Consider the following 144179-nt stretch of genomic DNA (forward strand, 5'->3'; position numbering starts at 1 on the left):
TTATTGTTGATTGGATGGTGCTATGTTGACACACAGTGATGCTTTGGTCAAGCAGTGTTGTGTTTGTTTGGTTATTGTTTTGAAGTCTTACTTAAAACATGCTAATTAGGGTGCAATCCTATCTTGATAGTCAGCAGCCTTCAAAGTCAGAGACTGGTGCGCAGAAGCAATCCCTGCTTCTGTGCTCTAGCTGCCCTGCATGTTTGTCTAGATGGGCATTTTGGAGAGGGGGAAGGAAGCAGCTTCTGCGCTCTCCCTTCCTTCCCTCCTGCCCCGGCACCATCCTTTTTCCCCTTTTCGTGCTCAGTTTCTGAGTGCGGAGATGTAGCTGGTGTGATGAGAACCACACTAGCTCCAAGGGGTCGGGGATGGGGAGAACAGTTTCTGGGCTCCGAGATCAGAGCCCTTGTTCCAAACTCAGAGCCCAGAAACCCAAAAAAACCTATGGACCTTTAGACAGTTCCTAGTGGTCATAGGATTGCACCCTAAAACACATTATAGAAAACACCATGTGTGTTTTATCCATAGCATGACATTTAGGCACTATTTATTTATTTATTGTAGTTTTAAACAACCCAATAACCAAAGTTCTTTTTATATAAGTCCAGTAAAACAATATGTTGTCCTAACAGAATATGCAGTCTTTCTGCAGGATTGCCTAGCTGTTGTGGGAATGCACAGCCAACAAGGAGATACACTAACAACATTAAAAAAAGAGAAGAGAAGATAGAAAATTAGAAAAAATGGCATGGGCTGGGGCATTAGGGGCTTGGATCTTAGCACTACCAATCAAAAGACATAGTGCAGCTATTCTATCTTGCCCTCCTTACTGAACTTTGAGTGGTAAGAGAAGAGATGGAAGACATAGTGGTGGAAAACAAGGGAGGGGCACAAATGGAAAGTGACAACATCTAAAACTCACATAAAATTCCACGAAAATAATATCTTTAGGAGGAAAGGACAGAATAGCTGCTCAATGACTTTTGAGTGGTAATGCTAGGAGCCTCTGACTGGAAATACTCTATTGAACACTTGAAGCTTAAATCAGTCTACAAAGCATATGTAAATTTTTTACATTTCAGCCCCGCAAAGCTAAACCCGGAGACCACAATCACAACACTGGAGTGTGTCCGGTGTCAGTCCTACTTTGAATAGATTTATTGAAATGAATAGGAACTCGCCTCGCTTTGCAGTTTCCCGAGGGGAGAGCAAGAGAGACGGACTGCTTCCGGCTGCGGCAGCCTGCCAGCCAGCAGCGCCGAGACAGACCGAGCTTTCATCCGCCCCGCTGTACACGGCGACTGGCGGTGTTTGAGTTGATCATGGGCGCCAAACGCAAAAGCCCAGCTTCGACCAAGCAGAAGCACGAACCGCTTCCTCCTCCTAAGCGGGCCCGCACCATCGAGGCAGCGGAGTTCACCGGCACCCAGTTCAAGTCCATGCTGCGGGACCCCAGCGCCGCCATGAAGGGTGAGAAGAACCATATCTCGCTGCTGTTTCCACGTGCTCGCCAGACCGGATTGATTACGACCCCTCACTCCCTTGCTGATCCCTTTCTTCCACCCTGAGATCCCTTCTTTGAGCCCTAGGCAAGCACTGGGAACCCCTAAACCAGCCTTCCCCAGCCTGGTGCCCTCCAGATGTGTTGTACTACAGCTCCCAGCATCCCACAGGCAAGACAGCTCAAGGGCACCAGGTTGGGGAAGGTGCCCTAAGCTGATTAGTGTAGCGTCCTGCCACCCTGGGAAAGGGTGATTTCCCATATTGCTGATTTCTATAGCCGAATACTGCTCCACTCCCTCACTGATTATATTGCTCAGTATTTAAGGCGAATTAGGCACTCCATTGAGAACTTTAATTGCCCCTCCGTGTTCTCAAGCAAGATGTAAATTGAAAATATTGGGTAAAATCTAACGTAACTCCTACTTAGAGTAGACCAATTGAAATGAATAGGATTTCAGTTACTCACGAATGACATAAATCCCATTCATTTCAATGGGTCTACACGAAATAGGATTTATGTTGGATTCAAACCACCCCTCCCCCGCCCCCTCTGTCTTTCAGAGCATACCTGTAAAAGGAGAGAACTCCAATCTGCATATTGATTGTGAACCAATGGTGTTGGGGTAGTTATTATAGATTATTGTTTTTATGCCATTTTAATTTCAGTACTTCATGTTGATAAATCTTGGTAAAATAGTTAAGAGCAGAGACACCACACTGACAACAAAGGTCCGCATAGTTAAAGTAGTGGTATTCCCCGTAGTAACCTATGGCTGCGAGAGCTGGACCATAAGGAAAGCTGAGCGAAGAAAGATAGATGCTTTTGAACTGTGGTGTTGGAGGAAAATTCTGAGAGTGCCTTGGACTGCAAGAAGATCAAACCAGTCCATACTCCAGGAAATAAAGCCAGATTGCTCACTTGAGGGAATGGTATTAAAGGCAAAACTGAAGTACTTTGGCCACATAATGAGAAGACAGGATACCCTGGAGAAGAGGCTGATGCTAGGGAAAGTGGAAGGCAAAAGGAAGAGGGGCCGACCAAGGGCAAGATGGATGGATGATATTCTGGAGGTGACAGACTTGACCTTGGGGGAGCTAGGGGTGGCAACAGCTGACAGAAAGCTCTGGCGTGGGCTGGTCCATGAAATCACGAAGAGTCAGAAGCGACTGAACGAATAAACAACAAAAACTTCATGTTATTCTATCCTTGCAAGTTGTTATCATAGAAATAATTCCAGATTAAATAATGCAGAATACAAAAAGGGAACGATCCTTTATATAGTGCACTGCCTAAAATTACATGGTTGGTGTGGATGGAAGAAAGTTAGGAGATCAACCCTTTCCACAGGCAGGGATGATTGCCCACATCTTTGATGAATTAATTTTTTTTAGGATGCAATCCTATGCATATTTAGACAGAAAAAAGTCCTACAATTCCCAGTTGAAATGTGTAGGACTTTTTTCTGCCTACATATGCATAGGATTGTGCCCTTATACATTAATAATTAGTTCTCCCAGATTTACTCAGGTAATACAGACTACTGGTATAGTGGCATGCTACTATAGTGGACTGTACCAAACCTACTTTCCTCTTTGTTAAGACTGTTATAGCGGACTGTACCAAATCTACTTTCCTCTTTATTAAGACTGTTATATTTCTTTGTCAACCTTTGCTTCTGTTCCTTTCACATCACATTTCCTAGGGGTTGTATTGGTTAGATATTAATGTCAGCAGTTGGGAAGGGGGCACCAGACAGGTGTTGACTTAAGATGCAGTGTACAACCCCAGTTCAGCCATGAATAAACCAGTTGGTCTTTAAATTGGCAGTGAAGCCTGTTAAGTAGTTGGGTTGCCAGCATAATTTATTAATATGAAAAATGTAACGGCCAGCAGTTTTTGAATGAAGAAACAACTCTTTGTTTTGTTCCAGGTTTGGAAACATTTATATCCATAGCTAAATCGTTACCATCAACAGAACAGTATGATGTTGTAGAAGGATATGTAAAAGTTTCTGTTGAATGTGCAGAAATTTTAAAACTTTTGGATGGTGAAAGGCGTCCTGAAAGTGAGGTCAGTATTTCAGTTGTTGAATTTAGTATTCTACAGTTGAATCTGTACTGGGGCATGTGTTTGGTTAACAGGCATTGATTTACAGCATAAAGGCAACAACAAAAAAGAACAAATTATTTATCTAGAACCTTGCTGTTGTTAAAATAGTATTTCTTGTTTATCCCGTTTAGTGCTTCTGTATGTGAAACACCTGGCAGTTCTAATTTGTTGTCACAGTAAGCCAGCAGAATAGTTCATATTTTGTCTTGTAGGGCTTGTGGCCTATGCAGTTGTTACCCTAACTCTTGTCCCATATTCCCTTCCAATTATGCATTGGTTGCAAGAATTCTGTTTTATTTTCTCAGCCATGCTTGTGCTGTGTTTCGTACCTAGGAAAATGCTATTCTTCTTCTTACATAGACTGGGTTCAGACAACACGATAACCAATGGTGGTTTTAAAAGTCGCTGGTTGGTTATTTAACCCACCATGGGTTATCATGTTGTGTGGAAACTTTTTTTAACCAAAGCTTAGTTATTTGGCTGAAATAACCCACACAAAGAACCAACGCTGTGCAGAATTGGCTATTTTAATCACCGTTGGTTATCATGTTGTATGGCGGGCACTGTTGGTTATTTTGTCAGCCACTGAGTTGCAAGGCAAGAGTGGTCAAAGCGGTGGCTGCCGCTCTAGTCCAGCCAGCAGGATAGTTTTTTTGCAGCAATGGCTGATGGGATACTAGTGGGAAGACTGAGGGGAGGAGAGATGGCGGGGGATGAGTGAGTCAAAGTGTGGACTAATAGTCAACTCAGTGCTGATCCTAATCCACACCATGGTTGATTATTATCATGTCGTGTGGGGAGTACCCCTTAGATAAACCACGGTTGAGTTGATTATTACCCCAGCCACCCTTAACTATCGTGTTGTCCTACTGGTCCATGATCCAAACGCAGCCATTGTATTCCTTGCTATTGTGATTGCCATTATGGATATGGCTGCTCAAGTATCACAGACACCATTTGGTTATTGTCTGTTTGTCAAGGCTGAAATCCTCTACCAACTTGCTTCAGAGTAAGCCAATTGAACTCAACAAGTCTTATTTCTGAATAGGTATGTATAGGATTGCATTGTTTGTAGATGCCTACTGTCACTCTCTGTAGCTTAAGGCAGGATCTACTGTACTGCTTTAAAATGATTTATAACAGTGGTGACAACTGTTGGGGCCCAGGACACACTACACATACAGTTTTCAAAACGTTTTCAAAGTGCTATATTCTACTTGGTATAGATCTGGCCTAAGTTTTGAAACAATCTTGCAATGCTTTTTAAAAACAAATGTTCAAGATGCAGGAAAGTTATGGCTTGTCCCTTGATAACTGGCTCATCATTTCATGATTTTTTTACTGCTTAAAATTATTATGTTTCTATTTCCTTGCTGACTATGCACTTTCTCACTGTGCTGGAGCACTCACCCAGTTGTGCATTAAATAATAAAAAAACAACCCTGCAAAACTGTATTTTGCCTCCGTGCCTGGAGGGGGGCTATTATTCTACTGGCACTGGCTCTAGGATGGTGTTGGAACATTCTGCTAATTATAAAGTATTAGATCAAGTCCCCTTCTTCCTATGTTAGGTATGCATTGCATAGTTCTATGAGAATAGTTCTCCATGTGCAGAAGGGCTGCTCAAGAGGAGCAGGCAGTAATGGAGTCTTGCACACATGCTAAATCATTTTTAATACATAATTCTTTCTTTAAATGCATCATTGTATTTTACATTATGGTTTTATACTGTTGTTTTGTTTTGAATTGTCTTAATTTTGTAAACCACCCAGAGAGCTTCGGCTATTGGGCAGTATAGAAATGCAATAAATAAATAAATAAATAAATCATTACAAGGTTTAATTGTCAGTTGTGGAATATGGGTCTCCTTTATATCTAGACCAGGCATGGGGAACCTTTTTTTCCTCTCATGGCCATTGACTCTCAGAAAAAATCAATTGTGGGCCAGACATACGTAAACGGGTGGATCTGAACCTTTAGAGGTGAAAATGCAGAACAAGTCAGCTGTCAGCTGGCTTGTTCTATACCTTCAAAACTCTTTTCAGACATCAGGTAGCCCCACACTGGGCAGCCTTCCACCTGAGGAGGGATGCTTTTGAAAGTGTGGATCAGGTTGACTGCCAGTGCTCCTCACGTGGGAGACAGTCTGGCACTGAATAGCCACCTCCCTGAGGAGAGCTTTGAATGGCCAAATAAAATGAAGCAAAATGGCTGGATTTGGTGCGTAAGCTACAGAGTTCCTCACCCCTGTTCTAGAACAATGCACAATAGTATCCAAAAGTCTAGTCCTGGGGACAGCTACGTTAGGACTTATTTATTTATTTATTTATTTATTTATTTAGAATATTTATATACCGCTCCCCATTGAAAAATTTCAGAGCGGTGTACAAGATAAAATGAAAATAAAAACAGAATAAAACAGTTAAAACAAAATTTTAAAGAAGCAAAAACAGAAATCCAAGGCTGCATATTAAGGAAAGGCTTCTTGGAATAAAGATGTTTTCAGGAGGCGCCGAAAGGAGTACAAGGTTGGCGCCTGCCTGACCTCCAGAGGCAGGGAATTCCACAGGAGGGGTGCCACCACGCTGAAGGCTCTTCCTCTGGTGGATTCCAATCGGAGGATGGATCTAGGTGGAACCACCAGGAGCAGGCCCTCGGATGACCTCAGTGACCAGGCAGGTTGGTAAGGGAGAAGGCGCTCTCTCAGGCATCCTGGTCCCAAGTTGTTTAGGGCTTTGTACACAAGTACAAGAACCTTAAACCTGGCCCGGTAGCGAATAGGCAGCCAGTGCAGTTCCCTCAGCAGAGGAGTTACATGCTGGAAAGGGGCAGCTCCAGACAACAGCCGAGCTGCAGCATTCTGCACTAGCTCCAGCTTCCGGAGCAGCTTCAAGGGCAGCCCACATAAAGCGTGTTGCAGTAATCCAATCTTGAGGTTACCAATGCCTGTACCACCGTGGCCAAGCTATCCCTGTCCAGGAGAGGCCGTAGTTGGCGAACCAACCGAAGATGGTAAAAGGCACTCCGAGCCGTGGCGGCTACTTGAGCCTCCAATGACAGAAATGGGTCTAAGAGTACCCCAAACTACGAACCTGTTCTTTCAGAGGCAGAGCAACCCCATCCAGAACAGGCAATGAGCCTGTCTCCCGGACTTGGAAACCACTCACCCACAGGGCTTCCGTCTTGCCAGGATTCAGTCTCAGTTTATTGGCCTTCATCCAGCCCATTACTGAGTCTAGGCACTGGCCCAGGACCTGCACAGCCTCACCTGATTCAGTTGTCACAGGGAGATAGAGCTGTGTGTCATCAGCATATTGATGGCATTTAGCTCCAAATCTCCTAATGACCACTCCCAACGGCTTCATATAGATGTTACATAACATTGGGGACAAGATGGTGCCCTGTGGCACTCCATAGCTCAATTGCCAAGAGGTCGAGGACTGGTCACCCAATGCTACTCTCTGAAAACGACCCATAGGTAGGACCGGAACCACTGTAACACAGTGCCTCCAATGCCCATCCCACGGAGTCGATCAAGGAAGATACCATGGTCGATGGTATCAAAAGCCGCCTAGAGATCAAGCAGAATTAACAGGGTTGCATTCCCCCTGTTCCTCTCGCGATAAAGACCATAACTTCATATGGTTGCAGTCCAAAGTTCTATCCATTATAACTTATTACTGGTCTGGACCTTTTGGACTGCAAATTTTGACATAACATTTTGTGTTCTGAATTAGAGTTGACCGTTATAGAAGCAGTGTGTGTGTGAAATCTGAGCACTTGCTATATTTTTATATATCAACGCTTGCTTCCTTGTTGCAATGTAATATACTTATTTAGGATGATGGGTCTTCATCTTTTTTAGTAACGTTTGCTCTTATTCCATTTGTGTTTTAAAAAGAAGGTCTAATTAAATATTTGAATGTTGCAGATGCTGCTAATCTTTCAAGCTCTAGAAAGCATCTTGCTGCGAACGGCAAGTGATCTGTCCTATTTTCATGTTGTGGGGATGAACATAGTAAAGAAGTTGATCAATAGCTACATGAAATTAATTTATGCTGCTCTGTACTCTGAAGGTCACAGGTATGTTCACTGCAAACCAAAGGTAGAGTCTGTAGTAGTTGGCCTGAAACAGGCTTTGTTTGGAACCTCAATTAAACAATTTTTCCATTGGCTAAGTTCTTGTTTGTTTAGTCCTGAGAACAAAGCTTAGAACAGCACATAAAGAACAGACCTTGGAACAGTATACAAAGTACTCTTTATACTTGATTTAGAATTACCATCTCTCAAGGGTGCTGTAGTTTCATCTTGCATAGCAGATCCTGAATTGAGCAGGGGGTTGGATTTAGTGACCTTCAAGGGCCCTTCCAACTCTGTTATTCTATGAATGATACTTTAATTTGCCATGACCTTTCTCTGCTTCTTTTTGCTTCCAGATTTATGTATTTATGATGTGTTCTTCGTTTTATGATGATGATAATGTACATAGCTAACTGATATACCATAATAATAAATAATAGTATACTATAATAATAAATCATATAACTAAAAACCTGTTTGTCTTTAATGGTACCCCAAAATCTGCTATGGATGTGGGTTGCCACATCATTTCTAATAGCAGGGCCAGCTTTGAATCTAGAATGTAATGGGGTTTAGCCTGGAAGAGTAGTTTTTAAAGATTTGGACTATGCTCTTTAATTATGCAGCTTAAAGTGGTAATACCAAAATACATACGGTTTTTGTGTATGCATTTGGTATTGTTATATCCATGACACAGAGGGACAACTATTGCGTCAGCTCTTAAATTGTGGCTGTTATTGACCCTGTTCTGGAGAGCTGCTTTATCTGCTCATACGGAGTTGTACAATGAGATTTTCCCTGACTTTTTCAACGTTCAGTCCTTGTATTATGTTGCAAGCATTTTTGAATAGGCCCCTTGCAATGCAGTGTAGGGGTGGACTTCAGGTTGGACGAGTTGGAAGTGAGCTCCATTGCAAGTATATATCCCCCTGTGTTAATCTCCTGGTCGAATTCTTGAAGTGCATGAGATAAATATTCCTGTATTTTACTTACAAAAGAAATATTGTCATCCCACTTACAAAAGAAATATTGTCATCTCAACAGCGGAGATTATGCAAGTATCACTCCCATATATCTTCCTTTACAATGTGTCACACTGATAGTACAAGTGCTTTTCATCATAGACATAAGCAGTCGTTTGCTTGCTGTTTGTGTGGTAGCAGTTTTTCCATTGCTTTTGTTGTTGGCATATGCTTGAGTTTGTCCTTTAAACGGCAAGAAGGTCCAGCTTGCTACCATATTTATTATTATTACATTTATATCCCACCTTGTTTCTCCAAGGAATTCAAGGTGGCTTACGTAATCCTCCTCTCCATTTTATACCCACCACAACCCCCCTATGAGGTAGGTTGGGCTGAGAGTCAGTGACTGGCCCAAAGTCTCTCAGTGAGCTTCATGACCGAGTGGGGACTTGAATCTGCATCTCCCGAGTAGCATTCCAGGTCTTGAACCACTACACATTACTGGGTTGAAAGCATTTCCCAATTTAGTTGTCTCAAAACTTGACTAGCATGCAGAGTTTGATTTCCGTGGTTGTGGTTCTTATTCAGGCTTAGTCTCTAATAGGATGCATTGCAATAATCACGTTCCCTTTACATTTGGCAGTGAATATTAAGAAAGAGTTAACTAGTTCAATAATTATTACATGGTAAGTTCAATAACATAATGCTGTAACATTGGTCAATATTGCCTCATAGCACTGATGCAGGGCTGAGGGTGAGAGAGACGTGTGATGAATTCATGGCTGTGATGCAGTGTTGGACTGTACATCACTATGCTACTCTTTCTCTTAGTTTCATAGCAAGAAAGATTCTCCAAACTCATCAGACATTGTCTAAATAAACAAAGTAAAGTGGCTTAAGTTCTATGTGTATTAAAGGAAATTTGAGCTCCTTTCCCCCCTTCCCTGGCTTTCCTTAGTTACGCGCTTTAGGGACACCATTGTTTGTTCATTCCTTGTTCGCGCAAGCCCTCTATACATGAGAGAGATGGAGCATGTGTGTGGCATAGTAAATAACTTATATATGCTTGGAGTGACTGGATGCTGCAGGACATCTGCTGCAAATGACATGTTTTTATTTCAAAGATGTCAGTTCTCACTTCTTAATTTTGTTGGTTTGCCTCTGTAGTGTTTAAACAATGTTCGCTCTCCTGCTTTATTTATACAGAATGTCTCGCCTGTGCCTCACTTTGCTATCAGCGATGGTGACGCAGGGGCCAGATGCTGCAAGGGATATCTACAGCCACTTCGATTTCAATAATAAATTCCTACCTAGTTTAGTGAAGAAGAGGGATTATAAGGTAAGAGAACGAAATCTGCAATGACTGATGGCTCGACAATGCTTGTTTTCTCTGATGTTCAAAGTCAACTTGGGACTAAAAAAACCCAAGTGTCCTATATTTTTTATCTATGAGGTTACTGCTGTTTCTGTCTATCACAGAGAGCCTCATAGATGATGATGTTGATGATGATGATGATGATGATAATATAAGAATACATTAGTGTAAGACTTATTACTTGAGATCTACCAGACTGATTTTGCTTACTTTTTAAACTGAAGCTTGGGTAGGGTAGACATGGAGAAAATTTTGAAAGTTCGAAAAAGTTCAACACTCAAGCTTTAATAGCCATGCAGTATGTTTCCAGACCTGCCCAGGAGCCTGAGGCAGATGGGAAATTAAGGCTCCCACGTAGCTCCATGCCACACAAGTAGAAAAACACAGGTGGGGTTAGAGGGAAGACCTTGGGCTGTACAAGTCGAGTCCGCTCACGAAGCAGCCATGTTAGTGTCAGGGATGGTGGTGGAGACGGAGCAAACACGCTAAGGCAGCAGTGGGAAGCAAGTGGCCCTAGGAAAAGCCTGGTTTTAAAAAGTGGGGAAAACGGGAAGGAGGTGGGCCTGAGGCCTGAGGGAAAGAAGTGAATGTCATTCAGTGGCAACAGGTATAAGGAAGCAACACAAACTCCTCGATTGTGTTGTAGGAAAATAACCTCCATACATCTTCTGGAGGAAATAGCGGGAACACTGTGTTTCTCCCTCAGACTACTAATGCGCATGATGACATGAGCTTTTACATTAGTTATTATTATTACATTACATTTATAACTTCCTTTTTTTTCCTTTCGCAAGGGACCAAAGGAGGACATGGTCCTCCTTCTCTCCATTTTATCCTCATAACAACCCTATAGGTTAGTCTGAGAGTCAATGACTGGTCCAAAGTTACCCAGTGTCTTTCATGGCCAAGTGGGAACTAGAATCCGGATCTCCCGAGTCCCAGTCCAACACTCTAACCAATACACCACAACTGGCTCAATGACAAATTATGGGAGATTAATTACAGCTATTCATTTACTGTGATTATAATCAGATATATTTCATATCAGCGGCAGTTCCAGTCCAAAACTCCAACCACTACACCACGCTGGTTCTCGTCGTAAACTATTTTTTACAGTATAAGTTGTAAAAAGCAGTTTTTGAAAATGCACTTAAGATATGCATATTTGTGGATAAAGGCTGCACGTGCTTGTAAATAAGCATATTCCATATTTGTGTGGTATTTCTCACCAAAGAGCCTCACAAAATCTGAAAAATGTGCAAAGCACGCAATCGATAAGAGAGACAGACTACCCAATCTGAGATGAGGCTGAGGCTGAACATTCTTCGGAAAGGGCCATAACTCAGTGGTAGAGCACATGCTTTGCAGGTTTAGTCGATGGGAGTTTCATTGAGAGGATCTTGGGTAACAGGGCTGGTCAAGTCCTCTGCCTTAGACTTAAGAACATAAGAAGTGCCAGGTTGGATCAGACCAAGGGTCCATCTAGTCCAGCACTCTGTTCACACAGTGGCCAACCAGTCATCAGCCAGGGATGAACAAGCAGGACATGGTGCAACAATACCCTCCCACCCATGTTCCCCAGCAACTGGTACACACAGGCTTATTATCTCAAATACTGGAGATAGCACCCAACCATCAGGGCTAGTAGCCATTGATAGCCTTTGCCTCCAGGAATTTATCCAACCCTCTTTTGAAGCCATCCAGATTGGTGGCCATCACTATGTCTTGTGGTAGTGAGTTTCATAATTTCTGCTGCTAGTAAGTGTAGACTAAGGGTTGGAAACCTCCACCCCCCATGTTGTTGGACTTCAACATCCTTCAGCTGCAGTCAGCATGACCAATGGTCAGGGATGATGGGCATTGTAGTCCAACAGCATGGCCACAAGTTCCCTGATGTAGACAATACTGGTTTTGATGGATGAGTGGTCTACTCCGTACAAAATAGCTTCATGTGTTCTAAGATTTATGCATCCTGTTCTTAAAATTTCACCTATGTTGCTAGCTAGACTTGTCTGAAAGAATAACACAAAGTATGCTTTAATATGGCACTCAGCGTGCTTTTTAAATGAAAATGCTAGGAAACCACAACAGCCAAAGCCTTTGCACATATCCAGGCTGCTGCAGAGGCAGCAACAACCCTGCCATAAAGTGAGTCTGAGATTCTGATGGATGGTAAAACACGAAAGCCAACCTATCTTATTAAATATATCAAACATACACAAATATTCCTGTTGTTAATAGTCTGTGAATAGTGTGTTTAAAATTGCAATCGTGTTCTTTTTTTATATGTATGTAATATGTTTTACAATTGTTGTAATGAGTTGGCATTTCGGTTTAATGTATATGCTGATTAACTGTTAACATTTGTTTAGGGCAAACCAGATGTCCGTATGGCATATATCCAATATGCCCTTTCCTTTTTAATTGCTGGCGACAACACAATCCTTATGCAAGTCCTGGAGTTAAAAGGTATTTTGCCAGTATTGTTTCTTAAGGGCCTAAGGGCGCAATCCTATGGGATGTGCCCCGGCTACTCGTTAGCCTCCAAACTTGGAGGCTTATGAGTATCCAATGTAATGTAATCAAGAGATAAAAGAATTGATAACAAATTTGTTAACAGCTGCTAGATTAATGATATCCAGGAACTGGAAGGTTCAAGGGGATTATCATATAGAAGACTGGTACAAAGAAATATGGGATATTGCTATTAACGATAAATTAACATGTAACATAAGACTCAGAAGAGGAATGATAAAAACGAATGATTTTGAAATAATATGGAAACAGTTTTTGGACTTTGTATTATTAAAGGGGAGAGGGAAAACACCTCCAGAGGAAGTAATGAGATTTTGGAAATCAGAATAAGATCCCTAGGTTGAGGGAGCACGTTAATGTTAATCAATGATTAGATTAAATGGAATTAAGTTAAAATATATGTTTATTAATTTGTTTAGTATGTATTATGTATTATGGGGTAGTATTTTATACTGTATTGTTTGTTGTTTGGAAGTTTAGAAAATAAAAAAACGATAAAAAAACCCACGAGTATCCAATGTAGACACTGAGGTGCCTGGCGCCTCCTGCTCTGTGTTTTAGCTAGACGGGCAATTTTGCCCATCTAATGGAGGCTTCAGGGAGGAAAGGAGGCCGGGGATGGCCAGGGGTACCTTGTGGTCCCACGTCCTTAGTCTCCTTTCCTCCCAACCTCAGAGAATGCCTTCTTTTCCCCATCTCTGTGCTCCATTTTGCAAGTGCGGAGAGGTAGCCGCCACAGCTCTCTCTACGCTGGGGTGAGGGGGAGAGGAGTAAGGCAGGGAGTACAGGCTCAGAGCCCTGTCTGAGAGCTTGGAGCCAGAGGATATTGGTTTGCTTCCTAAGTCACGACTTCGATTAGTAAAATGGAATGTCCATGGGTGCCTAAATTCATTGGCAGAAGCTCCAGAAAGGAGTTGCTCTTTTTCCTTTGCCCGTGTCTTGTGTTCCACAAGCTTAGCTGTCAAGATATGTGAAGGGAAAACTTTGCAAAGCCAATGTTACTATTCGTATTCACAAGGCAGGAATTAAATAAGCCCTCTCTTAAGTTTTGGAATAAGTGCCTGAGTTGTTTAATCACTGAAGGCATAAGGAGAGGCCTGGGGGCTATGCTGTAGGCTGGATGGCCCCTTCTCTGGGTATTTGTCTCTCCATATGATAGATATTTCTTTAAAAAATGAGTTCATAATGTCAGTTGCCCTTGCTATGACACATGTTCATTATTTATTCTGGGTCTATTCACTTTTGGTTCACCTTACAGACAAAACATACTCTTCTATATCAGTGGCAATACTTTCTGAAACTGATTTCATTTTTTTAAAAGTGCTTGCTGTCTCTCAATCATGGTTTTAACGTTTTAAAATGGCTTATAGACTTCATTCCAGATATTTTAAGAACTGGATTAAAGGAAGATAGAATTTCTACAATTAGCCTTCTACTTTCCACATTGGCAACTAAGGTACACCCTTGAAATGACTTTGTCCTTAACATCTTCTTTGACTGATGAAAATCGCTTTTCTGTGGTTTTCCAAAAAAATCTCCACTTACCAATTATTGATATTTTGCTGCAGTTTGGGGTTTGTCAGCATTTCTGTTATGGGCTTTTCCTTTGATCATAAAATGCTCTTAAGAGCTGGAATCTATAATTTGTTTGTTTAGCAGAGTTTTTAAGAAACCAAGAAACTGATTATGCAAACTGATGATACATCCTTTGCATGGTGTAAGTGAGATAGCAATGAGGGCATAAGAATTAATTGTTTTATGACATTGTAAAAATTCCTGTAGAAATAACTGGATACTTACAGCCTTTCCTAAGTCTCTGAAGTATTCCATTTCCAGAGGGCGAGCATGTTAGTGTGTTGCAGCAGAAACAGCAGCTGACACCTTTAGGACTCTCTCGCTCAATGTATTTCAGTGTATTGTTTAGTAGGTATGAAGATATAGGATAGTATCCAATTGTGTCACTCTACTAGCACACATGACATTGTGCTAGCAGAAAGTAGGTTCCAAACTATGTGCAAGAAGAGAATCCAACTAAAGTTACGTTTGTACATGTGGTTGCCCATTATGCTTGCTCAACCAATTGTGCAACCGGTTGAGCAGCGATAATGTGCAACTGCTTGCACAACAGAAAGATTCTGCAGAACTCTGCTAGAGGTATTTAAGTTTGCGGAATGACACCATTGGATATTGCCCATAAACGTTACATTGGAGGACTGAGCTAGATCATCCACGTATGTTCTGGAAGATGAACCTATGGGATCATGGTGCCATCTAATAGGGAACCAGAACTCAATGACAGCAATGATTTTGATATTCTCATAGAGTCATAGAATAGTAACGTTAGAAGGGGCCTATAAGGCCATCAAATCCAACTCCCTTCTCAATGTAGGAATCCTCCTTAAAGCATACCTGACAGATGGCTGTCCAGCTGCCTCTTGAATGCCTCTAGTGTGGAAGAGCCCACTACCTCCCTAGGCAATTGGTTCCATTATCATGCTGTCAGAAAGTCTTTTTCAATTTTGTCACTATATTTATGTCCTTATGCCCCAGAACTGTTATTTTTAAAAGGATACTGTTGTTTTTATGCTGTTGTTTTTATGGTTTTGATGGTTTTAAATTGTGTATTTTTTTTAATGTTTACTATTTTTAACTTTTGTAAACCGCCCAGAGAGCTTTGGCTATGGGGCAGTATATAAATGTAATAAAAAATAAAAAAATAAATTAAAGACTGCCCCTTTTTTGTGATTTTAAAAAATAAAAGTAGCCTTTTGGAACATTAAATAATGACTTCATCATATTTTGTTGATGTTTTTCAGTGCGTAAATATTATGGCACAATTAGGCTTCCTGTCCCTGGTGATTTGGTTTGCCTTTATTACTGTATCCATCCCCAATGTGTAACTTTAGTCTTTAGGAAGTCTATTCTGCTTTGTTAATGGAGAAGGACAATAAAAAAGTCTGCATTTTTCTGCTTTACACTTGAAATTTAACAATGTGTGTTGTATTATTTCTAGGTAGTTCACAATAAAAATATCAGTAAGACACAGAAGGTGCGTTTTTTTACTGTTGAAGTATTGAACCACATTGCTTCACTCTATCGTTGGAATGGAATCCCAGATGTCAGCACTGAAGATGTCAAGGTATACCAATGCCTCCTTGTATATTCCCTGAAGGAAAAAAGAAAGGCCATGCTCAACCCCACCTAAGGTGAAATTATTTTACCTGTGTAAGGAGTAGTAATTTGTTAGTGGAGAAAATGGTACCCATTTTTTTCCAGTCTAAGCAGCTGCCGAAAGTTGTAAATACCACAGTTGTAATACCAGAGGAACTGAGTATCATAGAATCATAGAATAGCAGAGTTGGAAGGGGCCTACAAGGCCATCGAGTCCAATCCCCTGCTCAATGCAGGAATCCACCCTAAAGCATCTCTGACAGATGGTTGTCCAGCTGCCTCTTGAATGGCTCTAGCGTGGGAGAGCCCACAACCTCCCTAGGTAACTGATTCCATTGTCACTTCTCCACTACCTTTTCCTAAACCAGCATATTTGCGTTGAACAGAGGACTTCTATAGCTTTACATTGGGCCACTTTGCATGACGTGGTGGCTTATCATGAGGTAATTAACCCACAATTAGCCATGGCGTATGCAGCTGCCATTTTGAATATGCAACCTCTGATAGATGTGATTGGGAGTTGTGGCATGTCATGCAAATCCAGCCATCATGGGGATTAATTGGGGATTAATAACCCACACGTAAACCCAACTACTAATTAGGGGTTGTGTGGATTGTTTAATCCTCGATTAACCCACGATGGCTGGGTTTGCACAACAAATTGCAGCTCCAGATTGCTCCCAGTTGGAGGGTACATATTCAAAATGGTGGCTGCACAGTCTATGGTTAATTAGCCTAGGATAACCATCCCTGTTGTGCGAATTGGATTGGTGTTGCATTGGCCAGTTTTGCTCCCTTGCATTCCCTCCACTCTGAGAATCTGCCAAGTGTACTTTAGTCTTAGGGCTCCATTTGTCCTAGGAATATGACAGTGGGTCAGACTGCCTAGCCCAGTATTCTGCTTTCCAGGGACTGAGGCAGGGGCCTTTCACATTATGTGCTACCTGTTCCTTTTAACAGGAAATGTCGGGAATAGAAACAGGGAACTTCTGCCGGCAAATCATGTGCTACATCACAGCCCTAAGGCGCCTTCCTTTTTGAGTGTACTGAATAATTCAGCTTTAAATAAATAAACTTTAATTTCTCCCCCAACATTTCCATTCTTTGCAGGCCTCCCAGGATCCTGAAGAGGCAGGAAAGGTCCTTGTGAGAGAGCTGGTCCATAAGTTTTTAATGGATCTCTGTTGTTCTCTGAAACATGGCATTAACTTTTATGATCCGAGTCTTGGCACATCTGGCAGGTAATGTGTTCAAGTGCTTAAAAATCTGATTATTATTTCCCCCCAGTTCTGTTCAGGCTTAGAGCTAAATCATTTGAAGTATTTTCTTCAGTCTTGCATTTCTTTTGTGAACTGTGGAGGGAGTGTTGAAGCTCCATTCCATATAAAATGGAGGGATTGGTGTAGTAAGACTTCCATGTCTTGGCTTCCTCATATAGAAACACAGCTCCAGGGGAGGCCATCATCATGCATTGGGATCTACTCCCACCCTTGATTCATTGTGCATGACTGCGTTCTGGCAACTTCTTAGCTGCCCTTCCAGTGCCGTATTTCTTTATTCCCTCAGCTTCCTGGCAAGTCTCTACTCCATAGCAGGCAACATCTGTAGTCTCTATATGAAACCAAAGTGGGTTTTGTGGGCTTTGTAGATGTTGTCATAATTGTAGGCATCTTTGCTTTGATTTAAATGTAGAGTGGGCTGACTGGGCCTTATTTCCCCTAAGGTAGTTGCAGTTATCAGATGGTAGCCTACTTAGTTGGTGGTTCCAAGAAATGTTGGCCTTTGGCTGTGAGAGAGTTTTCTACAGGCGTAGGCAGTAGCCCTTCATAGAAGAATGGTTTACCTGTTGTAAGTGTCTTATTTTATGAATGTGTCTTATTTTATGAATGGTCTTATGCTTGCAGAGAAAAGCTTAAAAATAGGATGCCAGTGAGGTAAAAAGGTAATCAAAATGTATTGGGTTGGAACCAGACCTAGTCATACTGCAAGAAGACCCACTGAAATCAGTGGGGCTTAAGTTAGTCATCAGGAGTAATTTTACTCTCATTGATGTCAGTGGGCCTACTTGAAGCATGGCTAAGTCTGGATCCAACCTATTGTCTTTTGATTCCAAAGATCATAGGATGTCTTGACTTTGAGGGGCAGACTTATAATGAATTTTCATAGTACCTGGGCTACCTGACCCAAATTCCCAGTTGATAAGAGCCCTATTCAGGCATTCAAGAAAAGGTTAAAATCAATGTGCTCCTTCTCATGCATTGATTTGAAGCCTTTTTTAAACACCTGAATAAGCTATTATTATTATTATTTTGCAAATAAAATGGAATAAAAAGTATGTTTCAGTTTGTTTATCTGAAATGCCTAAATTAGATTAAAATCCTATAATTTCAGTGGCTGTTTTTGGTTCTCCCTGTCAAAAGCAACAGAGCTGAATTTAGACTCTTGTTACAAAACTGGCCTCCCTCCCTACAACCTCATCACTAGCTTCATGCACCTAAGGGAACTTTGGAAGTTTGTTTCTCGAACAGCAACTCCCCTTGGTCCATGGCAGGCCTCTTTTGAAACTGAGGAAAGTTTGAAAAGCAGTTGGAGAAAAGGATGAGGGGTCTGACTGTCAAAGGAAAACATCAGAAATTCCTCTGAGCATTTTCAAGCCCCCCAGGTAGCTCTTTGGATCCAGGCCACTGTTAGCATTTGTATTTTTACTGTAAACTGACAGGTGCCACTCTAGTGATTATCCTTTTCAACGTCTGTCTTTATTAGAGGAGGGAACTTGGTACTTCTGCGCTTTCTCCTGTGTCTAAAGACTGCTGTAGAAGATGAAATGGTTGCTGATCTCATGGTGAACATTTTCAAAGTGTGCCCAGATTTGCTGAACAGATACTTTAAGGAGTCCCAGTATTCTTTTGTTCCCAGACTAAAATCAACTTGGCTAGACAATATGAAATTGCTGAGGAAGGTAAGAACACTATAAAATATACCTTTTGTACATGAAAATGACCTTTACCCACATTTCTACTGTTATTGAGATCATGGTAATTTAAGTGTAATGTAACATGTAGTTATATTTGGCGAGGAATAGTAAAACAGGTCACTTCAATTAAGGATCTGTTCAGGCATCACTGTGAAGAGATCTCAGTCAAAACCTTGGGCCCTCTTGCTGTTCTTCTACACCTTCTCACCACGTGAGTAGATAATGTCTCATGCATTTGCTAGACATGGCATTTCTCTGGGTCCCCGCACCTCTCAAGATCTATTCCTGAAAAGACTGCAAGGGGTTTTGTTCTTGTAGCATCTGAGAGATGCTGCTGTCAAATAGAGACGGTACAGATTACATCAGATATTACTTCCTAAAGGCAGGAAAGAGGGAGCCTAAGACTCTTACTAGGTTCAGATTTACCCATGGGAAGTAATATCTGAATAGTTCCTCAATCTTGTGGATGCTGTTGAGTAGAAATTAACCACATCTACCCATCAACGTGTTGCCATGAACTGCAGAGGGCTGAATGTAATGGAATTCTGTATCCATTCTGCAAATTCCTATTTGATTAAATTATGCAAATTAATATTAAGTTATGAATGATCTCACTGCGTTCCCTTCTCCCAGTATGCAGGTGGCCACATTTTGCACCAGTTGAAGTTTCCAAACTGTCTTTTAAGGCAGTCCCATGTAGAATGCATTAGAGTAGTCCAGACAGAATGCCAAGTACATGGATAACCGAGATATCCAGATAGATAACTTCCCAGATAACCAGATAGATAACTCTCCAAATAGGGCTGCCTAAGCAAGGACATTTGACATATGTGGAATGTATCAGCAGTTCTGACAGTAAGTAGGAATCAAGATGGTAATGTGTGGGTAGCTACATTTGTTCTTGTACCTTTTCGTGGTCTTAATTGCTGTTGTCTCCTCTTAGTTCTTCAGAAAGAGTACAGTATTAACTCAAAACAGGTGATTAAATAGCGGCCAATATATAATTATATTTCCTTGTGTTTACTGAATTCCTGCATCACAGTCTATTATCAGGGTTGCCTTATACAGGTTGCTAAAGAAACTGTTGTACGACTGAAAGGCTTTTTGGGTTAAAAATCATTTATTTGGTGTAAACTGATTTAGTGCTAAGTGTTACCAGTTATAGTTGTAGAAAATGTGGTGTTTTGTTTTTCTAAAATAGATTATATCAATACTGGTACATATCCTTTATTCCTGATACATCCCTCTGAATGCTTGGAGAAAAAGGAATTCATAAACATGAAAAAATATCTTTAAAGCAGTATGACATATCTTATTACTCAGAACTTGTTATCAACAATGAAGAAATTAGATGGCAGTGATTTAATTATAAAGTGTAACAGTGGGTTTTCTCTTAATTAAATACTTAATTGTCCTTCACACAAAGGACTTTTAAGTTGCAATATTGGCAAGAACAGATACGCCATGAGAAGGTGAAGGAGGCCAAAACTGTTGATGGTTTTGGGATGGTAATAGTTTGTTTCATTTTGATTTGTGGGGCTGGGTGTTTCAAAAGTAAATGGAGATGTAAAGTGAACGATAAGGTAAACTTAATAAAAATGTCTCTTATTTGATAAATAACAACAACAATAATTTTATTGTAGTCATTAGACCATTCCAGCAAAAGTTACATACAAAAGGACTGAGCATACATTTAGCTATTAAAAAGACAAGTAATCATAGAGGATCTAATAGAAATGGCCGAGTTCAAATAAATATTGAATTAATTTTGAAAAATCAGTTATGTGAAAAATATTTCCCCCACCCACCCCAACATGAAGTACGCTTCTTACAGGCACAGAAATGCCTTAAAGGATCTTGTCTTTCCTTTATGCTTCTCAACTTAAAATATTTGAGCAGTGTATACATTACTTTGAGTATACGAATTGCATGAATAATAGGCAGGCACACTATTGCTGTCGTGCATTCATGCATGTGTACATTTATTTATTTTATCAAATGAATGTAATGTTGTTTTGTCCCAAATAAGCCCTAAAAGTGGCTTGTGTTAAAATATAATTGAAAAAGTAAACAGCGCAATGAATTCCGTAAAATAATAACAGATAAAATAGGAAAAGCAGCAACTCATAATATCAGCAGTGTTTGGATAGTAGTAAATTGTTTTGAAGTTTCACTTTAAAATGGAAAAAGGACTAATGTGTGTACGGCAAAGTATGCTGTGCAACTTTTACGAACGGCCAGATGTTTGGACTGCAATGACTGAATTCTGCCATAAGAAGTAGGAAAAGGACTGTACTTTGTGAAAGTTGTTGTTGTTATTATTTATATAGCACCGTCAATGCACTTTCCATAATAAATGTGTTTGTCTTTAAGGTGCCGCAAAAGTCTTTATTGTTTTTGCTGCAATAGAGTGATGTGGCCACGTGTGTGTGTGTGTGTGTGTTTGTGTGTTGGCACTAGAAAGCTCCCTGCTCCCCCAACCCTTTGTGTGCCATTCTTGGGCTACATGGAGACTTTTTCCCAGGGCAAGAATGCTAATGTGGGTTTGGATTGGTTTTCAATGCCAGATCAAGGAGAGGAAGGTCCCCTAGGAACTAGCAGCTGAATACTGCTTTTATTTACCTTCTAGAGGGCTGTTTTTTCCCCTGCACTATGTAATTATTAACTGTAGGACCATAGTAGCGCCTTCCTAATTACATTTAAATCTACATCAATTTCCCCATTTTAATGGCATATACTGCCTGTCTTGTAACTTTCCTTCCTTCAGTGTGCAAGTGGGCATTTAGAACTGTTTTATCGTTATGGGTCCAGTTGATTTGGTTGCAGAGACCATGGTCCTGTTAGTACTGTCTAAAAATATGTGTGTTTTCTTTTAAAATTTCAGATCTATGAGGCTCAGCCGGAGGTTTCCAATGCTTTTAAAACTACAGAGTTTATTCCCCTTCCTAGATTGCTTTCGATGGTTATGGTGACAACCATTCCAGCAGTGTGTAATAAAGCCATGTTCACCCAAGGGTTAAATGTAAGAACTTCTTTTTATAAACTAAGTTGTGGGCTGTTCCCTGAAATTCCCCTTGCTGGCACTATTCTTTTTAAAGCACATCTTCTGCTGAAATCTATAGCAGTTACAGGAACACATTGGCTGCATATATGTGGTTTAGCATTACGAGAACAAGATGGTGCTAGCCTTAGTCTCCCATGCTTCCACTCCCACTCCTCTGTGCAGCCCTGAAGCTTTTGTGTTCAAAGAATCCCAGTTTGGCATTACCCGAAACCCAGACAAATTGTGGTTAGCCTTAACTATGGTTAACTAAAAGAAACTAACTTTAAACCATGATTTATGAACCTGGCTTGTTTTAGTAAACCGTAGTTAAGATTAATCAAAATTTGGCATTACATCCAAACTTTAAAGTGTGGTTAATCAAAAACTAATCAGAGGCTTCCAGTCTTTCTCGTGGGAACAGGAGAGAGGGAAGGGGAATAACACGGAAGCCTGAGACTTGCACAGGCCCATTTTTGTAATGCTAAATCACTGCTCAGTGCTACATATGAATACAGCTATGTTGTAAATAGAGAAGCATTATTTTAGGCAAAAAAAATAGCCTTCTGTTTAACTTTTTTAAAAAAGAACAGAAGCAGTTTTATCTTGGGGTCTGAGCAACAAAATTAGCTATGTGCTTTTGCTTTGTTTAACTACGCACGTTTGAAGGAATTGATCATTTCTCTGGGCAGTATCCAATATTGTGCTTCCTCTGGTTGCACTGTGTTCACAGGACCCACTGCTTGCACAGCAGGAACTGGTGCTTCCAACAGTAACTCCAGAAATTAGTGGAAATGTTCATTTCTGTAGGGGATAGGTCAGCAGAACTCCCTTCTGCACACTCCACTGAGTTGCTCTGTTTCATGGGGTTTTTTTTTTAATGGGTTAAAACTCTGGGTTGTTCCTTCCTCAACAGCCCAGAGTTCCAGGTTCACACGTCACCGAGCACAATCCAGGAACAGGGCCATTCCTGGGTTGTTTTCTAAGCCAGAAAGGAAGTAGAAGTGGCGAGCAGTCAGGTGGCAGAACACGTGGCCCCGACTACCAGTGGGTTAAGCAAGCCATGATTAGTTGTTACATGTGTCCTTGAAGACGGCAATATGCTGAAATACATCAGGCATATTACATCTTAACATATTTTTTCAAGCACAATTTTAAGACATTGGATCTTTTTCCGTTTCCGATCTCTTTGATGCCCCTCCCTTTTTTCCCCACCTTTTCTTCTCTCTCTTTAGGTGTCTTCTCTTTTTCCATTAGGTTGCTATAAGTACATTTTCAGTTTATTCTTCTTTTATTGTAGATAGCTAATAAAACAGTGAAACATACAATATTTTCACTTCTATCAACGGTTCTGAAAAGAGCACTGAAAAACATTGAGTATTGTCTGAATGAGAAGATATGGGAAAAGTCAGAAATCTATACACCATCCATCATGCAGGAATTTGTGCAGCAATACAAAGAAGCGCTTAGCAAGGTACAAAGTAGTAAAACTGAATGGTATAGCGTTGCAATTTGTGGAGCAGAAAATGCTTCAGTGTGCTCAGGTTCTTTTCCTCTTTTTGTGTATCCTGGTAACTGTGGAGATGAATATCCAGAGGTATTTATATTGTATTTTTTCTTCTTAGTACATTGATTTATATTTTATGGGGGAGGTTGTGTTTATAATATGAAGACTTAGTAGGTTAAAGGTGGATATGAACATTTTAAATTATGTGAATGTATTTCATGAAATTGTTTCTATGCTATGTGCTAGTCTTGGCCAATAAAAGCTATTAGTAGATAAATTAAACTAGAATTTCTGTAGCCAGCAACTTGGAGAGTTAAGTCTGAAAGCCTGAAGGAACACAAGGCTGTCAGTTATGGGGAATTGCTCTGACATTTCAGCAGGTACTTTTAAGACCTGGTTCTCACATTATGGTGGCAATTCCTGGGTTGCTTAGGATGTTTACTGCTGTTGCTGTTTTTATTGTGTTTTTATTACCATATCAGTTTTTATTATGAGTTTTATGGTTGTACGCCACCTTGGAAGGGCTTCTGCCCTGACAAGAGTTCAATAAATATTTGTAATAAATGAATTAAATGAGCTGTGCATTAGTTGCTCCCGCTTTCAATGAACAACCCAGAAGCACACAATTCCTAGAATGCTTTGTTATGTGTAAATCCAGAAACTCTGTGTTTATGGTTTGAACCACCCACAGTTAACCCAACAATTTCCTTAGTCCACAATTGCCCATAGTCCAGGACAGTCTCTAAATCCTTGGTGGAGCCTTTTTGAGGGGGTGCCTGACGTGGGTAGGAGGAGCCAGGGAAGTCCTCTTCTGGCAGCACACTGGATAGACTGTTACTCATATTGTATTGTTAGAGATAAGGTAATGGTTTTTGTTTTCCTTGAACTGAAATCTCTCCATTTTGAATCTCTGAATTGAGAGCTTAACACCTTTGGGAACCCTTGAAATAAACTAACTCTACTTTGAAATACATGTGCTAGGAATAATGTGCAAGCTTTGGTAACTGCTGTATAATTAATTTTTAAAAATATGATTGAAATATAAGCCGTTACATTTAAACTTGCCTCTGACCAGCTGAGGTGAATCATTCTAGCAGAGATAAATTGAAATAGCCCTTCCACAGCAAAAATTGTTCCTTGGATTTAATCATTACTTTGTAATCCAGGCTTTCACAAAAGTTAATGGCTGCTAATGTTTTGTATGACTTTGTAGAAGATGTTCCGTCTTTGCTCCTACTGCTTTACAAATAATTCTTCACAGGCATATTCTGATGCCAAAAGCATTGTATAACAGTATTTATTAGCTGATGGCTGTCTTGTTTAAAAACCTAGCTTTTGCCAGATATGACTAACATAGTCGCCGTCTGGCAGTCGCTTCTGAAGCAAGAGAAGGAACAAGATGGACAGAAAGGGAGACGGGAAGATGCTGCTACTATTGTGGAGGAAACAACGGAGGTCAACGCAACAAGTGGAGAGCATGGTAGGAAGACTTTAGTCATCTTCTCCATCGTGCAGGAGAACAGGGGCTATGAATGATTCATTACTGATGATTCACTGTGGCTCTGTTCTTCTTTCACAAAACACTGTTAATGACCTCCTGTAGGAGTGATGCTTTTAACAGCATTTAATCAAATTCTAAAAACTGAGCTCCTGTTTCAAGAAATCTCTTGGGTGATCCTGTGACAGTTTCCGGGCTGTGCATATTTCTGCCGTTGCCAAGTTTGTGTGGATGTCAAATTCGACATTATCATTGGTGCTGCAGATGTTTTCCAAGCAAAGTTATCCTGTCCTCAGCTTCAGCTCTTGCTGCATGAAGAAAGGCTTGCAACAAAGTGGCTGAACTGGTTTCCTATGGGAAGCAAGTGGAGTTGTCCAACTCTGTACCACTTGAGTCTTAACCCTCTCCCTTCTGCCGCTTTTAACCTGGCATCCAGCAGGGTGAAACTATTGTGAAGGCTCTGAAGAAAGCAGCAGAAATAATCCTACCCATGTCTTTTCCTTCCTCTATATATCTCATCCTCTTTGCATGAGAACTACCCTGTTCAGGGGTTTTTCTATCCAGTACTTTTGCAACAATGCTGATGGTGGTTCCTGTCCCACTCCAAGGACCAGAACGAGGGGGTCAGGATTAGGCTGTTAAATCTATAAATGTAGCTCCACAATCATGGTGTTACTTGGTTACTTTTTAAATTATATCTGGTCCTGGCCACTATTTCTCAGGGTTGTGCTATGTCTGTAAGAGGAAAAGAATATATAATCATAACTTTATTAGGATGGTATTTACTTTTCTTTGGAGTTTGTGATTTAAAAATCTGTTAATATCTTTTACGGTTTTTTCTAGGCTCAGATGATGCAGAAACTACTCTATTGAAAGCTGTCTTACTTCATGTTATATGCCTTTACCAGCAAGCTGTTCCCCACTTAGTAGCACAGAGCAACTTTGACTTTAGCAAGTTAATAAAAGGTAATTTTAAGTTCACTTAAAAGTATGGGGGTGAGGAACACTTTGAAAATCTCATGTATAGAAGAGTGTTTACTTTGGCATGCAGATAATCCTGGGTTAAATTCGTGAGATCTCCAGCTAAAAGGATCAGATAGGAAACAATCACAGTCCATTCTAGCTGCGACTTAAACACCAACTTGCTGGGCAGACAGTAGCAGATTGTACCGCATAGCTCCATGATTTGGAACCCTTCCGGCTGCTTATTCCTGCATCCTAGGCTGATGTTAATCACAGAAACAAGTTGTGCTTATCTCTACCACCATGAGGTTAAAAACATACATTTCATGTCATGGTGGTAGAGATAAGCATAGCTGTTTGCTGAACCGTGGTCATGTTTTTCTTTCAAATTCTATGCAGTGAACATATATCAAAGCTATCCTTCCTTTTTAAAGGGAAGAACAGAATGCATCTCAAACAGAAGTATAACTACAGACTAATTCTGATATTTACATAAGATCTAAAGCTACAATGCTTACACTAAGAACTCTAGGACAGGGGGTGCACAGCCTTTTTGCCCCAGGGGCTGCATTTATGCTGGCTTGAGTTAGGAGCTACACACACACGCATGCACACACATAACAGTGATCTCGATACAGAGAGTTCTTACCTTGCTGCTAGCATTGGCAAGGAAAGAGCAATCCGTATCAGGATCTCTTGGGAAGGGAGTTGGGGAGTATAGTCAGTGGGGAAATTGACTGTGTGTGTGTGTGTGTGTGTGAGAGAGAGAGAGAGAGAGAGAGAGAGAATTTTGCAGTGGTGGGAGAGTGGGGTGGCTAAAATAAAGGCCTTGGGTAGCCACCTTGGGCTCCTGGGCCAAGGTTGTGCACCACTGCTCTAATAGTTCTCCTGAAGTCAGTGGGACTTAAGGTTGCCAGTAGACAAGAAACACCCACCACCTGGCCTGTTTCTGTGTTTAACAACAACTTAGTATGCACAAATAAGAAGGAAAAGTCTTTCAAATCATAGAGATAGATGATACTATCTACTCCTGTATTATATAAAGCTGCTCTTAAAATCTCAGCTACAATGAACCGCAACACATTATCCTATACTGTATGAAAACATTGACTTCAGTATTCTAGAGAAAACTTAGCTGAAGTTCTTGGAGTTCCCTTGTGCTTTGTTAGCTGTGGGAAGTATCCTGTTTCAATTTATGGGTGATGCTACTCTCCCAAATCACTAATGTCTTAAAAATGATGCTGCATCTGCTGTTTTGCATGATGCTTGTTCAGGTGGACATGACCAACTTGGTGCCACTTAATGCCTTAAGCATTTTTTAATACATCTCTTTTGAGATGTATTAAAAAATGCTTAAGGCATTAAGTGGCAAAGAGTTGGTCATGTCCAGCTGAACAAGCATCATGCAAAACAGCAGATGCAGCATCAGACTTGACCTTGGGGGAGCTAGGGGTGGCAATGGCCGACAGAAAGCTCTGGCGTGGGCTGGTCCATGAAGTCACGAAGAGTCGGAAGCGACTGAACGAATAAACTACAAAAGTAGCCAATGTTTGTAACTGTCTTTTGGGGCTATTATCCATAACCTCTGTTTAAATTTATACTAGGCTACTGCAATGTGTTTTACTTGGGGGTGCTTTAAAAATAGATCAGAAACAGTAGGCTAACTAGAAGCAGGTACCTTCCTGGTACCTAAAGAGCTCAATTGGCTCCCAGTTCATTTCTGAGCCAAATTGAAAGTCCTGGTGCTTATTTTTAAGGCCCACCTGTCCTGGGCCTTGGATACTTGAAAGAAAGCCTGGACCACATCAGTCATGCCATACTCTTGGGTCATCTAATGAGCTCGTCCTCCAGGTACCCCTCTGTCTGGCAGATTGGGGAGAGGGCATTTTTGGGTGCGGTGCCCTGCCTTTGGAATGTTCTCCTCAGGAAGACTCACCAGGTGTCTCTTTGATGTCGTCTGGGCACCAGGCAAAGACCTTATTTTCCCAGGCTTTTAAATCCTTGTTATGTGTGATGGTGCTTTGAAAAAACTTCTTGACGTGTCATGCTTTTGCATTTTGTAGCTTTAGTTTGTCCTTTTATTGTTTGTGTTTTGTTGTTTTCATTGAAATCCTGTAAGCAGCCCTGAAAATACAGTATAGAGGATAAAATACAAATCAGTAATATTTTGGCAGAGGGTAGACGTGTTACAGTAATACTGTTTTCACACCACAGGTATTGTGACTGAAAAAGGACTGCGACAGGAGATCCCTCCTGTTTTACAGCATCACATTCTCCAGGTGGCACTGGAATTGCCTGCAAATAAGTTTTCCTGGTTCAAAATACAGGTATGGGGGTGTTGGGGGCAGGGTTAGGGCTCTCTCTCATCTTCTAAGATCAGTTGTGTGCTATCCTCTCCATTTTGCTGTTTTTAACCTCATCTTTCGATCAGGAGCACGTCTCATTTTCTCAGTTATATTCATGTCACATAGGAGAAGAACAATGTGCTAGTGGTAGGACCAAAACCCTGAATATGCTTGTAGACAGGAGATGGCAAGACGTATAATAAATGCTGTGTGATGTTCCTGGCTCTTAAAACTATAGGCCTACGCAGTTTCTCCCTGCTGGCATTGCCCTGCTTTGCTTAGAGTTATTTTCTGAAGGGAAGAATGGAGAGAGCTTCTCCTTGATTAAATGTGGAAGGAGTGGCACACTTATCTTCAGAGAGCTGGCATTTGGAAGAAGAGGTGATTTTGTGGTTATACATTTGCAAAGGGTAGGAGAGATTCCGAAGGTGTCTACTTGTACTGTTTCAAGTTTAACAAGGGGTGTGATTATATTTTTCTGTTTTGCACACACGGCGTGGACGTGTGCTAAATGAAAGAGTATAAAGTGAAATGCATTGAGACTGAGACACTGGATAAACAATAATGTTGTTTTGCCCTTAAGTAGGTGTGCAAAACGAGCTCGTTTGGGAGACTTAGAAATTTACCAAGAGAGCTGTTTTCTGTGTGAGGTTTTGAATGAAGGCAGGGGTATTAAGACCAGGTGAGCATTCAAAGTAAAATCCCAGAATTGGGCAATACTTTTATTAGGACCAAATAAACGTAAGTCAAAACTGCAGACATAATAGGATTAGGCTGTGTTAGGTGCTATACAGTTTTTAGGCTGCAACTTGGAGTGCAGTGACAAAGAAGCAAGTAATGGTTCATCCCCCATTTTTGAAAATATAAAACCCAGCAGCTGTTACTTGTTCGTTGATCCCAGCAATCCCAGGTGCAGCTTGAAACCTGCATAGCTCCAGTACTACCTACTTCAATTTCCACTCTTATTTTAAGACTATGGCCATGTTCGCACGTCATACTAAACTATAACTTGACACAATATTCACGAGACACAGCAAGCCCCGGGTTTGCTCGTTTCTGCCCTTTGCTCAGTTCAGAAGCTGTAGTTAACCACAGTTACCTTTAACCATGGTCTGAAGTTGGCTTGTTTGAAATTAACCTTGGTTAGTATTAACAACTGTTTGTTGTTCCAGATGATGTGGCAAAACATAGTTAACCAAAAGCAAAAGCTTCCAAACTCTTCTTCCCTATTACACTGGGGGTGGGGTGGGGTGAGGAGCTAGGATGTGTGATCTGGGTGCTCACTGCAGCTCATTCCACATTGCATTAAACCATGATTTAACACGACATGTGAACACAGGTTATGATTAAATGTAGGATTGTGGCTTCAATATCAAACTAGACTTTTCTCTCTTTCCTCACTATCCTCTTTTCCCTTGCTTTGCTTATCATCCAGCTTAATGAACTTAAAACCTTGCTTGCTTGATTTGTCCTATAATAGTATTGCCTAGCTGGGGATTTTGGCATTTTTCTTATGGATCAACATGGCCATCTCTACTTTTAGTATTCAAAGTAAATAGGGGATGTGAAGAAGTTGACTTATTTCATATTACCCTATTAGTTTTTCATCTTGTACCTCATCTCCTCTGTGAATACAGGCTAGGTGCTCCAATGTCATGTTTTAGGCTTCAATATCAGTTACATTGTTTTTAGGCTTTGGTATCTGTGGAGAGTCCCAGAACAACTTTATCAACTCTAATCAGTAAAAATATGCTCTTTTAGGATGAAGCCGAGAAGGTTTGTGCTGAAAGATCCGTATTTTATTTACTAATGAAAATGTTTGTAACAAGCAACCACTCACAGCTCAAAAAATCAACAAAGAAACTGATTATTAAGGTGAGCAAGAGCTTTTATATAATTATTCTAGTTTTATTGTTTGTGGCCACAGAAAAGCTGTTGACATTGAACATACTTTAGAAGTTTAGCATTATAAATGAGCACCTTTCTCTGTTCTGAATATACACACTTTCATGTGCATTTATTCTAATTACTGAATTTTGTACACATTTATCCTATTATATGCATTTTTGTATGCATTTCTCTTCATGCATACAGTGGGGAAAATGCACACAAAATGTATATAATAGGAGAAATGGATACATTTTTGTCTGCATTTCTCCTAAGATATGCATTTTTTTGATCAGAGAACTTTATCACAAAATTCAGAGAATTGTGAAAACTGTAGGATAATTGTGTTCTGGTTCATGTATTAGTTTGGTTCATATTAAATGTAAATTAAATTAAATTCTCCCCTCTCTCTCACTGCAAGCCTCTAATCTTCTAATTACACAGACAAAATAGCCTCAATATAATGAAATAGAGACATTACATTGCCTCTTCTTGCCTTTTTTTCAATGAAGACAGCTAATGCATTTATTTCTAGTAAAATCAGTCATTCAGTCTTGTTGTTCTCAATGAAGGGCCATAACAACCAGAGAAGGACACAGTTGTTGACACATTTAAAGAAGGACAGAGTAAAAAGAGTTGCACAAATTAAAGTCACGCTCTCAAATTTCTTCCCCTGATTACTGGGGCAACATGTAACATTTGCTTTGATAAACTGCCCCTGACTTTAGCATCTGCCAGCACAAGTGAGGGTATTTTCTTATTTATTACTTTGTATTTACAATCACACCCCATTTTATAATGGATAGTCCTATCAGCTATCTTGTCAGGATAGGGGTTAGCAGGTCTTTTCTGGGTTTTATGCACAGAGAGAACAAAACAATAAATAATGTGGGAAGTGTTCCGCCATGTGGGCTCCACAAACGCCAAGTCTTGTTTCGTAAACAGCCTTGGCACGCCATATTTCAGTAGCCATTGTTTGCATAGTCTGGAAGTGTCAGGCTGTGAATGTCTTCTTTAGCTTACAAGGGGTAAGATCAATTGAACCGTGACAGCAAGACTATTTAACAAATCTAAATGTAACATTTGCACAGCTGTCGGATCAGAATGAGCATTCGTATATTGAAGCAGAAAGTTCACTACGACAGAGCTGAGTGCAGTCAGTTGGGAGGAGGGAGAGTGCATTTTATGAACAATGTTGCCCTGCAAAATGCACATCTTTTTTCAGCAGCCTTTCAGGTTTTTTGGAAGTGAACCTCTCCCGTCTCCCCCCCCCCCACCCGCCTGGATGGATGCTGTAGAAAGGGCCCGTGTCTCTGATACACATTCAGGTGGCTCATTTTTTGCCCAGCCATGCCTGACATTTCAGTAACAGCCACTGTAGGGCCATGTGTGGGTAGCCCTGCAACATAAGCTGGGATTCTGCTTGATCAGCTGTTTCACAACGTGGGGGTAACAGATAGGGTTATTTCTAACCTCTCTCTCCCCCACCTGAGCAGCAGCTGATGGATGTGATTGCAGCTTGTATAGTCCTGGCTGTTGGACTGGGCATGTGCTTTCCCATCTAGGTAGGAATGCCTGTGTGTGGAAAGTCTGCATTTGTGTATACATGGTCTCTAGCCTGGATTGAGGATGGCTTCCATATACATTTTAACAGTTCAGTTGTTCACAGTATTAATGGATGGAAACAGCATGGAAGGCTCTTGCAAGATTAACCTCCTGGATTAGTCAAGGAAAATGGTTAGGAGGGAGAAACAGGCAACACTCAAATAACCCTAAACAACCCATGGGTTATTTCAGGGTTGTTTAACCCTGAAACAATGCCTGCTTCCTGGGTTGGTACGACACAACAAGCCATGGCAAGCCAGGTGACCACATGTGCCATGCAAAAATGGATGCCCCGCTGGTACCTATCACAACCTGACAGCCCCTATGGGTAAATTAACCCACTGTGGGCTGTTGTGTTGTGCAAACCAGGTCAGAGAAGTCTTACGTACTTTCAACCGCCTTTTATTTCCATTAAATATAGTATGTTTTAAAATAGGGGGCTTTTAGTTAAAAGGTCATGGTAAAAACTACCCTGCCATCTGCTGCTGTGCTTTGTTTAAACCAAGCAGCCAAAATGAGAGTTGCTGAGCAAAAATAGCAACTGAAAGCTTTGTATAATAATTGTTTCTTAACAGGTTTTGCACGACAGTGGAGTGTTTGAGTACACCTGGAAGGAACTTGAACTGTGGCTTGAACATTTGGATAACACAGTAGAAGTCAAAAAGGAAGCAGTGATTCAGTTTTTGGAAAGGGTAAGAAATGTGCAAATTAGTCAGATTAACAATGCCAAGAATAACATTAGTGGGAACTTATTACCATTTGCTATTACAGAGCAAAATGTTTCAAACCATCATGAATGAATTCTGAGAACTCACATCTGCTAGACATGGAAAGGGGAACAAAGGAAATGAGATTAAAAGAAAGGCTTTTGTTGGATATTTCCACTACAGTGGGTAGCGTTGATAAAAGAGTGAGGATGCCTTTCGCCATCAACTTTATATATTGCTCCATTAGAGCAGAGTGAACAAAGAACGTGGAAAGGAAAGGCAGGTTATGTAAACCTTTTTTTAATTCTCCCAATAACACTTTTAGTGCACAAAACTGCTTCCTTTCTCTCTTGTGAAAGCAGCAATTAAGTTTAGCATGGAGGGGGGAAAAGGCATGGTCCAGAAAGATAACTTACCAGGCAATTCAATGATCAATAATAGTTAAGAATAATAATCCCTGATTCTCAGGAACACTGCATTGTTCTTTCATAGCAGAACCAGGCTGAATAAAGGTGGTTAAAAAATCTGCAGAATACTAATTATCTATCTAATCTACTAATTGAGCAAAGTATTTATTTCAGAGATCAACTGATGTAAGGTTTTGTGCCAAATCCAGTAGGTTGCCATAAACTGTTTCATTGCAAAGAATACTTGAAGCATACGGAGTCCATAGTGATATGGTTTTCAAAGAATTGACACTTGTCTTGATATGGTCACTGAACTGAGCTCGGAGGATGGCAACAAGGGAGAGGGCCTTCTCAGTGGTTGCCCCCCGACTGTGGAATGATCTTCCCGATGAGGCTCGCCTGGCGCCAATGTTGTTATCTTTTCGGCGCCAGGTCAAGACTTTTCTCTTCTCCCAGGCATTTTAACAGCATTTAACAACGTTAAGTTTGTTTTTAATGGACCCCAGAATTGTTGTTTTTAAATGGATACAGTTGTTTTTATACTGTTTTTATGTTTTTTAAATTTTTGTATACTTTTAATGTTTACTATTTTTAATTGTTGTAAAACGCCCAGAGAGCTTCGGCTGTGGGGCGGTATATAAATGTAATAGATAAATAAATAAATAAATAAATAAATATGCTCAAATCAGATGGATTTGCACAAATGCAGGTCTCCTTGGCGGCTACACTCTAAAAGAATATGTAGATGCTTGGTGAATGGACCATGCACAGCTGGAACTTTAGAATTCTCATCACAGAGGTTCTCACCCAAGAAACTTTCTGCTGTCTTTTGTTTTATATATATATATATATATATATATATGTATGTATGTATGTATGTATGTATGTATATATATATATATAACAAAAATAATGAAACACAACTCTGGTTGCATGCATTGTTCTCCTTTGTGGACATAATATGCAGCCTTTATGCCTGCATTTGAGTTACAGTGAGATTGTTTGGACAATTGCAGGGCTAAAAAAAAGCCATGTTGGCTTCTTCCGCTGCCTCTGCGCATGGCACACACGCAGCTGGACTTAGCATAATTACCCACGATTTGCATAGTTACCCATGATTTGCATAAATACCTACAAGCCATGGGTTGTGGCATGGGTAAAAAGCCACCCCCACCATGCAATGCACTGGGTTTGGATGCCATGGTTACCTGTGCTTTATTTATGCAAATCATAGTCATACGCGTGGGGGTGGGGACAAGAAGCCACGATGAATTCTTTTACCCCTACAATCAACTGATTTTGTGTCACCTTTTATGTTTAAATACTTATAATGAATGTTCATTTTCCTTTGCAGATCTTGGTAAAACTGGTGACCAATCCCTATCCATACACAGATAAGGCAGCAGACATCGTCCAGGAAGCCAGCATTCTCCAAGCCAACTTGTTTAAACAAGACATTGACAATATCAGCCTACCAATCTCTCACATTGACGGTATGCCTGTACACATGAACGTTCGTAGGAATTTTCTGGAAGCAGCATTTCAAAAACCGGCCACTAGTTATAAACTTCTGGAGTAAAGATTAAGTCATGAACAATGAAATCATATGCATGTGTACTCGTTTCCAGGAACTAGAATGCTGCTGTTTGTACCTGCAGGCCAATTTCTGGTTCTGCTGAAGGTAGCCTTAGGGCATCTATACTTCAATGAGGCCAGATGATAGTACTCTTCCGTTTAAGGAACCCAAAGTATTATCAGCCATACCAGTGATGGTTGCAAAATGTGTTGCAACCAGTGTGTGTTGCACAGCTGTGAAATGTTCTACCACATATGCTCTCTTCCTAACATAATTTTAATACTGTCATTGTAGCACTGTTGATAACATATAGCTGACTGTTCTTGGTTCAGTACAGCAGTGTCCATGCATCTTGTTTAGCCCTGAAGTCTGCATTCTAAATGTTTAATGGAATTGTAGGTGGCAATGAGTTAGAATATCTTTTTCCCACAGCAAACACATATTATCTGAGGACTGAAAGTTTCCTGTCAGCTGTAGGCTGAGTTCAGACTGGCCTGGTTCAGACAACACACTAAACCATGCTGCTTAACCACAAAATGGTTAACGGAATGCATTAACCTTAATGCATTCCATTAACCATTTTGTGTTTAAACAGCATGGTTTAGCATGTTGTCTGAAGCAGGCCATTATGGTTTAAGCTAACTATAGTTTAGAACCTAAAGCGGGGGTGAATAACTTGTGGTGCTCCAGATGGTTTGGCCTATAACTCCCATCCACCCTAGCCAGCATAGCCAATGGTGAGGGATGATGGGAGCTATAGGCAAAAACATCTGGAGAGCTACAAGTTGCCCACATTCAATCTAAACCATGGTTTAAGTTCCAGACATACAACAAGCAAGCAGTGGTTTAGAGTTGCCTCTCTACTTTAGTTTTCTGTTCTGTCAGCTTCATAAGGTTGTATGTTCCTAAACTCTCCTATCTTCAGTGCAGTAGCCTCTGGAGGCAGAATGATGGCTGAAGCTCTTTTGTCAGTTCAAACATTCTTCCAAACCATAGATACTGATTCTGATACTGGTTTGCTGGCTGATAGGAAACCTTGGTTTGTCAATTGACATACCACACCAAGCTATAATTGCTGCCCTTAACCACAAATTTGGGGTCATGTTAGAATTGAGCCAGTGGGTTTTTCTACCAATTGCTAACTCCATTCATTTAAAATTAGGACACATCACATAATTGCCACTGAAAACATTACTTTTTAATAGATTCTAAATGTAGGACTTATTTTTTAATTTAGGACAACCTGTGATGTTTTTTCTCCACACCAATGTCATTTACGCTATTTTAAAAACTGACAGCTGCAATTACCAGTTTTTTTCGGGATGAGCCAAAATGGCATGTTGTAGACACCATGTTGTTGCAGAATAATGTAAGCAGAATTTACCATACTATATTAAGAACTGTCCAGGACTGTTCTTGTACAAGTCATATGTATGTTTGGTAAGGATGCATATGCAAGAATATGATTTACTGCTTCTACTTAACGTTACCTTTTGTGTAGTGTTACTATTTCAGATCCTTTTCTTCTGCTCCTCTTAACTATTGGCTGCCTTGTTATATATTTGGGTTCTGGAAACAACTGTCTTCCTTGGGTAAGCTTTTTCCTTTACAAACTAGATGTTCTGGATATGATTGACATCCTTGTGGAAGGCAATGAAGGCTTAAATGAAGAAATTGGATCTGCCTTAAATGAAGAAATGATTTTGAGCACATTTCCATTCAGTGCTGTTGTCCCAGCATCTTTAGAAGCCAGGAATAAGTTGCTTCTTGAATCTGATGAAAACGCAAGAGGTATTCCTTTCCTATTTTTCTATTTTAAATTCTTAGTAATATTTGCAAAGCCTTTCTCTGAGTTCTAGCTAGGAATATGAGTTGTTGCCATCATGGAAAAGGCTTTTAAGCTGCAGGTTTATTGAAGTGCCCTTACTGATTTTGGGTTTTTTACCTACTCACTTCTTTAAAACTACATGCACATTTAAAAGAAATGTCAAGGAAGTTCATAAATGTTTATGTGCTTTTAATCAATATTTGACGTGATGGAATTGACTTTTCCTCTTGGTAGTTATAAACTTCTACCTTGAAGTCCTATTCTGCAGGGAGAGAGAAAAGGAAACAGTTCAGAACATTGAACTGGAATTGGTTTAGGATTTTTTCCAGCGGAGCACATTGTGACCAAGTGCCCAAGGGACTTGCATGACTTGACATTTTAGGTAGCATCACGATCTTCATAAACCTACTCAAACTCTTTACTTAACTCAAACATAAAGCAAATAGTGTTATGGGTACTGGCATGCCTGAAGAAATGCGGAGTATAGTTCTCATGCTGGATAGGTCCTGGAAGGTTTCCACTCATCTCACTATACAGTAGGATTTTCACAAGTTCTTGAATTGCTCAGGAGTGTGGGTGAACTATGCCATTGAGTCAGCTCTGACATTTGGCAGGGCTTCTGTGCTCAGTTCAGTGAAGTATGCCTGACTTGCTGTTGTTTTCAAGTCACAGTACAATAGATTCATTCGGATTAGAAAATCCTTATCCCCTACCTGAGTGAGGAGATTTGGGCCAGCTGCTCTGTGTACTTAGGTTTGAATATTTCAGTGTAGGAAGCCACAGGACCCAGTCTGATGCCTCTTTTTCGTTTTTGCAGGAGAGATCATAGTGGAGTATCTCATTACTGTTTTCACTGAGCTCTTACATTCCCAGAGAGACCCCTTAGCTCTCTGTTTGATGTTTCAGCTCTATGATAAAGAACTCCAGTCTTCCTGTGCTCAGCTCTATCTATTCAGCCAATACTACAGTCTTTGGATACCACAGCAAGCTAAAGAAACCTTGGTAAGCAACACAAAAACTTACCAAACTGCATAATTTGGAGTTAGTTCATATTGTAACACCATATAAAAGGGAACTACACGTGCAATTATGGAACGATCTCCCCATTGAGGCCTGCCTGGCACCAACATTGTTATCTTTTCGGTGCCAGGTTAAGACTTTCCTTTTCTCCCAGGCGTTTAACAGCATATGTTGAGTTTTAACTGAGTCCAAAACGAGCTTTGGCCTGGCTGAGTGTCTAAAAATTATTTTAAATGTTAGCTGTTTTTATGTTTATTAAATTTTTTGTATATTGATTTTTAATGTTCATTCTTTTTAATCTAATGTTAATCTTTGTAAACTGCCCAGAGAGCTTTGGCTGTGGGGCGGTATATAAATGTAAATAATAATAATAATAATAATAATAATAATAATAATAATAATAATAATAATAGAAATATATTGGCCCCAAGTCTGGTTATAGTATTTGAACTTCTGTCTCACTGGCATCTTCTGGTGAAGTCAGGCACCCTGACACCCCAGTGCTGTTGCATCTTCTCTAATTACCAGCCTGTGGCACATTGGAATGATGTCATCTGAAGAGGACTGATGTCTAGTATGCTCAAAACACCACAGCTTGACGCTGAACCCAGCTTGCAATAGAAAAAGTTGGCAGGATTAAATCCACCTTTTTTGCTATTCAGTTTAGGAGCTTACAGTAAACGAGGTTCCGTACCGTGGAATTTTTTGTATATTTTGATAACTCACATCCTGCTTTCTTATTAAAGCAGTACTTAAAAGTAGCTTACAATAAAAAAAAAAAAACTCCCGCAGAAATGCAGTATAAAAGCGACAATGTTAAAATTGCATGTTCGGTATGACTGGAACAATGATTAAGTAGCAAAAGGCAGCATAATAAAACAGCTACGCAGATCTCAATAAAACAACAGATTATTCCTTAAAAGCGATTTTAAGAATGAATTCCAACGAAAACGAACTGAAAGACATCGACATAGTTTGGGAAAGGTTGTTTTATGCCTAGTTCCCTTTGTGGTACTCATTAGTTCCATCATTCCAGCATGGAATGGTTTTTCCTTAATTATTTATAATATTTTTGTTTTTTAAACAGTTCCAGCAAGGGAGAAGCGTGTGTGTAGATGAATTCTTGTCATCGGATTTCTCATTTTCTTCCCTGCTGAAGAATACTTATCAGAAAGATGTTGCTCTTTTGTTGGAAGAGGCCATGAAAAAGAAGTTAAATGAAGCTATTTCCCAGCTCCAACCTCAGCAGCTCTTGTTGGCTTCAAAGCACGTCCTGCTTTACTTAAAAGCCACAGTGGAGAATTTCAGCCATGTAAGAAATGTTGTGTTTTCTCCAGCATCCTTTGTTTATTAAAATGTTTAATTCCCCTTTTGCTAATCTTTTACTCTCACTTCACACGTTTGGATGGCAGCAAGTATGGCCGGATCTACACTAGTGCTTTAAAGCGCATTATAACAGTTTTGAAAACGGTATATGGCATGTGTCCTGGGCCCCAACAGTTGTCAAAACTGTTGGGTCCAATCCTGGCTTCCCAGTCTTCATGATATACATTGTTGGATGCACATTTATGGTTTGCATATCTTACTTTATAAGTGTACACTCAAAATGTTTTGTATGCAGTGTAATATATATAGTGGTAGACGTGGCCCTCAGATGCAGTACAAAGATGTAGTTTCCTTGCTCAGTCTTTTCCAAGCTTTTTCTCGTCCTGAAATATGTATCATTCCCCAACAGTTGGGCAAAAATTCTGGTGTTTCCCTTCTCGCTCTCTTTGTGGACCTGCTGAAGAGCCTGTTGCACAAAAGTGGTGACATCGAATTGTGTAGTCAGCAGGAACAGAAAAATGCTCAAACCGAATCTGATCTTTTTGTGGATGTAGAGACTGGGACAGCAGCAGAGGCTGGAAATGACAAGGTATTAATCTTCTGTGTAGTTAAATAGTTCAGCAGTTTCACAGAATTGTTTTCCCAGGCGCAAAAGCAACCTTGTTTTTCTGATTAAATTGGCTTTCCTCAATGAAAAGCCATGCAATTAGGAAAATAATCTGATTCTCTTTGTACTTCGGTATTTTAGACTTGGGCCCTTTCTACACCTAAGGATTATCCTAGGAAAATGGAAGGATCATCCCTGCCTGCTCCCGGGATCCCCTGTGTGTCATTTGGATGCACAGGGATGATCCTGGGAGGTGTAGAAATGGCCTTGATCATTCCAAGTTGAAATCCTGTGGATCTGTCTTCTCCAACCTGGTACCCTCCAGATGTATTTGACTGCAACAGCCATCATTTCCAGCCAGCCTTGGTCATACTGGAATTGCAGTTTAGCACATCTGGAAGCCACCAGGTTGGAGAAGGCTGCTATAGATAGTAAGACAATTGTGTGCCTTCATTTATATGCAGTCTTCCTTTCTATAGGGGGTGACTCAGTCTATTCTTTATCATAACTTCTTGGAGCCATACAATTACAAGAGTCTCTGGGTCAGCAAACACCTCTTCAACCATCTGAGGACTAGGAAGTCAGATTGGGAAGAGACCAGTAGCAGACAGGCCTCTACTTACTCAGCCTTCTAATTTCTTCTTGTTTTTGATACTGAAAATGATGTTTGAAACCACAGATTTATTTATTTTATTTTATTTATTTTATTTTATTTATTACATTTCTATACCGCCCAATAGCCGGAGCTCTCTGGGCGGTTCGCAAAATTTAAAAACATTCAAAGTATAAAACAACAGTATAAAACCATAGTATAAAATACAATATAAAAGCTCAACCAGATAAAAACAGCAGCAATTACAAATTTAAAATTTAAGATCCTTCTAGGGATGAAGTAAATTTGTTTGGGTAAAGATTGGTATTATGTCCAGAGGTCACTGATAAGGTAGAGCTGGAAAAGGTACAGAAAAGGTTATTAATAATAATAATAATAATTTATGTAGCACTTTGTTACAAAGCATTGGATAAGAAATAAAATAGGTCAGCCATTTACAAAATGCAATAAATACAATTATTCTGATAGAAGACCTTAACTGGATTTAAAAGAATATAACAAAACCTTAAAATAAAACCCATATAAAATGTGTAGTAGCCACCACAAGGACCATCAACATGCTCTACTTCAGGAACAACTAGCCAACCCCCTGGTTATTCCTGGAGTGCTGGTGAAACTGCCTTATGAAGAATGGCTGCAGATATTGGGAGTGTTTAATTTAGAGAAAAAAGCAAGTCAGAGGGGGCACGCTAGTGGTTTATAAAAATTTTCATGGGTTGAAGGAAGTGACTAGAGAGAACTTCTTTCTCCCTTGCAATACTAAAACCTGTGGTCATTCACTGAAACTGATTAGCAAAAGCTTCAATACATTAAAAAGGAAGAACTTCTTCACACAGCACATAACTAATTTATGGAATTCAATATCACATAAAGTGGTGATGCCACTAGCTTAGATCCCGTTTAAACAGGGATTAGACAAATTCATGGAAGAAAAGTCTCCGTGGCTGCCAGTCATGCTTCAGATCCAGGTTCAGAGGCAATAATATGCCTCTGAATTCCATTTGTTGTGGCATCCTAGTAGAAGCTTGTGGGTTAGTTTCTGTGGGAAATAAAATGCTGAACTAAATTGGCCCTTATCTTAACCCTTACTTACGTCCATATTGTAACCATCTCTTTTGCAGATACTGGAAGAGTTACTTTTCTTGGTCTTCAAACACCCTACGCTGGAGAATTGGTTCTTGGCTCTGGAACAACATTTTCTCCCCGCTCACAATTTAAGTCCAGTGAAAGTAAAACTGCTGTCAGCTCACCTAAATCGTGGCATTCTTGAGTTGTTGAAGGTGGGTTACCCACTGTTCCAGCACAGGAAACAACTAGTGATACTCTCCAGATATTTTGAAGCTGTCACTAAAACTGTTCTGAAGGAGTTGGAGGCCAGTAGTCAAGAAGGATGCAAGATATCTCCCAGAAGATCACTGCAGGTGGAGGCATTGCAAGAACTACACACTTACATGGATACACAACAGCTAAAAGAAGTCACGTTGGCTATGCTGCGGCTGCCCAAAGCAAGCCTGGCCACGGAGGAATCTCAAACTGTTTCCGGAAAAGGATCCTGCTTGAGCATTTATGGAGAGACTTTGGTGCAGCTCCTCACCGAGAGCTACCAAAGAGGATCCCTGAAGGGAGACCTCTTCCTTTCAAGAGAGCACATTCAAGGGATGGGCATTCTTTTGTCTACAGCGGTCACAGAGGAGCTGGAGAAAGTGTTCATGCATGTGATACAGAAAGAGCCTGTCTTCGCCCAGGCAGTCGGAGTCGATGTTCAGCTTTTCTGCCTTCATCATTCAACAGAAACATCCCTTTCCATCGTGGCTTTGCTGATTCAGTATTGTCGGACTCACTTGCTGCAGTTTGAGCTTTGGTGTCTGAAGCGGGGCACTGGCAAGTTCTTGAAAAAGAATGTGGGCCTTTTTCTGCCACTCATCAATACATACTTGGACTGTCGAGAGCAGCATTTTGCACAAGGTAACAGTGGCCAACTTGTGGAATAGTTTTCACGTTACACGCTTTTGGGGTTTATAACTATTTTGTACCATCAGTTAAGAGTATCTGCTATTAGGGCACAATCCAATGTATGTTTAGACAGAAAAAAGCCCACAACTCCCAGCATGCTGGGAGTTGTAGGACTCTTTTTCTGTCTAGACATGCATAGCATTGCACCCTTAATGTTGCAAAGTAAAGTTGTGAATGCTAGTGATACAATGTTTGGGACTTTTAGTCCAAAAATGTTTTCTGCTGTTCAAGCAAGTGGACCAGCTGATAACTCAGATTTTTTAAAAATGTGACTCATCTATTACTGTAAAACCTTGGATTTTTCCTAATTTTAAATTTTGTTTACAAGACATTCTGCCAGTCTTTGCATGTGTACATGCACCTATAATATTATCTAATGCAAGGAGCTTTCAATCAGGGCCTGTTCTTAAAGCTACCTGTTGTGATGTCTGTCTTGGTTGGTAGTTCTACTCTTGGCTGAGTAAGTTCTTGGTATCTCATTCCAAGTACTTCAGACTGCTACAATGGGCCCCTGGTTCACACACGTCCTCATGCTGGACTTATGGGCCTATGAAATGGTGACATGACAAGGCCATCTCTTTGACTGTTTTGCATTGCTCTTTCTTGTGTTTATGTCTCTTCAGCCGTTATGTCTGTCTTTAGAGAAGCTTTGTGGTTAGAACTTCTGGAGGATTTGCTGAGTAGAAGTTCTTCACAGCCATTCCCTGAGGAGTGTCAAGTTCTTTTGAAGTTACTGCCACCTTCAGAAATGGAGACATTCATTTATCTGACAGAAAAATTACCTGTAGCCCTTGAGACGGTGGGACAACACGAATCGTAAGCCTACTTAATTTCTAAGTGTAAAGGAATAAAACCATTCAGACATTTTGTGTTTATAGCAAACAAAATGGTTGTTTTCTGTTTAGAGGCTGTTCTTGCTAGGGGATTCAAAACAACGGCCCAGGTAGCTGAAAGCTAAGGGAGAGTAAAGAAACCTAGTTACTCTGGGAACCAGAAGTTTAGTAAAACTCTGCTGGTTTTCTGAATGGTTAAGAGGTTGGGAGGTGAATTTGGAATAGTGTATATAGGTGAACATGTCAAGCAGGAGTGGGGGAGACAGCTGGAAATCTTAAGATCATCTACAGGGGCCCTTCTCCGTGAGCCCCTGCCAAAGGAAGTGAGGCAGGTGGCTACTAGAAGGAGGGCTTTCTCCGCTGTGGCACTCCGGTTGTGGAATGAGCTCCCCAGAGAGGTCCACCTGGAGCCTACACTGAATTTTTGTGAACCGCCCAGAGAGCTTCGGCTATTGGGCGGTATAAAAATGTAATAAATAAATAAATAAATAGAAATCAGAAGAATAAGCTAGGACAGAGAGTGGTGTAGAGGAACCAGGCTCCAGAGGCAACAGAAGTTGAGCTTAAAGCAAAAAGCTGTGTTGCCAGCAGACTAGGATGAGCTGAAAGAAATTGCTTTATTTCTAGGTGTTGACTAAAGTTGGGCAACAAGACCAGGTTTAGATGGATGTGTTTTCCCTTTTTTCATTTCCTAACTGGTTTGTGGGGAAACTACAGTTTCTGCAAACCATCCTTGGCCTGATTTGGATGCAGTGGCAGTCGCTTGCTGCTAAATCAGAACTGAAGGCGGAAGCCGGAGCATGTAAGGGGATGGGGGGAGAGGGAGCACTGGTCTTGTACCAAGTCAGGTTTCACATTATGTGTGAACGGAACCAAAGAGATTAAGCTTTCTAGTTTTTTAATCAGATTAAAGACTGAAATCTGAACACAAGATGAATCAACAAAATCTTGTGTGATGGACATGACTCACCTGCCAGTTGCTCCGCTAAACTAGAAATGATACTAGCCTGTTGGATCCAGTGCTGGTAACGTACTGGAACATTACCCACAAGGCAACTGAAACCCAACCTGGTGTCTCTCATATGTGTTGGGAGTTATGGGAGTTGCAGTCCAAAACACCTGGAGGGACACCAGGTTGGGGAAAGGTTGCTTTATGGTGTCTCATAAATCACACCATTAGACCAGTAGAGGCTGGGCTCTGATTTCGGTGGATCTGTGAATCCATTCTAAGTTTTAGTCAAAACCAGCCAGAACTCTAAAGGAACTATCCAAACTGCTGAACCCTATCCTCAAAATTAGGTTTAGCACCTTGGATAGTTCTGGCTGATTCTGACTAAAACTCAGAAAGCATTCAAACCCCCACCGAAATCACAGACACCAGCCTTCACTGCACTAGGCCAACTAGCAGGTCTGTACTTTCAATAGGTGGAGTATTGTCATGGCTCTTGAACAAGGCCAGCTCAAGACTTTTAGCTCCCTGAAGTAGAACAGCAAATGGTGCACCCACCCACCTACTCAAGGTTCATAATATCCAAAGCCAGCCAAGTTATTTTGGTATGTGAGGCAGATCTTCCCATGAGTAACTATCTTTATCCCTTGCAGTAGAAATACAGTACTAACAAAGTAAATAGCTAACAATTTGCTCTCCTTTTATGGCACCCAAAATCTGATGCCTTTAGCAACTGCCTCACTCTGCCTCATGGTAGGGCCGGCCCTGCGCTCAGAGCATGAGACTCTGCTTCCTTAATCTCCTGGAACAGCTGATCTTCTAGCTCTAGAAAATAACGAATAAGTGTTTCCTTTCTCTTCAGTTCAAGCTTACGGCCGGGAAGTGGGGATGGGGGAATGGCTGAAAGGAACATAAAAGTGCAGCTTCATTGCTCTCTTTCCAGCTGGGTGATTGCTGATGCTGTATCAAAAGTCCTGGAGAACACTGAAGAGGAGTTGCAGTCATGGAGGAAACGCCTGCTAGCTGCCTGTATAAAATGGCTAATCCTCACTTACAGCAGCAGCAAAGAACAAGAAACACACTCAGGAACTGAGAGTGTCATGCTGTCAAGGCTAGAAGAATTACTGGTGAGGACTGGGCTTTTCTCTCCCCTTTTATTGTACAGCCCTCTATAGAGGGTGGGGAGGTATCAAGTAGAACAGATGCTGAGGGGTGCGATGAACTTCAATAATTTGTCCACTAGGGGATGCCTGTGCACAAGCAGTTGCACATGAATGTACACATTTCCTTTAAAAGATTACTCTCTACTTTTCTGTCTCTGTTACAAAGTCAGGGAGCATGAATACACCCAATGGTTCTTTGAAGCCATTTTTCTAAATATTACCCCCTCCCCCCCATCTATGCATCGCTTTCTCAAATGAAGAGAGTACCTAGTGCTCCACTGACTTTCCAGCCTTGCATAAATGACCATTGAGAAGGAATTGCTCCCATGTCTCTTGTGTACAATTAGAATTCCACTCCTTAGGGCAGCGTCACGCAGTTCAAAAAGTTTACGCACAAATATGCCTTCCACGTAAGAATTTCTAGTGACAGAAAGGGTGTGCTAAATCACAGAGAAATTTATTTAAAATGAGACAGGTAAAGATTTTCGATCTTTATATAGGCTCCATTCCAGAGAGTGCTGGATAGCTACATGATTATGATTATTATTTATAATAATTTGTATACCGCCCCATAACCGAGGCTCTCTGGGCAGTTTACATAGGATAAAAACACTTTAAAACAATATACGAAAATTTAAAACCACAAAAACATACAAAAACAAGCCCAGGCTAATTACACATTGCTAAATGTCTGGGAGAAGAGAAAATTCTTGACCTGGCGCCGAAAAGATAACAATGTCGGCGCCAGGTGGGCCTCGTCAGGGAGATTGTTCCACAGTGGGGTTGGTGGAACCACAGAAAAGGCCCTCTCTCTTGTTGCCGTCCTCCAAGCTTCTCTAGGAGTAGGCACCCAAATGTTGAGCACAGTGTATGAGTAGGTTCATGTCGGGAGAGGAATTCCATCAGGTATTTTCTTGTTGTTTTGCACTATGGCTGTTCTGTTCATCACTGTTTGCTGCCTTGAATTGGTGAGGAAAGACAGTATTATTAGGTGTGCGGATTCTGATCCAGCTAAGGCAGGGAAGCACACGTGACCCGCAGCCCCCCCCCCCCACTTGCTTTTCCTCACAGCCTACCTGATCAGCTGGGCTCCAGGGAAAAGACCACTGTGAGCAATTGCTGGGAACAGTGATCCAGATTGGGATCACTGGGCGAGGGTGCAGTAAGCAGGGAAACCCCATTCTTATCTCTGATCAATGATAAGAGATAAGAGCAATTTAAAGTTTAAATACCTTCTCTTTAACACGGTGCTTAAATTTTAAATTGCTCTTCAATTTGATTACTGATCAGAGGTAAGACCAGGGTTTTGCAGCATTATGTTCATCCACCCAGTGACCCCAATCTGTATCGGAGCTAAGAATAGGCTTCCCTAGCTTAGCTGAAGAAAGCCTCCTTCCCCATAATCCCAATGTCTCCTTCTGAGTAAAATTACATGGAACTGAGCTGTCCTTTACATGACTGAACCCCATTGTGCCGGGGCTTACTTGTGAGTAGACATGCATAGAGTTAAGCTGTGCTTGATGGGAAAGTGTCCAAATTGGAAAGAATTACGTATGTGTTTGTGAGCACGTGTGTAGCCTTTGGCCTGCAGCATAACATAGATGTGGACTTTGTGGCCAGAAACATTGTACAGAAACAGTGAAGGGATCCACCTGCAGAAGCCTGCTTCTGCATAGAGACATCTTTGCTGGATCAGTATTTCGTTTAGATGAGCACCGATAATTCTGAACAATTTTACTAGTAATTAAGTCCCATTGTTTTCAATACAATTTTGTTCCAGGTAAAAATATGTTTCAAGATATAGTCGACATAAACTGGAAGATGCATGCACTGCTGGCCTGTTTGGGATTGGGCTGCTAAACCGGTTACGTCAGGTTTAGTGCAACCTGGTGCCCACCAGAGGTTTTGGACTAAAACACCCCAAGTCTTTAATTGTTAGCCATGGTGGCTGGAGTTTATGGGAGTTGTAATCCAAAACATCTGGAAGGCACCATGTTGCCTACTCCTAAGTTATGCTTTTTTGGAATTCACTTTTCTGATGGTTTTTTTTTTTACTCTATACCACTTGCCAGATAGGAAAGCAGGATGTGTGGAAGTTATCTCAGTTTTATTCCCCCCTCACCATATGTTTAAGTGTTATGTTCCTGTTTCCTGCTTATCCAGAACTCAGTAACGGAAGTGGTTCCAGAAGACTGGCATAATTTTGTGAAGATGGGGCTCAAGTAAGTACTCTCTGATGCCTATTTCTACAGAAATCAGAATGTTTGTGACCCTGAAAGCCCATCTTTCTATATTATTTAGTACGTATCTCCCTTATGAGTCTGCCTGTGCTTTAAGATCATCTGGAAAAGTCCTTCTTTCAGTCCCACCATCTTCACAGGCCGCTTGGTGGGAACATGGGAGGGGGCCTTCTCGGTGGCTGCTCCAGTGCTTTGGAACTCTCTTCCCAGGAAAGCTAGACGGGCTCCCTCCTTGATGGGCTTTTGGAAGCAGGCTAAAACTTGTTTGTTCCAGCAGGCCTTTGGAGAGTAATTTGGTCCTCCATCTGTGTTAATGACTTGTATTTTAAACATGTGTTTTTTTAACATTTATTTTCCTAGGTTTTACAATGTATGTTTTAAACTTTATAAGACTGCCTTGAGGCCCAGTATTGGGCAAAAGGCAGGATACAAATAAATATAATAATAATAATAATAATAATAATAATAATAATAATAATAATAATAATAATATCATCTACGATCATTTCTGCAAAGGTGAGGATGCTATTGAATGTTGATGGCTAAGCTCATGCCCCAACCATCAGAATTGTTCCATTTTCATCCACCTAAACAAAATAGGCTCCACTAACATTCTTCCCCTGTTACCATTGTGAGCATGGAATAAATATTTATAAGGCTGGTCATTGTGAGGCATGGAGGTGTTTAGAGGAGTCATTTAAGCAAAGCTTGTGTGGGGTTAGGCTATAGGCCGTGCTGTGGATGTTACCTGAGTGTAGGATTGCTATGCAAGCACAGGATCTGGTGACCTGGGGCAGAATCTCAGGTTTGGGTTTTGTATCTTCTGCAGTCCTAATGGTCTGGCTGCAAAGAAGAGCTTGAAAACATACGGGGAGCTCCATTTGTGCCCTTCTTTCTACTTACCTGATTCTTGACAAAATCCCAGATCTTGGGAAGGCTCGCTGCTTGAAACAGGATTCCTTATGTAAAATAAGCAAATATTGGCATGTGTTGCTGCTTAATGAGGTCAGATGATTTCGATTTCCTGGTGCAGAATCCCATCAAGCATGCTGCAGGTATTATGGAACAGTCATTGTACAGTATCCTGTACTGCCGCTGTGCCTCCGCGTGGTCTGTTGTACAAGCGAGACCCACCACTCATGCTACCGGAAGCGGTCCAAAAAGCAACCCCGGAAATGTGTGGAAATGCTTGCTTCTGAGTTGGGACAAGTCAACGGAGCTTTGTTCTGCAATGTCTATTGACTTGCCCCGTTCCAGAAATGAGCATTTCTGCTTGTTTCTGGTGGATTTTTAAACTGCTACTCCCTGTTGCGTTAGCAATGGGCCCTGCTGGCATGTGAGCAGACTTGGATGCTGCCCATTGCTTTTAATTTGTCTTTTGTTATATGGGACCTGTTCAGACAAGATGCTAAGCCATGGTTAGGCTGCTAACCCTTTTGCAGCAAATGGTTAATGAGCATGTTTAAACCATGGTTATGTAGCCACCGTGGCGAAGAATGATTCACATGACATGGTAAGCCAAAATGTGTAGCTCAAAATGCTTAACCGCCATGGCTTAGTGTGTCTTCTGAACAAGGTCATTAAGTATTATTAATACTTAATAATTAAGTATTATTATAAAGCAGCCTTCCCCAACCTGGGGCTCTCCAGATATATTGAACTACAACTCCCATTGTCCCCAGCCAGCATATCCATTGGCCATGCTGGCTGGGGACAGTGGGAGTTGTAGTCCAACACACCTGGAGGGTGGCTGGTTGGGAAAGTACAGTTCAGCTAAATAGTGTCTCCACCAAACCAACGTCTGGATTATATCAGTCCTTCATATGCTTTGCAGGTTGCACGATTTTTGTCTTAACATCTTTTTAATCTGTCACCTAGGTACCGTTATAAAGATCAGGATTTCTTGAAAACTCTGAATGCAGCTATAAATTTGTTGTACCGGAAAGAAAACTCTCTTAGTCAGAGATTAGTCAAGCTATCAGTCCTTTATATGATGATCACGCAGCACTCTTTATTTTTGTCAACAATGCTGAAGTCGCAAGAAGACAATGACACGAATGTTCATGCCAGAGGTCTCTCTCTTTTGTTTCCATTGGTATCAATTGTCTTTCAGTTGTTGTTTTAATCCCTCCTGTTACCAGCCCACCTACGTGTTTTCAGAACTGCTGTGTCTGAAAGGCTATTATTTTAGCATTACATTGTTAAAATTTACCTTTTCCCCTCTGTTACCATTACATTTTTCCACCGGATGATTTTTTTCAGCTCAGATGTCATCCATGATTTGTATTTGTATTGCATTAATGAGAGATGAGCTTCGTAGGAAAAATACTGTTTGGCTATATATTTATGAATCAGTTTTGCCCTGTTTATATAGCCATTTCCGCATTGTAGTTAAACAAACCTGAAAATAACCCAATCATTTCGGATGATTGGAAGTCATACTGGGATGACAACAGTGCTCGTTAAAATTGTGAGAATCTCAGCTTTTTCTCTTCTTGTATGCAAGTGACCAGTCATGGCTGGAGCAGAAAGTTGCTTTTCTCCCAGATGCAGTAGTAGGCAGAGCTACATGGCATCATTTAAGGGTCCAGAAAAAGAAACTGCAGAGTTGCTTAATCAGCCCCAGAACCCTTAGTCAGCACATGTTCTGAGGCCTGTAGCTTCCCATGGTATAATGGCTTGGGAGGAGAGATGACAGGAAAGGTGGCCCAATTAATTTCTGGGGGAAAGGTTGAACAGGGGGAGCGTAATAAGAGGTTGCCCCACCCCTATTGAGTGCTCCTTTACCTTTCTATCAAGGTTCTCATCATACTGAAAGAACACATGTTTTGTGAATTGAAAATATCTGCTAATCTTTATTTAAAACAAATGAACTCTGTGAAAAGGGATTATTAGGAAATGTTAGTTATAAGATGCTTTGGATTTGTTGCCAACAGTCGCTATCTGCTGGGAAGTTCTCCTGCATAGCTCAGCTTAAGTTTAATGGGAGCTGTGCAAGAGAGCATAATAATGCTCTGTGGTGCTCTGTTGATCTCAATGGGGTTCCCACTGGAGAACTTTATATCCAGCGTCATTGTTACAAGCAACTGCTGGAACAACCGTAATATTTCCAAATTGCTTGGCAAAAGGACAACTAAGTCATTTGAAAGATAGAGAAAATGTCTTTTTCTTTTTGCTTCAGAAGCATTAGTGGACATCCTGTTGACTCTGGTAAAAGGCTGCCCTGCTGTTTGTGAGAGTAACCATTTTGCTGTGCTGCTTGGAGCCTATGGCGCAACGCTGAGTGTTTCAGGTGAGTGTGTTTGCTCTTGAAAAAGAGGCATGTTCCGTAAAGTGATTGGGGGGAAAAGTTCTTAACATGTAATGGGCTGGTCAGACTATTATTTGCGCCATGTGTGGTTCAGTCAGTTCGACTGCAGTTCCTGGAGGGTTCAAGAAAACAACCAGAAATTATTTATTTATTTATTTATTTATTTATTTATCATACTTATACCCCGCTCCTCAGCCAAAAAAGGCTCTCGGAGCGGCTTACACAGCAAAAAAGACAGTCCCTGCCCTCAGGCTTACAATCTAATAAAGACATGACACACAAGGAAAAGGAGTCAAGGAGGGAGGGAGGGAGGAGAGAGAGAGAGAGAGAGAGTCCAGCAGGAGCAGGCCCCAATGTTACTTCTGCCTGCTCCTGTCCCCTCGGTCCTTCTTCTTCCCCACAGGGCCAAGATGGCAGTTTGCCCTGTGGGGGGGGGGGGAAGAGTCCAACACTAAAATTACACTAAAAGGAGGATCCTTTCCTTTGTATGCGTACTTTGGGGTTTAAATGAAATTAACCCTTCGCACTCCTTTTTGTTCTCATTCTCAGAAATGGAATTCTCAGAAGTGAGAGTGAGCCAAAGTAAAAAAGAGAAAATGGGCAGAGTCTTACTAAAATGATATTTTAGTAAGACATAGCAGGATTCTGTATTGAGGGCCCCAAAGAGGGAGGGTGGATATGAGAGTTGTGGCTGGATTATGTAAAGTTGGTCCACATTCCATTTTCGGGTCTGAAAGCAAAAGCGACCAGGACAAAATTAACAAAAATGCCAGCATAACGTAGCTCTTATTTATTTATTGTATTTATGCTCCACCTTTCCTCCATTGTGGAACTCAAGGTGGCTACATGTGTTTCCCAAGTGGTCTCCCTTTCAAGCACTGACCACACCTAGACATGCTTAGCTTCAGCAATGTGGCTGCCTGATGTACCTTCGGACTGTGTCCTGGACCAGTAACTTACTGCCAGTAACTGAGCCATAGGAGAGGCATTTCAACCTTTCAGAATGGGGGAAAACCACATAAGCTGGGAAACCACTAAAGGACTGCAGGAACGGGGTGGGACCATCTGGGTAACTCCAGAGGGCCTGATTGGTTTCCCAGGCAGACCAGATTTGGCCCCAGGCCTGAGATTCTACACCCCTGATATAATGGTAAAGTAGAGCAGTAGTCCGGTGGGCACTGGATCGGGTGCAGTGTGTCTTGTGATGTTCATTGGTACAGAGACTTAAGTACATGGCTCTTTGTGCAGATTCAGAGCTGTACATAAGCCACTTGCTCTGTTGTTAGATGATGACTTGCAGCAGAATGTGTGAACAGCCTTCACCAAAAAGTATCCAAGCTTTTCACTGTCTAGCTCCTTCCTATCTCTCCTCTCTCATCTCACACTATTGCCCCGCTCGTGCTCTTCGCTCCTCTGATGCCATGTTTCTCGCCTGCCCAAGGGTCTCTACTTCCCTTGCTCGGCTTCGTCCATTTTCTTCTGCTGCCCCTTATGCCTGGAACGCTCTTCCAGAACATTTGAGAACTACAAGTTCAACCGCAGCTTTTAAAGCTCAGCTAAAAACTTTTCTTTTTCCTAAAGCTTTTAAAACTTGATTTTGTTCTGACTTTATACTGTTAGTTTTACCCTACCCAGTGCCTGTTTACCCTACCCTGTGTCTGTTTGCATTCTCTTCCCCTCCTTATTGTTTTATCATGGTTTTATTAGAATGTAAGCCTATGCGGCAGGGTCTTGCTATTTACTGTTTTACTCTGTACAGCACCATGTACATTGATGGTGCTATATAAATTATTATTATTATTATTATTATTAATAATAATAATAATAATAATAATAAGGTGAGGTCAGGTGATACAAAAGCACTGCTATGTTGTTGTTATTATTATTATATTTATTTATGTAGCACCATCAGTGTACATGGTGCTGTACAGAGTAAAACAATAAAATAGCAAAACCCTGCCGCATAGGCTTACATTCGACGATGTTAATCCTCACTTAATGTTGCAGTGATCACGTGATGCACATGCTTATTTGAACTAGTCCTGAGGGATAGAAATGTTGGTTTCTTCCAATAGCTGCCATATTTATTGCTTTCTTCCTTCCTTTCCTAGACCAGAAGATATTGCAGTTACTTAAATTGTATGAAAAGAATGGTCAAAGCCTTGTAAATTTCAGGTTAGTTGATTGCCATTTTCGTCAATGTGTCAAGTGGAGAATGGGTGTCCCATTTGCCAAACTGTGGATTATTGGCCTTAGGTAGTTGCACTCCACATCCAATAAGCTTTAAACACGGCATTTTGTGTAGAATAAAGTCTTCACTTAGAAGCAGACGTTCCTTAAGCAAGCTAGCAGTACCCAGTGAAGTGAAGGGCAGGAACTTGACCCCTCCCCGTTGCCTCTCATATATTCCTGCTGTGATCCAGTAGGAGGCGAAACCTGGACTTGCTCATTTAAGAACCCTAGAGTGCATTATCTTGAAGGCGCAGCAGTAGTTTACTCTTGGATTAGTGTAGCACGACAATACTTTAGTGTGATAATGTCTGTATATCATAGGAGTACATTACTGTTGCATGTGAGGCAGGTTGTGTCTAATCCCTCTTTTAATAATGGTTATGGCCACCAGCTGAAGGCCACTAGTGTAAGTTATTTGAGGTGCCAGCTCCCAACAGCTCTGAGCACTAATGTTGAGGAATGGGGCACACAAACACACACACACACACACACACCCCTCATCCCATGCAATTGTGCAAGGATAGATCCACTGCTATTGCTGCTTGTCTTGGTTGATGGGAAATGTTGGCTTGTTGTGTTCTCTCAACTACAAAAGCAAGCGGTGTTGATGGCTGGGTATTGGCTCGGGCATTTGTTTTCCTCCTGGAGCAGGCAAGTTCATGAACTGCTTCAGGCTCACGACACACAGAGCCAGTGGGAGGAAGTGCTTGATGTGAGTCATGTCATCTCTCCTGGTCACAGGACATCTAAGTATGTTATTTATATTGCTTGGGTATCTGGGTTGCCTTGCAGCCAGGGCAGACTGGAGTGGCAGCAGCTGGAAACAATTGCTGGGAATTATATCCCCATTTTTGGACACTTGCCCTAAACTGGGGAAGAAACCCTGTTTTCTCCAGGGCACACTGTGGGGGAATATGGCCAGGCTGTTATCTTGCCCTGCCTCCCCATCCTTCAAATAAGCAACTTCATCAATATAAATGGGTTCTAAGAAATATCTTTTTTTACAAAAAAAAATCTTTTGTCTGAACATCAAAGCAGCTAATAAAAACAACTGCGTGTTGTCATTGATTCTGTTGATATGCTACGCAGGAATCAAGGTTATGTGCAGAAGTCTTTCTTGGATGTATGAGATGGCTGAAAAGGAAGCACGTCAGACTGAACATAGCTTCGTAGTTTAGTTTAGTTTTGTTTCAAAGAGCTTTGGAAGGAAAACTAAGGTTGCCAAGGAAACACATCCTTGCTTTGGGTTCTCTGGTAATAAAGAAGTGAACAAAAAAGTCAACATTGTTCTACTATTTATAAGTGAAATTGGTTCCTGTAGTTGCTATCTTCTATTTAAGCATAATATTGGAAAACACATTACTTTCTCCTGATATGATTCCAGAATATTGCTTTGGGGTCCAGCTGCTGTGGAGCATCACAAGACATGCAAGAGTTTGGGGAAGTCGTTGTGGCAGCAGCCAAGCATGGAAGAAATTCTGTGTCTGCTAGACCGAGAAATGATGAGAAGGACTATTCTCCACTTCCCCCAGCATCAGCATCTTCTATCCCCTGAGGTACCGTGGCCTGATTGGAGATTCCTGTCCTTTTTAATATGTAGTAGAACACTTCTGGTTTTCCTCATTCAGTCGTATTCTTATCTGTCTTAGATATGGAGCAAGTGGTATATAAATATTGTAAATAAGTAGAATAATAATAAATAAGTGACGTCTTAAGTCTTCACATTGAGAATAATGACATCTGGTGGATTTATTCTGAGAACCTTTTTCCTGCTGTGTTTTTTTTTTAATGTTATGACTATACATTTTCCTCAATTGCAAAGTCTGTTTAAAATTGCAAAAATGCAACCCTCTGAATTCAGCAAGGTTTCAAACTTTGTACCAATAATATGATTTTATATTCCAGGGATTAACCCCCAAATCCCTGTGAAGAGTTATTGAGGAAATACTTTAAACATGTTCCTTGCACATGAAAAGGTTTACAGTGTTTTGCAGGGCTTATATCATAGATTCTGTGAGGAAAATCCTGTCCAAAACCCTGGAGAGCCAGTTCCAGTCACTGCCGACAATTCTGGGATACATGGGCCTGGTTCAGACGACACTTTGGGCTTTGTGGTTAGCTTAACCATGTTCTGCTGTGGTTAACGCTAACCACGTGCGGAATGCTTGCAGACAACATTTTTAACCCTTTTATGATTAAGTTTTCCTTAACCACACGCTAACCACAAAGTGGTTAGTGGAGCACCTGATTCCTCCAACTGATGCACCCTGTATCCCAGCAGCCCTAGCGCTAGTAGCCCTGGCAGCTATGGCCGTCATTTTAGAGTAGGCACCAATGAAATCAGCCATTACATGCATGCATCGCCCCGTTTAGTGAGCGGTTCCTTTGCTTTCTGCATTGCCATGCCTGCTATACCTCTACAGTCATCACAGGGGGAGGCAGAAACCTTCCGGGACATCTGTGCAGGCAGTGCCACCACAGTAATCAAAACCTGAGGGGTGCAATGGCACTTCAATGAGGTAGGAGAAATGGATGCTTCATATGGGGGAATTGCAAGTGGGGATTTAAAAAGCTCTACTGTAAGCATGCTCTGCTAAGAGCAAAAATCGCTCCAAAAAACTAATGCGAAACACGAAATGGCAGCCGCAGTGAGTGTATCAATCAGCAGTCCAGAGCAGCCATAGAGCCCGCTGGCTAGAGCGGCCCCGCCTAGTTAGGCAGCTCTGTACTGGAAGCTCTATGCCTTAAACCCTTAACCACAGACACGTATCAGACAACAGTTTTAGCCATGGTTAGTGCCTCTAACCATGTTGCACAACATGGTTAGTGAGCCTAGCCACATTGTGGTTAACAGGGAAGATGGTATGGGAAAACGTGTGTCAGACAATACCGTTAACCATGGTTAAGCATTCCATTAACCATTTTGTGGTTAAGCAGCATGGTTTAGCATGTTGTCTGAACGGGGCCATGGACTAATTGCCTGACTCAGTAGAATTCAGTTTCCTACTCAATGTTACTTACTTAGAGAAGACCCATTGAAATGAATGGGACTTAAGTTAGACTACTATTGGATACAACCTTATCACAGCACCTAAAATTCAACATCTGATTTGAAATTCAATCATGCATTATTTCCTCTTCTGTGTTTTAGGAAGAACGGATGCTCGTAAGCAAAGGCAAAAGTGAAGTGGCGCTTAAAGATCTGTATGATCCTTGTTTTCTCCTTCAGCTCTTCAGCGAACTGTTGAGACCAGGTATTTGAAATAGTTGTCTTGTTTTAGGGGAAGCATTCAGTGGGAACCTGTAGACATAGGGCAGTATCCAACTCTGCCATCCCGTTAGCACAAATGATGTTGTGCTAGTGGAAAGTAGATTCTGAATTAAGCACAAAAGAAGAATCCAACTTAAGTTATGTTTGCACAAGCGCAGTTGCACAAGTAGTTGTGCATTATGCTTCTGCAACCCGTTGCGCATAACTCTTGTGCAACCCATTGTGCTAACCTGCTGCCCTTTCTGCACATGCAGTGATTTGTGGAACTCCTTGTACAACCAGTTGGGCAAGAATAATGTGCAACCCTTTATGGAATGGAAAATTTCAAGGTAGTTCCGCTAGCACTGAGTTTGTGGAATGAATGATTCAGTTGGATACTTCCCATAGATCCCCGTGTCAGTATGTGTTTGGATTCCAGGCTGATGAAGCCTTGTTCAAGACACCTCCTTCAAATATCTGGTGCAGGTAATTGCATTAAACCTGCACCAGAGTTTTGAACGATCTTAGCAGCTTGTTCCAGAAAACTGCATAAATCAAACAACCCGCTTCCTACTTAGCGAGGCTCTGATTTTGTAGAAGTATTTGGAATTTTCCTTAAATGTGTGATTCTAACCTGTTTCCCAGGATGAAAGTTATTTTTGCTGCTCTGGAGAAGGAGAATAATTTTTATCCTCTGATGAGTAAACCACCTTTTTCTGGCCTGCTTCACTGGTTGGTCTGTTCCCCCAAATGTTTGGCTTGGTTTTTAAGTGATCTTGCACTTACCTTTGGCTTCCCCACCTCTCTCACTGCTATTGGTCTACAGCCTGTTTGAATGTAATGGAGTCTAGCAGCAAATCATGGGTTAATTAACCATGGGTAAATTGCTGGGATGTGCATGTCCTGTTTCCATTAACAGCCCTTGAATGCCACATTCGAGGGCTGTTTCCGTGATGTCAAAACAGGAGCACGTGGGTTTGTTAGTGGGTTAAACAACCCAAGTTAACCCAAGGACAAACTATGGGTTGTTTAACCCATGAATAACCCAAAGTGCCCCTGTTCAGATGTTGAATTCAAGGGTTGTTAATGGAAACAGGAAGTAGCTTACTATGATTTGCTGCCGTACACCAACCTTATGTCTCAAAAGGGCTTAGGTGATACCAAGGCTGGTTGTCACAGTGCTTTAAGGCCAGATGATACAGCAGTGGAACCCTCCAAGCACCACAATGCTTTGATTGCTGCGTGTGTTGCCTCTCCTGGCTTTACAGGGTTAGAATTTATATTCGACTTGGACACACAACTGCAGTAGCATTGAACTGGTCTTTTGGCCTTGGAAGGGACGGGCAGTCAGCGAAGGTCTTCCCAGCTTAGGGGAAACTATTGCGGAAAGAGGAGCTGTGTGCTCTTCTGCTGTAGAAAAATTAGTACAGTTTGCCATTCAGCTAGTCTCCTTGGTGGTAGTTACAATTTGCCAGGTACTTGGGGCAAGTGGCACCTCTGCTCAAATCCATATTTTGAGCCTATCTGCATTGTTGCTGTTCTCTCTTAAGATGAAGCACTGCTGCCTCTCTTAAGAAGAATTGACCTGGCAGTTTTAGATCTTCTTACAATATCCTTAGATTTATCAGGTTGCCAGGGTGGTCACATTTGTATTTGCATCTGTAAAAAGGAGTAAGTTCTACCTGTTTTCTTCTTGTAAAGAATCTGATTTCTCTGGCCAGTGTCATACCACTGAACAACTAATTACAGTAGAAGACACAGCCTGTACTTCAAAACAGTTTTTTAAAAAATTGTGCTCGTGGAAGATTAGGTAGAGGTGTTCATAATTGGATGCAAAGTCGTAATGTACATCTGCTGAACTACGTAAAGTATATTATATCTGCGTGTACCTATTTATAAAGTACTTTAGACTCAGTGGCCTTTATGGCACTAGTAAATTTCCTAACTACACCCTCATAGCGTTCTCTGGGTAAACATTGTGGAATCTGGTTTGTATTTGTCTGGTAGCAATGGCAACTTCTAAATGTAATTGTAAATGTAATATAATCGCTTTGGAAAGGAAAAATAATTAGTTTTAATGAATGCAGATCAGATAGAACACTGACCAGAAAAGTTTCCCTTCTGGATTCTCAACAGTAATTCACAAATAAATGCATCATGGAGCTGAATGAAACAACCTCGTCAATTTAAAAAATAAATAAATTGAAAATCACCCATTAAGGCAGACTTTCCCAATCTGGTGCACCCTACAGCCTGGGTTGGACTACAACTCTCATCATCTAATATGGCTGGGAATGGTGGGAGTTGTAGTCCAATCCATCTGTAGGGCACCAGGTATGGGAAGACTGCAGTAAGGGTATTAGCTGATTCTGAGCAGGAAATACAAAGGTAGCAGAAGGTTTCTGAGGTGGGTGAAGAATTTCATCCGAGGCTTCACTCTCCCTAGAAACAAGGCCGCATCATGTGACAGGCTTTTGTGCTCCTACATTGTGGGACCCCCATGCACTTGTCAGTAGCTGCGGCTAGATCGCATTCATTGGTGCATTTCCTCCTTTTCTTTTCCCCAGCCTAAATTTCTCACAAGTAGGGGGGAAAGGGGCACTTTTTTGTTTCGTACTGAGGCGATGGTTTGTTTGTTTGTTTCTCTGCTGTCTCCTGTCCTGGTACTCTTGTAATCCAACCTTACCTTTTGCAGGAGTTTGGGGTAGTTAGATTTGTTTGATGTTGGTGAAGTGGGGTGGGATTACTTTATGAGGAATACTGGTTTTCTCTGGATGGGCTGTGTGGAAGTTGGGGTAGGGGGTACAGGGGGGAGAGGGAGTGGCTGGGAAGGTATCCATGGATGTGGCACATAAGCTATGTTTTGAGAAAGAGGCTCAGCAAGCAGGATCGTCAAATCAGATATATATATTTTAAAAATGAGAGATTGTGTAGTATTGGAAAGTAGCAAGAATAAGTGGATTGATAAATCAGGTGAAACAGAGGTTGGTTTTAGCCCCCTAGCTCCCCCTTGCAGAGGGAGGGCACCACTTTTCATTTGGAAAGCCTGTCTCCCAACCGCCCTCAATGCAAGACGTGTTCTGGAAAGCACAGCTTGTTTTGACATTCTGTTTTCATTGATGATTTACTACCTCTCCTGCCCACCTACTCTATTTTCTTTTCCTTTCCTGTTCTCTTGAGGGGTAGGTAGTTTCATTCTCTTTTAGCTTGCTTGCTTTGTGTTACCAAAAAAAACCCAAAACAGCTTTGGTCAGTAGCAGCAGGATGTCCTGTGGGAGTGAAAACATTACTTCTCTCTAGCTTAGGGCACAAGAGCATTCATTGAAATATTGTTCCTCCCACTTTCAGAAAAAACAGGTATTGACCAAATTATTTTTCCTGCATTTTTGCCTTTCTGCCTAACCCCATCCCCAAGCTGCAGATCCTGCTTGGGTTCCCCTTGCTCTTTGTGGCTGCTTTCCCATACTTGACAGTTTGTGAAAGCTTACTCCCACTACTGCATGCCACAATTCTTCCTTTTGTCCTCCATGGTTTCATTTAACTACACTACAACTACCATCAGTAAGAACGTGCTCTCTGGAACAATCCTGAGCATGCTGGGCTTTTTCAGCAGGTGACCCAAAGGGCCTTTGTTATATATTTGTTTCCTGCATGTGTTACAACAGCACCCTGTGAGCAAATGTTCCATAATTCTTTCTCCCCTGGTGTAAAAACTCCAAATTGCACACAAAAAAGGGGGAAATACCCTTTTTTAGAACTGATTATTATCTCAGCAGTCATTTTCCCTGTGATCTTTCCAAGGTTCTGTAAACTCACTGTACAACCAACATAAATTAAAGATATTATTCTACATTTCATTTTGCAAGGTCAGATCCTGTTGTAAATGTTTTCTTCCATGACCTATATTCAGATTTCCAGATTAATCTTCAGACAGTACATTTAGGCCTTGCCCATAAAATAAAGACCAAGATTCCTTTTTTGTTGACAGAATTGTCCCTCTTAGGAAGGATAGTAATTGGGGAGGGGGGGGATTAATTTGAAACCGCTCGGCCTTCTGGCTCCATACCCATAATAGCTAGCTGGGATTAGAATCGTTGTTCCACAAATATACATGCATTGGTGGAACAGAAATACTTTTTTTTTTTACTTAAACTATATTAATCACCACATGGTTTGTACAAAAGTGTGGTTAAAAGTAATGAATTTGTTCTTACAGAACATAAAATATGCACCTTGGTTTAGAGTGAGGGAGAGGGAGAAAGGTGTATAAAGGGATGTGGTGTGGGTGGTTTCAATGTACAAGACACGTTAGAAACTAGAATATAAAAGGGCTCCTGTCCTTTTATTTGAAAGAGGACAATCGTTTAAGCAGAGGCAGTTTAGTGGGATTCTGGTTTTTTAGAGAATAATAAAATGAGGACAATCTTCTAATTAGGCATCCATTGATTTTGCAGGAAATTGCTATCATTTTAATGTGTGTGTTATTCTTCCTGAGAAAAAACATCTTCTGAGAGAGTTTCCTTTTACAAACTTTTTTAAAAATGATTTCTCCCTTTCTCTGTAGAATGTGTGGTAGCATGCCATAAGTTTGTTGAAGTCAATGCTTTGGGCCTGGTGGTCGCTGCCCTTAGCAGCTATGATCGTAACATGCGAGCAGTGGCCTACCATGTTCTGAGCGCTTTTCGCTCTCACCTGGAAGGGGCTCGATTTCGAGAACAGAAGCAGGTAAGAACGAGTTAATGCTGCTAAGCATGGAAATGTAAGAAGTGCCCTGCTGGATCAGACCAAACGCCTGTCTCATCCAGGATCCTGTATTCCAGAGCTTAAGGGACCAGTGACCCATTAGATTAAGCAGAATTCCCATCTGCCCCAGGCAGCCTGGGCAAACATGAGATGTGAAGGGAGCAGTTCCTTAGTGCTGCTGTGGTTTGAATACTTGCCCAGACAAGGCTAAAATTGTCCAGGAAGCCTCTGTCAGGATATTGTCTTGTTTATTTTCTTCCTTCAAAGATGGGAATGTGCTTCTAATTTTCAGGGTATTGTGTAATTTCCTCCCCCATCAAAAAATAATAGCTATATATATAGGACTCAGTACAAGTGAATCAAAATATGGAGTTTGTTATTTCTCATATGACCTTTTCTGTAACGTTTATATTAATTTCTTTCAGGATGCCACTACACCCATATTGTAATATTACTATATGCTTTTATTTCAAATGAGTTTGAGTTATAACTTCTAGAATGCGATTTAGCATCTATTTTTCTGCAATCATTGTGACGAAAATCTAGTTGTCACATAAAGATTAACTTCGTTGGTGCAATTGAGCAGTTCCTGATGGAATCATAGAACTTGTTTCCCATTTTTTCTCTCTTTTTCTTTTGTGCTACAGTTGCTTTACCTTATGGATGTTGTGCAAAATGGAATCAGAAAACCAAATTTCAGATTGACTTTCCCTTTGACGCTCTATATATCTAGAGTAGCCCAGCAAATGCTGAAGCCAGGTAATATAGAACAAACCACACTTTCTCTCTGATCTCTTCTTATGATAACAACTGATCTTCGTGATAATGTTTTGGTTGATTTTTGTTTTGGAATGAACAAGGATGGCTTTGTGAAAGGGAGCATGATCGCACAGAAGTAGTATTATTTTAATGAAATCTAGATCTCATCAAGAAAGTGAAAATGACAGTTGATTCCTGGAATTTTATTATATGTGTTTCAGATTTGCCATGCTGTAAAATAGGGTGGTTTTTTTTTTAAAAAAATAACAATATAAAATAATTCCATTTCTTCAGTGAGCTTAATTATTGACATGATGAAAATGCAAGCTTAATTTTTCCCGATGTTACAATAACTATTCTGTGTTTTTTCCCCACAGAAGAACATATGTACACAAAGCTGAACAGGTTCCTTTTATCGCACCAATATTTGGATTTAAAGAAAGTGCCAGGATTTTTTCACCTTTTCTACAGTTTTGATTCCGAGGTAATGGGAAATCTTTGTTGCATGCACTGCCAATCCTAAGTAGCACAACTATGATGCCTGCCGTTTACCTCAGACGGAATATAATGTAGAACCTGATACCTATATGAGCAACTCAACTTTTTTATTAAAAAAAAATAAATCAGTGAAAGCCCTAAGTTGGTTGTCTTTATGGTTGAATGCAGGACCCAGGAACTTCATTCCTAAACTCTGAGCATTGCAAAAGATTACAGGCGCATAATTCAGACATGGAGAACTTGTATCCAATATGGCTGCCATCTCTTCCCATTGTGCCCTCATGTTCAGACATTACCCATAAGCTAATTTTTTCCTCCTGCCACTACACTGTTGATTTTGAAACATTCTACATAATCTCGTATATTGAATCCAGGAAAATCATGTTCATTTAAAATAAGAAACATGCATGATAGTGATTTACATCAAAATGCATCCATATTTGCACTTTCTGGTACAGAATGTGAACAATCCTATCACCCTACATTGAGTGCAGTTTGACTAGAAGTCTATGGAATTGTTGTGAGTGGGTTGCTGAGGTAAGTTGCTACAGGTGGATCTTCTTTCTGGTTCAGAGAACAGAATATGGTTAGATACTCATAGTAAAAAGGTTGAACATCGCTCCTGTAATTATGAGTCACAGGGTACTAGCATAATTGGAATGTAGGTTTTTCTGCCTTGATTTGCAATATGTTTTCTCTATCGCTCTCCCTCCACCCCTTCTGAAATGGATCTGTTAATTGGAGACATTTTGTCCCTATACATATGGGGAAGAAATACAATGGAAGGAAGCAATGATATACTGCATTTTCACTTTTGTTTCCTTACTAGTAATTTGTGCTGCTTCTTTGTTTTCCAGCACAAAATGGAACGTGAATGGGCTCTAGAAATTATTGGGGAAGGACTCCGAGATAAGCACTGCTATGAGCTGTATGATTATCAGAGAATTTTCCATGTCATTCTGTCTTTCTTCCATAGTCCTCTGTGTGATGAAGCCACGCAGGTAAAATATAACTGAAACACATCCAGCTACACCAAAAGCAAAAGCTTTACACTCAGCGGAAAAGGGATATTTGGAGACTTCCTTGTCTTGAAAACTATTTTCATTCAGTAATGTATTAAGTCTCTAATGTGCCAACTATTGTAAATTCTGTGGCCTGCGTGCAAATTTGTATAATGTACACTGGTATTTACAATGCCCCATCATTAACTGTAAAGCCTAATGGCATTATAAATTGGACAAGATTCATGGTAATATTCAGATGTTACAATCCCTGGAATAAGCTCCCTTATGTCTGAGTAAACATGAGTAGGATTACTCTATATCTTAGGAGGATGTTAGATTTTTAACTTAGTGGCTATGAACTAATGGAAAACTCAGGTCTCTTGCAATAGTTGAAAATAAAAGTTTGTCTCCTAATATTAATAAGGGCTTTATTTAAAAACACAAACACACACAAAGTTATTACATTGTTGCAAAAACTAGATCCAAAGATACTGGGGTACTTTTACATAAACAATTTGAAGCAAGATATAGGTCTTCTGTTATTTCATCAGATTTATTATTTCAAAATCCAACACAGATTTAGTTCTAATTCAATAACAACAGCATAAATAATGGTAGCACACCATCTAAAGTCTCTATATCTGTGGAAAATTGCAGTACAAAATCTGAAACATTCTGATCATATCAAAAGCCCTTATTATATAGTTTTTAAAATGGATGTATAAAAATGTTTGTTTATAATAAATTAGACTCTTCCTTTCTTTCTAGAATGAATAACTCAGCTCTAATTATGATGTCAAGCTGATATTGTCATTATAAATATGACCTTTTTTTTACTATATGTATCATGGAAGGCCTTCCTATCTAGCAGAAGCTACAATGAATGGAAGAGGTGAAAGTGCTTCTCACGAATTTCCTTTTCCCTCTGCAGCCTGCTCTGTCCCCCAATCTGCTCTAGAGGATGTGGGGATCCTTTGGAACAGAGTGGAACATGGTTGAGGTGCTGCAGAAGAGAGAAGTAATTGGGGGGGGATGCTTCCCTTCCCCTTCTTCTTATTGAGCAACGGGACTTCTGTGAGCAGAGATACACAGTTGGAGACAATCCTCCAGCCTCTGCAGGAGAAATCCTGATCCAGCCTCCAAGTGCATGCCCAGTTGTACCTAGCTGTGCCTAGTCCGGCGTGCAAAGACACACACATACACGCCTCTTTGCCTTCCACCTGGGCGTTCAGCAACTAGGATCCTTACATATAAGTGGTTCAGGTGGTCTACCCAGAAGGCCACTGTTCAGGCTATCTTCTGGTCTTTGCCTCCTCCCTCACCTGGTGCTCTGCCTGATAAATTAAAAACCCCAGACACCAGAGCAGTATCCCCATTCCCTCTATGGGCTGTAATAAACAGATATTGTCTGTTTTTGGTTGTATTTTATGCTTTTTATGGTTTTAAATTTTGTATATTTGTTTTTAATGTTCACTGTTTTTAACTTTTGTAAACCGACTATGGGACGGTATATAAATGTTAATAATAATAATAAAGTTAGGAACATGTGCCAACTTGTGTTTCTCAGAGCTTGCACGTAAGTTTATATTGTACCCACACTTATCAGATCATGAGATGACTGATTCCAGAGAGGTAGCCATGGTACAGCAAAAATGTCTGTCTGTTTTTTTTTAATGGTGCCACAAAACTGTTCTATTGTGTCTTATGTAATGGTATGTTTTGTCTTTCAGGATCAAATTCTGGATATACTTCAAAAGGCTGCATCCATCACCAAAGCTGCCTATGAGCTAATAAGAGATCACAGCCTGTTAACTTGGGTATTATCTATTCTAGAAAAGAGGTATATAATAGACTGCTCATAGTTTAGTGCTAAATACATTGTTCTTTCTTGCAATCTAAAGCAAGCATAACTGTGAAACAGCAAGAGGGTTCTCATAGAGGTCATACTAAGCAATTGAAACAGTCTATGCCCTTTAAATGCTTCTATTATTATGTAGAGATTTTTAGATTCTCCGTAAGATTAGGGCATCAATCTTTCAAATTAGATTTCAAAATTTTTATCAAATCCTTGATCCTGTTGAAACTTCAGGCAGTACAGATTATTCTTAACTCAATAATGTCATATAGTGTCCTAAATGTAATAAATCTGCACAGATTCAAGTCCATTAAGGGTCAAGGGCATTCTTCTATTTCTTTTGTTCAACACTTCTTTGAAGAAATTTTCTTGTTTAGTTCAAGGGGTTGTGGCATTTGATACGTTTGTGAAATGGAACGTAACTCAATGATTATCAAGAGAACTAACTTTAGTGATGTTTTATTAAAAGTCTAAGTAAGTTCTGCGAACAAATAAAAGTCAACGTTTTTCTCCCTCCTGTTGCTCTTTAACAAACATATGTTTTTTTAAGGGACAATTGCTTCCTTTTATAAATGTCAACTGAACATAAGTTGACTGTGAACTGATGAATAGATTCTGATGAATGAGTGCTATTCTGTGGAACTGACCCCGCAAGTATGAGTCAAAGCTATCTAGAACAGTGACTCCAACTCCCAACTCATGGGGGCAATCCAGTCAGGGTGACCAAGGCCAATTTGCCCCCAAACTGGGCCTGGATCCAGATAGTCAGTTTCATTCAAGAATGCCTGCATATGAGATGATATCACTCTCTCAAACACTGTACACAGGAACAGGGTATTGTGACTGGATGATAGTTAGCAGAGATCTCTGGATCTAGGGAGTTTTTTTTCAGTAGTGATCACACCACTGCCTCCTTCAAGGCAGTAGGGACCACACCATCATGCAGTGATGCATTTACAACTCCCCTGATCCATTCTGTCAGCTCAAATAACCCATAAAGGACAGGGGTCAAGAGAGCATGTGGTGGGTCATACAGATGCAAATGTCTTGTCCACATCCTCAGGCTGTAGTGTTTGTTAGAAAGGGGTGGAAAATAAACTTAAGCAACTATGGTAACTGCTATTGACTTGTGCAGCGTTGCCACTGATACGTTATGCGTTTAATGAACTTCAACAATCTTTAACCTAAACCATAAGAACTCATATTAAGCTAGGGTAGATAAAATGAAATACGGCCCAACTATTGCCTTACATTTTCTGATTCTTTAAAGCAGTTTTTGTTTCAAAACCACTTTGTCAGTTCCTCTAAAAAAAAAACACCCAGATTTTTATTAGGGCATTCACATTTCCCATGTCTGCAGCATGGAAAATGGAATTCCTAAATGCATGTTTACAACCTTATACCTAAGCAAAATCCCCTCCTGTTCTAGATCATCTGGTCTAGAGCATCTCCTGGTCTAGAGCATCTCCCAAGCCTCAAGAGCAAATTTGGAAGGGGAGGGGCTACAAAGAAGAGGGGGAATCACTCACTTCCCTGTTTTAATGATGGAAGCTGTGCCTTTGGTGGGAGGAATTAATTGGCTACAACCCCAGGCCTTCTGTGCTGTAGGTTGCCTGAATATAGGGGTTTACATTGCAGATTCAAGGTGATAAATGTTCATAAGAGATTATTTGTGGATGATGAGTTTCTCCCTTTCATTCCAATTTCTCACTTGGTAGATACAGGTGAAAGACAATTTTAAGGATAATGTTTTGTGTACCCAAGCTTGTGAGATTGGGAGTTGGTGGATAGATAAGAGAAATAGGTGTTCTGTTGTAACTTATTTCACTATAAAATAAATCAAGATGGGGTACGAGGTATGCTTAGTTCAAAGAAGTCTTGATCAAAAGAATGTTTAAGAGCCTTGCCTATCTTTTTATTTATACTTTCTAGGTTTTTAGAAAACAAGATGCTAAACCGTGTAATCTCCTTAGTCCATACTCTGTGGATAACCAATTTAGGAGATAAGCAAAAGTCACTTGGAACATCTTGCAAGAAGGATCTACAAGAGAATCAGAAATTCCTTCCTCTCCAGCTTATCAGTGAATTTCTCCATCTTTTGATAATGCTTCTTAAACACATTCAGTAAGTATTTCTTTGTTTTCAAGAGCATCATGTGCTTGTATTGCTATTTAGCATTCATTAAATATTTTTATGCTACCATGAGCTCTTGTCATTCTTGAAAGCTAACCCTTTGGAACAATCATTTTTTTAAAAAATTAGCTTATCTAGTGTTCTGAAATGTATTGGCTGGCTCAAAATAACTTACTGAGGACCAAGACGCCTACTGGTAATTTCTGCTCAGTGGAAGCCTGCCTTTAATATCCTACCTTTCTAAAATGTCAGGGTGGCCTACAAATGTTAACACATTTTTTTCTGAGCAATGAGCACGGAGAAGCACTTTCACTGCCAAACTTTCCCTTCATCATAACCCTGCCTAATTTGTATTGTGATTGTTATTCGAGTTTACTGCTTATTCATGAGACTTAAATCATCAATAAAACAAATGTATATTTTAATGTTTGTTTTCCACGCTCCGTAAGGTGATCAGCCTCATATATATATATATATATATATATATATATATATGTACATACATACATACACACACATACATACAACACTTGGATAGCCTTTGCTGAAAAAATGTCCAGCATGGCAGAAGGAAACAGTAGATTCAGAAGCCGTGAAACTGGGTTAGCTATTTGTGCTTAACTAGTATATGAACTATTCTCTTAGGAAATGTAACTCCTACAGAGCCTGCAATTAGATAGCAAGTGATAGTTCTGATCAGTAGATTTCATATTTCATTAGTCTTTTTGCTGCAAATCATGTTCCTCTTGTTTTGTCTTGAACAGGAATGAAATTAATCACTACTTTCCTAACAAAATTTATTTAAAAAACAAACAATGAATTTAGCCATTATTAAGATTGAGTACTGATAAAGTATAGAAATATTTTGTTCTAATTTTCCCACCATTCCCTGCCAAATAGAGCCAACTTGGATCCTGCTAAGCTGATTCAGTTTTTCAGCACATTAAGTTCTGCATTAGAATATCGTGTTGTGGTTATTGAGGCCTTCAGAGAAATGAACCGATTCACTGTGAATGAGCATGTCCTTTCGAACAAAGATGTTCTGCTGCTTTTGCACATTTGGAGCAGAATTGAAAAAGATGAGGAACTACAAGACAATCTGCAAACAGTTGCACAGCAATACAAAATTAAAGAATTGCTTAGTAAGTTCTTAACATATCACTGGTTTAAAATATGTTTGTTGCTTTCTTTTAAATTCTAATTTATTAAGGAGACTTTCTAGGAGCCAGATTTTTTAAAGAATCAGTGTAGAAAATGGAAACATATTAAAAATTGTAGTTTGTTATAGCTGTACTTCATTAATAAAATTGGGCATTATCCAGCCAACAGGAACTGAAGTCTCATTGATTTCAGAGGGAGAGTTGATGTGCTTAAGACTTTCCTGTTGAAAGCCTTAATTAAGAAATATATATATATATATATATATATATATATATATATATATATTCTCTAGGTTTTTAGAAAACAAGATGCTAAACCATGTAATCTCCTTAGTCCATACTCTGTGGGTAACCAGTTTAGGAGGCAAGCAAAAGTCAGTTGGAACATCTTGCAAGAAGGAGCTACAAAAGAATCAGAAATTAAATGAGTCATTGATGTATTGACATTGCCAGCATTTCTCATGGGTGCTACTTTTGCAAGATCCAACATGTTCAGTTCCCTTGTTGTTTGAATGTTCAGACTTCACAGATGTTGAAATTATTCAAAGATCAAAACTGGCACCAATTTTAATAGAACTCTCCCAAAGCCATATTCCATTCAACCTCTGGAAGCACCATAAAATATTAAACCATATCAGCATATGTGCGGAAAGTATCTTCTCAATTTGTGATCGGAACTTGGAATGTTCTATGTTCAACCTCCATTTGCTCTCTGACTGCAGTTTCAGACTTTAAAGAAGTCCCTCTCCCCCTATCTTTTTGTCTAGTGATAAACACCACTGAACTTTATTGGCACATGCTATTTCTATAGAACAAAGCTAGTGGGAGTGGTGGCTCAGGGCACTACTTAACTTCAATTGCCACGATCAGCTTAGGAACTAGAGTCCCTAACTAATCACTTTCTCCTGCCTGAACCTTCGCAGGGGAGAGATGATTGATGAAGTACTGTGGAGGAGGTAACACTGGTTTAGAGTTTGTGTGGATCCAGCATATAAAACAGCATTAGGTCAGCTAAATCAGTGAAAGCCTGCTTATTTGTTTTTTTGCTTTTTAAAGAAATGCTTGAGTAACATTGGATAAATTGTTTGTTACTGTTGATTCAAAAGGCAGGGTGTATGGGTTGAGTAAATATTTTTGACTGCATCTGAAGTAAAATCTGCAGAGGCCCAATGAGCTCAAGACAGATGTTAGTTGATGTATGGGCTTTTAGTGACTGAATTGAGGTATTTATCTTGTTCAGATGCAATAGAATGTTGAACCTGTTTTCTGTGTTATAAACTTAATCCAGCAGTATCAGTGTATTCTTCTCCATAGTCTTCTCAGCTTTCAAATGATTAGTTTAGATGATTAGGTTCATTTCTGTTCTCACAAAACCAATACTTTTCTTTGTTTCATCATTTAAATTATGTAATTTCTTGTTTGCTTTCTTCTAACCCAGAAAATATTAAAGAAAAAAACAAACCGCAAGTACATTTTCGAACGTCGTCCCGACTTGTTCAGAAAAAGAATGAAATTGACAAGGCAGAAATGACCTCTGAATGGAAAGAGTTTTATTTAGAGGAATGTAGATCTGTTCTGAGATCTGTACTTGTCCACTGGGAACCTTTGTTTCTGAATGTGCCAGCAAAGTATCTAGAAGAACAGAATGGATACGGCAATCCAGGTCTTACATGTGAGAATGCTTATTTAGTAATCAGATGGCTCGTGAAGTCCCTCATTGACGGCAGTGACAACATACCAAATGCACTTTTGACTTTCAGATGGTTTAAAAAGAGTGTTTTGGGAAACAGCACAGTGGTAGAGAAGGTTCTTAAAGATGCAACACTAAAGAGTGGTATATTTAAGCTTTACAGCAGCATCTGTAATGCAAGTGAAGAGAAGACAGTGGAATTGAATGATCTCTCTCTGCTTAATGAAATCATGCTTCACCTACTGGATTTGCAAGAACTGACCAAAAGTGTTTTGCATGGGACTGTGAAAACGCTCTGCCTATCTGCAATGGCAGAAGAAGACACAACGAAGAAAGGTAACTTCTTTTATTTTTCAAGCAATGAAACGGGAAACCGTACATATACTTTTATGGAGTAGAAAGAAAAAACTTATTAAATTTTCCCCTTTACTGTAATGCAGCATTAATTCCCTGAAGCTATTAGTTCAGTAGTAGTGTAGAATGTGGTATTCTAGTGACATTAAGAATTAAGAAATTAAAAACCCTTCTGAATATGCTTAGGGATAATCTGGTGTTTAACAACAGCAGCAGCAACAGTTTTAGCTCCTGTTATAACAATTTTTCTGCTATGTTTTTTAAGTCAAGCCAAATAAACTCTAACTATCCTAGGCAACTGTTAAAGAAAGCTTGGGTGGAGGGGAAGGCAGATTTGACTTAGGGATGGAGAAGGGTTTCCCCTAATTATATACCAAATGTTCAATTTTAAAATATATATTGGAAACTCTGTCATTTAAACTCTGCAGAGTGAATGAAGGATGTAAATCAACTTAAAACAAAAATAGAACTGTATTGACTGACCATCATTTTCTTGTTTCTTAGCTGCTGGCATATCTCTCACTTCAATTTATATTGGAGACATTTGGCTGGGAGCGAAGCAACCAGACATGTTCATAACTCACGTTAAACTGATATGTGGAGCAACGGATAGAAAGCAAAATAATGATCGAAAAATGTGGAAACTTCAAGAAGCTATGGTTTCTCTGTGCAAAGACATTTATGCGTTCTTAATTCATCACCCTGCCTTTCATTCTTAAGCATCAAGTATCCTAATCTTTATTTTTTTAAAAAAAATCCATTCTGTACAAATCTACAGAGAATTATGGTGGTACTCATCTTCTCTTTTGTACATAAGCAACATTAAAATGTTGGTGTAATGTTTTGTTTTGTTTTTTAAAAAACCTGGGTTTTGAATAAATATTTCTATTTTTTCACAGGTGGTGAAAGCTAACTTTTATGTTTATTTTTATGCAAATCATTAAATGCTAGAAAAGCAAATGAACAAAACACCTGGCTTGAAGCTAGAATTGCTGGTTGGCATTGAAGCAAAAGCATGGCACGGAGCAATGCAGCCTTCCTTAACCTGGTGCCTTCCAGATGTGTTGGACTACAATTCCCATCATGCTAAGCCAGGTTTTCCTAGCTGTCACATAATGAGTAGATACTTTGAGAAGAGCCTCCCCTGCAAATCTTAAGGAAGAGGTATTCTCATTTAGCGCTTTCAAGATAAATACCAAAACTTTGAATTGCGCCTAGAAGCAAATAGGCAACCATCGCAGCTCATTTAGACACAACATTAATGTTGTAGCCGCTGCATTCTGAACTATTTATTTATTTATTACATTTCTATACTGCTGAATACCTGAAACTCTGGGCAGTTCACAACTAGTTGAAGCTTCCAAGACATCTTTCAGGCCAGCACCATGTCCAACGCATTACATAAATTTACAATAACATAGATCACTGTGGCCAGAAGTACCAGTAGAAGCTGATGAAAGGCACTCAGAGCCACTAAGGCTACCTGTGCCTCCAATGACAACTCTGGATCCAGGAGGACTCCCATGCTACACACCTGGTCTTTCGAGGGTGAAGTCCTATCTAGATAGAACATGCTGCACACCCAATCCCCAGATATGAGAACTACCTAATGACAATGGGATTCAACTTCTGTTTAAATTCAACAGTTTACATTAAATTTTAACCTCAATGAAATTTTATCTTTCATGTGAACAAAGTTTCTTGGTAAGGGTATATGCCATCATGAACCTATCTTGTTCAGACATAATAGGAATGAATGGGGAGAGCTCCTTAGCAATACCTGTTCATTTCAATGAGTTTATGCAGAAACCTCCTAGTGAACCATGCCAAAGGGTGCTAGTACGAGGTGCTCTAGGAAAAAGTTAAGTCTAGGCTATAGTTGAACAAAAAAATAACATTTAATATCGTAAAACATGAGTCCTCAATTCTGATAGATGGCTTTAAGAATGTAACATTGACCTTGCATAGATAAGTATTATATATTTTCTTATATTATATAATAACAGAAAACAATCAGTGTGTAAGGGTAAAATCCTATGCATTTTTAAACAGAAAAAAGCATGCTAGGAGTTGTAGGACTTTTCTCTGTCTAAACATGCATAGGACTGTGCCCCAAAGCAGTTTTCTTTAATAATACAGCTGCATTTACAGGTAAAATACAACTGAACTATTGAATTTTAATTAATACCACAGTACTATCCTGCTTCAGAGAGTTTACATTCTAAAGGTTGCATTTTGGGGGGCAATATTAAAACCACATACAGAAAAACGTATATTAATGTGTGAAGTTCTTAGTATCAGCATCTACCAATCGGTAGTAAGTGGATCACACAATGACAAAATAGCTTCACCCACTGAAACACTGTTCTTCATTAAGTGCTAGAAATCGTATTTTGAAAATAAATTGAAGCAGCAACACAATTGAATATTACCTGGCTGGTCTGCCATATCCATTTACATTATACAAAACACTATAATAAATCATCTGTAAAGTAAATCATCAGTAAAACACTATAGTAAGTCATTATTTACAGATATGTAAAAAAACCCTTGCTCTTTCTTCTGTAAAGTATTAAGTTTTTTCTTTCACATATTTTGAAATTTTGATTCTGATTTAATCCTGAAAATACTAATTTTGCTATATATTATTACACTTGGAGTGATTATTTGATTGTGTTCATTTAATAACCATCTTTTATCAAGCGTTATAAATTATTTGTTCTTAATAATTGCTTCTAGTCCTACTTCTTAGCAATATATTTCGGTATGACTTCACCTTAAAATGGACTACATGTTTCAAATACGATGAGAGTTCAGACAATACCGTTCAGATCATGATATGGTGTGCCATTATTTGAACAGGTCTCTTCTTTAACTTGGTTATCTATAGAAGTTGGTCTATCATGGTTAGATACAAGAGTCTGCTGGATAGTTTTTGGATTATTCCATGGAAACCTTTTCTGTGGTCTTCCACTCCTGTGAACAAATAAGAGTTGCTAAATTATCATGAATGGTCTTCCCATAAAATATCAGGCAGTATAGAATAAGATCAGTAATAGCTGATAACCCAGCCAAGAGTTTAATTTTATTTATTTACTTTATTCATACCCTAATTCTCCAAAAAGCTCAAGGTATATGGTTCTCTGTCCAGTTCATCCTCCCAACAAAACATTAGAGTAACAAGTGGTGATTGGTCCAAGGTCCCCATAAACTTCATGGTTGTGTAAGGATTTGAACCCATGTCTCCCCAGTCCTAGTCTGACATTAATACAGCCTCTACTACAATATGCACCTGCAAGGGAATATTGTGCATTTTCTGGGATAGGGTGCAGGGATAGGGTGGCAGACCAGATCAACTTCTGCAAACCGATGATGTGCCTTGGAAAGTTGTGTCATATGCGGAAATTTGATAGAAGACATGCAGGCATTCTTCACTTGACAAACTGATGTAGAAAGCACTGAACTTTTACATTTTGAATAATACAACTCCTACACAAATCTCTAGGCAGTGTTCAATACAGCTCCTACCCAAGCATCTGGGCAGAGGATCTAAAAAGAATTAGTCTTTTAATCTGTAAGTGTCTTGCTACAATAAATACAGTTGCTCATAACTAATGGAAGTCCCGTTGATTTCAATGGGTCTACGCTAACTATAACTAAATATAGATCTATAGCAACCAAGAAAGATAAGGTTCCCAATGAATTAATTCAAACCAAATACTTCAAGCGCAAGGAACCAAACGATGTTCTGGACCAGAAATTCGCTTTTTATACAAAATTTGTAATATTATTTAAATAGGTTTTCAAAAACAACGATATCCATAATGGTCTTACCAATTTCACAAAAGAGTTATACCTGACAATTGACAGTTGTATCTGGCAGTCTACAAGTTTTCAAGCATATCAGCTGTATTTTGCAATTTACTACTACGAATCTCTGATAAAATTCTGTTTTGAACGGGAAGCTTTCCTCAGTTATTCAGATACATGTATCTCATAACAGTTTTTAACAATTTACAAAACTTGTCACAATTTGTAAGGATAATGCCTCTTGTTTCTTCAGCTCACCCTTCCCAAAATGTCAGTACCCCTACGACCAGCCTCAGAAACAAATTGGTTGTAGGAGTATTGACATTACCTAGTATATAAATTGTGTATAGAAGCCAATTACTGGTCCAGTGCATCATCATCGGTTCCTTGCATTTGGAGTGTTTGGTTTGAAGTGGATCTAACCAGCTGCATTTTTTTTCTAGAGATGTGCTTTCATTATAAAGTTCTGTATTACAGAATGTTCAATAGATATCAATTAATGGCTTTTCTTGTGGTCCATTGCTCTACCTTCCTGGATTATTGACTAACTTAAAAAAAAAAATCATGCTATTATTTACTGAAAAACAACTTAATAAGTGACAGAGAAAATAAATCCAGGCTGTCACTTAACATACGTTTTTAAACATGACCCAAGCAATGCTAGGGCTTCACAGTCCTTAGGGCACTGGAAAAGAGACTGTCAGGAAAACTGACATGGAACCCCTCAAAGAAAGTGTGGGGGAGATGGGTTTTAGAAGGGAAGATTGTGATTTTGTTTGGGTGATCATTCTTTCGTGGGGGCCAAGTACTCCTTTCCTCAAGCACCACTTCCCTACAGACATACAAACACAGACTTTCTTTTACCTGCAGAATTGAAAGCACCTTACTTACTTCATGGGTGTGGAACCAGGCTGAGATATGTAGAACAAAATAAAAAAGAGGAATGCCACAAAAGAAGCAAGCCCAATCCAAAAGGCTATGACAATTGAATCTGTTGAAAGAAATGGGGAGTAATATATCTGGCAGATCTTAAGAGCATTTAATACATGATTTCTTAGTAAGTAATGTTACACACCACCCAAAAGAGGCCGGTTTTTGTTTTTGTTTTTCCATTTGGGACACTAAGGTGTAGTGATTGGGAATGTATAGAGCTCCGGGTGACTGTCCCTTCCCCCAAATTCTAACAATAAAAGATATATTTATTTCTGCATTTTATTTCATTTCTGCAATTCATTATCATTGATTGTCTTATGTTATTGGGTCATTGGTTTAAATTAATCCATGCTATACTTCCTCTGGGTAAAGAAGTATTTTAATGTTGCTGTTTGAAAAGAAAAAACAAGGACCATTCAGATGAATACCAAAATACTGCTTAAATGCCATAGCACTTAGATGCATTTAAAATATGTGGTGTATATTCTCTATTTAAAGTAGCATTCAATAAGATAGTCTACCTGTCATTTAGTACAATGCTTAAAGTATATTCTAGTATTCCAGTAGATAGGTGTTTTGTAAGAAAAAGAGAAACAATTGTTTGGATCTAAACTTTATCATGTTTAAATAGACCCATTGAAATCAATTGGACTTAAATTAGTCATAACTAAAACACCAGTGATTTCAGTGAGTTTGCTGTAAACATGAATAAGGTTGCAAACCTATACCAACTTACCTGGGTGTAAAGCCCACTGAATTAAATAGGACTTAATTTTGATTAGACATGTTGCATTGTGAATCTGGATCCAATCCAAAGAAAAATATAAATTTAAAGCAGTACTGCAAATTTAGGAATAATTTCTGAACCCAGTGAGAATTAACATATATATTAATTAACATATATACTGAATTTGGTACTGACATCAACAAATGACTGTAGGACACAATATCCAGAACTAGGGTGACCATATGAAAAGGAGGACAGGGCTCCTGTATCTTTAACAGTTGTATTGAAAAGGGAATTTCAGCAGGTGTCAATTGTATATACGGAGAACCTGGTGAAATTTCCTCTTCATCACAACAGTTAAAGCTGCAGGTGCCCTGCCCTCTTTTAAATCTGGTCACAGTATAGCTGCAGTATAGCTCCTGCAACTTTAACTGTTGTGATGAAGAGGGAATTTCACCAGGTGCGACATGTGTACAAATGACACCTGCTGAAATTCCCTTTTTTATACAACTGTTAAATATACAGGAGCCCTGTCCTCCTTTTCATATGGTCACCCTATCTAGAACCCCAATCTAAAGAAGCAATTTGCATGTAGGAACAGGTTTCCACACATGTGGAGAGGTGGTACTAGCAGAAAGGAACAGGGCACACATCTGTATTTGGAAGAATAGTGTTCCTTCATGCTGGTCGCCTGCTGAAGGAAAACTGGATGCTGGATCAAGCCTGATAATGTCTTGGGTGAGGGCAGACAGCTGAGTCCACAGCTCCTTCTGCCAGTGTGTTGTAGTGGCTAAAGTGTTGGACTGGGAGTCAGGAGATCTGGGTTCTAGTCTCCACTTGGTCACTCCACTGGGTGACTTTGGGCCAGTAAAACACTCTCCGCCCAACCTACCTCACAGGGTTGTTGTGAGGATAAAATGGAGGAGGAGGATTATGTACACTACCTTGGGTTCCTTGGAGGAAAAAAGGCGGGATATAAATGCAATAATACTAATACTACGACTAATAATAATAATAATAATAATAATAATAATAATAATAATAATAATATGCAGTTTCCTGGACTGGGGCCCTTCTAGTCTGTTAGCAGCATACCATACAATAAAAACATTTTACATTTGAAAGTCTTACATGTTTCTCTTATTCCCCCCCCTTTATTTATTCATATGGATAAGGAGAAAACAGTAGTACTTACATCTATTTGCTTTCAGTTTTCTTGCATCAACTGGAAGTATATCTAAATAATCAGTGTAATATTCAAAAGACAAAACATAACTGGAGCTATTTGTCCTGTTAGCCATTACAGTAGTACATCCCAGGCAGCTCAGAACTCTAACTCTAGCACACAATTATGTTGAGCTGTACTTGAGTGTTCCTATAAAGAGTTTGTGCAATTGTGTAAATCATTCTTCATTTGACAGGTCCTTAAGGAAAGCCTAGATACCAGAACCGTTCAGGCTGACCTTCATTTCTGCTATGACGACAGCTGCCTAGTGCCTAAATGACAAATATTATCTTCCCTTGCTTAAGTTACAAGTTGAAATTCACTCTTGTCACCCATAACATAGAGCCAAGTAACAAGGAAAGAGCACATTAACCAAACTGTGAGATTAAATAATAATATAGTATAACCATGTTAGCCTTCTGTTTATAAATTCAAGGGTTAAATTTATAAATTTATAAATTCAAGGGTTAAAGCACAAATACAGATTGTTTTAGTTGTTCAGATATTTTGTTAAATCAATGAGCACAATAGCTATGAAAAAGTACAAAATGTTCCATGGCAATGTTGGAAGTGTTTTTGTCTAGGGCCACAGCTAGACCTAAGGTTTATCCTGGGATGATCCAGGGTTCACCCCTGCCTGAGCACTCGATCCCCTGTGTGTCACCTAGATGAACAGGTTTGACCTCTGGACGATCCAGTGATAAACCTTAGGTCTAGCTATGGCCTAGGTTAATGTTTGATATAACTCTTACTCCATCTTCAACATCCAAGTATGCTTATTAATAAACACCAGTGATAATGTAAGTGGACCCAATGGGATTATCCACCACATCCAGGGCAAATATACTCATGCATCATTAAATGCACTTACATTGGTGAGACGGCTATTTTTAAGACAAAGAATAAATGAGCACAAATCAGACATCAAGAATGAGTACAATAACCCTGTCATTGAACTCTTTTAACCTCCCTGGATATACCAGGGCTGTTGCAGAAAAGGCGTGGTGTTTGTGGCTGAGCCCTGAGAGTGTTTGTCTGCCCCACCCATCTCCGCAGGTACTAAAGCCTCCAGTGTGCTGGAGGCGCGAAGCCGAAGGACGAGAGCAAAAGGGCTCTTGGCCTGAGGCTCTCAGCCATGGGCAGGAAATCGTTCAAGGGGAACTGCTGCCTTGGAAGAAGAACTGAACCAGAGGAGAGTTTGAACTGACAAGCAGCTACAATACTCACCTTAATCCCATCGGCGTTTGTCTGATAGAAGGCCAGGAAGCATAGGGACTTAGCTGACAGTCAGAAAACTGCCTAGCATGTTCACAATCACCATCTGGACTTTGTTATTATTAACAGTTGGGAGTACGCAGGAGTCCCAAGGCCGTGACTGATTGAAAACTAATTTTACAACAAATACTACTGATTTACCAGTTTCCTGTTGGCAGGGGTGAGCAGCCCGCTTTTCCCAGCTGGACAGAAAGTGGTAAAGATTTTCATAGTCTCAAGATTCTGTGAAAATTGGGCACTTCCGCACATAATAGGGAAACACCTTAATATAGGTCAAAAAAGATGCTCAGCTGAGGAGGCCAGTTACTCTAAAAACCTTATTGATTTAGATTCCATTCAAGAAAACATTTCCATTGACAAAAACCCAGGGATACATGGGCAGAAGAGGTCAGACCCTGCTGGGGTTTATGGAAAATAGCAAATACCTGCCAAGGGAAATGGATTTCACAATAATGAGGAGAAAGCACTACTAGACTCCTTCTGTGCTTTGCCCCAAGTTACACAAAATGAAATTGTGATGAGACTTGACACCTTAAGCGAACATCTGATCAACATGCAAACAGAGAGAGGCAGACCCACAGATAAGGAAGCTGCACAAGGGGATGGGGAGGAATATATCAAGAAAACAGCATGAAAGGAAGATCGGGTGATGCACAAGAGTCATCCAGAGTAAAAAAGGGTTCCATGGACTGCTTGACAACTACAGAGATAAACCCATCAACACACAAACTTGAGTTGAGATGCTGAGGGAGTGACCCTGTCCCTCCAGTCTCAATTATAAATTCCACGATTCCAAGGCCACCAGAGTTCTCAAACCAGACCACCTGGCTTGGCATGAGTTTCCTGGAAGATGTGGAACTGGGATCCATGGAGATACCAGCTGATGCTTATGATTACCCAGCAAACATGATGTGTCTGGTGATCTCAAATGTCAGCAGAAGAGACCTGCCAATGGATGAAATTGAACATTGGGAAGAGAAGCCAGAAGAAGTGGGAGTGGGGAGGGCCATCCGAGATTATTCAAATTGGCGACACAAACAGAAAAACTTTAATCAGTCCAGATCATAAATAGATGTACCAGCTGCAGGTAATCTAATGAGGTCTCAAAAAGAATTTTCTAAGTATATTGATAAATTCAATGACATAATGTCATGGAACATAGCAGGTTGGAAGGTCAGTAGCCTGGACAATGACTTTATTAAATATCAAAGGATTCCACTGCCATGAACTCAGGGAGCCTATACTATAACTCCAATATTTTTAATGTGTTGTGTAAGCTTACGTATAACCATAACTCCCCGTCCCATAGGTTATCTACTCGCCAAACAAAAAAAGCTTCCCTTAATAAATAGTTCTTAGCTGCCAGTTTCTCCTAGTTCTCTGCTCTTCCTGAGCTCATGGCAGTGGAATCCTTTGAGAAAGATAGGTTGATTAAAAACTGATTGCTGAAAGGCGTTTGCTTGCATGAGTGTTGTTCTTTGTTTGTATTGTATATTGAAGATAATATGTAAAAAGTATGTCTATTTTTAAAGAGATGTTTTCTGATAGATTGTATGATTTGTTTGCAGCTCCTGATGAAGGACCTAAGGGCCTGAAACGTCGAGCTAGTGCACGTGTCAATCTGTCTCAGTTGAATTTACATATCATTTTTATTGAGGAAATCATTATTAAATATTTTAAACCTTATTTAGCACCAGAGTACACATATCCCTTTTTCTTCTATTGTCATTGGAGCTTTTGTCCCCTTTCCCACTAAAAAGTAAATATGACCAAACTTAAAGAGTTCCAGAACTCATATTTAGGAAGATCATTATGTGATATAATTATAACCTTTCACTCTAGTACAAATTCCATACTGAATGCTTATCAGGACATTTGCGATAATCTGAGAGCTTTTTTTAAAAGACCACCATGTCTAAATGACTCAAAGCCAATGAAGAACTTATGGTTTGCTAAAGAATGTCAAGAAATGAGAAGAAAGTTGAGAAGACACATACGAAGAGCCCATGTCTCACTTGAGCCTAAATTACAGAACATCATGCTAAAACTCAGGCGAGATTATAAAAAATTAATTTCAGCTAAAAAACTCTTTTCCAGGCAAAATTCTGGGCTGACCTTGAAGTTGCAGCCATACAGTCCAATTCAGCATGCTTCTGGCACTTAGTTTCTGGGATACTCAGAGAGGTAAAATTCTCTTTTGATATACCTATTCCAGCATCAACATGGGAAAACTTCTACTTTATTCAGAGAAGCTGCAGCAGAATGGTCTTGTGGTAGGCAGCTCCTTGAGGAAGACATAAATTTACTCCCATTTTGGCCACTGGTAACCTCTCTGGAAATTAAAATGGTTATCCAGATACTGAATAATAAGGCCTCAGGTGAGGATTTCTTACCACCTGAATTGTTCAAGTTTATTAAACCATCTGAACAACTAAAGAAGTCTGTATTTGTGCTAGTTAGCTCTTCAAGCTGTGAAAATCATGCCAACAGCTGACATTGCTGTTATCTCTGCTCAAATAGGTTTTTGAAGCAAAATTGTTAAGTGTGCATACTGACTTTAAGAACTTCAGCTCTTGGGAATGGCATTATTGTCTGCCTACAGCCCAAGAAATTCCTACTTTGTTTTCATAAAATCCTTCAGAATATCCACTTTGTTAGAGAAAGGGGAGGAAGTCGAATATATAGTAAATGTTTCTGTCATAATTTTTAGTTCTTTCAGAAATAACTACCCTGCAGCCTGATTCTGTGCAGAAGCAAATCCCACAAAACTCCGTCTTGCTTCCCCTTAGACTAGCCTTCCCCAGTCTGGTGCCCTCCAGATGTGTTGCACAGCGTCCCCCTATGCAGTATGAGAGGAATGCTAGGAGTTGTAGTCCGACACATCTCAAGGGCACTAAACCGAGGAAGGCTGCCTTAGGAACGACTCTGGCGCTCAGGATAGCGGCTTCGCAAGCATTCCTACGGTGAACACCTCGCAGAAGCACCGTAAGCTACAGCGCACGCGCACAAAAGCCCCGCGCTCACCACTGCCCCTTCTCTTCGGGGGAAAAAAAGAAAGGTTGCTAGAGCGGCGCCCTGGTTATTATTTCCGGTATTGGTGGAAAGGGGCGGGGCACGAGCAGCTTGAAAGAGAATGGCGGCGTTCTCAGTGGACGACATCTCGTCGTCGATTCAGCTGCTGTCCCCAAGCAGTAAGGCGCTCGGTGATCAGGAAGGTGCCGCGGGGTCGGAGGAACTGCCCATGGTGTTCCTGTGCGCCGGGTGCAAGCGCCCCGTGGGAGACACGCTCAGCTGGGAGGCCAATGACGAGGACACCAACTGCATCCTGCTGAAGAGTGAGGGAAAGGGCGCGCGAGACACCCAGGCTGCACTCTGCGCGCGCCTGCCCAGCCCAGCAGTTTGCACGCCCGCGAGGAGTCAATTGCGCCGCCTTCTTGCGCGCGCCTCCTGTGGGGGCATTGGCGAGTTCCCGCTAGTCCGCCGTTCCTTGCCTTTCCTCCGCTTGCTCCCTTCCCTTTATTAAGTACTTCAGCAGTCCCCAGCCTGGTGCCTTCCTAGTCTGCCTAGGAATGATGGGCGTTGCAGTCCAAGACATGTGAAGGGGAGCCAGATTGGGGTCTGCTGAAACCGTTTGTGGCTTTTGCCCTCCCATCCTTCTCCCGAAAATCTCTCCTCTCAGGTTTGATTTTTAACCATGGGGCTTCATCCAGAGTAATAATTTTGGCTGCTTCAAAACTTGACAATGCTCATGAGCTTGATTGAAATTGAGTTAGGGATTCCAAAAACAAAATAGTTTAAAGGGCCTCACTGCTTCAGTTATTGATGTATAAGACACTTTGGATTAGCAAAATGATTTGCAGTCCTCATCAAACTTCATACTTGCAACAATCCGATTGAAGAAGGGTACTGTATATTCTTAAAGTGTTAATATAAGTCACAGAGGCGCCAGAATTGTACTATATTGCTTTTACTTAATCACCCACATGTTTAGTTTTTTAATGGTTTTCAATACTTTGTGTGTATATTCTGTGTTTTAGAATTTTAAATTTTGTATACTCGTTTTAATCTTAATTTTAGAATTTCTGTAAACTGCCCAGACAGCCCTGGTTATGGAAGCGGTATATTAGTGCAATAAATTAAATAAATAAATAAATTTTACAGAATTAAAATGTTTAAATGTTGTAAGCCACCTTGGGTGGTGTTGCATCATAAGATAGGATATAAAAGTTTTGATAAATATAAACATACCATAACATTTTTTTTCTTGTCAGAAAGATATCCCAAGCTTTCCTCTTCAATGTTGGTGCTTGATAACATACATGTGCTGGGAGTATTTACATGCTTTGCTTAATGATTTTTTTTCTACTGTTCTTGATTTTCATCTTTAATATTTCAGGTGTTACTCTTAATGTCTCAGTGGACAAGGAGCAAAAACTTTCAAGCCAAGCAGGCGAATATGGCTGGTAAGCAGAGAAAATCTCCAAAGTAGAAATTAGATTTGTCTTGTAGCAGAGCTTCATGTTGGGGTAATAAATACATCCTTCTTAGAGCAAAACTTTATTTTACATGTAGGTTAATTGAGACCCTGTTTGGACTCAACTTTAGTGGCAAGGGGAGTAGGGAGTCACTTTAGATAATATTTAATTTTCTAAAGCATTTTTTAAAAATCTGATACTTACTCTAAATCTTTGGAAAGGCTGGGATATATCCTCATGTTAGTTGGGGATTTTCATTTTTTTCAGCTGACTATCATTAGGAAGCATGTATGCATATATAAAATATAAATGCTTTGAGTCAATGGTTTTCAGTGCCTTCATTTTTTCTTAAAATACAAACTTTTTTTAAAAAAAAGTCTATTTAAATATTAAAATATTTACAAATATTTAAATAAAAATAATTTCCAAGTAAAGATTTTAAACTTGTTTGAATATAATATTTAAGCCTCATTGTGTGCTTATTGGATTCCCCCCATGTCAGATATTTCTGTTTAACTTTGAAAACGTTTATATAGCTTGTAAAGTTAATATGGTTTTGTTTGTAAAGTGTCATATGAGTGTAATAAATTGGATCCCAGGTGCTGTACAGGCCATGGGGGGGGGGGGATCCAGAAAACCACCATCACTGGATGTGAGTGAGTCATCAGGGCTTTGGTTTCCCAGGCATGGCTGGGCATGTAGTAATGCACCAGGCAAGGCTACATGGGAGGGAAAGTGTTAAAAGCACATTGTGTGAGGTGCCACTCTGCTCTCCATGTGTAAAACAAGCTGGATTTTGTCTGAAGTGATTAATGGCTAAAACTGGGTTTAAAATTGTATGTGACCAGTATATACAATTAAAAGATTGGGCTTGTGTGGCTGCAGTATTTGTAAATTTATGCTCTAGTTCAGTGGTGTTGAACAGCTTTCGGTAGGGTGACCATAAAGATACAGGGCTCCTGTATCTTTAACAGTTGTATTGAAAAAGGAATTTTAGCACGGGTCATTTGTATTCATGAAATTTCACCTGGTAAAATTCCCTCTTCATCACAACAGTTAAAGCTGCAGGAGCCCTGCCCTCTTTTGTATCTGGTCACTCTAGTCTAGCTTCTGCAGCTTTAACTGTTGTGATGAAGTGGGAAATTCACCAGGTGCTGCATGCATACATGTGACACCTGCTGAAACTTCCTTTTCTATGCAACTGTTAAAGGTACAGGAGCCCTGTCCTCCTTTTCATATGGTCACCCTACTTTCAGCCCAAGGGCAGAATCCCATTTTAGAGCGTTTCCCCAGGGTTGCATTCCATTGGGGGTGGGGCCAAAGGTAAAAGGACGAAGCAAAAACACTAAAAATACCAGGATATTTTAGCTTAAAGCTCCTACTGTCAATAATTAGATCTTATGAGAGGCATTTCAAATAACACAAAAAACCTGCACAAAATCTGGAAAGCCATCAAATGATCTATGGTTGGAGAAAAGGGGGTGGGGTCAGAGGAATGGGGTAGGAGCCTTTGGGGAACCCAAAGGACCAGAATGAGAACCCAGGAGGGCTACATTGGGACCCTGGGTCTGAGATTTTACATCTTTGTTTTAGTTTTCTTTTAAAAATATTCCTATGTATTTACCTATATCCCCCTAACACCAACATAACAGCATTATTTGTTGCATCCAGGCATGCACAGCTCATCATGAACATTTAGTTCAGCACTATTAAGTTGTAGGTGTTTGGGAAGGATGGAAGGAATGATTCCTAAAATTAAGAGCGTGGTTCAGTGGTTACAGTGCCTGTAACTAGGTGGTTCAGTGGTTACAGTGCCTGTAACTAGAACTAGGAAAACGAGGTTAAAATATCCACATAGCCATGAATATCACTGAGTGACTTGGACCAGCTGCTGTTTCTCAAATATAACCTACATCACAGGGTTGTTGTGAGAATAAAATTAATTCTGTATGAAAGATATGTAGACAACAATTTGTTCGCTTATAATTGCTTAGTACTGTCTTTTTTATTTGTCCAGAAAGTTCTAAATTAGAACATGAATATGTTTGATAAGTTAAATATTTTGCTTTACAGCATGCTTGAAAACTTGTTTTGCTCTGGGTGCAACATGACCCTTGGAAGCATTTACAGGTGCACCCCAAGACATCTTGACTATAAACGAGATTTATTTTGCTTAAATGTTGACTCCCTAGAAAGGTAAGAGAAACCAATAATTCTGTTTCTCAAGTACATTTTCTTGGTCTTTTCTGTAATGAGATTTGGTTATTTAAATACTCTTAAAACTGGACAATTCCCTAAAAACTCTAGGCTGCTTCTCTAAGGCATAATGGTTGATGGGGGAATTATATTTCTTTTGGTAAATTTATGGATCATTATTATTTGTGCTATTGCTTCCTCCAAGAGTTTTTTTTCACTTTGAAAGATTTTTTCTTCATTTACAATTTTACTGAATATGTGTAAGAGTGGGGTTGTAAGAGTCTGTTGGCATAGCATAGAGAAAGAAGTTTGGGGGGCTTAGAATGGGTTTAAATGGATGTACAAGTGATGGGGTAATGCTTTAATATTAAGGGAGCAAATAGTATGAACACCGTATCAAGGGTTTGTCTTAGCAAAGATGTTGTTCTCCAGAAATCTGCCAGACTTGTGAGTATATTCTTTTTATTTGCTTTGCCGAGTGGAGGTTCGTGTGTCTGTTTAACTTTCTTAAATGGTTTTAATAAACCTTTAAAGCTATAAAGCGAAGTCAATAGTTCTGGTACTTTCTCTAAGAGGTCCCACCTACTATTGTGGGGAGCAATCTTGAGGGGTATTAATGAAAGGTATTGCAGGAATCTCGACTTCCAGGCAGTCTGTGTTGAGTACCTCTCAAGTAAAAAGTTATCAGTAATTTTTCTCTATAACTTCTATGACTAAACTTACCTGGAAAAGAAAATGTTATATCAGAATAGGCCCTCATTGGCCCTTGCTTGCATTCAACCCCTTGATCCATCACACTCTCTCCCCATGTTTTATTCATCTTTCTGTATACACCTACTAAAATAGCTATCATCTCCGGAGATAAGAATATAAAGGTCTATACACTGGTGTTTATTAAGAAAAGATTTTCTAAGAAGGAGTTGATAGCATACATTGGCCCCATTCAGAAGACACCTTAAACCACGGTGGTTAAGCCAAAAAGCCGGGTTGTGTTCAGAAGACACCTTAAACCACGGCGTTAACCACGGTGACTAAGGCAAAAAGGCTTATTCACCATGGTTAAAACAATGATTTAAGGTGTCTTCTGAACACGGCCCGGCTTTCTGGCTTAACCACCGTGGTTAAAGCTGTGGTTTAAGTTGTCTTCTGAACGGGGCCATTGTGTTGCATTGGGTTAAACAAATCCAGTTACCATACTCTCCTTACCAACCACTGAAATAAAACTTGTCTTTAAATGTGTGTGTCATAAAGCTAGCTTTCTTTAAAAAATTAATCTTGCTGAAGTCTAGGTTCTTCATTCTAAATAGATTGAGGATTTTTATTACATCTAGATAATATGCATTGCTCAAAATCCAACTGTTCCTTCAGGATTATAGAAATTAATGCAAGCGTGACAAGACAACGGAGTACAGCCATCTGCATTAATAAGTTCTATTAGTGTTTTCAAGAATGGGAGCATTTTGGTACACACTGTTCGATTAGTACTAATATTAATTTGCTTACAAAGCTCTAATTTTCATCTCTTCTAATTCTATTATTGAACTGTCCTATGTTCATCAGTTTAGCACCATGCATGCCTTATTTTGAAGTAATCCTGGAAGCCTCCCCCAAATTACTGCTTTTTCACTGTCACCAGCATGGCTGCACCACTAAATTTCGGTGGCAAATTCTTTGGCGTAGTAGAGGGAAGGGGTGCATTCCCTGTGTGGGCAGTGTCCCCCCCCCAAATCCCCACAGGTTGTGTGACACTATCTCTGGTGCAAATTCTATGTGCAACAGAATATTGGGAGGGCTCTAGCAAACCTGTAAGCAGTATGTGCATTCTAATTTATTTATTTATTTAATTACATTTATAAACCGCCCCATAGCTGAAGCTCTCTGGGCGGTTTACAAAAGTTAAAAACAATGAACATTAAAACAGATATACAAAATTTAAAACCACTAAAAGTATAAAAAACAATATCCATTTAAAACAACTAATTATTAGATTCTCTGCTTTATTGCAGTAGGTGCTATAGTAGGACTGGTGTTACTGTTAAATAACTCTAGCTGATACATTTCTAGGTTTTTATTGAACATTTGTGATGTTACTTATACCTTTGCAATGTCCTAGTTATACCCTAGGGTCCTCAGAACAAAAAGCTGAAACTGATGAGGAACCTCTCACCCTTGAAAGTCGCGCTAGTTTAGAAGAATCACTAGGAAGGGTAAGATAACTATTTTGTGTTTATATTTTTTCTTAAGGGAAACTGTGGGTAGAAAAGGCAGACACATTTCTTTGTCTCTGTATACTCTTATGTAAGAAGATAACAAAAATTTATCTAACAGAACTGGTGCCACAAATATATTCAATCTATAACCCCTGTTCTGGAATAAAGCGTGTGAAGAATTCGACTCATGTGCAAATGAATGCGAGTAGAACTCCCGTTTAGACCTCGCCACTTATCAGGGAACGCAGGGCACAGGACGTTGCGGTTGGGACCAGTGTGCATGACTTCATATCCCTTACATGCATTTACAAACCCTGCTTTATCTGGGTTACTGATCGGGGGTGGGGGGTTCTATTCACGTTCAAGCGAATGCAAGTAGAAGCCCCCTTCGGACCTTGCTGCTTAACACAGGGAGCTCAGAGTTTAAGGAGTTGGTGTGTGCAGGGATGTTGGAGATATGGCCAATACGCACGGCCCTGTGCTTTTTAAATGCATTTACATGCACTGTTTGGGCATAAAGACTGAACAGGCATTATGTTTGCAGCTACTAAGGTCTCCATACAGCACTGTGCAGCAGTTCCATGCATTCTTCCTTTGACAGCACCAATCACTTGTAAGATATTGCAGGGTGGGGCAGGATCCACTCCTCCATCCTCTGATCCAACTCATGGCATCTTGAAGGGCTGGGAGCAGCAACAGATGAATTCCTCTGTAATTTACTTGTGGGTCCATGGATTTAACACCCATTGTTTATGCATTAACAGCTATTGTAAACTAAAATGTTCTCTTTATTTTACTTAACAGGCAGAAACAATATTGAAAGCATTGGAACAACGGTTATCTGTTGTTGAAACAAGTTTTGCATCTCTTCACAACATTGGTTGAAAAAGTAACATCTGTTGCTAATGTTAGTATTGATATATAAGCTCAGTATTATTTACGCTTGGAAGTTTTTTGAATCACATCAAGAGTTGTCCTTTTAAAAACTTAGAACGTTGCTCAGTTTCCTGAAGGTTGAAAATACAGACTTTTGAGGAAAAAACACACTTCTGTGGAGTTGAAGAGATTAATCAAATTCCATTCACAAAAAACTTTTTAGATTTTTTTTATTATCAAATTTTCTAAACGACTAAAATGGAAGCAATCTTGTTAGTATTCTCTCCTATCTTTTGTCGAATATGCTTTATACAGTTTCTGATGTTGCATTGGCAACTTAGGGAGAAGTCTGGGTAACCTATTTCTTCTGTGTAAGATGGTATTGGAGGTTGGGGGATTGGATGCATAATCAATCCATAGCATAATACTTAAACCACCCACGTATACTAGCACTATTTAGTCTTCTGTCAGTTAGAAAAACTGAGATAATGTGCAAAATATTGGCTGAACCGACATCTGTGTTTATATCTTCCAGAAAATTTAGCCTGGGGCCTGTTGAGAAATTTTGAACTAAAAAAAAGAGTAATACCTTGACCATATTAAGTAACTTTGAAAGTAAAGTAACCCAAAAATACTATAGAATTTGAGTGCAGTTTGGTAATTACATTGTGTACAAGTCTTTAGAAAGGATTGTTTTCTAGAATCTCAGAGTGTAGTTTTGAAATCAAGATACTGAATAAATGTAAATACTCAGTGATGTAAATGTTTCAATAAAAATAAATTTGTAATTGAACTGGTAGTTAAAACTCAGTAAAAGTGTTTTATTGTTAGTTTTTGTGCTTATTCTTAATCAACTCTTCCTCCACAATTGAAGCTTCATGTGGCTTGCCAAACTTGAATGCCTTTCATGTTCCAAATAACCTAGGTGGCATTAGTCATCACAGATTTCTCATTATATTGTAGCACATTCTGTTCACTTCTAATTGGGGCACATCATGCTGCTTCATCCTTATTTTCTCTTTCTTTCAAAAAAATAAAATGAACCAGCCACCATTCATCAAGAAAAGGCTTACAAAATAGGTACTCATATATAGTTGTATTTCTAGCTTGTAAAGAAGCTGCAAGATCAAGCAAACATTATCTTTTCTTCCGAAGTTGTTTTGGTACGATAGCTTTCTTGGTAGCTTGAATAAAATTGAAAATATATATTGGCTTGGAACCTAAAATAATTTAGCTTAAGAAAGTCCATTGAAAAAAAGCCCCACCCCATCCCAAGCCTTTCTGGAAGGTTGGGGAACCTTGTGAACAATGGGGTGGGGAGAGCTGTTAGAGGATGAATGAATTGCCCCAAACTGGGCAATCCTCCATCAGATTTGGGGTGATTTCCTTTTTCCCGAGAAGCGCTATGGTATCCTTGTTGCTGTCCATTGAACAAATAATGCAAATCATTGTAAATTTCCCCTGATATGTTAGATGGCTTATATTTTCTTTGAATGTAAGAAGCTGATTGCATGTCTGCTCTTTTTTTCTTTTAACTCTAAATATAATACTTTTTAATATGGCAATTAGTCTAAATTGCAGTAGCCAACTTGATTTTTTATCCCTGCTTTGCTGATCACCTCAGTCCAGAGCAGATTTGGGGAGGGCATAGGAGGCTGCAGCAGGGGAAAAGAAGGTAAAGTCCCTCTGCTTGCACAATATTGGATATTGCCCAAAGAAAGACCAAACACCCAAGAAATAGATGGAAAGGTTTTTGAAGGTCCTAAATTATTAATCTAATCCCAATGAAAGTTATTGTATATGACTTGGCATGCCACTAAATTGTGGAAATGTCTATGATTATGAGGCTATAAAGATAGCTTGGCAGTGACTGGATTGGCAAATGCCAGGCCCAAATTAAAAAAGAATCGCTGGGACTACAGAGTAACAGGCGTAGTAATGATTTCTAACAAGACACAGAAATCTCAGGAGGTTTACACTTAAGTGGAAAGCACAAAATGTGGGCTTGTTTTACACAAGCACGACATGTGCTTTTATGATGTAATACACACACACTATCCTGGCTTGAGAATGAGTGAGGTACTCCATCTTCATATACCCACCTGATCTGAGTTTGTTTTAACCTTTAGGACCAGGATTGCTCTTTCTAGATAAGAAATATTACAATTACCTGGATGACTTGTTTTCTGAGTGGCTCATGAGCTGCAGGTTTTATCACAGCAGGTGGCTTTGTTTTCTTTTTGTAAATTGCACTCAAAAGCTAAATTAGATCTTACAGGAAATGAAAACAAAATAATCTAAGATGTTTAATTAAAAAGAAAATGCTACATTATGGGATGCAATGACAGTGAGAGGTCATGGAATAAGAATGTTTTGCACACTTTAAAGTAAGATTAGACTACTTGTGCAGTTTTTCAGCAATGTCACACATTTGCTTGTTAGGGCATTTACTATTTACTAATCGCTGCTGTACTAAAAGATGTGTGTGCACACACACATACACATGTCCCAGAAGCAAAAGAAGAACAAAAATGTCTACCCCTATTTTACCACTTACTCCAGATTATTAAAAATATGATGATGGGCTGGTTTATAAGAAGATAATAGATTAATTAACACTACACTATGCTAGAGTTCATCTGCTGCTGGAGGCAACTGCCTCATTCTGTCTAATAGTAGGGCCAGCTCTGCTAGAATGGAAATCTTTTCATTCACATGTAGGGAATAAACCTAGAGGAATGGTGCTCTTTGTCAAGATTTAAGGAAAGGATTTTAGGGTCATGCAGGCTGACTTCAGCCACCTCTGCCATGGCAACCATACCCTCACCATCAACGCATGAGAAGGGGTCATGTGCATGTAAAGGGCAAAACTAAGGGGGCTTCACATGGTGAAGTTCTCTGTGTATACATTGATATACATATAGGGCCCCTTCTCAGCCACACCGCACACATGGCCAGTGGGATGTTTAGCTGGCATGTGTATCAGGAGTGGTGGCAGGTGGGGCTGGCAAATGACCACTCAATGCATTCCTGTTCCTCCCTGAATGTGTGAGGAGTTTCCCTCTGAACACTTTTATTATCAATACAAACCTCTAACACCAACAAAGTAAGAATGTCAGCTTTTTGTTCTATATTCCATCATTTCTTCAGTGCCACATGTGCAGCCTCCACACCTGTTTTCCTACTTTTTCCTGTGGCCGTTCCAGTCAAGCAGGTGCCAGTGGTAAAGACTCTCTATAATTATGCATAATTAATTTGAATGTATCTCTTTAATCAAGGAATTTAAGCATGAGACTCTAAAGGAAAGTTGTGCTAGTGAATTATTCTTGGTAGAACTAGGAATACTACTTATTAGAAGCTTCTCAGTGACTAAACTCTTTCCACACCATTTTCTCCTTAAAATGTTGACACTGTAACGATTAAATATTGAGCAACCCCTCAAAAAGATTAGCCAGTAAAATATTAGCCAGTACCCTTACAATTTAATGATGACTCTATAATCCTCTAACCACACAGCTGGTGCATGTTCATCCACTTCAGTCCAGTATTTGACTCACTTAAAAGCTTGGTTCAAAGCCCAGAGGTTTCTGCATTAACTTCCATTAGCATCGTGCAGGGTTTTAGGAAGGATAAGGAGAAAATATTGATTGAGAAAGCAGCTTAAACTTCTGAGTGTTGTGCTGCTGAGCCCACTTGCTTGCAATCTTGTGCATGTTTATGTCAAAGTGAGTCCCACTATGTTTGATGGGATTTATTTCCAAATGTATATAGCATTGTTCTTCACTACAACACCAGAGGGACACTGGCAGCTTCCAATCACCTTACTTGCAGCTCTCCACCTCTCTGTAGCCTTTTTTTTTTTTACACAAAGCTGTTAATTAGCTATTAATTTGCCTTATCTACTTTCGGTTTCATAGCAGAATTGAGATCTGAGCACTATGCGAAGAGCATTTCTTTTCTTCTAGGAGGCATTTGGTATAGCAAAATAGTACAAACACACAACAGGAGATCAAGCCTTCTTTTGCTTTCACAATTAAATGCCGAATTTTCCCTGCTTTAAAATAAATCTTGCCGAAAGTGCTGGTTAGACACAAAAGCAAAACTAAAGGGTCTGCAGCTGCTGTGATCTGAGCTACTGTAGGAGACTTCAGGGGTGGGCAGTTAGGGTAGCTGCTTTAGGTGAAAACTTCAAAATGCAGACCTATAACTTTAGAACTTTAAATCCCCATTTAAGCAAATGGAGTCATGAGCTGAATTTCAAAGACGCTCTCCTCAAAAACTAGCATATCTTAGACTGTAATCCTAAACACACAAGCCCTATTGAACACAATGGGACTTACTTTCAAGTCAACATATTGTTCCTTTTATTCTTATGCTTTAAATGTATTTGGTTTTTATGTTGTGTTTTAATTCAGATTTTGTTAATCTGGATTTTATTGTTAGCTGCCTTGAGTGCCATTTTTTTGGGGCAAAAATAAATAAATAGGATAGAAATTAAATAAATATTGCTTCACATTTTTCCAGACTCAGGTGAATTTCATATGAATACTACTTTACAGCATGAGATTATTTTTGCCATCTCTTTGTAGTGGACAACACATTGACATTGCAACCCTATACATGTCTACTCAGAAGCAAGGCATATTGAACTCAGTGGGATTTACTGTGAGGTAAATGTGTACAGGATTGCATCCTGAAAGTAATAATGTCGTTAAATAATGTCTTCTTTCAGTTGGAAAGGCAAATGTTGAGGCTCACTGGGGAAAGCCCAGTTAGCCTCACATGGAGACAAGAGAGTTCAAATCCATTCTCAAGTCCATCATCTACTTGGAATAATTTTTGGACCAGGAAGTGAATAAGTGACATTATTGTGATGGATCTGAGTAGATCATGCTAACTTTTATTTTATTGCCCCATAAAACATCAGTTTCATATTTGAGCAAAGCTCAAAACCAACAACATACTTAGCAGCCAACCTATACCAACATTTCCTCCTCTTTATATCCACAAAACAGGTTACCAATCATCATTATTTGTGGACAGTTCCAAAATTGTCTGAACTACTTCCATTATTGCTCAAAGGTTAAATTTTATGTTTCAAGGTGTCTCATGAAATATTAATCTCGTATCTGAGCATTCTGTTGTATTTATTCTCAGACTTTTACCACAAGGTGGCGGGTTCTGCCCTCTAACCCTTCGTTTTTAGTTTTCATTATTTCTTCATTGTTTTAGGTTACATACTTCGCCTGTTTTTAAATTATGAGGATTAGTTCAGAAATCAGTGAGGATGGTCTTTGTTTTTGTTTTTATAACTTGTCAGAGCTCAGCTGGAAATGTTTTGTGAGAAAATTCCCTTTCAGTTTACTGAAATTAATAAGTATTCGTTTTCCCTCGGTAGATTGTTTAGTTTCTTCCTGATAGCTTTGTTCTATATTCTCCTTCTTATTCTTTAATTGTGCTATATTGGCTTATTTGCAGCCTGCCAAATACATTGCTCTGTTACTAGGCTTAGGGTAATTATATGAAAAGGAGATCAGGGCTCATGTATCTTTAACAGTTGAAAAGAAAAGGGAATTTTGGCCGGTGTCATTTGTATGCATGCAGCACCTGGTGAAATTCCTTCTTCATCACAACAGTTAAAGCTGCAGGAGCCCTGCCTGCTTTTGTATCTGGTTACTCTAGCTATACTTCTGCAGCTTTAACTGTTGTGATGAAGAGGGAATTTCACCAGGTGCTGCATGCATACAAATGACACACGCTGAAATTCCTTTTGGAATACAACTGTTAAAGATACAAGAGCCTTGTCCTCCTTTTCATATGGTCACCCTAACTAGGCTGCATGCTGTCTGAACACTATTAATACTATAATTTGAGGCCTAGGGCCAAAACAGACATTACTTTAAACCATTATCTAGCAGCCATATGTCCATCACACTGGTTCCATTTTTACTCTAGAGTAGATGCAGGCCCCCCAGTGCAGATTAGGCCCCTAGTGTAGGGTGCTTTTAAAATCCTGATTGGGCCTTCTGTGCCCTAGAATAAAAATAAGGAAAAAGTCGTAGCTGCTAGATACAAATTTAGGGTAATGTCTGTTTTGGTCGCTTGGTTTCACAAATGGCAGATGAACAAGCAGAGCTTTTCCTTTCTCCCCCCCCCCCTTTTTAACTGTATTCTCAACTTCAGATTACAGGGGCTCATATGGTTGAATTTCTCCAGAGCAATCACAATCATCATCATCATCTAGAAAATGAGATGCCAGGAGAAGAATTCCAGCTCAGCCTTACTTCTGATATGTTTGTTTTTGGTGTTCTGAGACAGGTATATTTGAATGTATGTAAGTATGTATGTATGTATGTATAAACTCTCAGTCAGAAATATCGATCCCTCCTCCTCCCATCTGCAGTCTGAAATGGTACAGTCCAGAAACAAATTTACCACTTCATCTGCTTTTTGTGAAATGTATGCCTGAGGTAACAGGGAGATTCCCACGCTTTTTATAATAAATTTGGGCTCTTTGAGTAGAGGGCCTGCTGCTTTTCTTTTAAAGATTCATCTGCATGTATGCATCACTGCCCAGCAATTGATAGTGGGCACAACATGCCTCCAACACATGCAGGAACCTCGCTCACTCACAAGGGCTTCCTCATTCACTTCAGTGGATGGGGAGGGAGGTACATACAGCTTTGCCTCTTCAATTAAGTGAGTGGGAAACCTATTCAGGCGTCAGATGGCACGTGGAGCCCTAGATCAGGGTCTCTAATGGTAAAAATTAAAACATTCCAACAAATAATGGGGACAGTTTGCCACCCACTGCTACAAAGCTGTCCATTATTTGAAACTGGTCCTTTTTTGAAAACCCCATGATTATACTGAACTGAGGCTGCACAGCTTGATGAATTGCTCCATGTCGCTGAATCTTTTGTGGATTTTTTTTTCTGAACTTCCACATTTAGGTGAAAGTGGTTTTGTGTCATTTTCTGCTGACGCTGCTGATGGTTGTTATCCTCGCCCCAAATTCTGTGGCATTGCTCTTCTCCAAATGGCACCTGGTATTGACCAATCCCATGAGATGTAGCATGGTGTCATCATTATGAAGTGCCAGCACAGCATGTTGACATCATCATGTAAGTCAGCCTTTCCCAACGCAGTGCGCTCCAGCAGTATGGGACTACAGCTCCCATAATTCTCACGAAGCCAATGCCTGGAAATTATAGGAGTTGCAGTCCAACACATCTGTAGTTCACCAGGTTGGGAAAGGCTGATCTAAAGCATTATGGATTATATTTCAGAAAAGGGAGTATAAGAGGACCACAAAAGCCAGGCCCCTGTTTCACGGAGACAAATTAGCTACAGAGTGAGAAAGGAAGAGCGGGGGCAGGGAGTATGTTTGTGGAGTTGCCTGTTTATTGACAGCTTCCAGTATTAGCTAGGGAAACCAATTCTGCCATTTCAAAAATGGCATCCAAGGTGTAACAGCACTTCTCTATGTATCCTTAAAACGGAGTGATTCCCACGAGTGCTTGGATGGCATTTCTTAGGGTAACCACATGAAAAGGAGGACAGGGCTCCTGCATCTTTAACAGTTGCATAGAAAAGGGAATTCAGCAGGTATCATTTGTATATATGGAGAACCTCGTGAAATTCCTTCATCATCACAACAGTTAAAGCTGCAGGAACTATATTAGAGTGACCAGATTTAAAAGAGGGCAGGGCACCTGCAGCTTTAACTGGTGTGATGAAGAGGAAATTTCACCAGGTTTCCCAGAGTAGATAGTGGGATCAACAAAAATCAGGTACCCCACTCTTGTGCTAATGGAAGTCTTTTTGGTTGCTGCATTGGATACAGGAATTCTACAGGTGTTGCTTTTTTTCTTTGCACATATCTCTATGTATTTGTATTTTTCATAACATCTTAAAATTACACAGGCTACTCCTTGTAGCTGTGAATAGTATACCTGTATTGCAAGGCTCCATATTCAAGCATATCCTACCACATCAACCGCTATCTAAAATGTGTGGTGTTTTTTAAATTCCTTCTAAGCTTTCTGTAAGTTATATAAGGGCAATACACTATCCCTTTAACCCATCCCAAAGCAGCATAATTGAGGGGCATTAATATTTGAAATAGTAAGTCAAATTTTTGTTTAAATTAAGTCTGTAGCTTTTTTTGAGGCTCATGCATTTTGAGAATTCATCCTTTAAAGCAGTTGTAAAGCCCTGGATATGTACAATTTTCTTCCTCAGCCTAAATAAATCCCCTTTTATAATAAAGCTGCTAGAAGTACTTTATTTTACCTCCCACAGAATTCTGATTACGTGAACTGTTCAAATAGTCAGTAAGTCTTGTGAAGGCTGGGAAACTGGAGCCATTCTTAAAGGAAGAACCTTCAATCAACATTCCAGACTAATCAGTTGTGTTACTTCACTTCAAAGTTACTGCAGCATAGGAAGGGAACCAACATTCTTTAAAAAGTCTTAGTTCAGCCCCAAATGACTGATGTTGAGTAATCCCAGGCCACATTTCTTTCAGGGTCATGAATGGCTCATTTCAGTCACTCCTTGGAGTTAAATTTAGGCTGCAATTCTAGATCCATTTAGCTGGGAGCAAGCCCCATTGAACTCAGTGGGACTTACTTCTGAGTAGACATGACTAGGATTACAGTGGCAACAACTACTTTAGTAAATGTGTATATCTTTTGCTTTGGATTTCAATTAATTCCATTTCCACAGGCTTTATAGCTGTTACAGTTAACACTGCATCAGAATTTTGATTTTTAAAAATCTTATAAACCATTTTCTTAAGTCAGTTTCATTATACCTTGTTAACTGTGACATTACTATGAAGTGCATTTACCTAATGATTATTAGACAGTTGGCTCAAAAGAATAGTTCCAGGGAGCTGTTCAGAGGCACTGTTCTCATTGCTATTATTCAATGCCTGAAATGTGGCACCAAAGACTGGAGATGGTGAACCCTGGCTCAAATGTTACAGGAAAGTTCTTGGCAAAGTAGAAAGGATACAGAAGATATATATGAAGGCGATCAACAGCAAATAATAGGACAAAAGGCAGGAGGCTAGGTTTAGGGCCAAACGACACATGATGTGGGGGATCAGTGATTGGATCTCTTGACCTTTTTTAAAAAAACACTTAAAAGCATTTTTAGAACTGATTGCAGCCTCACACCTGGAAAAAAAAGAGTTTAACCTTTTCTGAACACCATTTTCCCTATCCCTCATTCTGGATCAAGATTTGATTTGCCTTGCTGGAGAAACATCCATGTATGTAAAAATAGAAATGTTAGAATATCCAATCATGTATCTCCCAAATCTCTTGTGCTGTTTGGTGAATTTCTGGTGAAAAGGAGATTAAAGAGGGTTGATCAACACAGCTGCCTGCATTTTGGGGCTCTGCTTGGGGGCATGTCAATGAACACTGTCATAAGGAGCATGTGAACTTCAGAAATTACCTATACACCTTAGCTTCTGTGTTGCACCCATTCTCCATGATGCATATTATGGTCTCCAAGTTGATCTGGTAGAAGGATGTGTTGACCTCTGACATTGCAATCCTATATGTGTCTCTTCAGAAGTAAGCCCCACTGAGTTCAATGGGACTTACTCTTAGGTAAGTGCATATAGGATTGCAGCCTCAAAGGCCTTCCAAAACCTATGATAGCTTTCTGGATATGTAATGCATCCAATACAGCTGGGACTGCCTTAGTCAAAATTACCCCTCTTTATCCCAGTAAGCTCCTGTTCTGTGAATGTGTCCATGGAAGAAAACTTGCTGTTTTTTTCAAGTCATGTATGCAGAGTTTACTAAGAAGTTACATTCCAGATTTGTTACAGAATATGAGTAGCTATAAATATAGTGTATCACTGTTCTTTGTTCTTTGAACAAAACTGACCCGAACCCACCCATGAATGAAACTAGTTCAGTGATAACTTACTATCAAATATTTTTTGTGAACCGCCCAGAGAGCTTCGGCTATTGGGCGGTATAAAAATGTAATAAATGGAATTCTGCCCTTTTCTTTGTTGTCATATGACAACAAAGAAAAGGGCAGAATTCCATGGTAAAATAAGAGTATCCCACAGAAATCCCTTCGAAGCAGAGCTCACTTTCATTTCCTCTTCAGATACCCATTTCTGAGGCTGCATAATCCCAGTATAATGCAAGTTAGCCCTTTTCACAAAGAGTGTTTTATGTTTTCTGCAAAGAGGACGGAAACCTCCCCCACCCCATGACTTTAAAGGTTCATATCTATAAGCTGAAGCAGCTGGTTTAGTCAATAACCTAAATAAATAGCGCTCATATGGAAAGAATTAGACACCCCTGTCAAGCAGATGGGGGGTGGGGGGGTGGGAGAGAATATGCATTTGGTGATGCTGTGTGAAAGAGAAGATCTTGTGGAGGGCCTGGGAGGACTTTCTTGGCCCCATTCATTTGTCCGTTAGAGTTGAATAGAGGGGTCCTGTTGTTTGTCTAACTTTACATCAACCTTAGCTGCTTGAAATAAGATGACTTCTCCTATTTCTGTATTTCACACCAAGGCACATGCCTGTCTGTATACTTGTACCCATTTTCAACAATAACCTGCATATATTCAGCAGTACAAAGAGTATTTAGCAGGCTTCTTTTAGGGCTAAACTTTTTAAAGATGTAGCATGCAACTGCTCTTCCCCATTTTGTTTAGTGTAAGTTTGAGGGGCTTTGATCCAGATCAGGACCACTGCATGTGGGTAGTGGAGGTTTAAAACTTCTCTCCCAGCCACTTCCCCACCCACCAAATATTCATACAGCACCACAGGAACTTTAGAAAAGAGAAAAGGAAAAAAGAAAACTCAATTTTTTATTCTCTGTGGTAGCAGAGAATTTTGGGAAACAAAACCTTCCTTATTCTTTTGTACTTCCTGGTACAAAATAGGGCAGCCCGTTTACTAACGGACTGGCCGGCGAGATCACATTACGCCAGTCCTTTTACAACTTCATTGGCTGCCAGTTCAGGTCCGGGCCTGATTCAAAGTGCTGGTATTGACATTTAAAGCCCTAAACGGTTTGGGGGCAGGTTATTTGAAGGAATGCCTCCTCCCATATGTACCTGCCCGGACCTTAAGATCATCCACAGGGGCCCTTCTCCGTGAGCCCCTGCCAAAGGAAGTGAAGCAGGTGGCTACTAGGAGGAGGGCTTTCTCCGCTGTGGCACCCCGGCTGTGGAAAGAGCTCCCCAGAGAGGTCCGCCTGGCGCCTACACTGAACTCCTTTCGTTGCCAGCTGAAGAGCTTTTTATTCTCTTGGTATTTTAACACTTAATTTTAACTTAAATTTAAATTTTACTGTTCTAACTTTGTATTTTAATCTTATATCAATTTTGCTGCATGGTTTTATCCTGGTTGTGCTTTTTATATTGTATTTTTGTATTTGTGCTTTTAACCTGTTGGTTGTTTTATTATGGTTTTAATTTTTGTGAACCACCCAGAGAGCTTCGGCTATTGGGCGGTATAAAAATGTAATAAATAAATAAATAAATAATAAAATTATTCCTATGCGGTAGTCCTCATCCAGATCAGGGCCTCATGTGCTTACACTAAAGTAAACAAAATGGTGAGGATCAGCTGCACTCCATGTATTTAATGTGGTGTGTTGTTTAGCCCTTACTCCACACTGAAAGCAAAAGAACGGCTTCTAACAAGTGGGACCTGGAACAAAATGCTGCAGCATGGAATCCTGTTTCCCCTGCAACCTGACTTTCTATCCCCACCACACCTAAATGGTCAGTCAACATTTGATGGCCACTGAACATGTTCAGTCCTGATTGGATTGGTTTGAAGGTTTCCTAAATTATTTATTTATTTGTATTTCACTTTCCCTCAAACCTTCTGCTACTTCCTCTTGTGTGTGGATGGTGCCATTTTGAAAATGAGAGAACAGCACTTGGAGAACTGAGATGGTCATAAATATATATGTTACATAGTTGTATACAAACCGGTGCATTTATATTGTACAAATAGAAATGGAAACACCAATACATATATATTTTCATTCTGCTACTAATTCGTTTCTTTAGATGTGTACTGGAATGAAAGCATACAATGGTGCATCCTGTTTTGTTCTTTATTATTTATTTACTCAAAGCATTTATATCCCGCTTTTCAGTCAAAAGCCAGAGAAGCTTAAAGAATCAACAGTCAGGCAGCCCCTACCTTCAGGTTCACTGTCTAAAGAGATACACAACGCTGGTTCACACATAACCTAGAGTATGGTTTGGGTATGGGTTGTTGTTGAATTGTGGTTTGTTGTTTTGTGCAGTCCCTGTACTTTGGCTTAACTGTAGATTATTAAACATAAACAACCCAGGAAGAGAATTTGTTGTTTGTAGTTTGGATTGTGAACTGTGGGTTTTTCATGGTTAAATCGTAGTTCAGGGTTTGCATGTAACAACAATCCATGATTCAACAAACCTATGATTCAATCTTAACCTATACTCTGGGTTGTCATTATGTGCAAACCAGGGAAAGGAAAGAGATTGCAAGGAAGAGGACATTTGATATTACAGTTCGAACTTGTTTGTATAAGAGTATGGATATCTGTCTAGAAAAAAATGGAACATTTGCCATGTTGGTAACTGTAATGTTCCATAATGGATAATGTTCCATGAGAATTCAGAAGAAGAAAGCAGAATGTAAATTCGTTACAGCTAAATACAATGCAGAAGCGTTAATGGAAAATAGAAGACAAGAAAACTAGCCTGATAAGCAGGATTTGCCTATTGAGTATACCAAGATCACATGGCCACCCAAATATTTAGTTAGTCCTAGTGGACAAACTCTTGGGAAGTAATGGCTTCAAACAAATACTAAGCAGTTAGGAAGGCTGCAATGGGCCATATTAAATGAGCAGAATAGACAACTCCCATCAATACAACCTGCACAGTGAAAGTAGCACCCCATACATTGGTGGGAATTTCAAATTATAGAAGAATTTTTTTCCCTATCATTTGAAACTCCTATTGAAATGCAGGGTGGGTGGTGGTTAATAAACATAAAAATAGACTGTGGAGGCAAGTTCACTGAAGTAGCCACATAAGTTTATGAGTAAATCACGATAATGTACTACTCATACTATTGGTGTAGGAAGTGTTGTGTCTTGATTTGTGATCAACTGTATTTGTGATCAAGTTAAGCAAAATGCCTAAAGATCATATTCATTTCATTCACAGTTCTATTGACTGTGAATGAAATAAGTAGGTATTATTTTTTAAAACAGGGAAAAGGGGTGAGACCAGTGGCTGAACATAACCTATAATTAATATATATATATATTTGAATGCAAATGCTATTTCACCTCTAAATTCTAAATGATTGCTTAGGAAGATGTCATTCACATACAACTGATGGCAGTTTCCTGTATGTAGAATCTAGTGAATCCTTAAGGTTTCTCTGGGATTCCCCCCACTGCCCACATCTCATTAAAAGGTTGATTGTTGATCATTTAATTTTTTTCTATTTAGAAACGCTATGATGAATAGTATATAAGAATAATATTTTAAGATATTCTAAATATAAAGATAATATTTTCAGACGATACTAAATTCTCACCCCAGTGTCTCATTTGCAATTTTTGAGGAAAACTGCGAATGAGGCACTGGGTTGAATTCAGACATAGTCCGACTTAGAACAGACCTATTGAAATCAAAGACACTTAAATTAGTCTTGACTAACATAAGTAGCATTGATTACAATGAGTCTGGGACTAAGTCTGGTTCCAACCCAGTCTGTACATAACTATAAAATACATTTTCTGTATAGTATCTTGCAGTTGCTTACACAGTCCTGAAGTTTTATTTCCCCCCAGGTTTTATTCCCTTTCCTGTCACGTCATATCAGCATCAGCTTGCAAATAAAATGTCTCTCTTAAACCAGCTGCTGATAAATTCTCCTGAATGTCGTAAGATATGTGAACAACTGTGACACTGTGTTAAGGCCATGCAGTGGAGAAAGAGACACGTTAATTCAGTTGACCGAATAAGGACACAGCATGTTTGTTCAGGATGGCATCTACCCTTCAGTGTACTTTTTTTCCACTGATTTTCCAAGGGAGCATCTAAATATGGAATTAGGGCTGGTCTTGCTTTCTGGCAGAAATGGGGAGCCTTTTGTGTTTTTTCTGCATGGCTAAGGGATATTATTAAAAGAAGAATCTGGGATGGTTCACACAAAGGGTCTCCAGCCATAGGGCAGTGGGAGTCGGGCATCTGATAATCCAAAGCAATTCAGCTGGAAAAACAATTACTTCAGGCTTAGAAACTCAATTGGGCCCAGCCCTGCCTCATACTTCATAAGAATGAGAATTAAAAAAGGGGTGTGTGAAATGTTTTGAGTCTGTGTGTGTGTGTGTGCGCGCACGCATACACACAGACACACACATGCAGTGGAGGCTAGTATCTCCAATGTCAGTGAGGCAGTAAATCTGCTCCAGTTTTCAGTCAGAAGCTCCAAGTTTCAAGTGTGAAGCACCTTGGATAGTTCCATTAGAGTTCTGACTGAAAGCTGGAACGGATTCACCACCCACTAACCTCCAAGCCACTGGCTTTCACTGTGTGTATGTGTGTTTCATTGGAAATCAAAACAAGCTACACATGGGTTGCTGGGCAGGTGTGTGTGTGTTTTAAAATATTAAGATTCAAGATAACCCACTGCTCCTTTGAAATGTTTGCACTAAGGTAGAAATTGTCCTCATAGATCATCTGTCACACAGGAAGCAAATTATACGTTCTGACCAGCGAGCACAGTGGGGAAACCACTGCAGTTTTGAAAGAAGGAAAACAACCCAGCCTTTCTATATTCATGCAGAAACCGAATATACCCCATGATTCCCCCAGGAGTTTTCTTCTGTCCTTTTTATAATACTGCTTAATGAACTGGCATAAGATCCTAGATATTGGATGTGAGTTCACTTCAGTAGGAAAGTTGAAGTCCTGAGGCTTGAGAGTTGTAATGTTCTCTGGCCTGCAATTCTGCAGTACCCCAACAACAGATGATTCTATTCTGCAAGGGTTTGGAGGTGAGGGCGATGGTAGAGGGTTTGAGAAACCTCAGCAGAATCTCCTTCCCTCATCTTATGTCACTAAAGGATGTGCTTCTCTGCTTGCTTCTCTGCAACCTATACCAGGGGCTTCAGGAGTTGACTGGATCACCTGCCTCATTGTTTTGTGTAAAAAAGCAACCATGGGACCACCATTATGAGGGAAGGGTTTCAAGCCGCCTCTGTGCCATTTTCCTGTTGTAACGGTTGGAAATATTGCAACCTCATCTAGTTACTGGAAGGGGGTGTTGTTGCAGTTAGCTAGTTTATGGGAATTTTGACCACAGCTAGCCTTTGGATCTTCTATGGTCTGCAGTGTGTTTCCTTGTGATTTTTCCTCCCCTTCCTTCCCCCGCCCCAACTTCCACCATTGCTGGGAGCACAAGTGTTTGCTCTCTTGCTCCTACCTATGTAAAATAACACAAAATGAACTGAACAAACTCCATTTAAAACTCTCTGTTGTATCTGCAAGAATATTTGTCAGTAAAAATGTTTTATTTTCTTTACAGAAGAAGGATATGGTCTCCTTTTATTGTTCTAAGATAACCTGCATGCATGTGGGATTGGTAAAATACCATTCTCTTTTGCCTTTCGTTTTTCTCTGCAAATTGCCTTTCTAACAAGAGGTATCGTTACTAAATAATCCCATCAGAAACTTACTTCAAAGGCACTCCAGTGTGAGCTATCCTTGTCCCATAGTTAGAATCTGAAACAGGAGACCGCTTCAAGGCAGGACATTACTGAACGTGGGGCTCAACACACACACACACACACCTTTTAAAATTGTGATGTTGCTCCTTTTCCTTTAGGAATAGCTGTTGTATGAAAGATCCAAGAATCTCTGAACCAAGGTATGGTATGCTACCTCGTTTTTTGTTTGTTTGTTTGTTTTTTAACTTGATTTCTGTGAGTTGCCTGGGTAATCTTTTTTCATTAAAGGTATAAATTAGTACAATAGATGGTATAGATGCTGGAGTTGCACAGACTCTATAGAAGATACAGAACTGATATATAACTGATAGGTGAGAAGATCTCCTCTTTCAATAAAAGGCTTGAAAACCATTTCATTTATTTGCTATTCACTATCAGACCTCTATCTAAGCAGAACTACCAACCAGGCCCAAAGAGCTGTGATTCTCAATAGACAGCTGTTTGCTAGCATTTTAGTTATTCCTCACATTCAGTTGTCGGAGTCTGCTATGAATATTATGCATAATTGATGATATAGTCCCCACTTATTAATAGTACAGCATTAAATTATTCCATCCAGCTGTTATGAGATGGATTAAAGATACTTTCCTAAACACAAAACACTACAGCACTGCATATTTTCTCATATTTTCCTCATTCTTTAAACTGTATCTTATTTGAAAAAAGAAACAGTTTTAGAGGCAGGAAAAATGTGTTATGAAGACGTGTGAAATTATATGAAGTTACATCTCTGAAAATCAGCCCCCTCTAAAGTAGACAGGGGCTTGTGAAGGAGCTTAAAATATTGCATGCTTAATGGGAGACAAGCGAAGAGCATACATACATACATACATACATACAACAAAAATCACTCACCATGGTTTGGGAAAGTGAGATGTTACTATTTCCCTTTTAACAATTATCTCTTGCTTTGCTAACTTGCAAACAGAGGCCCCATTCAGAAGACACCTTAAACCACAGCTTTAACCATGGTGGTTAAGCTAGAAAGCCTGGCCGTGTTCAGAAGACACCTTAAACCATGGCTTTAACCACAGTGGTTAAGCCAGAAAGCCTTATTCACAATGGTTAAAGCCATGGTTTAAGGTGTCTTCTGAACACAGCCTGGCTTTCTGGCTTAACCACCATGGTTAAAGCCTTGGTTTGTTTGTTTATTTATTTATTTATTTATTTATTGCATTTATATACTGCACCCACAGCCAGGGCTCTCTGGGCAGTTTACAGAAATTCTAAAATTGAGATAAAAACAAGTATACAAAATTTAAAATTCTAAAACACAGAACATACACACATAGAGCATTAAAAACTGTTAAAAAACTGAACATGTGGGTGATTAAGATGTACCGCCATAAGCCTGGGCAAAGAGGAAAGTCTTAACCTGGCGCCGGAAAGATAGCAGCATTGGTGTCAGGCGAGCCTCGTCAGGGAGATCATTCCATAGTCTGGGGGCCACCACCGAAAAGTGTCTTCCAAACAGGGCCAGTAGGTAGTATCCAATGTTACTCCTATGTAGAGTAGAGCCATTCAAATTAATGGGACCTAAGTTAATAAAGACTAACTAAGTTCTAATTCTTTTTAATTAGTCTACTCTAAATAGGACTAACATTGTTTACTACCCAGTATCTCCACATGCTCTCTCTGGTATCCCGGAGTATTTACTTATTTAGGTTTCTTTTCATACCAGTTCCACAAATCCAGTTTGTACTTTAATGTATCTTTGTATTATTATATCTTCGTGACAACTCTATGGTAAGTATGACCAAGCAATAGCGACTTGCCTAACACCAACCAATGAATTTAATGATTGGAGATGAGATTTCAGTTTTGATCTCTCACTAGACCAAACCCAATGGCGAACTGGTTCCAAGTATATACTCAGAAGCCGCATTTTCCGATTATGAGAATGAGCCTGCACAAGCTTCATGCTTATATGCTGTCCTCTCCCCCTTAACATATATGACAATGATATTGGAAGCTTTTGCTTTTGAGCAAACCACATTTCCCCATTATATCTAAAGTCTAGGAAACTGTAGTTTTCTCTAACTAGTTGTTGAAACAAACCAGTTTAATTGTCCTTTGTTATAACTAAGCACAGTTACAACAAACCACAGTTCTTTAAGTTTAGACTTAACAGGGAATGATAGTTTCTTCAAAATCATTGACTCATAGAATAGTAGAGTTGGAAGGGGTCTATAAGGCCATCGAGTCCAAATTGGAAACTTTCAATCACCTTTCACACATGAAGGAAAAGGAGAGGGAAGGGAGAGTACTTGAGCTTGAGACTTTTCAGGTGCCACCTTCCTCAGAAACCCCGCAGTTTTCCTCTCCCGTGGTGAAACCAGGTAATCCCAACTCCAAGGAGGGAGTGTGGGGTTTCTGGTGCCATCTGGGTACCAGAGTCACCCCCCGCCCTCTTCCGGGTGGAAGGTGACCAATCGTCGGTTGCCTTCCACAAGGGACCACCCCTGGATTGGCCCCGGGGCGATATCAGATAGCAGAAGAGCCATACTGATCTCGCTCCCATTGAAAAAGTTGGGATATGTCATCAAATTTTTCAGTGCACAGCTTTACAGGAAAGCCCTGCGGTGGCTGAGAAGCTGCATCTGCGTCGTATAACTGAAGAGACGGAGCTCCGCAGCCACCGTGGGGCTTTCCCGATGGTTAGACAGCCCCAGGCTCATTCTAGTAATGGAAAACAGAGACACTGTTGTTCACTGCACACCCGTGGCTATAGTTTTCCCAAGTCTTCCTACTACTAGAGGAAACATCAATAGGCACTAGTCAGATCACTGGGTTTTTAGTCTCTTAATAAACTCATGCCTTTACTATAAATGAAAGCCTCTATGTTGCATGAACAAGGAACATTTCAAGCAAAATTGAACTTAGAATCCTTGAGACGCACTTTTACAAAAGAGCATTGTGTTCCTCATTGGTGATTTAAAGATACTCAAGAATTCATAGGATAACAATCAACTGTGACTAAAATTATCATCTTCTTTAAACCCATTATTTCTAAAACATTTAGCTATGAGAGCTAATGAGAAGTGAAGTCAATGCATGGCAAATCACTCATTGATGATAATTACAACACTAACATTTTTTGCCATGAGTATTTTATGCAGCTTTAAGCAGAGCTGCTTGCATGATCATGCTTTACCCCTGGCAGTGGTGGGGAAAAGGAATGCATTTGAAAATCCTAAGGCCTGACCATCCTAGAATGAAGAGATGATCCAAAAGAGTAGGCAGACTTTATTTTTTTTAATTTCTTCTACAATTATAAAGAAGATGGGAAATTTTAATGTGTTGCAACAGCATCATCATTTCATTCTATTAATAAATCCAATTTCCTAACTACCTTTCCCTGGAATAACAAGATTTCCTGCACACAAAGTACAAAATGCCATTTTGAAGAATCCAAAGCCATGTAGGCAGAACAGAGAGTTCCATCACACCAGTATTTATTGCACTTTCATCTTGCCTTGTTTGCCATTTTGCAGCGCAGTAGTCACATGACTTCGTGCCTGTCCTGCAGTCATCTCGCCTATTCCCTTCCATTTCCCATGATTTTTTAGAGGGGGAAGAGTCCGTTTTCTTTCCTCCATGCAAGATAAAACCGTTCTCCTGTCCCTGTGTATTGCCGCTCTCACGCTATATTGCAGAACCTCCCTTCTTGGGGGTGTCTGCATTGAAGGGTGGTCTTGCTGATGAAAGAGGAGGGCAGTGTGGTTCTCTGCCAGTCTGTACAACTGCTCAACCAGGAAGGGGTTGAGCGGTTGAGTAACCAAGGAAGAAAACCACAACTTGCAGTGATCAGGGGGCACGAGGGAGGGGAGAGGGTTAGGGTAACACTAGGTCATTCCTTTCTGTCTGGATCATGTTCATTTAAACCGCTGAGGGAGAAAATGCTGTTGCTGCTGCCACCACCATGGCAGGTCAGTCTTTCTCCTCCCCAGCTTGGAAGCAAGGCAGAAAGGAGAGCCAAGGTCTGTGATCAGTATGGGGCAGAATCATGCTTCCAGGAATGTACAGGCAGCCTCTTGCCTGGGCATGGGGAAGTTTGAAGCAAGGCAAGAGCTGGCTGGAAGGCAAAGCTGGGCCTTGAAGCTGCCCATCAGTAGCACCGGAACAGCAGGCTGATCAAAGCACACAAGTCACTTGATCACACTCTTCCACAATATGATGTACAGTATTTAATTAATAATGACTTCTAAATTTGCATCTATACATATGCAAATGTTATACAAATCATTATCCTCTTTTGTCCTCATTTTTTGCAATTCATAAATGGTCAACCTAAGTGCAACTCCACTGATTTTTATTGCATTTTCTAAACCCCCATAACAGTGTTGGGGATTACAATTGGGAGCAAAAGAGCAGCAGAAAGGAACTGCTTGACCTTTTCACTTCCCACTTTTCTGCTCAAAATTCTCCCCAGCAGCTGTTATCCCACCTGTGTGGCAGTAGCATAGGACATCCAAGTACCTTTTCACTTTTGGGGGGAAATGCAACTTATGCAGAGCAATTTTGAGGGGACAAACGGCAGGGAAGGAAAACATTAAGCAGCCCTTTTCTCCGTTGTTGTTTTAAAAATTGAGTTACTGCCCTTCACTATAATCACCGAGGGTGGCATGCAGTTAAAAGAATGAAACTGTAGCTTTTTAAAAAACTGCAACAAAACAACACTGGGACACCAGCATCCATAAAACCAGGTGACATGATAAAACAGAAGTTAATAGAACTACTCTGCATGCTGAGCAATGCGTGGGCAAATAAAAAGCTTTTGCCTCACGTTGAAAAGATATCAGAGTGGGCACTAGGCACATTTCTCTCAGAAGAGCATTCAAATGGTGAGGTGCCACTACAAAGACTGGTAAAGGCTCTCTTTCCAGTCATCACCTTCCTAACTGCTTGGCCGTACAACCTAGAGGAGTTTGCATCTTTTAAACATGGTGCTGAACAGTGGAGACCCTGCAGACTGATTTAGGCTACAGCAATCTGATACATGCTTTCCTGGGAGTGAGGTCTACTGAATATGGCAGGACTTACTTCTGACATCACCAAAAAAGAGGACAAAAGAGGACAGCTAGCTAAGTAATAGTGCATGTGTTAATTTATATGTAAACATGCAAATTTAGAGATGATGATGATTTCAGTAGAAATACAGCCCATAACACCATACTATAGAAGACTGTGCTAACTGTTGATGGACAACAGTTCTTAGGGTTTATTATCATTAAGCTGGAATTGGATTGGACACCCATTCAAATAGAGGACGGTCCTCTGGCAGCCCTTCAAAGAGGACACCTCGCTACCCTATGTACCGTTAGAGTAGATCCAGGATTCAAGCATTGCAACTGTGATTTCTTAGTTAAGTGGGTTCATTTTAAGAAGCCAAATGGATTCCTCAGAAAACATGTTCATGGGTTGTACTGGCTGTCCTGACCATTTTGAGCAGACGCAAAGAGCTGCACTTGAAACAGTTAATGTATAGCCTATTCAAAAGAGTTACTACTCTCTAACGTACACACTGTAAGTATATAGGCGCCATCAGGTCTCAAAGCTGAAATAAGTTGTTAGGTTTTTGAGTTGTCTCTAAGGCCAGATCTACATCTTGCGTCAAAACCTTACGAATGTGACGTAAAAAGCAGGAAATAACACTGTGAATGCAGTATATGGAATGTGGATTGTGCGCCAACAGTTATCAGTGCATTTCCATACTGCTATAAAGCTGTGATGTAGATCTAGCCTAAAAGGCATGCTTTCAGAAATGGAGCATATTATTGCAAAAGATTTATGTAAATGAGAGGTGACCAACTTCTGGCGCTGCAGCTGCATGTGGTCCTTGGTTTAATTTCAAAACAGATAAACAAAAACCGGATTGGAGGCACCCAAATGGAATGAAATGGAAAAAGGGAATGCAAAGCTTCATCCCACATACCTGCTTCCCTCGGATTATCCCCGTAGCGCTAAGCTTTCACGGTTGTTGTTGTTTTTGCTACCGGGCGACAAGGATCCTTTGCATACCAGGAAGTGAGTTTAAGGGGGGAAATGTAAAAAATCATAGAAAATCAATGGATGACCCAATTCAATTAAAATTTGGTATGCTTAAAAGCTCTCCCTAATATCTATTACTGTGCCAATTTTGGTGTCTTTATCTTTAAAGCTTATGCAGATGTAAGCATTTCTTTAAAATCCTGCTCCTGTATCCCAGCGGCGGCTCGGAAGATACGCTCAAAATGTAGGGGCTAAATACAGCGAATCTTTTTGCTTTATTGCACAATTAAGGCAGGATGCATGGGAGTACTTCACAATCAAAGCAGATTATAAGGTGGAAAACTTCTGAGTCCTTTGCATGCAATTCACAGTGATTGCACTGTATAACGCTGGTGTGATAAAGCTCGTATTCTCAAAGGTGCCAAAAGGAAACTTCCTTATTGAGCCATCTGAGTTCTACTTATTTCAGAGAGAAAAGTTCCCTCATCAGGGGCAATCTTATAAAATGCATATATTGAAGCCAGCTTACAAACCTCTCTTTCAGAGCCCATAACAGAGTTATCCATTTCCTACACCCTCTTCTGCACCACTTTGAAAGCTTCACATTTGGGGACAAGGCCATAATAATTACATTAACTGAGGCATAGGATGACAATGATTTGATTGTATTAGTCATTTCCATGCTTAATTCAATAAACCCTCTGCCCCCATTTTATTAATTTATTGGAGCTCCTTCCAAATTTCCTGTTTGCTACTCTGGAGTGTCACAGAATGTAGGTCACATCTGCTGCAGCTTGGGCTAGGCAAAATGAGTTGCTTACATCCAGGCGGACAAGTATGCTCATCTGAATTGGCATCTTCATTGACAGTTGAATGCAGATGCTAGTGACTAAAAGGGAATAAAGTTGTTGCACCTAGATGCTGTTTTTTGTCTTCATATTTGAAGTGCAATAGATCTCACTGGCTGCATTCAGATGACATACTAAACTGTAGCTTTGCATGATGTGAATGAGCTACTATGAGCTGCAGCAAGGCTCCTGCGCATCTCATCTCTCCCCCCCGCCCCCGGCATGGCCACAGGGAGGAATTCAGAAGCGCCCACTTCCGGTTTTGATTAACCACAGTTTGTCGTGTTGTCCAAACCAACAGGCTGTGGGTAATGATAACTATGGTTTGTTTGAAACAAGCCAACATGAAACATGTTTCAAGCCAACTTGTTTCAAACAAACCATAGTTAATATCACCCACAGTTCAGTGGTTCAGAACTGGTTAATCAAAAACAGAAGTGAACAGGGCTAAAGACTTCCTTGTGGACATGCTGGAAGAGGAGAGGGGAAGGGGAGCATGTGAGCCAGATGCTTGCTGAAATTTGCTCATATTATTCTAAACTATAATTTAGCACAGCTTTCCCTAATGTGACCCTCCAGACATTTTGGACTATGAGCATCATCACACAGGGGAAAATCATGTTACTTACCGTCGTTTCTCTGCCCACGTGTTTGCCTCTCATTACTTTAGGGTGACCATATTTGGGAAACCAAAAAAGAGGACACCTAGTGTGTGTGTGGGGAAGCAGCTTTCTGAGTCCTGCAGAAAGTACGTTATTCCACCGCCACCTTAAAGAACCCGATTGGAGTGGAGGAGGGGAAAGGATTTCATTCTGCACCACCACCATCCACTCCAATTGGGGCCTTTTCTATAATGTCCATGAATGACCCACTTTCCCCTTTAAGACCTCAATTGGAGCTCGGGGTGGGGGAATGATGTGCCTCAAGAAAGCATGTCACTCCCTCCTGCCATGCTAATGGCAGCCTTAAAGAGAAAGGTGTGTCATTCCAGGACATTATTGAAAATTATAGAAAATCCCCCGACACCATGGAAAGCACAAAAACCAGGACAAATCTGGGGAAATCTTGACAGTTGGTCACCCTACATTACTTCCTCTTTTGAAAGAGGAAGTAAACAATGTGCATGTGGCCCATTCAGTGGGCTGTTTTGATTGTGCTGCTTCTCCTGCACACTGCAGGAGATAGTGGCAAGTTCCATCTTTAAAAATAAATTGGACTTACTGGGATGGAAGAAGGCTAGAAGGGGCAGGAGGCAGATGACGTTGTGAGAGGGACCCACGAAAATCCATGAGTGCCCAGAAACGAGTGTGCAATAAAACATTTGTTTGATGGAGCTCTATATCTCCCATAAGCCCCAGCCAGCACAGACAACGGTCAGGGGTGATAGAGTTGGAATCCAAATCCAAAACATTTGGAGGGGACCATGTTGGGGAAGTACGGTTTTGCATGAACTCCAGACTTGATAATTGTTTCAGCCAGAATTCTATTTCTTCTGTAGACTTGATTCTCCAATTTGTCATCCAGTGATTATATTAATTAATTACAACTAAACTACAAGGCTGCATTCATACTGATATTTTAGAATTGTTTTATTCTGGTTTAATTAGAAGTGTTTATACTACAGTAAATAACTTCTTTAAAATGTGTGAGGAGTTAATTGGTCATACCATGAGCAACTTAGGGCATTATTTGTTCCTTATTTTGAATCAATGCAAACTTCTTTGGTGACCCTAAGATGCAACTATCTCCCAGCAAAAAGGAAAATTCCCTTTTAGATTGTTCCTGCATTAGCAGTGCAGCACTATGGATGAATCATTACTCTGCTGGCTGAATGCCAAAGTCTAATCACACATTTTCAGTTAAAAACAAAATATTGTTGATTTGAGATAGACCTAAACTATTATGAATGTATTGTTGAATGCTATCAGAGAATTGACAGCAAGATGTATTCTAGGATGTGATTTATGGTGCTTGATTTTGGGGTTATAAGCATAAAATAAGCAGAAGTTCTAAGCACTGACAGGGGCCGACTAGATGTTACAGTGGCATCTCTGTGTTAAATGTGAGTTGTGGTGTTCCTATAAACTGGGGTGTTTTAAATCAAAGCATGGGGGCAAGTACACTGAACTATCATCCAGACCCACATTTTCCCATGAAACTGCTGCCCCACATGATTCCCCCCCCCCCCCAAAGTCGGTGTTTACTTCCAGTCTTGGAGCCCTGAAAGATGAAAAATGGCATGGGAGAGGATCTTTTGAGTGGAAAGCACAGTTGTGGTGAGGTGGGGAGATACAGCATTATTATTTGAATAATAATTTGACTATTGCTAAAACTGTTGAACATTTTAAACATTACTCCATCCCACCCCAAAATGCAACCTTTTCGACTTTATATATGCAGTGCATCCATCTCACAGTTTCTATAAGGCCCAACTTCAATTTTCTCACAAACACTGTGCTTCAGGCAAGAGTGTTTCTGCTCCCCATGTATACCTCCCCCCTCACCAAGCTTTGCTTGCTGTGATCTGATCGGATCTGAAATGTTTCTGTTTTCTGATATTATTTTGTATCTTTCCTCTGTTCGAAACACAGTTCTGTGTATGATTTGATTCAACTAGACAGTGGAATTTGGAGCCCTGCTTCTTCTGAGGCAACTGAGGGAGGAGGAAAAAGCCACCAGTGCTTGGAAGAACTATCTAGGGTGCCAGGTGGCCTGAGTGTAACCCCGGTTTGCCGTCAAAAATGGTAGAGAAGTGCAAATCATATTAGACACCAGCTTAGTACGAACTGCCGCTTTGTTGATGACACCTGAACTGAGTGTACCTCATGAGCAGCAGAAGCAGAGATGCTGCTGTGATTGACTCCCTGAGATTGTAGGACAAGGATGCTGTGACTAAGAGCTCCATCCAACAAGCGTTTTGTTGCACACTCGTTTCTAGGCAATCACGGATTTTTTGCAGGTCCCTCCCATGTTGTTGTCTTCCTCCTGTGTGCCTTCTGCCCCCTACTGGCCTTCCTTGTACGACAAAAAGAACCCTCTCCACAAAGTACAATATATTTTAAACCCAGAAGTTGCTACTCTCTCCTGCTGTGTGTAGGAGAAGCAGCGCAATAAGAACAGCCAACTGAATGGGCCTCGTGCTCATTGTTTACTTCCTCTTTTGAAAGAGGAAGTAACTGAGCAACGAAAACACGGGCAGAGAAGCGACGGTAAGGAGCGTGTCGTTGTCGTCCCCCGTGTGGTGGAGGTCTAAGAGCGTTTTCAGACAGGGGTTGGGGGTGGGTGGAATCGCATTTCCCTACCATTGTTTTGTCTCCTGCTTCTCCTCCACAACAGGGAAACATCTTCCTTTTTCTTCACATGGGGAAGAAAGAGGAAGCAAGTAATGACCACATGGCCCATTCAGTGGGCGTTTTTATTTATTTATTTATTACATTTGTATACTGCCCCATAGCCGAAGCTCTCTGGGTGGTTTACAAAAGTTAAAAACAGTGAACAGTTTTTATAGCACAGCTTCTCTTGTACACAGCAGGAAATGGTGCCAATTATCGTCAGAGCCAAAAAAGAAATGGATTTTCTGGCTCTTGTTTTGTAGCGTGAAAAACAACAGAAGAAGTGGGGGACGCACAGGAGTTTCTCCCCCTCTTCGCCATTGTAGCCCACTTGTTCACCGCCTCTTGCTCTGGCCCAGACAATGGTTGTGGTGAGAAGGAGGAACAGTAGATACCACTGCCTGCTTGCTCACTGGTTCCCTGTCAAGCAAGCAAGGGGTGGCAATAATAAGAAAGAGGGTAAGGAGCAATAGCAGCAACTAACAATGATGGTAAGAAGGTAAACTCATTGAGGGAGGGAGCTCATTGAGGGTATCTTTCCCAAGGACCCTCAAAAACCTAGAGCCAGCATTGTTAGTGTGAGATAGATCATAGCCCAATAAGTGATTTTTTCCAAGACCATGTAGGGAACCCATGACTATAGTTCCACTATAGCTCTCTAACTATTATACAACAGTAGATTGCTTCTCACAATGAGCCACTATGTACTGTAACTTCATTAACAGCTGATTAGTATATAACTCATTATCACTTGATCTGTAGTATCATGTGGTGATATTAAGGATTTGAATCAGCCATAACAGATATAATGCCACAGGAAGAAGTTGCATAACTATTGACATGATCCCAAACATATTGGAGAAAGGCATACAGACTGGGGCTGCTGGAAGGACCTCTCCAAAAAGCATCTCTTGGGGGTCAGGGGACCATGTTGAATGTGATGGATTGTGGCGCAGGGGGGATCCCCCCAAATTGAACTATCTCCACCTTATTTTTGCAGCTCTTCCCTTCTCCCTTAGCCGAGCCCATTCAGTAAGCCCTCCTGACTTTCAGAAGACACTTTGAGAGAGGCTTGAAGGACTGTTGGGGGGTGGGGGACAGAGGGGCTGGAAACTCCTGTCCTGCTAGCTATCTTCTATGCACATTTCTCTGGATATTTTTAATGGAATTAGTTGATATGTTCAGCGGTGAGTTGAAAAATAAAAAAGAATGAATGGATCAACCATAAGTGTCAACACTGGAAACACAGCACACCCACCCCATCCCATTATGTTCTAGTTCCTCTGCACACTGGGCATGCAGGTAGCCTTCAATCCCTCTGACTGTGATGCTGGGCATTAGGGGCCCCTAATTCCATGGCATTAGGGCCTTTGCGATGGAAAATGGAATGCTTCTCTCCTCATCTTCCTACATTTGGCCATCTGCTTGAAAATGGAGGGATGCAGCATACTAATGGGACTGTCTTACCCTTTCAAAGTGCATTAAGCAGGGGATCCCCATCTCTTAGCTGAGATCAACATCATCCTTACAGCGCTTTTTTCATGAGACATTTATTGTGCACTCACGATTCCATACTCATGTTTGTTTATGGGTTCTTTAGATAATGTCATGATCTTGAGTTTCACTTCTGTTTTTTAAGAGCACTTTCCTGGTGTTTTTTAGAGTGGAGAAAATGGGGTGTTATTTCTATGGCTAATGGTATTTTCCTACTTGATTATTTGCACTATTCTGCTGTAGCACATCACCACCTAGAGGTTATGTGGAAGAAAAGCAGGATAGGAAAAGCTCTTTTGTATAGAGCTTGGATCTCAATTCTGCAACAGAACTGAAAGATGCAGCAATGAACAGGCTCATATAGAAAAGATCACCAAAATGCTAGACACAGGAAGGGTAAAAATACTGGCTTTTAAAAATCAACAACAGCCCCACTTTATTATTTATTACATTTATATACCACCCCATAGTCGAAGCTCTCTGGGCAGTTTACAAAAGTTAAAAACAGTGAACATTAAAAACAAATATACAAAATTTAAAACCATAAAAAGAATAAAATACAAACAAAAACAGACAATAGCCGTTTAAAACAACTATTCTGGGGTCAGTTAAAAAACTCAGCATATGCTGTTGAATGACGGGGAGAAGAGAAAAGTATTGACCTGTAGGCGCCAGGCGAGCCTCGTCGGGGAGATCATTCCACAATTGAGGGGCCACCACTGAAAAGGCCCTCTCCCTTGTTGCTATTCTCCAAGCTTCTTAAAATTAGAAGGGAGCCTGGAGGCGGACCTTAGATGTTGAGCATAGTATATGGGTAGGTTCATGTTGGGAGAGGCGTTCCATCAGGTATTGCGGTCCCAAGCCGTGTAAGGCTTTATAGGTTAAAACCAGCACCTTGAATTGGGCTTGGAAACGTACAGGCAGCCAATACAAGCCTGTATGTTTCCAGACTTTATAATGCAAATGGTGAATATTGCACTTTTTATTAGCAAATTGAAAGACATCTATCATTATCTGTGACTCGGTTTCCTGTGATTAAGGGCAGATTAGTGTTAGAGCTCCATCAGATGATTGTTTTATTGCACGCTTGTTGCTGGGTACTCACGGATTTTCGTGGGTCCTTCTCATGTTGTCGTCTGCCTCCTGCCCCTTCTGGCCTTCCTCGTGCCACACACACACACACACAAAAAAAAAACACCCAGAAAGTCCAATATATTTTCTTCATGTGAACGGACTTTTGCTGCTCTAACCCCACCTCATTGCCCGCAGAAATGGTGCCCCGCTAATTAAATGCTGAATCAGTAAAACCCTAGACAGCAAAACCAAAGTGAGAGGGGAAAGGCAGCCATGTCCATCACCCAACAAGAATCAATGAACTACAGGGGGAAAGAGAAGGAGCGGGGTGGGGCGGGTGCAGTAGCAGGAGAGTAAACAACAATCGCATAAGCCACCAGCACTTGCCGCGGTAATAAAACAGAGGTCAAAATTGCGGGTGCATACCAGGAAAACAAAGTAGGTGTGATGGAGCCCTTAGTGTCTGCCTAGTACGGCAAACACAGCACATTGACAGGAAATGGTGTGTGCTGGCTGATCTAAGGACCGCCTGGCATAAAGCATGCTCTTCTCCGGTCCTCGTGCTGGTGTGGGATGGATGTAATCAAGCTGTGATGGCTCTGGAAATTCTCACAGCTGATGGAAAGGCACAATGCGGTAGGTATCCCAGTCTAATGGGGCTCAGTAGAGAAGATAATGTTTTTTCCGTAATACCGAATCCCCTTGAAGCGTGTGTGTTTTTTTAAATAGTAATGATGATTGATATTCCTGTCTAATGTAAGCTTCCTAATGTGAATTTATTTCTAATGAGTTTGGAATGACTAGTCATTATGTGGAACACAGTACTGTTTTATAAGCTAAGATACCTTTCTTGATTGAACTCAGTATCTGTGACAATTTGTGTTGAATCTGTATGAAAATTATAATCTGAGTGAGGCTTTCAAATCTACAGTGTGAACAGCTCACATAAATGTATTCCTTTTCCCTTGGTTGCAATTCAGTCACAATTAAATATGATTAAATACACACTCACTTTTATGTATGTATGTATGTAAGTATGTATTTCTATGCCTCCTTTCTAAAGCAAACCAGAGTGGTTTTCAAAAGTTCAGAAAATAAAAAGGATAATCAAATAAGAATATAGTAAAGCCGTAATGATCTGCTTGATTAGTGATCCTAGGCCCCGTCTACACACAGTCTTCGGGGCACCCCAAAGGTGCTTCAGGGCGCCCCGAAACTCCTAGTGTAGCTACCTGGTCAGAAGAGACGGAGGAAGAGTCGGCGGAGGCGAAAGGTTCCCATTTCCTTCTTTCCCTTTGAAGGAAATGGGATAATCCCAATTTTGAGGAATTGTTAAAAGGTTCCCCCCCCCCATTTACAGAAATGCAGTTATCTCCGTTATTTTGTAAGCTACACACATTTACCTGGGCACCAGGATACCTTCCATGTAGGACCTTAGGCATGGCCACTTTGAAGGAAATTAGATCATGCCCTAATTTGGGGGGGAAATTTTAATGTTTTAACCCTCAACCATTCCCCCAATTTACAAAACTGCATTCATCTCCGTCATTTTTCAAGATACAGACATATAACTGGGCACCAGGATAGCTTCCACATAGGACCTTATGTTGAAGAGCACTGGGCCCAGGACTGAGCCCTGCGGTACCCCACTCATTATCTCCCCCCCCAGTTTGAGAAGGTTGGGGGGAGGTAATGAGTGATATACATAATTGTATACATCTTTAAAAGGCTTATTCACCAATATCTTAAAAGAATGACATTAGAAGTAATCCTCATATCTGTCGCATCTAAACGCATATGAAAGTGAGAAAGCACAAATAAATAAATAAATAAATAAATAAATACCTCAAGAAATAACAACAACAAACAAGCAAACAAAAACATGACAGATGGCCCCAAAGAACTATGCTGAGTCTGAGGATTAACCAGGCCATAACAAAAGATATGATTACAAATTCTTAGTGTTGGTGTGTTATTTATTATCACTGAACGGTGTTCTCTTTCGCTACCAAATGCCGAACGCTTAAATATGTAGGAACCAAGTTGTCCTCTCCCAGCTGCTCCCATTTCAACCTGCCAGCTGCATTGTCTCATTTTTTAAGACCTGCCAAGGGGTATTAATGTGCCACATTACACATATCACATTGCCAATGAGTTTAGATGGTCTTATTATGGTATTAATCAGGTCGTTTGCTATTAATCTGTATTTTACATGGTTATTGTTATGATCTTAAAACTCCAGTGAGCCTGAAAAATATCACTAGATTTGCAAAGAAATGTATAGCTATGGGGAAATGTGAAAATACTGGCAAGCTGATAAAGCACTGTGATTCCTGTTTCTTTTAAAGATGATTTTTTGACTGGAATCATGTATGAGATTAACTTCAGTCATTCCTCCCCTTACTCCAAAAAGCTGTGCAGGTAGAGGGAGATCCACAGACAGACATCTGTTCCTGTAAGCTTTTAAGTGCTATTGTAAAACTTTTTTGGGTGGGGTGGGGTCGAGAGATTTATCATTTTAAAGGCATTGGGAACCATTCAGCCAGAGTTAAGTACTTTTACTTTCTTTGGTTTCCATGTGATAGCTAAGCACATGTTTAACTTCCACTGAAATTGATGGGATCTAAGCGTGCTAAATGTTGATGTATGTTTTCTTAGGATGTAATCTTCTTCTCCCTGGGAGAGCAGCCCAGGAGCCATAGGGCTCTTCCTCATAGGAGCTTCCCTCAGAGTGGGAGTTCCAACCTCCCTGCTCCCAGCCCTGAGGAACCCCCTGTAAACCTTACCTCTCTGGTGGCAGAGCTCCAACATCAGTAGAGGCAAAAAAGGATGGATCCGGGCACATGCAGTGGCTGTGTTGGGAGAAGCCGTGGTCTTCCCATGCTCCCAAGATGAGGGGGGAAACTACTTCAACACTGGAGCCCCAAGAAAAACATTGTCAATGATGGTGGGCAAGTTTTATCAAAGTTCCAAAACACCATCCTTTCCAATTTAAGCATTCAAGCTAAAATTGGGGAAAACAATGTTTTGGAAAATGTTATCAATGCATTTCCCCCCCCCCCCTTCTTTTTAAGTAGGCAGGAGAGATGGAGATGATAGAGATGATAGAAGAGATAGAGATATATGGAACATAGAAAGCTACCTTATATCACATCAGATTATTGGTCTATCTAGTTTAGTAGTGTCTACCCCGAGCTTCTCTACATGAGCAATTTATTGCATGCTCATGATTGGCCACACACACATGTCTGCAGGTCCTTTACATGACGCTATCAACTTCCAGGATATCTCTTGCACTTCCTCCCGGTAATCTCGCTTTTTTTAAAAATGGAGATAATTCAGTATTTAAAATAATCATGGGATTAATTCTGCCACTGGAGCATTGCCCATAGTGAATGTGGAAAGACCCGAAGGGGAAAAAGCCCTGATAAGGGTGCATTTCCCCCCCTTAATGTAGAGATGCCCACCGACTTGGCAGTGGCTTTTCAGCCATACCTGGAGATGCCAGCGATTAAACCTGGGACCCTCTGTATGCAAGGCAGGGGGAATTGAGGAAGAAAAGGGATATTTGTTTTTGGCATGCTTATCTAGTATGTAGGTCCATTAGTTCCTTTGAAGACCCCACATACTCATTATATAGAGCTACTAACCTGGCTAGTAATATAGGTGCTTCTGAGAAATCATCATATGTGGTCTGAGACCCGCAAGGAGGGAACTGCCCTCTCCTCCCCAGCCACTAGATGGCACTCCTGCTTTAGGTGGGGGAAAGATTAAAACTGATACTCTGCAATACTACTACTACCAATAATAATAATAATAATAATAATAATAATAATAATAATAATAATAATAGCAGAGAGAAACTATAGCAACCAACCATAAAATGCTGCTTTGTTTGTTTGTTTTGAAGCAGAAAGATATACCAGGAGTGCTGGCCTGTTCCAGATAAATCTTTCTTTGACTGCTTTTGCCATTTTTAGGTCTGTAGGGCTTCTCACATTAGAGGCCACGATTTAGACCTAAGAACTAAGATAAGAGTTCTTTGAGTAATAAAGGGCTGTAGACAAAGGATATGGTTTGTGTTTTACTGCTTGTGGTGCAGCTGTTCTGCTCTCCATTCGTCTACAGACGGGAGGCACCTGTATTTTTTCATCTGAAAAATATGCGTGGCCTACCAGATAACTTTTAATTTATACACAGACATCTGCTCTTTCCCAGCTGTTGTCAGAAAAACTTCTAACGGTAAAAATTTCTTGTCAACGACACAGAAATAACCATCTAGCTAGCTCATATTTAAAACCAGAGGCAGAAATAAAAGTCAGGGTATTTTTAGGATGTTTGTATTGCTCCTCCTTAGCCAACAACTGACTTTAGTTACATTATGTTGCAACTCTGTCATTTTTCTGTGGTTGACTTCAGTTGCGGGAGCTCACATGGATTTTACGTCTTTCACATAGCCTGATTAAATTATGAACAGACCGCTACTTTATTTGTTGCATATCGAAAACTTTCTGCTTTCATAGAAGGAACAGAATTCTCTCTTGTTTCTGTGGAACCAACATAATAGCGGGAATAGCTGCGGTAGACTCAGCATGACTTTACTTTTGACAAAAGCAGTCAATCATCTGCTTTTCCTAAAGATGTGCTTTGAAACTAAGGATGGATGAGGAATTTGTTTCAGTTCATTTTTTGACCAGAATGTATCCAGTTTGCACCTCCTGGAACCAAACACCAATACGAAAACAGCGTGAAGTCCGCACATCTATGAACTTGCTATGTAATTCATGCAACAATAACTAATTTTGTTTTTAAATGCTCACATGAAAAAAATGCATACATGAAAAATGTGCATAAAAATGCATACTTTTAAAAATATGAACAAACACACTTTAGTAAATGGGGAAAAATGTGTACACTTGAAAAATGCATACAATCAGTGAGTGCATTTGAGAAAATGCACATGACAATAGGCATGGATTTTCAGGTGGAAAAAAAGTAAAGCTTGCAATTCAGTGGGGACATGAGTCAGAAGAAGCTGCAGGGTGGAAATCAGAGAACCTTGCTCATGCATTGCTGATTTGCGCACCCCGACTTAAAGTCCATGTTTTCAATAGAATTAGAAAAAGAAAACCATGCTTTAATATTTTTCACTTCCACTCTCTTCTAAGCAATGGGACGTTTAGGGCGGTCTTTTCAAGGTCAGCCTCCTGTGAAAGTGAGTTCACTGGAGAGTTAAACTGTTTCTGCAATCATCTGATCATTTTCAAATGTTTGGTTTGAGCAAATATTATGGAATGAGCAGCAGAGAGAACACAGACAGGCAGTCTTAGTCCCAACATTATCTACCAAAGGGTCATTCACTCTTTGGTTCAAAAAGAATGTCCTGAGGACAATGAATCACAAGGCTGGTTCATATAACATGTACATGACACTGCCAGGGCAGGTTGTCCAGAGGGATGTAGAGTTGGGTGTTACTAGTAGAGGCTCTGTTGTGGGACGGACGCAAGAAATAAGAGACGACACAAGTGATGGAGTTAAACTGGGCCACATTTATTCAAGATCTGCAAAGGGGGTTCTCCTCAGGCATCCAGCCAGGCCTGCGTGCAGGCCTTCCTAAGTGAACGGGCGAGCTTTCCTGGTCCAGCAGGTGGCGCTCGGTTTCGCCACCCCGCTGTCCATCCCCAACCAGGGGTAGGGAGACCTTCCCTTGTCACCCCCAACCCCTGCCCTCGCGGGCTCAAGGTGGGTGAGCGAGGTCGGCCTCAAAGGTGGTCCTTATCCCCCGGCCTGGCCACAGGGCTCAACACCGGGAGCCCTCGGGAGTCACCAATCACTGAAACAGTGCCTTGGAATCTCGCCATTATATTCCCTCTGGATGCCTTCTCTACCTGCCTTGAACTAGGTGACCAAATCGCTAGCAGCCAAATTGACCTAGTTAAGCTCCCCCGATGTCTTACAGTGTGGAGTAGGCGAAACAACTCACGTCCAATTCAGGGCGGGAGCAAAAAATTCCTACTCGGCCCCATAAAGGCGACCCAAAGAACACACTGTCTACAGGGAGGGAGGGAGGGAGCCGCGGAGCACGAGGGCAAGAGGGCTTGGAGGGGTCAAGCGTCCCTTGATAAAGGTGCCCAACCCCTCCCAGTCCCCAGAGGCCCTGCCAATGCAGGGTGGCCACGTCTCAGTCTTGCCCCGCCCACAAAACCCTCCCCATGCCCAGGCTTGGCCGGGCATGGCAGAATGTGCCTTGTGGGACGGACGCAAGAAATAAGAGACGACACAAGTGATGGAGTTAAACTGGGCCACATTTATTCAAGATCTGCAAAGGGGGTTCTCCTCAGGCATCCAGCCAGGCCTGCGTGCAGGCCTTCCTAAGTGAACGGGCGAGCTTTCCTGGTCCAGCAGGTGGCGCTCGGTTTCGCCACCCCGCTGTCCATCCCCAACCAGGGGTAGGGAGACCTTCCCTTGTCACCCCCAACCCCTGCCCTCGCGGGCTCAAGGTGGGTGAGCGAGGTCGGCCTCAAAGGTGGTCCTTATCCCCCGGCCTGGCCACAGGGCTCAACACCGGGAGCCCTCGGGAGTCACCAATCACTGAAACAGTGCCTTGGAATCTCGCCATTATATTCCCTCTGGATGCCTTCTCTACCTGCCACAGGGGGCGGCAAGCCACTTGCTTAGTCGCTCCCCCCCCATCGCCCTAGGACGCCCTTAAGTCCCCTTTGCAGATCATGCAAAATTAAGTCGTTACCAATGTCAGACAGGTGTACGCCGTCCTGTCGATATAGCTCCCTCCGGGCCAGTGTAATCAACGGGTGTCTGATGCTGACATCCCCATGTTTAATCAGATCGCGGAAGATTTCGCCATTGACACGGCGACGCGCCCTCTCCAGTGGCTTGATCTCGCTGGATCGCCACGCAAACCTGGGCAGGATGCAGGACCAGGTAATTACTATGCCAGGCCAACGCTGCCGAATAACTTTGAAGTCGGCAATTGCTTGCAGTATTAAAGCCTTGCCCTTAAGAAACCCCAGGTCGTTTCCTCCAAGATGAATGATGAGGACCTGTGGTGGCGAGGCCGCAGCTTGAAATAACGTGGGAAGGAGCCGTTCCCACCGCATCCCGCGTCTTCCAAGCCATTGGATGTTGGCCAATTGGCTGAAGCCCAGCTGGGTTCCAATAGAAGAGTTCGCAGCCCTTCTGCCGGCCCAAAAGACCATGCTGTGCCCGCATATGACAATGCGCACAGGCGCACACCTCCTCCTGCGATCTAAAATAGACATGGTAGTCAGTTAATGATATGACATAGGACTGGAAGGCTGCAGATTTCCATCGACCTATGCTTTGAATGGTTTGCTGGGGGAGCTGTAGGCTGGCCGCCGTGGATGCTGCCCCAATCCGGAAGGAGTGTGTGCCATATGATGTAGCTTGTAGTCCCAACGTTTGCAATGCTGTCTTGGTTATGGACAAAAATTGATATTTGGTTAATGGTGCTGAATCACTGTGGCAGAAGAGGTAGCCCTCTCGATCACCCCGCAAGTTAGCGAAAGTATGCAATGCGCTTACCGGGCAGATGTCAGTAATTTGAGCGCGATTAAGAGAAATACAGGCACCTCTTCTCTCCTGGTCAGTCTTAGACCTCCTCAGCCGCAAAGTGACGCTATGGTCGAATAGAGCTAGGTCATGATACTGCAAGGCTGTACATGACCGGTCATTCTTAGAACACGCAAGTAACTCCGATATACGGAAGGCCCCGAAGAATGCTGTTACTGCTACTGCGTGAAATAATGCTGCCTCATAAGGCGAATGACATAAAAAGAGCCATTGGCTTTTAAACCTGGCTAGTATGTCCGGGGTGATTGGAAGGTGATTATCCTGCGGCTGAGGCGAGGCCTTGGACCACCCTTTCAATGCCTGTCGTACTCGAAAGTCACTGGTGCTGTCAGGCACACCCTGCATCTTGGCCAAGAATGCCAGGGCAGCTAACTTACCTGCGATGGTTCGTGCAGAAAGGCCCTTCGCGTAAGAAAAGACACAGAACTGCAGGATATGATCGACAGGAATGGGCCATACTATAGCCAGGCGCTTAGCTGCTCTGAAAGCATGAAATTCCTTACCTGCGCGCTGGTATGATGTTCTCGTGCTTGGTGCTATCGATTGCCATACAGCGCGCTCAATTTCAAGTTGCCAATGGCCCATAGGGATGGGGTCATGGGTTCCGGCTGCTGACGCGCCCAAGGTGCCAGGTCTCGAAAGCACCCAACCTGCTGACGCGATAAAGCGTCAGCTATAGAGTTATCTAAGCCGGGTATGTGCCGTGCGCGGAATAAAATGTTATGAAGCAGGCAATGGAGGGTGAAAGCGCGAACAAGGTTCATGACGCGGGGGTTACGTGATGTTAGTGTATTAATGACATGCACAGTTGCTTGGTTGTCGCACCAGAAATGGACAACTGAATTTGACAACTCCTTTTGCCAGATGTGAGCTGCTACGTAGATTGGGAAAAATTCTAGAAATGTCAAGTCAGTGGAAATGTTTGCCTGCTGCCATTCAGTTGGCCATTTCTCCGCACACCATCTGTCCCCCCAAATGACACCGAAGCCCAAGGAGCCGGATGCGTCTGAATGAATCTGCATTTCTGCTTCTATTAGCAAGTCTTGTCTCCAAAAGGAGACCCCATTGAATTTGGATAAAAATGCCAGCCACATGTGCAGATCCTCGCGCATGGCGTCCGTCACTCGGACCCTGTGAGAGGGGCGTTTAAGGCCCATCATGGCATCGCACAATCGGCGGGTGAACGCTCTGCCAGGTGCAACAACTCTGCATGCGAAGTTAAGGTGGCCGACCAATTCCTGCAACTGTCTTAGTGTAACCTTGTTTGCTTGTGAAATTTGGTGCAGCAAATGGCGTAGGGTGTGTAGTTTGTCGACTGGCAATCTGCAACATTGGCTGTTGGAATCGAGTTCGATTCCCAGGAATGTTATGACCGTAGTGGGCCCTTCTGTTTTTTCCTGCGCTAAGGGAACCCCCAAATATTCAGCAAGGCTAGCAAACTCTTTCATAGTATGTGAACACAGGTTCGTATGGGATGGGCCGACGAACAAAAAATCATCCAAATGAGAAACATGCTGAATTTCTCGAACAGCGCGCACGAGACCGAGCATCCCCTTGGTAGATTTTTATCTACCTAAAAATGGCCCTGGAAATGAAAACCTAGCAGATTAAAGTCATCGGGATGAATAGGCAGGATGCGGAAGGCCGACTTAATATCGCATTTTCCCATTAGTGCTCTAAGACCATACGTGCACACCATCCTGATCGCTGAGTCGAATGATGCGTAACGCACGGAACACAACTGATCAGGGATACAATCATTAACCGAGTCACCTTTGGGAAATGAGAGGTTATGTATTAGTCTGTAGTCGCCCGGGTTCTTTTTAGGCACTATTCCTAAAGGCGACACTCTTAAGTTAGGTAACGGGGGGGCCAAGTGGGGCCCCGAGACCCTGCCAGCCGCCAATTCCTTCTGTATTTTAACTTTCACCAGGGCTTCCATACTGTTCACAGAATTATGATTACTGGCAAATGAGGGGGTCCGGGTCCCCGTAAAGGGGATGCGGAAACCGTATGTGAAGCCCAATCTCAGCAGTTCAGCGTCCTGTTTGTTGGGATAGCTGGAAAGTAAGTATGAGAGGGGGCCCAGTCTAACTGGGCTGGGGCCCTTTAGGAGGAGGCTGCTGTTGCTGACTGCTGTGCCGCTTCCCCCCCTGTCCGTCCTTAAAGTGATTTTTGTTTGACTTTGCCTTGGGGCAATTGGATGAGGGGTGTGCGCCACCACATGCAAGACAGTCATGTTTGTACTTACATGTGGAGCGAAAGCACATTCCTTTAGAATTGTACTCCCAGCAAGGCGGGCGTGATTGAACCCCCCGCCCCGCGCTCCCTTTAGTGGTGGTGGGTTGATGTTTCACTAGTACGTGTCCACTGTCGGCCCTATCACCTGAAACCGGTCTGGCTGGGGTCATAAATTGCAGCCATAGATCGTGATCCCTGATGTCCCAGTGTAGTGAATGATCGAAGGCTGCCTTTTTGCGAAATGCCTCATCATAAGCCAACCAGGCGCCACCTTCGTACTCCATATACGATCGATAAATCATATCGAGGTATTTCGTCAGAACGAAGGCTTTTGTGGGAAAGCGCTGCTGTAGCACGCCCATGTAAATAAGGAAGCCAGGCAGCCAATTGGCCCATGTACGAGCGGCTTTGCGCCTCCTGAGTTGCTCGAGTTCCTTCTCCGACATTTTCTCCCTTTCACAGCTCTCTAATTCTCGATACAGCAAAGAAAAGATGTCTACGTATTCGCCTCTTAAAATTTTGTCACGTGTTGCTGGCAGTAAGTGGTAGCCCAAAGGGGTAGAAGCACAGCCCTTTGGAAGAACGTTGTGCTCTGCCCCCGAGAATGGATCTGAATTTGATGTATTATTGCTATCTATGGTTGAAACACCGCCAGCTGGGCCCTGCCAGACCGTAGCGCAGGCGGTGGCCACAGCCGATGGGCTTGTAGCCGCTGAATCGGTGCTAGTTGCCTGAACGGTTCCCCCCCCTATAATCACGGATGAAGGCTGTACTGCCGTGGGCCCCGCCCCCCCATTGTTGGCCACGGCGGAGCTGGTGGCCCACATCCCTGGTGCCATGGATTCCGAGGGGAGATGAGCGGCTGGGGCATGTGGCTGTGACCTGGTAGGCGTTGGTACAGGTGGCATTTGAATGTGTGGCCATGACATGCCCTGTAACCAAGGAAACCAGCCCCACGGGTTCATAGGCATTCCTGGTAACATACCTGCATTTGGCGCAGTTGGGATGGGAGCTGCAGGCTGTATCCCGTCCGAAGCCGTTTGCGTTTGCGGGCCTGAAGGCACATCCTCGTTGATGCCGCATGTGCCTGCCTGGTCAGGGAGCGGCGACTGCTCCGTGAGTTGTGGCCGCTGTGGCTCGATGGCTTCAATCCTAGCAGCGAGTGATTGAAGTAAATCAGCCTGTGTTTGACGCCTAGTATGACGCTGCCTAACCCCCGTTGTTTGAGGGTTAACAGCTGGTGCGGAGACCGCCACCCCCCTGCTTCTCTCTAGGGCTTGCACTTTTGCAATTAAGGCCGCCACTTGAGGATCTAACTCCTCGTCAGGGGAATCATCACGGTGCCTTACCCGTTTTGCCTGTGTACGGGGGGCTTTTCCCTTCCCTTTGGCTCCACCCAAGCCTTTTTTGGGAGGCATGGTGCTAGTATAAACTTGATTCCACAAAAGGGAAGCGAGGGGAGTGCTACCTGGAGCAAGGGCTCAGCCCCCGGTGGTTGAGTTTAAATTCTATACCACTAATAGCTGAAGTTATCTATGCCTAATACTGGGCCAGGGGGCCCCCTGAGCAGACACTGGGGGATATGGACCCACACGGCGAGGCGCACACACCGCAGCCCCAAGAGAGGATGTGTAGGCCTGGCAGGGAGAGCACGCGGCCAGCTAGTAACCAGCGTGCGCCTCCACTTACACCAGCGCCCCCACCCCCACGACCTTAGCGAGGGCAGGCCCCGTCCACCGCGAGGAGGCAACCAAGGTGATCCCTCGCGGCAATACGGGCCACGCGGAGGAGGCAGAATAGGCGCGAGGCCAGTGGCCTGCAAGCTAACGTAGTCCGTGGGGCTAGCTTGCTAGCCGCCCCGCCGGACACACGGACCTAACGCAGCCTCCGCGGCGCCACTACACCAGATCGCGGGGGGGTCCCTCCGAGGCGCGAATGCAGCGTCCCGCCGAATGAGTCCGCCCCCAAGCCCCCAACTCGAGCCCCCAAGCCTTTGTAAAGGCAGGCAAGCAATCGGGCTTATTTAATAAAAGCCTATGCAGGTCTTGCTATTTACTGTTCACTCTGCCCTTTAATGATAATAATGATTAATGATAATTATTATAAGCCTATGCAGGTCTTGCTATTTACTGTTCACTCTGCACTTTAATGATAATAATGATTAGTGATAATTATTATAAGCCTAAGCAGGTCTTGCTATTTACTATTCACTCAGTACTTTAATGATAATAATGAATAATGATAATGATTGTGCTTGTGTAGGGCAACGTCCGCAGAATAAGGGAAGTGGATGCGGCAGTGCACGTGGCCGCTCCTGTTTCTGAATGAGGAACGCGAGTAGGCCACGCGGCCAGTGCAGGCAGGCTGAAGAGCGAACTGGCCCCGATGCCGGAGAGAGAGGGATCCGCCGCGAGGGAAGCGCCACCGTATACGGAAGGTCGGGGCTTCCGGGTTAAATGAGGTGATAGAGGGCGGCGGAGTAAAACTAAAAGGCCAGGGACAGAGAGCCCAGGTCGCGCCGGCTCATCAGAAGCGGCGCGGGGCTTCCGAGTTGGCTAAGGTGGGGGTGAGCTAAGGTGAAGGAGGGCGGCGCGGCAAAACAAAGAGGCCGGGACAGCGAGCCCAGGCCGCGCCGGCTCCCGAGAAGCAGCGCCGAGTCTTCCGGGAGGCTAAGGCGGTAGTGGGAAGAGAAAGAGAGCGATGAGAGGCGCCGGGGCTTGGGGCGGCTTCAGCGCGTGTAGCGGAAGCGGCCAGGCGCGGGAGCGAGCGACGGCGAGGAGAGCGGGTGACGGCGAGGGGAGCGGGCGAAGGCGCTTGGGGGTAAGACGGCCCGGCCGCAGCCGAGGTCAAGGGCCCACGTGGGGATGGGAAGCGGCGCTGAATGCTTTGGGGTTGCTACCCACCCGATGCTTTCCGCTCCGCTATGTCTGCCCGTGAGCTACAGCCCGTTAAGGGATGCTGGAGCTTGCGGAGTATTTCCCTCCCCACACTGCCTCCAAACCTGAGGGCCTAAGCCCGATGAAAGTAGAGGCCGAAGAAGCTGTTAAGGTCCACGGAAGGGATGCAGGTACAGGTCTTAGCAGCCGCGGAGCACGAGGGCAAGAGGGCTTGGAGGGGTCAAGCGTCCCTTGATAAAGGTGCCCAACCCCTCCCAGTCCCCAGAGGCCCTGCCAATGCAGGGTGGCCACGTCTCAGTCTTGCCCCGCCCACAAAACCCTCCCCATGCCCAGGCTTGGCCGGGCATGGCAGAATGTGCCATGTCAGTGGGGTGATGAATTCGCTCCAGATTTTAGACAGAACCATTTGGAACTGTAAAGGAGCTATCCAAGGTGTGGAGCAGCTGAGAACTGGGTGGGGCTGTAGTAGCTCTAGCTATATCAGCGCTCGCTTGTATCTGTACAGCTGCTGGAAACAACATCTGCACTTCAGTTTTACCTTCTGTATCTTGTTTTCTCCTTGAACTTTCTGTGTTTTTGAGCCTCCCTGCTACTGTCCTCTAAACTTCTATCTGACTCTGCTTTTGGACTGTGTTTTGACTTGGTTGATCTCCTGGATTTTAACCTCGGTTGTGTTTGCTCTGCAAAAATCCCTCTGTGTTTGTTAAAACTCTGGTTGACCATTTTCTTGGTTAATTGGGTACTGTATTGTATTCATCCCTCTACTGGCTTAGCAAAGAGCCAAAACTAGCAGGATAGTTGCCCCCTCCATGCAGATGTTTGTACTGTAGGTATGGACATTTTGTGGGAGGGGTTTGTAACACGTGTGACATTGAGGGGTGGGGCTACATGCTGTGCCCCTTCTCCCTGCTTGTGTGTTAAGGTCTCACATTTTTGAATGCCTGCAAAAGGCCTTTAGTCATCTTCAAGTTGGATTACTGCAATGCATTCTACATGGGGCTGCCCTTAAAAAGTGTTCAGAAACTTTGGCAATTTTCTACTATGCTAGCAGCAGCCACGGTATTGGCTGGGATTTGTTTCATGGTGCACATTATTCTGATCTACATTGCCTTCCAATTTGTTTCTGGACACAAAATAAGATCCTGGTGATTACTTATAAAGCCCTGCTTGATTTGGGGACAGGTTATTTATTTATTTATTTAAAACATTATATCCCACCCTATGTTAGGGTGACCAACTGTCAGGATTTCCCCGGATTTGTCCTGGTTTTTGTTCTTTCCATAGTGTCAGGGGGGATTTTCTATAATTTTCAATAATGTCCTGGAATGACACACCTTCCCCTTTAAGGCTGCCATTAGCATGGCAGGAGTGAATGACATGCTTTCTTGAGGCACATCATTCCCCCACCCCGAGCTCCAAGTGAGGTCTTAAAGGGGAAAGTGGGTCATTCGTGGGCATTATAGAAAAGGCCCCAATTGGAGTGGATGGTGGTGGTGCAGAATTAAATCCTTTCCCCTCCTCCACTCCAATCGGGTTCTTTAAGGTGGCGGGGGAATGACGTACTTTTTGCAGGATTCAGAAAGCTGCTTCCCCACACACACACTAGGTGTCCTCTTTTTTGGTTTCCCAAATATGGTCACCCTACCCTATATCAATAAGATCTCAGGGCGGCGTACAGGTTATTTGAAGGACTGTCTTCTCCCTCATGAGTTTACCTGAAACTTATGATCAGCTGTGTCTTTAATCTGGTTTGTTGTTGTGGGATTCTTTTAATTAATGTTTTGCTTTTTACATTGCCTTGATGGCCAAGTTAGGACAGAAAAGTGATTTATGAATATTTTAATAAATAAATAAATAAATAAATGCAAGCTTTCCTCCATGTTTCTTTGCCTTCAGAGGTATGGTTAATTCAATTGGTACATAAAGAGAGGGTTTTTTTCAATCCTGGCACCAAGGCTGTGGAATACTCTTCCTTGGAAAAATTGGTTGGCTTCCACTCATTAGCCTTTAGACCAGGGGTCTGGAAACTTTTTGGGTTGCTGGGAACATTTTGAATTTTGAGAAAGTGATATGGGTGCTCTTGCAAAATGGTTGCCATGGGGGACACCTTGCCCATTCATAAAATGGCTGCCAAGGTGGGCATGGCTGGTCACAAAACATGCATTTCCCAGAAAGCAAACTGGTCACGGAACACACATTTCTCAAAAAGCAAACTGATGAAACAAAAACAAAAGTAATTTGCCCAAGAGCCTAAGTCCAGGGCAGAGGTGCCGGCTGAGCTCCAAAACAAAACCAATCATATGAACCCAAATAAAGATGACACTGGAGGGCAACACTTCACTTTGCAGCAAGGCAAGCTCCCTTTTTTTTTAAAAAAAGATGTAACATTTTCTTTTAAAAAAAACTTAAATAAAAACCAGGAAGAGGCAGGAGGTGGGAGGGTGGCACCAAGAGGTATCCATAGACACACTGGAGACTTCAGCTTTAGGCAAACAATCAAGGTATTCCTATTTCGCCAAGGATTTGTATTGTTTTACCTTTGCCCTGTGATGCTACAAATGCTTTAGTATTGCTTTGTTGTTTCATTCTCAGATTCTTTGTATTTTATTATGATATTATTGTCTCCCGAGGGAACACCTTCTTCCATATAAGCCTGCCTATTCACGGATATCTACAGATCAGGGCCTCTTGGTTATTCTGTTGGCTGCACAGCTATATCTGAGAGCAACCCAAGGGGAGGGCCTTTTCTGTTCTGATATCTTGGAATTTTGTCCACCAGAGGCCATCCTGAATGCTTTTTATGTAAACCTATTAAATTCAAACAGGCATTTGTTGAATTTAATATGAAGTCTAACAGATTTTCTTTGTTTTTCTCTTTGTATTTTATTTTAATTATTTTAATGCATCTTGTGCACTGCCCTGTGATTTGATAATGAAGGGCAATATGTAGATATCTTAAATAAATACATAAATCGATAATTTTCTTGCATATGTTTTTAATTTGTAAGATGCTTTGGGGGCCCTTGTGGCCAAATAGCAGGATATAAATCTTCTAAATAAATATAATCTAAAAGCCTTTATGTGCAGTGATCTGATAGGTGCAGCCATATAGATAAAGTAACTTTTGAGCAGGTGTGATCACATTGACAGGTGCTATGAAAAGTGCGCTACCGTACTCCTGCGAATTGCCACCAAGAAGACTGACTGAAAGAGGATATGGGAGCTGTTGAGGGCGGCTTTGTATTGTCCAGGCTTCTTTCTATTTACTCTCTGGAACCTCCTGAGAAGCACATCTCGACTGCCCAGAAGCAACATGTGGATTCAGTCCCAGTATGGTTAATTCTGCCCTTTCGTATGAAATATAGCCCAGATGATTATAGAAATGGAGGAGAATTTTTTTAAAATAAAAATCCCTTGAACCAAAACACTTCCCTAAGCTGACATATTCATGCCAATGGAATATTTTCACATGTGTCACAGTACGCCTAAGGAATATTTTAAATGTTTGTTTTCAAAGTTGAAAAGTTTAATTGCAGCCCAAAGAATGACATGTGTTGAAAAGCAGGAGTTGGAAGCTGTTGTGTTCTAACTTTTTTCTCCTCCCTTAAGGTCTCCAGTAACATTTCATTTCCATTATGTTTTCCTTTCACCAAGATTGACGGGTTACCTTTACGCAAGGCTATTCTGGCATTAAATACAACATTTTGTTTTTACAGTCTGGCAATTTACAGGCATTTAAGTGAATTAATTAATGGTGCCTAAGATTAAGACATTAAAGACTGAATTGTTTAAAAAGCACCTTTGTTTAAAAAGCACTTTTGTACCCAAGAACTGTTAATCTTGCATAAGACATTAAACTCAAGTGTCTTTAGTGTGATCCTGGTAGGTGTCCAAATAATGTTTATAGTACTCATGGCAATATTTCAAACTAGGAAAGGGATAACCCTCTTTTAGGCTAGCATTTATTCCCTGGGGACTACGTTCAACGCTGTATGTGGTGGTATGGCTAATGGCCGCTCTGTTTGTGACACACACATTCTGCTATTTTCTCACTTACACTTTACAAAATATAAATGGAAGCATCTTGCTCTATATACCGAAACCCAGGCTTGTATATTGTAGAAGTCCATATGAATTAAGAAATGTAACATCCAGAGGAACAACACTATTTATGACTTACTCAACAGCTGCATTCAGAAGAAGGATTCCTATCATGTGGTGATGCTATTCTGTGTGAATCCTTTTTTGGGGAATGAACAGATTTAACTCCCAAGTACATGAGTTTAGTATTGCAGAGTATAGACACAATGATGTAGAGGATGATCTGGGAGTGTCTGCATTTTTACTGCTGATCCATTCCACTGTTTCAAGGGCAGCTGAATTTTCCAGTATGATTAATTATATACAAGTAAATATAGCAGACATTCTACAACCATAGGTACATTCCTGATGGCCACTAGGAATCCTCTTTCCCCCAACTGGAGGATTGTTCAAGTGTGCACAGGAAAATGGCTTTGCCTCATTTTCAGATCTATGGCTCATCACAAATCTAGCTTTTCCCAGTCCTAGGCTGCTTCAAGTATGTGAAGAGAAGGCGACACCCACACAGCCCAACACGCTACCCCATCTGGGCTTCGGCTTGCTCTGTTGAGTCTGTCCTGGGATGCTAGCTGCTGGTATACAATCAGAATTCATATCTCAAGTTTCAAGAGAAAGAGACATAAATGGCCAATTTTCAGGCTTTCTATATGTTGTGTGGGTTTAAATATCCCTGTCAGTGAGTGAATTAATGAGACCTAAGACTGCAACCCTTATCGCCTACATGGGAGTAAGACCTACTGAACTTAATGGGCCTTCCTTGTAAGTAGGCACACACAGTACTATGCTGTAAGGCAGGGGTGGGCAACATGTGGCCCATCAGCTGCATGTGCCTTTTCCCTGTCCAGTTTTGCACCTCACCTCTTCCCCTGCTTCTGCTGCCAGGGCCTCCCCAAAAACATGGTTGTGCTTGTAAACGGTGTGTGCACCCTGCATGCTTTGTTTCAATGGAAAATCACCACGATTTTGCCTGCTGCCACAGCAAATTTGGTGGTGGCGGCAGGGTGGTGGCCCCCTAGAACTTGTAAAGTTGCCACTCCTGCTGTAAGGCTGCAAGCTTATATGCACTTACCTGGGAGCAAGTAAGCCCAGGTAAATGCATATAATGGAACCTAAATCTGAGTAGACATATATAGGATTGCATTGTTCGTGTTTTTATACAGAGAAGATTATTATCCATTTCCTCATAAAGACTCCCTGGGGCATACAGGGGCTTGTCTATATGGCTTGTTTATCCGGACCTAAATGCGCATATTTGTGTTTCAGGACACATGATGCTGCCATCCATTTGCCACAGCGCCAGTTTTTAATGCAATAATGTGCATATTCATAGTTGCAATTTACTGCGACTTTTGGATCACATCCAAGTTTGCACCACGTTATGGTTATGTGTCGTTGGGGGAGTTAAATCGCATTTTGACATGTGGGCATAACTTTGAGGGTAGGACAAAGTGATTGGCCGATTTCCCGCCTTCCCACCTATCGGCGGCCTTGTTCCTTCACACCATTTTCAGTTTGAATTCTATGATTCTGCAGAGCTCTGCATATAGAGGTTATTAAACAAACAGGGGGGAATGGGCAGCCAGAGGTAGGAGACATGTTCAGTCCCCTTCTCGCATCCTCCTCTGCTGCCTCGTTCCTTTCCCCCCTCCCAATTTGTCTCTTCTATGAATCTGTGGAGCCTCGCATATAACATTTATATAGCTTCCCTCGTCTCTCCTCCATATCATTGTATCATCATGTATGTGCATGTGCGCATTAATAACTGCACTACAAAAAAATTCAGGAGATAAATCGCTATTGCTGCTGCAGTGTGATGCTCTTTACATAGATTCGAATCAATGAAAATTCAGGTTTATATTCAATGAGAAGCAATCCCATTGTCGTATAGACGGGGGCCAGGACATTCTGTTAGGGGTCTTTCGAGGGCAAGGAAGGTATAAAGAAATAAAATTAACAAAGGCGTGATAAAAAGTCATAACCTCCAATTTGTGTATCTCCAGCATACCTTCACATGATCTGGCTTTCAAGGAGCTTTAAACAAACACCCCAACAGCAGTGAAATTATAAGATCATTAAAACCATGCATGTCAAACAGAGATTTCAAAAGCGCTTCCTGCATCTTGTCCCCAAGGACTCAATCATAGCAATTAGGCAATTATATCAGTCCCTTGGGTAAGCTGGAAATGAAAAGGTTAGTTTGTCCTTGGCTTGATTAAATTTGTATCTATTTTTTTTTAAGCTTGCCTATTTTCATTTCCTCAGCCATAAATACATAAAACCCATTTGATTTATACACACAGAAAATCTCTCAGGGTACATTAAAACAACTGCATCCATCTTGTATCGCACCAGAGCTGAAAGCCCAAAGACTGCATATACACATTACAATTTATGTGAACGTGAAGTTTGCCACAAGTCTTTTTTTTTTCTTTTTAAAGACGTTTTCAGAGAACAGAGGAAACTTCACACTCTTAAACCTCTGTCCACAGTCCTGTTCCAGATCCCCTTGGAGGATCAATTGGCATTGAAGGCATTTCTTTCCTTGGAACCATAAAGCCTCTGCCCTTGTCTAAATAAATTAGGGTGGTGGTAAATAAGAATGTAAGAAAAGACTAATCGGTCCTGCAGGAGCTAACTCAACATGCTGTCTTCTGAAACTGGCCAGACAGATCTCTGGAACTCTCTCCCAGGGGAAGTTCATGTTCTTCCTTTGCTGATAGCCTTTGAGTGGCAAGTTAAAATTATTTTATATTGAGGAAAATTGTATTCTGCAGCTGTGTGGAGAATACCTCAATCTAGGGACTTGCGTGCACCCACAATGATTGCAATAAGAGTAGGCTCAGTGAAGAGGTACATTGTTATGTCCTGTTTCGCAAAATTCAGTAGTTTTTGAACACAGTTTGGGGAATAGATCTTCAATTGGTAGATCGTAATGCACAACTTAGATATGCTAGGGAAGGGCCATAGCTCAGTGGTGGAGCAATCCCTCAGTGGTGGTTCAATCCCAGCATCTCCATAGAGGGCTGGAATAACTCCTGCCTGAAACCTGGCCCCTGTCTTTACGGCAGTGCTTTGGTGCTGCGAGGCGCCTTGCTCCCGCACTTGTGTTCCTTCCCGGCATCTACACGGGAAGGAATGCAAGTGCGAACTTTCCTGCTCTTTAAAAGTTTTTTAAAAATGGGGGGGGGAAGGAGAGGAATGGGGCCATTCCTCTCCCTTCTTTTATTTTATTTTTATTATCTGTATCTCTACAGCTGCAGAAATACAGATAATTACATTTAAAAAGGGGGGGAGGAATGGTCCCGTTCCTCTACTCCCCCCCCCCATTTTTTAAAAAAAACTATTACAGGCATCAATCAGGGGGCGCCATGGGCTCTGCTGCCAAAAATATCAGCCTAACTTTTTGGGAGCGGAGTTTCCAGGGTTTGCCCCTGGTTGCCTTTGCAATAGTGGCTGCGTCATATACTGCAGGTGACGTGCCGCTACTGCGAAGCCACCCCGGGGCAAACCCTTCGTGTAGACAAACCCCTGGAGAGCTGCTGTTAGTCAGTGTTGACAGTATTGGTCTCGATGGACATATATAAGGCAGCTTACTATGGTCAAGATTTCTTTTGGTTTGGGTGGGGATCTTCTCTTTTTTTCTTTTTAAGAAAAGGGGGGAAAGTGGGGTGAGGCAGAGGAAAAAGAGAGATGGAAAAAAGAATTTCAGAAAAAGAATTGATGAAAATAATTTTTAAAATGTAGATGCCATCTTCCTGGTTTGAGTTAAGGATGAAGACTGCTGGTTTGGAAAAAGGATGGCAAAGAAAATAAATAATAATCCAATTTAGCAGATCATGGTTTGTACTGCTATTATGTTCCACTATTTGCACGAAAAAGAATGCCATTTTATTACAAACAATGCTGCTGCTGCTGCTGCTGCTGCTGCTGCTGTTTATTGGAAATGTAAGCATCAAGCGAACATTACTGGGGAAGGTGTTCTAAAGATGTGGCAGCCAGCACTGTAGAAAAGCTCTTGTATCTAGTCACCACTGTAACGTCACCCACAGTAGGACCTCTGGTGATGATCTAAGATTCTATGGAGGCACCATCCAGAGCAGATCCCTTCTATCTGTGAAAGGCAGTCCTGGATCCAATCGACCATAAACGACTTAGCAGCGTGAGTACTCATCTTTCTATATAGAAAACCCACTGTACATTACATAGTTGACTTTGGGGGGGCTAACCAGTAGAGCCTAAGAGGTTGTGACAGCAACCCTAAGAGCTGAAGTCTCTTACTTCTCACTTATATTTTGCACACTTAGCAACTGAGGTCCCAGCCAATGGCTGCCAGACAGTGCTCCCAATGGCTCCCTTCCTGGGCAGGAGACCAAAGGGGACAATAGCTATTTAGGGATGGCACGTACTCTCCCACTGCTGTTATAGAGCCAGCTGTAGGTGTAATCAGGTAGAGCGATTTTTACTCAACAGATTTTTGCCGGTGTAAGAATATTCTTTTCACACATTCGATTTTAGAGCATGATGCAGATTCCAGTAAGCTTTTATGTCAGTTCTGTGTTAACTTACAAAGATTTTATGAAGCAACATTGGTTGTCATTCCCCCCTTCCCCACCCTGAATGTTTTTTTGTTTTTTTTATCGATGGTGCCTTGATGGAAATTTCCTTTACAGAGCTGCAGCAGTGTCAAATCCTTCACATGGATTTACATGTGACATCAAAAGGCTTCATTTCCTAGCTGTGGCAGGCTTTACCCAACCGTCGCGATGAAATCTTAATATGAAATCCACATTGGCTAACTGCCAGCTAAGCAAAGAGAGAGTCTGTTTGGTAAATGACATCCTTGGATCAGCCTTTGAATGAGAGTGAGAAAAATGCTAGCTTACATTGCGAGAGGAAATGGAAAATACGTGTATGATGTCATGTGTTTGCTCTGTGGTCTCCCCATCTCAAGGCGGGAGTTGCCTTGACAGAGAAAGAAAGACGCTCATTACAACTCTATAGGCAGAGGAGTCCCAAGGAGCTGTGCTTGGTCTGGCTGTGTACTTCTTAGGGGAGTTGGGATGCTTAAAATAGCAACACAGACTGTATTCATGGACCAATAGAGGCTCGCATGACTTGTGTCCCACCATTGACCAGCTATGAATTATGGCCGGACAGGGCTTGACAACTCTCCATTTCTGCAGCCTTAAGCGTAGGGGGACCACCTGTGAAATGTCGACAAAGAGGAAATGCATCACCAAAAAGCGGATGCAAATTGGCATTAAGTTGCAACTGCCAATTTATGCAAATTTAGAAATAATTACTATATTTAAAACAGAAATACAGCAAATCTCATTTATTTATTTATTTATTTATTTATTTATTTGCATTTATATACCGCCCCCACAGCCGACGCTCTCTGGGTGGTTCACAAAAGCTAAAAACAGTAAACATTAAAAATATACAAAATTTAAAAACCATCAGAGACATGAAAACAGTATAAAAACAGCACTTGTAATGTAGTCGAAGCTCATAGTAGACACTAAGGTATTTGGGGCTTTAAAGGTTAATGCTTGTATTTAGAATTGTGCTGAAAAATAGTTCAGGGGGCAGTCTCCCTGTTCAACCCCGCCCTTGCCCTCTTCCGGGGCATCATTGGGTAATCCTGACACCAAGGAGGGAGCGTGGGGTTTCTGGGTGGCCATCTGGGTCCTGGAGTCACCCCTGCCCTCTTCCTGATGGAAGGCAACTAATCGCTTTTCACCTTCCATCAGGCTCCACCCCCTGGTTGATCCAGGATTGGCCATGGAGTGACGTTACAAGGTGGAAGCGTTGTGTTGACGCTGCTCCCTTTGAAAAATCAATGTAAATCCCTGACTTTTTCATATTGCAGCATCATGGGAACGCCCCGGGGTGACTGTCAAGCTGTGCTCACATCATCTAACCGACGTGGCACAGATCCACAGTGACTGTGGGGCTTTCCCCATGTATGGATTCATCCCAGGAGTTTTATGATTGATGAGATATATCAGTAGTCTGGCTGCTCTGTTTTGTATCCACAGTCTTCAAGAAGCAGCCCCATGAACAACACATTGCAGTAGTAGATCAAATGTGGATCAGTGGAGCAAGCATAGATGACATTCTAAAAGCTGTAGAGAGATTCCTAGCATTCAGGAGAACCTCTCCTGTTGTGAATTCCCATTGATGAAACATCAGCTGATCATCATATTAGCAAGCCATCAGCCTAATAAAAGATTATGTCCCAGCTTTAATAATCATGACAGTACTTTGAGGAGTGAGCAGTGAAGACAGATAGGATCAGCTTGTGCTGGTAAGTCTGATGAGCTGTGGATGATGGGTAGAGAGAGATATCCAACCCCTCAAAGAGGCCACCCAAGATGTGCCAAGCTGTCCCAAGAACACAAATGTGTTCTTCATTATGGTCTTAAATTCTTTCCAAGTGGCAAGTAGACAGATAGTCTGCATACAATTGGTCTATAAGATATTGTTCCAGATTCTTTGACTGGGACAAATCTTCCATGCTCCAGACTCACAGGGCGAAGAAATTGAAATTGAAAGCAGAACACATAGTCTGTTATTAACTGTGGCCAAGAAAAACGTGTCTTTCTCCTGCCTCGTAAACAGTCACAGAATCATCAAGTATGAAGGTTTTGTTTTTCTAAAAACTCAGAGGACTTCTAGCATGTACCTCACCCTTCCCCAACCTGTTGCCCTCCATATGTGTTGGACTCTGCCAGGGAGTTGTTGTCCAACACATCTGGAGAGGAAGACTGGTGTAAGAGTTGAATAAGGGAAGTCCCTGATTTCCTGTCACTCTTGTGACAAAAGGGATGGCTGAAATTGCTGCTGTTACACCATCTTGCTTTGCATGTGGGGGAAAAGTGTCAGGCAGTGCTAGAGGAAAAGAAGGTTCAGGTCACCCACACTCACAAGTGAACTGATGCCAAGTTTGCAGGGGTATGGTGCTCTCCGGCAATAGCTAAAGGCTTCTCTCTCCCTTTGATCTAGCAGCAAGTCGTTCTGCGGGCCTGAGGGGGGTTCAGAGGTGCTGAAAGCTTTGATTTGAGAAGGGCCAGTCCCACCACAGGCTTGGATCTTCCAGCTGCTTCAAATCTCATCTGACTGAAATTTTACAAACAAGTACGTCGGGCCAAAAATAAACATTTGCAAAGCATTATTCTGTCTCGGTAGTTCAGGATGACCGTTTATTTTTAGGTTCATTTCAAAGCTTTTGTCTCAAAATTCGGCTGGTGGAGGGGAAGAATAGCTTGGTGGAAAGTTATTATTTTCCTGCTGTTTATAGCGGTGGTCTTCTTACAGCTTAACAGAAAGCTGTCCAAATGTCTTATTTGCCCTGTGGTGGCTATGTGGTGGCACTGCATCGGTTAAACAGCGCAACGGCCAACTCACAGCCACTGCGGCCTTTCCACAAAGCTGTGCATTTAAAAAGTCAGGGACTTACTCTACTTTCCCCTTTGAAGTGAGGTCACCACAGCCCTTCTGCTGTGTGACCTCGCTTTGGCATCAAGCTGGTGTGGATGGCAACCACTGATTGGTTGCTGGAAGCCAGGCAGAAGGCAAGGGATGGGCTCAAGTACCAGGATGCCATGGAGATTCACTGTCCCCACCATGCAGCTGTGATGCTGGTGTGTGTGTGTGTGTTATGGAGCACACAGCCAAAGTGCCATCATAAAGACACCCCCCAGGATATTTCATTATTTTATCTATATGATGGGACAATATTGCATAGTCCCTGTCATACTTCTGCATGGTATATTCAAAGTTACTGTCTCACGATTGGACATTGGACATGAAAGAAAAAGCCATATGCGGCACAGGGAAAACTGGGTGCGTCCAGACAGACGGCTCCTAGAGCCAAAAGCCAGTGTGGTGTAGTGGCTAAATGGTTGGACTGGAAGTCGAGTGATCCGGGTTACCTCACAAGGTGGTTGTTGTGAGGATAAAATGGAGAGGAGGATTATTATGTATGCTGTCTTGGGTTCCTTGGAGGCAGGATATAAATGAAATAAATAAAACAAAATAAAAGACACTGTGCACCTGTTTTGTCTTTTCTTCCTTAACAGATTTTTTTCTGGTAAAAAGAAAGATGGAAGAAGCAATGGGAATACACGAGAAGGGTACAAATGGAAGTCAGCAATGATGAGATCATATCACACCAGTCCTTCTACAACTTCATTGCTGCCAGTCCAGGTCCTGGCCCAATTCAAAGTGCTGGTATTGACATTCAAAACCCTAAATGGCTTGAGGCCAGGTTATTTGAAGGCCTCCTCCCATATGTGCCTGCTTGGACCTTAAGATCATCCACAGGGGTCCTTCTCCGTGAGCCCCTGCCGAAGGAAGTGAGGCAGGTGGCTACTAGGAGGGCTTTCTCTGCTGTGGCACCCCAGCTGTGGAACGAGCTCCCCAGAGAGGTTCGCTTGGCGCCTACATTGTTTTCCTTTCGTCGCCAGCTGAAGACCTTTTTATTTTCTCAGTATTTTAACATTTAATTTAACTTAAATTTAAACTCTGCTGTTTTAATTTCATATTTTAACCTATATCAATTTTTGCTGTGTGGTTTTATCCTGGTTGTGCTTTTTATATTGTATTTGTGTTTTTAAATTGTTGGTTGTTTTATTATGCTCTTCGTGGTTTTAATTTTTGTGAACCGCCCAGAGAGCTTCGGCTATTGGGCGGTATAGAAATGAAATAAATAAATAAAATAAAATAAATAAATAGCAATGTCTGGACACCCCCTAAAATTCCATGAAAGTGGGAGTGCCATTGCACAAGAAAAACCTTGTCTGGAAGCACCCTCTATGAGCCAACACTCTTCCAGTCTCTGAGCAGATGGTAGCAATGATTGCCATCCACTGCTGTCTAGTCCTTCTTGCCAATGTGCAACAGACATTCCCATGGATCAACAGCCCTGAGATGTGGGCCTGTTGAATATTTTAGTGGCAAGGGATCCAAACATATTTTACTTCTGCCAGCCAGTTGTAGGCATATAAATCTGGTTCCAAACCCTGGTATTCAGTCCTCTGCTGCCTCTGAACCTAGATGTTCCACATAGCCATCATGGTTGATAGAGCCTGTCTCCATGACTTAGTCTTATTTCCCTTTAAAGCCATCTAATCTTCTGGGAGTAACCACATCTTGTGGCAATGAGGTCCATACATTAATTGTATGAAAGACTGCTATCTTTTGTCTGTCTAACGTGATGGGTTTTGGACAGTTAGATAGTAAGCACGTGGTATAGAGCCTGCCAAGGGCCAAATTCCATTTCGGAGAAGCTCTTGGGGGCCACATGGCAGTGGTGGGCAGGGGGTGCTGAGACGAAAGAGCAGTACCAACAGCACAGGCACGTTTTAGCTTCAAGCTCTTCATTGCAGTGCCTTAGGAGAGGGCTTTTCAACCTTTTAGAATGTGGGAACCACCAAATAATTTGGTACTCAGGAAAAAGGGGACGGGGCCATTTGGGAATCCCTGGAGGTCCAAATTAGGACCCCAGGAGGGCCAGAGGTTCTGTATGCTTGGTATACAGCCTACTGCATGTTGATTGCTAGGATGGTGTGATATCTGTCTTCATAGCCGAAGATGAACCTTGAGCTTGGACATGTTGACTGTGTGTAACAAATGAGAAACAAGTGTGCATTTATTGTACAAAGTGAATGAATAATGCAGAAAGACCATTGCAGATATGCAGAGTCCGAAGCTCAAAACCAGAACCTTATGCTGTAATGCTGTTTGCATTCCCATGGCAGGAGCTGTGGGTGGTTAATCACTATGGTTACTAGGTCTTCACCTGGAGCTGGTATCTGCTGAGCTGGCCCTACCATGAGGTAGAGTCAGGCGGTAGATTCTTGAAGTGGGGGGTTGGGGCAGCCAGGCAGAGCAGTGAGCAAGCAGCGCCAAGGTGTTGGAGAATAGAGCTGTGTGTGTCACGTGGCCTGGCTTGCACTTCTAAACTAGCCTGCTGGCTGCTCCCAGATAAGGCAGAAGTTGCTGAGCTGATGCAAACGCTGAAGTAAGATTCAGCTGCCACTTTGGTTAACTTCTGTTTGGGGAACTGTGTGTTGGTGTGCCTCCTGAACTTCAGGCCAGGAAATTAGATAGATGGGAAATACAGTGGCTGCCTTGGAACTCTTAAAGGGACAGGCATCACTTTTAGGTGAAGACCCAGCAGCCCTAATAGCAGCCCTAATTGCAAGAAGAATGCACACCACGATCTACAATGCATTCCACAGAGAGGGCTCATTACAAAACCAATAAATATATATTGAACATGGGCAGGGGCTGGATAGGTTTCTGTGAACTGCCACGTTATGATGACATTGCAGTAACAGTTGACATCATCAAAAGCCTCAGGCCCATTTCCTTTGTACCCTATTATCTGTAATAGACCCTCTTTTGATGAAAAGAATGGCAATTTCTAGGCTTTTAACTAATAGCTTTATGATTATGCACCCCATCTTATGATTAAAAGACAGTGAGACGAAATTCTTTATAAAAGCCCTGGTTTTGCAAATATGTTCTTATTTGTGTATTCGTTTGTTGCGTGCAAGCAAAGGGCTTGTCCGATGTATATGATAATGATTAATATTAAGCACATGTTCGTAGGATTGCAGCCAAGGAGTTATTCATATCCGCCTATCTAGTTTGTATTTACTGTCAGAACGCGTGCAGGCCTTTAAAGCAGTGTGCTCTGGAAGCTCTCCAGATCCAAAACATTTTTGTGATGTTAATTACATTTAAAAGCTATTGGTTTTGCAGACTTTTTGGTTCACTGCCAAGTCTCCAGTCAAGCTGGTTTGTGTTCTGTTTTATATCCGTCTATTGATATTGCAGTCTTCCTGTCCCAAGTCACGGAACTCCAGGTGTGTATCTGTCTTGTCTGCGTTCTGCTCAGGGTTACACAAACACCTGAAAGGTTTAAAACCTTCACTACAGAACAGGAGACCTGCCTATACTCATCTCTGTGAATTTTGATCCAGAAGAAGGATCTGGATCAAAAGAAGGATCTGGAAACGTCAGAGTTTCAAATAGCTGTGGATCTGGAGCCATAAGGAGTTAGCATTGGAATTACCATCTTTGCCTGAAAGAGCAATCTGGCAGATAGTCATAAAATATCACAAAAGATCAGTGAGACTCTCATATAACCCCAAAACCCCACAGATAGGTGCTGTGTGGTAGTTAGCATCAGGATTTGTTTATATTTTAGAAAACATATACTTCATTCAA

At 41.3% G+C, this 144179-nt stretch overlaps 4 protein-coding genes across 8 annotated transcripts; 2 read left to right on the top strand and 2 right to left on the bottom strand.

Annotated features, from left to right (window-relative positions):
* Window positions 1–1292: 1292 nt before the first annotated feature.
* URB1 (URB1 ribosome biogenesis homolog) lies at window positions 1293–70814 on the top strand. Its single transcript, XM_063126689.1, has 39 exons — window positions 1293–1470; window positions 3435–3574; window positions 7545–7696; window positions 9862–9994; window positions 12403–12499; window positions 13936–14021; window positions 15579–15704; window positions 16847–16977; window positions 18500–18695; window positions 21595–21732; window positions 23051–23224; window positions 24590–24737; window positions 25599–25721; window positions 27933–28045; window positions 29825–29938; window positions 32131–32247; window positions 34024–34162; window positions 35863–36036; window positions 36891–37075; window positions 38181–38405; window positions 38829–39008; window positions 40761–41604; window positions 42276–42468; window positions 44378–44561; window positions 46761–46819; window positions 48716–48909; window positions 50019–50129; window positions 52259–52322; window positions 53764–53935; window positions 55531–55633; window positions 60194–60354; window positions 61020–61131; window positions 61509–61615; window positions 62487–62630; window positions 64364–64473; window positions 66421–66612; window positions 67522–67763; window positions 69220–69807; window positions 70330–70814. Exons 1-39 carry the CDS (start codon window positions 1323–1325, stop codon window positions 70542–70544), a joined length of 6834 nt encoding a protein of 2277 aa, XP_062982759.1. The 5' UTR covers window positions 1293–1322; the 3' UTR covers window positions 70545–70814.
* A 1600-nt stretch (window positions 70815–72414) lies between these two features.
* On the bottom strand, window positions 72415–76781 carry MRAP (melanocortin 2 receptor accessory protein). Its single transcript, XM_063127587.1, has 3 exons — window positions 76491–76781; window positions 74527–74626; window positions 72415–72801 (listed from the first exon to the last, which is right to left on the bottom strand). The coding sequence occupies exons 1-3, from the start codon at window positions 76594–76596 to the stop codon at window positions 72639–72641; spliced, it is 369 nt and encodes a 122-aa protein (XP_062983657.1). The 5' UTR covers window positions 76597–76781; the 3' UTR covers window positions 72415–72638.
* Window positions 76782–80909: 4128 nt separating this feature from the next.
* Window positions 80910–93758, top strand: MIS18A (MIS18 kinetochore protein A). Of its 2 annotated transcripts, XM_063126691.1 has the most exons (6): window positions 80910–81130; window positions 82192–82258; window positions 84344–84466; window positions 86580–86673; window positions 87481–87565; window positions 93736–93758. In XM_063126691.1, exons 1-5 carry the CDS (start codon window positions 80929–80931, stop codon window positions 87559–87561), a joined length of 567 nt encoding a protein of 188 aa, XP_062982761.1. In that variant the 5' UTR covers window positions 80910–80928; the 3' UTR covers window positions 87562–87565; window positions 93736–93758. The 2 variants fall into 2 exon arrangements, with proteins under 2 accessions (XP_062982761.1, XP_062982760.1); XM_063126690.1 differs by lacking the exon at window positions 93736–93758 and having other exon boundaries at window positions 87481–88345.
* A 27859-nt stretch (window positions 93759–121617) lies between these two features.
* Window positions 121618–129190, bottom strand: LOC134398982 (uncharacterized). 4 transcript variants are annotated; one of them, XR_010025470.1, is made up of 3 exons: window positions 128942–129190; window positions 124203–127092; window positions 121618–123355 (listed from the first exon to the last, which is right to left on the bottom strand). XR_010025470.1 is itself a non-coding variant. In XM_063126692.1 (3 exons), the coding sequence occupies exons 1-3, from the start codon at window positions 127356–127358 to the stop codon at window positions 122763–122765; spliced, it is 1176 nt and encodes a 391-aa protein (XP_062982762.1). In that variant the 5' UTR covers window positions 127359–128710; the 3' UTR covers window positions 121618–122762. The 4 variants fall into 4 exon arrangements, 2 of the variants coding, with proteins under 2 accessions (XP_062982762.1, XP_062982763.1); XM_063126692.1 differs by lacking the exon at window positions 128942–129190 and having other exon boundaries at window positions 124203–124352; window positions 126926–128710; XR_010025469.1 differs by lacking the exon at window positions 128942–129190 and having other exon boundaries at window positions 124203–128720.
* Between the last annotated feature and the right edge of the window lie 14989 nt (window positions 129191–144179).

This window comes from Elgaria multicarinata, chromosome 5 (genome assembly GCF_023053635.1).
Source record: "Elgaria multicarinata webbii isolate HBS135686 ecotype San Diego chromosome 5, rElgMul1.1.pri, whole genome shotgun sequence".
In the NCBI taxonomy this organism is placed as follows: domain Eukaryota; kingdom Metazoa; phylum Chordata; class Lepidosauria; order Squamata; family Anguidae; genus Elgaria; species Elgaria multicarinata.

What these genes read in the sequence shown, in the direction of transcription:
- URB1 (XM_063126689.1), top strand. Translation starts at nt 1,323, where the DNA reads ATGGGCGCCAAACGCAAAAGCCCAGCTTCGACCAAGCAGAAGCACGAA. An exon ending in TGATTCAGTTTTTGGAAAGG is followed by an intron (nt 32,248 to 34,023) that starts GTAAGAAATGTG and finishes TTTCCTTTGCAG; the next exon opens with ATCTTGGTAAAACTGGTGAC. An exon ending in AGAAGACACAACGAAGAAAG is followed by an intron (nt 69,808 to 70,329) that starts GTAACTTCTTTT and finishes CTTGTTTCTTAG; the next exon opens with CTGCTGGCATATCTCTCACT.
- MRAP (XM_063127587.1), bottom strand. Translation starts at nt 76,596, where the DNA reads ATGGCTAACAGGACAAATAGCTCCAGTTATGTTTTGTCTTTTGAATAT. An exon ending in AAAACTGAAAGCAAATAGAT is followed by an intron (nt 74,627 to 76,490) that starts GTAAGTACTACT and finishes TTCTTTCAACAG; the next exon opens with ATTCAATTGTCATAGCCTTT. An exon ending in CCTGGTTCCACACCCATGAA is followed by an intron (nt 72,802 to 74,526) that starts GTAAGTAAGGTG and finishes ATTTGTTCACAG; the next exon opens with GAGTGGAAGACCACAGAAAA.
- MIS18A (XM_063126691.1), top strand. Translation starts at nt 80,929, where the DNA reads ATGGCGGCGTTCTCAGTGGACGACATCTCGTCGTCGATTCAGCTGCTG. An exon ending in CAAGCAGGCGAATATGGCTG is followed by an intron (nt 82,259 to 84,343) that starts GTAAGCAGAGAA and finishes TTTGCTTTACAG; the next exon opens with CATGCTTGAAAACTTGTTTT. An exon ending in TAGAAGAATCACTAGGAAGG is followed by an intron (nt 86,674 to 87,480) that starts GTAAGATAACTA and finishes TTTACTTAACAG; the next exon opens with GCAGAAACAATATTGAAAGC.
- LOC134398982 (XM_063126692.1), bottom strand. Translation starts at nt 127,358, where the DNA reads ATGCCTCCCAAAAAAGGCTTGGGTGGAGCCAAAGGGAAGGGAAAAGCC. An exon ending in CCCAACTGCGCCAAATGCAG is followed by an intron (nt 124,353 to 126,925) that starts GTATGTTACCAG and finishes TTATCGCGTCAG; the next exon opens with CAGGTTGGGTGCTTTCGAGA. An exon ending in AACATCATACCAGCGCGCAG is followed by an intron (nt 123,356 to 124,202) that starts GTAAGGAATTTC and finishes TGTCTATTTTAG; the next exon opens with ATCGCAGGAGGAGGTGTGCG.